At 49.6% G+C, this 134,001-nt stretch overlaps 1 protein-coding gene across 1 annotated transcript; it reads left to right on the forward strand.

The window, feature by feature from the left end:
* Positions 1-4,980: 4,980 nt before the first annotated feature.
* LOC145339467 (SH3 and multiple ankyrin repeat domains protein 1-like) lies at positions 4,981-120,259 on the forward strand (the record flags this gene model as incomplete). The annotated part of the gene is made up of 17 exons (XM_080183937.1): positions 4,981-5,184; positions 6,160-6,231; positions 10,291-10,399; positions 17,079-17,230; positions 20,639-20,806; positions 22,028-22,144; positions 26,532-26,609; positions 33,199-33,265; positions 34,908-35,166; positions 40,345-40,505; positions 62,542-62,655; positions 68,969-69,044; positions 103,262-103,288; positions 103,392-103,474; positions 108,386-108,510; positions 115,853-115,988; positions 120,179-120,259. Coding segments are annotated over 17 exons (2,029 nt in total), but the record flags the coding sequence as incomplete, so codon positions are not given.
* Positions 120,260-134,001: the final 13,742 nt, after the last annotated feature.

The raw sequence follows: 134,001 nt of genomic DNA on the forward strand, positions 1-134,001 counted from the left end.
GGGAAATTTACCATGGTCAATCCATCTAATTGCTCATTTGGTGGAATGGGAGGAAACCGGAGCACTCGGAGGAAACCCACGCAGACACGGGAGAACGTGCAGAGTCCACACAGACAGTGACCGAGGCTGGAATTAAACCCTGGGACCTTGGCGCTGCTGAGGCAGCAGTGCTAACCACGCAATCCAAAGCTAATCCACTTGATGAGTCATTTTGACAGCTCCTCAGGTCTGAATTCATATGATGGGAGGATTTAGAACAAATATTACTAAAACCTTGGTGACCTTCGATCCACGGGGCTGTGATTCAGTTTAATCACAGCATCTCAGCAGCGAAGGAGGAAGTGTGAGTTTACCTTCCTCTTTTGCTTCCTCAAGCGTTTTGAAATGATTTTGATCAGAGCTCCCCGAAACCTCATGAAAACGCACGAGAGCTTAAGAAACAGGAGCAGAAATAGAATGGGCGCCGGGGTGTCCTCGGGCTGGCATGGACAGGATGGGCTGAATGGACTCATGCACTCTAACTTTTCCCTGATTGCAAGTGGGCCAAAAGCCCCTTGGGTCTTCTCTGATCTTGGCCTCTGCTGTACCGCCCCCCCCGTGCCTTCTTCCTGTCCCCCACCTCCCCCCCCCCCCCCCAACAGTGTGTGCCCCAAACCAGGAGGTCATAAGACACAGGAGCAGAATTAGGCCACTCGGCCCATCGAGTCTGCTCTGCCATTCAATCATGGCTGATATTTTTCTCATCCCCATTCTCCTGCCTTTTCCCCATAACCCCTGATCCCCTTATTAATCAAGAACTATCTCTGTCTTAAAGACACTCAGTGACCCGGCCTCCTCTGTGGCAAAGAGTTCCACAGATTCTCCAAAGATTCTGGCTGAAGAAATTTCCCCTCATCGCTGTTTTAAAGGATTGTCCCTTTAGCCTGAGGTTCTGGTTCTAGTTTTTCCTACTAGTGGAATCATCCTCTCCATGTCCACTCTATCCAGGCCTTGCAGTACCCCCTAAAAATTTCAACAAGATCCCCCCCTCATCCTTCTAAACTCCAACCAGTACAGACCCAGAGTCCTCATCCATTCCTCATATGACAAGCTCTTCATTCCAGAGATCATTCTTGTGAACCTCCTCTGAACCCTTTCCAAGTCCAGCATATGGTCTAAGGATAAGGGTTAAATCTTTTAGAACTTTGACGAGGGGTCTGTGGAGCTTGCCATCACAGAATCCTTACAGGAGATCATTGAGCCTGCACTGACAACAATCCCACTCTATCTATCCCTGTCCTCCCCAGTACTTTACCTCCTAGTTCTCCTGACACTAAGGGTCAATTTAGCATGGCTAATCAACCTAATCTGCACATCTTTGGACTGTGGGAGGAAACCGGAGTACCCGGAGGAAACCCACGCAGACACGGGGAGAACATGCAAACTACACACAGACAGTGACCCAATCTGGGAATCGAACCCAGATCCCTGGCGCTGTGAGGCAGCAGTGCTAACCACTGTGCCACCGTGCCGTCCCGGCCCATTGTGTCTGCACTGACAACAATCCCACCCAGGCCCAATCCCCATGGCCTCACAAATTTCCCCCTGATATTAAGGGGCAATTTAGCACGGCCGATCCACCTAACCTGCACATCTTTGCAGTGTGAGAGGAAACCGGAGCACCCGGAGGAAACCCACGCATTCACAGGGGAGAATGTGCAGTGGTTGAGGCCAATACATTGTGGCGGGAATTATCTGAATCCGCCCGCAACTGGGATTTTCCAGTCCCGCTGCAGTGAATGGAGTTTTGGCTGGGAGCCAAATTCTCCATTCTCGCTGGCAGCGAGGATGGAAATGAACTGATTTGATTTGATTTATTATCATCACATGTATTAACATACAGTGAAAAGTGTTGTTTCTTGCGCGCTATACAGACAAAGCATACCATTCATAGAGGAGGAAACGAGAGAGTGCAGAATATAGTGTTACAGTTAGGGTGTAGAGAAAGGTCAAATTAACGCGAGGTAGGTCCATTCAAAACTCAGCAGGGAGAAAGCTATTCTTGAGTCGGGTGGTACGTGACTTCAGACTTTTGTATCTTTTTCCTAACGGAAGAAGGTGGAAGAGTGAATGTCCGGGATGCGTGAGGTCCTTAATTATGCTGGCTGCTTTTCCGAGGCAGCGGGAAGTGGAGTCAATGGATGGGAGGCTGGTTTGTGTGATGGATTGGGCTACATTTATGACTTTTTATAATTTCTTGTGGCCTTGGGCAGAGCAGGAGCCCACCCCAAGCTGTGATACAATCAGAGAGAATGCTTTCTATGGTGCATCTGTAAAAGTCGGTGAGAGTCGTAGCGGACATGCCAAATTTCCTTAGTCTTCTGAGAAAGTAGAGGCGAGGAAGTGTGTTAAAGCCGGTGAGTAAAGCAAACTGGGATGAGGAGATGGTGAGATTCCTCTTTAAGACCAGCAATCCTTCTTCCTGCTTTAATAACTTCGGAATGTTTCCCACTCTATGTGTCAAGAAATTGAGTCAAGCACATCAAGAACAAATTAGTTGGACCTAACCCTAACCCTAACCCTAACCCTCATCCTAACCCTAACCCTAACCCACTCCTGGTCTGCAACTTGCGATCCTTCGCTTTAACTCCTTTTTAATTTCCTTGCCCGGATTCGCTCCGTCCTGGAGACCGGAGACATCTCGTTTGATGGTCATTGGCTTCCTTTCTAGAAAAGCAATTTTCTTCGGCGGTTTTAATATTTCCAAGTTCATCAGGGCTCAGGATAGAATTTCAGCCTTATTGTCTCAACCCCCTCTCGTGAGGGCGGGGGCGGGGGAGGCCTGAGGATCTCGGCAGACTGGGCCCAGCCTGTCTCATTAGAAGTATCCGTTTCAAACGGAAAGTTATTAAACTTTAATTTTATTTATTAGTCACAAATAGGCTTACGTTAACGCTGCGATGAAGTTGCTGTGAAAATCCCCCAGTCGCCTGTTTGGGTACACTGAGGGAGAATTTAGCACGGCCAATTCACCCTAGCCAGCACGCCTTTCGGACTGGGGGAAGGAACTGGAGGAATCCCATGCAGGCATGGGGAGAGTTTCTTTCTCTTTGGGTGAGAGATAAAATTGAAGCATAGAAACTAGAACAGGAGGAGGCCATTCAGCCCTTCGAGCCTGCTCCACCATTCTATATGATCATGACTGATCATCAAATTCAATATCCTGATCCTCCCTTCCCCCCATATCACTCGATCCCTTTAGCCCCAAGAGCCATATCTAATTTCTTCTTGAAATCACACAATGTTTTGGCCTCGACTACTTTCTGTGGGAGTGAATTCCACACATTCGCCACCCTCTGGGTGAAGAAATTTCTCCTCACCTCAGTCCTAAAAGATTTACTCCTTATCCTCAAACTAAGACCCTTAGTTCTGGACTCTCCCCACCACCGGGAACATTCTTTCTGAATCCCCCCTGTCTAACCCTGTTAGAATTTTATAAGTTTCTATGAGATCCCCTCTCACTCTTCTAAACTCCAGTGAATATAATCCTAACCGGCGAAGTCTCTCCTCATATGACAGACCTGCCATCCCAGGAATCAGCCTGGTAAACCTTCGCTGCACCCCCTCTTTAGCAAGGACATCCTTCCTCAGATAAGGACACCAAAACTGCACACAATGTGTGGTCTCACCAATACTCTATACAATTGGAGTATAACACCCCTATTCCTATACTCAAATCCTCTTACAATGAAGACCAACATACCATTTGACTCCTTTACTGCCTGTTGTTGCTGTATGCTTAATTAGTTGAAGATTATAGAGAAGAATGATTGGTAACGACTGAAGACTCTTGAAGATGTGGACTTCAAAGTTTCTGTCTTAAAGTTATTCATCCTCGGGATTCAAGGCCAGCATTTATTGCCCATCTCTAGTTGCCCTTCAACTGAATGTCTTTCTTGGCCATTTCAGAGGGCAGTTAAAAGTCAACCACATTGCTGTGTCTCTGGAGTCACGTGTAGGCCAGACCGGGTCAGGATGGCAGATTTCCTTCCCTAAAGGACATCAGTGAACCAGATGAGTTTTTCCAACAGTTATTTCATGGTCATTGGTAGATTCTTAATTCCAGATTTTTATTGAAATTATCAATTGCCACTGTGGGATTCGAACCCAAGGCTCCAGAACATTACCCTGAGCCTCTGGATTACTAGACCAGTGAAAATACCGCTAGGCCAACATTGAGTATACTCCATTACCTGTTTGCGTACACTGAGGGAGAATTTAGCACGGCCATTGCATTTAACAAGCACGTTTTTCAGACTGTGGGAGGAAACCGGGGCACCTGGGGGGAAACCCAAATAGACATGGGGAGAATGTGCAGACTCCACACAGACAGTGACCCAAGCTGGGAATCGAACCCGGGTCCCTGGCGCTGGGAGGCTGCGGTGCTAACCACAGTTGTCACTGCTTTCCTCCCACAGTCCGAAAGATGTGCGGGTTAGGTGGTTCGGCCACGCTAAATTGCCCCTTAGTGACAAGGGGACGAGCTAGGGTAAATGTTTTGGGTTATGGGATACTAGGGGGCAATTTAGCATGGCCATTTCACCTAACCTACACATCTTTGGACACTAAGGGGCAATTTAGCACAGCCAATCCACTTAACCCGCACACCTTGGGACACTGAGGGGCAATTTAGCATGGCCAATCCACCTAACCTACATATCTTTGGACAGTGGGAGGAAACCGGAGCACCCAGAGGAAACCCATGCAAATATAGGGAGAATGTGCAGACTCCACACAGACAATGACCCAACCTGGGAATTGAACCCGGGTCCCTGGTGCTGTGAGGCAGCAGTGCTAACCACTGTGCTGCCATGCCGCCCTCTAATCGTAATCAGAATATCATGGTCCAATGTCCCTGAAAGAACTGCGGCCTGAAGTGATTTTGTCAACCTTGTGATGAAATTTCCCTTTCTCTCTCTCTCTCTCTTTCCCTCCCGACAGAAATGCCTCCGATTTAACCCCGATGCCACGATTTGGGTTGCTAAGCAACAGGTGCTGTGCACGTTAAACGAGAGCCTGAAGGACGTGCTGAACTATGGCCTGTTCCAGCCGGCCACCAACGGACGGGACGCCAAGTTCCTGAACGAGGAGAAGCTGCTACGGGAATACCCACAATCCTTCGAGAAGGGGGTGCCTTACCTGGAGGTGGGGAGCGGGCGACGGGGCCTAACACGGGTTGGGGAGGGCAACTTGGGTCAGGGTCACCTGAGGGCCCACGTCCCCATGTTAAACTGAAGCCTAACATTTTGTTTTGATTTGATTTGGTTCATTATTATCGCATCATAGAATCCCTACAGAAGGAGGCCATTTGGCCCATCGAGTCTGCATTGACCACAATCCCACCCAGGCCCTATCCCCATAACCCCGTGCATTTACCCTAGCTAGTCCCCCTGACACTAAGGGGCAATTTAGTGTGGCCAATCCACCTGACCCGCACATCTTTGAGATGTGGGAGGAAACCTGGAGGAAACCCATGCAGACATGGGGAGAATGTGCAGACTCCGCACAGACGGTGACCCAAGCTGGGAATCGAACCCAGGCCCCTGGCGCTGTGAGGCAGAATGCTAACCATATTGGGATACAGTGAAAAGTATTGTTTCTTGCATGCTATGCAGACAAAGCATACCATTCATAGAGAAGGAGAGAGTACAGAATGTAATGTTACAGTCATAGCTAGGGTCTAGAGAAAGATCAACTTAATGTATTTGATTTGATTTGATTTATTATTGTCACCTGTATTGGGATATAGTGAGAAGTATTGTTTCTTGCGCACTATACAAACGAAGCATACCATTCATGGAGAAGGAAAGGAGACAGTGCAGAATGTAGTGTTACAGTCATAGCTAGGGTGTAGACAGAGAGCTTAAAAGAGTGAAGTTTTAGAAGCACAGGATGAGACTAGAAGATAGAATTAGAAGGTGCGTGGAACTGATCCACTTCAGATCAGCCATGATCTTATTGAATGGCGGGGCAGGCTCGAAGGGCTAGATGGCCTACTCCTGCTCCTATTTCTTATGTTCTTAAGTGTAATTTGGGGAATGGACTGTTTGGAATAAATAGCGGAGAGCTGAGCCAGAGGAGCTGGTGATGCTAATGTCCTCTTTTTACTTCTCTCTACAGTTTCGTTACAAGACAAGGGTTTACAAACAGACAAACCTGGATGAGAAACAGCTGGGGAAACTACACACAAAGGTCAGCATCATTGAACACAATTGTACTGGGAGGGTATGGAATTGTCCAGGGTGGGGGGTGTGGGTTCCAGAACTAATCATTCAGTGGGGTATAGTGGAGATGCCTGATAGCATACTATAGAATCGTAGAACATTACAGCATAGAAACAGGGCTTTTGGCGCTTCTTGGCTGTGCCTCATCCCACTGACCTGCACCTGGACCATACCCCCCCACACCCCTCTCATCCATGTACCTGTCCAAGCTTTTCTTAAATGTTAAAAGTGAGCCCGCATTCACCACTTCATCTGGCAGCTCAGTCCACACTCCCACCACTCTCTGTGTGAAGAAGCCCCCCGCTAAATATTCCCTTTAAAATTTTCCCCCTTCACCCTTAACCTGTGTCCTCTAATTTTTTTCTCCCCTAGCCTCAGTGGAAAAAGCCTGCTTGCATTCACTCTGTCTATGCCCACCATAATCTTATACACCTCTATCAAATCTCCCCTCATTCTTTTACGCTGCAAGGAAGAAAGTTCTAGCCTATTTAACCTTTCTCTGTAACTCAGTTTCTCGAGTCCCGGCAACATCCTTGTAAACCTTCTGTGCACTCTTTCAACCATATTAATATCCTTCCTTAATTAGATGACCAAAATTGCACACAATACTCTAAATTCGGCCTCACCAATGTTTTATACAACCTCACCATAACATTCCAACTCTTATACTCAATACTTTGATTTATAAAGGCCAATGTTCCAAAAGCACTCTTTAGAACCCTATCTACCTGTGACGCCACTTTTAGGGAATTATGTATCTGTATTCCCAGATCCCTCTGTTCTACTACCCTCTTCAATTTACCATTTTCGTACCATTTACCTTGTTATACCTTGGGTAGGTGGACTGGCCATGCGAAATTCTCCCTCACTGTAACCCGAACTGGTGCCGGACTGTGGCGCCTCGGGGAATTTAACTTCATTGCAGTGTTAATGTAAGCCTACTTGTGACTAATAAATAAACTTTAAAAAAAAAGTTCCCATCCCACTCACCGTGGGAACTGTAGCGAGTGGGACACAGTGATTCCACACCACTGAATGCAACATTCACTCCCAGGAACCATGTGGAAAGATAGTTGCTGGGTTCTTTGTCAATGGACAGTGCGTTATTCATCCGTGGGACAAGGGGTCAGCATTTATTGCCCATCCCTAGTTGCCCCTTGGAGGGCAGTTGAGAGTCAACCCCATTGCTGTGGCCCTGGAGACACACGTAGGCCAGACCGGGTAAGGACGGCAGATTTCCTTCCCTGAAGGGACATTAGTGACCCAGTTGGGCTTTACCAATTAGATTCTTAATTCCAAATTTTTCTTTTATTGAATTCAAATTCCACCACCTGCCGGGATTCGAACCCGGGTCCCCAGAACATTGGCTGAGTTTCTGGATTAATGGTCTAGCGATAATACCACTAGGCCATCGCCCCGCCTAACTTTCTCCAAAAGAGCCTGCTTAATGTCGGACTATACATAGTGAGTGGTCAAACTCTTTTCTTCCTCCGTTCCCTCATCATGTGTGTCCCAGGTCATGAAAAAAACATTACTTTCAACAGAAAATACTCAGCCTGATCTGAGCACCGTTAAATAATTCTCTTTCAAGTGCTGACTTGCCGGGAACACGAGAACAAATTAAACTTCTGCTCACGATTTGGTTGCTGTACAGGCTCTTCCTCCACTGACCTCCTTCCGTTTCTTTCTCTCCCTCCCTCTGTCTCTCTACCGTAGCCCCTCAATCTCTTAAATTCCAGGCAGAGTCCATCAGAACAACCCCAGGTTATTGGAAGGGGTCAAATGTAACAGAGCCAAGGGAAGAGAGTAGGGAGTGGGTTCATTTATGGGGAGAGTGTGGCGCAGTGGGATTATTGTGGAATTGATACATGGGCTATGGGGAGAGAGCGGGACACTGGGACTAGTTTGAGGATTGATGCAGAGCTGTGGGGAGAGAATGGGGCAGTGGGATTAGTTTGGGGATTGATACAGGGCTATAGGGAAAGAGTGGGGCAGTGGGTTTATTCACAAGGAAAGAGTGGCCCAGTGGGATTATTTTGGGAATTGATACAGAGCTATGGGGAAAGAATGGGGCAGTGGGATTAATTTGAGGATTGATACAGGGTGATGGGGAGAGAGCGGGGCAGTGGGATTAGTTTGGGGATTGATACAGGGTGATGGGGAGAGAGCGGGGCAGTGGGATTAGTTTGGGGATTGATACAGGGTGATGGGGAAAGAATGGGGCAGTGGGATTAATTTGGAGATTGATACGGGGCGATGGGGAGAGAGTGGGGCAGTGGGATTAGTTTGGGGATTGATACAGGGCGATGGGGAGAGTGGGGCAGTGGGATTAGTTTGGGGATTGATACAGGGCGATGGGGAGAGTGGGGCAGTGGGATTAGTTTGGGGATTGATACGGGGCGATGGGGAGAGAGTGGGACAGTGGGATTAGTTTGGGGATTGATACAGGGCGATGGGGAGAGTGGGGCAGTGGGATTAGTTTGGGGATTGATACAGGGCGATGGGGAGAGTGGGGCAGTGGGATTAGTTTAGGGATTGATACAGGGCTATGGGGAGAGAGTGGGACAGTGGGATTAGTTTGGGGATTGACACAGAGCGATGGGAAGAGAGCGGGGCAGTGGGATTAGTTTGGGGATTGATACAGGGCTATGGGGAGAGAGTGGGGCAGTGGGATTAGTTTGGGGATTGATACAGGGCAATGGGGAGAGAGTGGGGCAGTGGGATTAGTTTGGGGATTGACTCAGGGCTATGGGGAGAGAGTGGGGCAGTGGGGTTAGTTTGGGGATTGACACAGAGCGATGGGAAGAGAGTGGGACACTGGGATTAGTTTGGGGATTGATACAGGGCTATGGGGAGAGAATGGGGCAGTGGGATTAGTTTAGGGATTGATACAGGGCTATGGGGAGAGAGCGGGGCAGTGGGATTAGTTTGGGGATTGATACAGGGCAATGGGGAGAGAGTGGGGCAGTGGGATTAGTTTGGGGATTGATACAGGGCGATGGGGAGAGAGTGGGGCAGTGGGATTAGTTTAGGGATTGATACAGGGCTATGGGGAGAGAGTGGGGCAGTGGGATTAGTTTAGGGATTGATACAGGGCTATGGGGAGAGAGCGGGGCAGTGGGATTAGTTTGGGGATTGATACAGGGTGATGGGGAGAGAGTGGGGCAGTGGGATTAGTTTGGGGATTGATACAGGGCTATGGGGAGAGAGTGGGGCAGTGGGATTAGTTTAGGGATTGATACAGGGCTATGGGGCGAGAGTGGGGCAGTGGGATTAGTTTGGGGATTGATACAGGGTGATGGGGAGAGAGTGGGACACTGGGATTAGTTTGGGGATTGATACAGGGCTATGGGGAGAGAATGGGGCAGTGGGATTAGTTTAGGGATTGATACAGGGCTATGGGGAGAGAGTGGGGCAGTGGGATTAGTTTGGGGATTGATACAGGGCAATGGGGAGAGAGTGGGGCAGTGGGATTAGTTTGGGGATTGATACAGGGCGATGGGGAGAGAGTGGGGCAGTGGGATTAGTTTAGGGATTGATACAGGGCTATGGGGAGAGAGTGGGGCAGTGGGATTAGTTTGGGGATTGATACAGGGCTATGGGGAGAGAATGGGGCAGTGGGATTAGTTTAGGGATTGATACAGGGCTATGGGGAGAGAGCGGGGCAGTGGGATTAGTTTAGGGATTGATACAGGGCTATGGGGAGAGAGCAGGGCAGTGGGATTAGTTTGGGGATTGATACAGGGCTATGGGGAGAGAGTGGGGCAGTGGGATTAGTTTGGGGATTAATACAGGGTGATGGGGAGAGGGTGAAGGATTGATGTGGTATTCGGTGAGTCAGTTATCACCTCCGGCTGTGGTTTTGATTGAATTCAGTTGGTAAGTGGTCAATTCTTGACTCAGATCCCCCCCCTCTGCCAACTGGAGTTAACTCAGGAGGTGAAAGTTCACATTGGAAACCCTTACCCTCCCCCCCTCACTGCTGAATGTTAGTTTGACTGAAGTGCCTCCTCTTCTTCCCTGACAGGCCAGCTTGAAGAAGTTTATCGAGTATGTCCAACACGGTTCCGTTGAAAAGATGCTCAAACTCTTGGATAAAGGGCTGGATCCCAATTATCACGACGCAGAAACGGGGGGTAAGATTCCCAGATTTTCCGCAACCTTCGGACCGAGGCTTTGGCAGTGGGGGAGGGAGGGGGTGGGTGGTGGGAGGGGGTAGGGGGGAGGTTGGCTGTAAGAAGATTCTTGCAGGGGTGGAGGGGCGGGTGGATGGAGGGAGGAAGAGAATGAGGGCAGAGAGAAGGAGAAGGGAGGAGGCCGGAGGAAGGAGGCAGGGAGGAAGAGGAGGGAGGGATGCAAACAGCAAGAAGGGGGCGGAGGTGGTGAAGGAGGGAAGGTGAGGGGATTGCGGGGGAGTCTTCGGAGTTGGGAGGAAATCCTTTATGGATATGTGTCCCAATTCCCTTCCCAGACTATATATTTTATTCATTCATGGGACATGGGTGTTGCTAACTGGCCAGCATTTGGTACCCATCCCTAGTTGCCCTTGTTAAGAGGGCAGCTGAGAGTCAACCACAACCTCTGGAGTCACATGTAGGCCAGACCAGGTAAGGACGGCAGATTTCCTTCCCTGAAGGACATTATTGAACCAGATGGGTTTTTCCGACTGGTTTTATGGTCATCCGTAGAATCATAGAATCCCTACAGTATAGAAGGAGACCACTCAGCCCATTGAGTCTGTACCGACCATAATCCCACCCTGGGCCTATTCCCGTAACTCCACGCCTTTATCCTGCTGATCCCCTAGGGTCAATTTAGCACGGCCAGTCCACCTGACCCGCACACCTTTGGAGGAAACCGGAGCACTCGGAGGAAACCCATGCAGACACGTGGGGAGAAGGTGCGAACTCCACACAGACAGTAACCCGAGGCCGGAATTGAACCTGGGACCCTGGCGCTGTGAGGCAGCAGTGCTAACCACTGTGCCATCCCTTAAATGCTTAATTCTAGATTTTTTTTTACAAATTGAATTCAGATTCTACCATCTGCCGTGGCGGGATTCGAACTTGGGTCCCCAAAATATCAACTGGGTTTCTGGATAAATAGTCTTGCGATAATGGCCCACCCAGTGATGTCCACATCCCAAGGATGAATAAGAAAAAAAAACCCTGCCCCTTTATTACCTTTGCAAAATATTGTCCCCCCCTCTTCAATAACTTCAGAACTGGTAAATAATGAATGGAAATCTTCAAAGAGGATTGGAAAATCTCACACAATTTTCTTGAATGTCTGACATTTCTCCAGAGCAACATCCCAGAGATTAAACCTTCAGTTCCCGGAGACGCCAGGGCCATTTTGGAGAGTTGGCAACTCAGCCTGGGGATGTCAATGGCTTTACTTTGTTGTTTGAGTTAAGGTTTTATTGCAAAGCTTCTGTGCGTGATATGGGATTCTGACTCACTAAGTTCCCCTCTGTTCCCGCGTGGGTGCCTTATTTTTGTTATATTGTGATACTGGTAGAGTTTCCTGTATCCAGCTGCCCAAAAACCAGTGGTATCTGAAAACTGGACACCCTTTTCCCCATGCTGCTGCGTACCTTGACCCCCCGCCAGAGGACTGACAAGGCAAAGGAGTACACAACGAATGGTATGATGCTGGGAAGTACAGAGGACCAGAGGGACCTAGAGGTGCATGTCCATAGATCCATAAAGGCCGTTCTTTGGGGACAGGTAGTTAAGGTGGTTGAGAAGGCATATAAGGTGCCTCACAAGAGGTTATTACAGAAGGTCAGGGGGCATGGAGTTGGGGGTAGGGTGTTAGCGTGGATAGGGGATTGGCTGTCAAATAGGAGGCAGAGAGTGGGGGTCAACGGGTGCTGTTCGGATTGGCGGTTGGTGACTAGTGGGGTGCCCCAGGGGTCGGTGCTGGGACCTCAGCTATTTACCATACCGTGCGGAGGGTGTGGAGAGTCTGCAGAAGGATCTAGATAGGCTGGGCAAATGGGCCAGGAACTGGCAAATGGAATTTAATGTTGGCAAATGTGAGGTTGTCCACTTTGGTAGGAATAATGGTAGGAAGGACTATCACTTACATGGCGAAAAACTGCAGCAGGCGACGGTGCAGAGGGACCTCGGGGTCCTTGTGCATGAGTCGCAAAAACCCAGCCTGCAGGTGCAACAGGTGGTCAGGAAGGCGAATGGGATGCTGGCCTTCATAGCGAGGGGGATTGAATATAAAAGTAGGGAGGTCTTGCTGCAGCTGTATAGGGCATTGGTGAGGCCGCAGCTGGAGTACTGTGTGCAGTTTTGGTCGCCGCACTTACGCAAGGATATTTTGGCCTTGGAAGGAGTGCAGAGGAGGTTTACTAGGCTGATACCGGAGTTGAGGGGGTTGAACTATGAGGAGAGGCTGAATAAACTAGGCTTGTACTGGTTAGAGTTTAGAAGAATGAGGGCAGATCTCATTGAGACGTATAAGATGATGAATGGGTTGGATAGGATAGAGGTGGAGAGGCTCTTCCCGCTCAGAAAGGACAGTAGGACTAGAGGGCACAGCCTCAAGATAAAGGGGGGGCAGTTTAGAAGGGAGTTGAGGAGGAACTTCTTCACTCAAAGGGTGGTGAATCTCTGGAATTCTCTGCCCGTTGAAGTGGTGGAGGCTGCCTCACTGAATATTTTTAAGACGCGGGTTGATGGGTTTTTGATAAGCGAGGGGATTAAGGGTTATGGGGAGAGGGCGGGAGTGTGGAACTGAGACACGACAGATCAGCCATGATCTTATTGAATGGCGGGGCAGGCTCGAAGGGCTAGATGGCCTACTCCTGCTCCTAATTCTTATGTTCTTATAGGACACTTGCCTTTATTAGCCGAGGCATAGAACATAAGAGCAGGCAGTTTTGACGGAACTGTATAAAACACTGGTTAGACCACAGCTAGACTACTGTGTGCAGTTCTGGTCTTCACTCTATAGAATCATAGAATCCCGACAGTGCAGAAAGAGGCCATTCAGCCCATTGAGTCTTTACCGAGAACAATCCCATCCAGAGCCTATCCTCAACATAATTACCCTGCTAATTCCCCTGACACAAAGGGGCAATTTAACATGGCCAATCCACCTAACCTGCACATCTTTGGACACTAAGGGACAACTTAGTATGGCCAATCCATCTAACCTGCACATCTTTGGACACTAAGGGACAATTTACCATGGTTAATTCACTTATTACTAATCCATTGTGGGAGAAACCAAAGCACACAGAGGAAACCCACACAGATATGGGGAGAATGTGCAAACTCCACACAGACAGTTAACCAAGCCGGGATTCGAACCCGGGTCCTTGGTGCTGTGAGGCAGCAGTGCTAACCATTATGCCACCGTGCTGCCCACGGATAGGAAGGATGTGATTGCACTGGAGAGGGTGCAGAGGAGATTCACCAGGATGCTGCCTGGGCTGGAGGGTTTCAGCTGGATAGACTGGAGTTGTCTTCCTTACAGCAGAGGAGGCTGAGGGGGGACCTGGTCGAGATGTACAAAATAATGAGGAACATGAGGTAGGGTAGATAGAAAGAAACGTCTTCCCTTAGTAGAAGAGTCAACAGCCAAGGGACATAGACTTAAAGTAAGGGTCAGGAGATTAAGGGGATTTAAGGCAAAACATTTTCCCCCAGAGAGTGGTGGAAATCTGGAACTCGCTGCCTGAAAGGGTGTTAGAGATGGGAGTCCTCACAACATTTAAGAAGCATTTAGATGAGCACTTGAGACACCATAGCATACAAGGTTACAGAGAAAGTGCTAGAAAATGCTTGAAATTCAGAAAGAACTTCATATCTGATCAAACACTACAATTAGGACAATGTCAACTTGATGATTGAGTGCATTATATTACATTAAACATTGTTACATTAGGGGTGGCACAGTGGCACAGTGGTTGGCACCGCTGCTTCACAGCTCCAGGGACCTAGTTCGATTCCCAGCTTGGGTCGCTGTCTGTGTGGAGTTTGCACATTCTCCTCGTGTCTGTGTGGGTTTCCTCCAGGTGCTCCGGTTTCCTCCCACAGTCCAAAGATGTGCGGGTTAGGTTGGTTGGCCATGCTAAAATTGCCCCTTAGCGGCCTGAGATGTGTAGGTTAGAGGGATTAGCGGATAAAATATGTCGGGGTATGGGGTTAGGGCCTGGGTGGGATTGTGGTCGGCGCAGACTCGATGGGCTGAAGGGCCTCTTTCTGCACTGTATGATTCTGTGCCATAGCACACAAGGCCAAATGTTGGAAAATGGGATTAGAATAGATCGGTGCTGGATGGCCAGTGCAAGCCTGATGGGCCGAAGGGCCTCTTTCTCTGCTGTAAATCTCTATGGCTGGAATTTTACCTCCCCGGACACCACGGGAAACAGAGCGGGCGAGGAGTGGCCCGTGGAAAAGTCTGTTGGACTTGGGTGGGATTTAACGGTTTCAGGAGAAGCAAGCCCATGTTAAATTGCCCCTTAGTCTCCAAAGGTATGAAGGGCAGGGGGAATTAATGTGATAAATACTCGGGGATAAGGCAGGGGGAGAAGGCCTGGGTAAGATGTGTAGGTTAGGTGGATTAGCCATGCTAAATATGTGGGGTTACAGGGATAGGGTAGGTGGGAGGGGCGGTGGGGGGGGTGATAGTGTTCCTGGGTAAAATACCCTGTCAGAACGTCGATGCAGACTCGATGGGCCGAATGCCTCTCCGGCACAATCAGGATTCCACGATTGGGTTGGTTAACCTGCTCTGCCTCTTTAGGAATGCTTGGTCTTGGCCTAGTGGCTCGACCCCCTTGACCTCTCTGAGGGGTCACCTGCCGACTAATTATCCTGGTGGGAGTTTGACCAGTTTCACGCCATCTTCTCCTCTGGTTGGCTGGGGTTATCCAGCCCTGCCTCACCGGGTTCCGCCACGGGAGATTTGGCGACCCAACCAAAAACCTGTTAACCTCTGGCGGGGCTGGATAATCCCAGGGGTGAGCAGGACTGAATAATCCCAGTGGCAAGTGGGACTGGATTATCCTGGTGGCCAGTGGGACTGGATTATCCTGGTGGCCAGCGGGACTGGATAATCCTGGTGGCAAGTGGGACTTGATAATTCTGGTGGCTGGGGAGGTAAAATTCCATCCATACAGATTTACAGCAGAGAAAGGGGCCCTTCGGCCCATTAGACTTGCACTGGCCATCCAGCACCCATCTATTCTAATCCCATTTTCCAACACTTGGCCTTGTATGCTATGGCATTTCAAGCGTTTTCCAGCACTTTCTCTGTAACTTTGTATGCTGTGGGACTGGACAATCCCGGTGGCCAGCAGGACTGGATAATCCCAATGGCCAGTGGGACTGGATAATCCCAGTGTTGAGCAGGACTGGATAATCTTGGTGGCCAATGGGTCTAGAGAATCCCAGTGGCCAATGGGACTGGATAATCCTGGTGACCAGCAAGACTGGATAATCCCATTGGTGAGCATGACTGGATAATCCCAGTGGTGAGCGTGACTGGATAATCCCAGTGGTGAGCGTGACTGGATAATCCCAATGGTGAGCGTGATTGGATAATCCCAGTGGTGAGTGGGACTGGATAATCCCAGTGACAAGCGGGACTGGATAATCCGGTGGGGAGTGGGAGTGGATAATCCCAGTGGCAAGCAGAACTGGATAATCCCGATGGTGAGTGGGACTGGATAATCCCAGTGGCAAGTGGAACTGGATAATCCCGATGGTGAGCAGGACTGGATAATCCCAGTGGCAAGTGGAACTGGATAATCCCGGTGGTCAGTGGGACTGGATAATCCCGGTGGTCAGTGGGACTGGATAATCCCAGTGGCCAGCGGGACTGGATAATCCTGCCCATTGTCTCAACAGTGCCCAGGTGTGTGTGAGGTGGAAGAAGTACCTTCAGAAGAGGAAAATAATCTCCAGTCTGGAGTGGGAAAGCAAGACTAACCAGATTAGAGGAAGGTGGGAGGTGGAAGGGTCAGAGGTCGCTGTGAGAGGGAAGAGGGAGGTGGAAGGGTCAGAGGTCAGTGTGGGAGGGGAGGGGGAGGTGGAAGGGTCAGAGGTCAGTGTGGGAGGGGAGGGGGAGGTGGAAGGGTCAGAGGTCACAGTGAGAGGGCAGGGGGAGGTGGAAGGGTTAGAGGTCGTTGTGAGAGGAGAGAGAGGGAGGTGGAAGGGTCAGAGGTCACAGTGAGAGGGCAGGGGGAGGTGGAAGGGTTAGAGGTCAGTGTGGGAGGGAAGGGGGAGGTGGAAGGGTTAGAGGTCGTTGTGAGAGGAGAGAGAGGGAGGTGGAAGGGTCAGAGGTCAGTGTGGGAGGGAAGGGGGAGGTGGAAGGGTTAGAGGTCGTTGTGAGAGGAGAGAGAGGGAGGTGGAAGGGTCAGAGGTCATTATGGGGAGGAGGGGGGATTGTTCTTTAGTACTGTTTGTTTTGGATGGTGGGAGGCATCTGGCATCATACTTTGTCTTTCTGACGTGGCAGCACGGTGGCACAGTGGTTAACACGGCTGCCTCACAGCGCCAGGGACCCAGGTTCAATTCCCGGCTCAGGTCACTGTCTGTGTGGAGTTTGCACGTTCTCCCCGTGTCTGTCTGGGTTTCCTCCGGGTGCTCCGGTTTCCTCCCACAGTCTGAAAGATGTGCTGGTTCGGTGGATTGGCCGCGCTAAATTCTCCCTCAGCGACAATGGCGACTCGGGGATTTTCACAGTAACTTCAGTGCAGCGTTAATGTAAGCCTGCTTGTGACTATTGAACATGTAGATTTTAAGAATGCGATGACGGAGCCCGGATTAAACTTTCCGATTTCCCTCACAGAAGTGCCGTTGACACTGTCCGCACAGCTGGAGAACTGCTCAGATGTGATCCGTGTGTTGTGCCTGGGAGGAGCCCACATTGACTTCCGAGCCCGGGATGGCATGACGGCTCTACATAAAGCTGCAATCACTCGCAACTACAATGGCGTCTTGGTAACTATGGAGATGGGGGAGAGGAAACCTCAAACCCACTGTGTGTCCCGTCCCCACAAAATAATCCCCAAATCACACATTACTCACTGCAACAACCTCCACTCCGTGGACTCTCCCTCCCCAATCTTGACCACCTTTTTGACCCAATCTTTGTCCCAGTGCCCCCTCCCCCCCCCACCCACAACCCTCCGCAGGTTCTTGAGTTTTGTTTTCCCATTGTAAGCACAGCCTCTTGCTCTACAGTCTGTTATCAGACCGTCACGCTGCTATTGATACCTGCTTTAGTCTTTAACATTGCAATTAATATTGAAATTAGGAGCAGAAGGAGACTAATTCAGCCCTTCGAGCCTGCTCCGCCATTCTATTAGATCGTGGCTGATCTCACCCTGGTCTCAAATCCACCTCCCCGCCTCTTCCCCATATCCCATTTTTTAAAATCAGATGAATATCTATTTTCTCCTTGAGCCCATTCAATGATTCAGATTCCACCGTGCTATGGGGCAGCGAGTTCCACAAATACACCACCCTCTGCGAGAAACAGTTCCTCCTCATCTCAGATTTAAATCTATCGCCTCTCAGCCCATACCTGATACCTCTTGTTTGAGATTGCCACACACGGGGGAAACATTTGGTCTACACTTACTTTATCCACCCCTGTTAGTATTTTATATACCTCGATCGGATCCCCCCTTGTCCTTCTATCCTCTCAGTTGGGGCAGCACAGTGGTTAGCACTGCTGCTTCACAGCACCAGGGATCCAGGTTCAATTCCTGGTTTGGTCTGCGTGGAGTTTGCATGTTCTCCCCGTGTCTGCATGGGTTTTCTCTGGGTGCTCCGGTTTCCTTCCACAGTCTGAAAGAACTTAGGGTGGTTAAGGTGCATTGACCCAAACGGGTGCTGGAGTGTGGCAACTCAGGGAATTTCACAGTAACTTCATTGCAGTGTTAATGTAAGCCTTACTTGTGACTAACAAATAAAATTGAGTTTTGAACTCCAGCGAGTAGAAGCACAAACTATTTAATCTCTCCTCATACGTCAACCCCTTTTCTTCCCCGGAATCAATCTGGTGAACCTCCTCTGAACTGCCTCCAGTGTCGTCGCGTCCTTCCTCAAATAAAGAGACCAAAACTGGATACACTAGTCCAGATATGAGGCGGCACAGTGGTTAGCAATGCTGCCTCGTGGCGCCAGGGACCCAGGTTCGCTTCCCAGCGTGGGTCACTGTCTGTGTGGAGTTTGCATGTTCTCCCCGTGTCTGTGTGGGTTTCCTCCAGGTGCTCTGGTTTCCTCCCATAGTCCAAAAGTTGTGCTGGTTGGGTGGATTGGCCGTGCTAGATTGTCCCTTGGTGTCTTGCTGATTAGGTGCTCAGTTCTCCCTCGGTGTACCTGAACAAGTGCCGGAGTGTGGTGACCAGGGGATTTTCACAGTAACTTCATTGCAGTGTTAATGCAAGCCTATTAGTGAGGTGAATAAGTCAACTTTAACTATGTGATCTCACCAACGCCCTATACTCTATAACACACCCATTGTCCTGCGCCCATGATATTTTTGTCAAGTCTCTCTTAGCTTCTACTTAAAAGTTCATCCTAAAGTTTATTTATTAGTGTCACAAGTAGGCTTACATTAACACTACAATGAAGTTACTGTGAAAATCCCCTACTTTCCACACTCCGGTGCCTGTTAGGGTACACTGAGAGAGAATTTAGCATGGCCTAACCAGCACGTCTTTCAGTCTGTGGGAGGAAACCGGAGCACCCGGAGGAAACCCACGCAGACATGGGGAGAACGTGCAGACTCTGCGCAGACAGTGACCCAAGCCGGGAATTGAACCCGGCTCCCTGGCGCTGTGAGGCAGCGGTGCTGACCACTGTGCCACCCTGCCACACAATGACGCCCTATCACTGACCTGCAGTTTTGTTCCACCCCATCTTAAACAGGATAAAACTCATCACTTTCAATTTCCTTTAGTCTGAATTTTACCGGCACGCCCGCCCCAACCCCAGGAGCGGGCGAGGTTCGGAGAACAGCATTGTCTGTTGGCCTCGGGTGGGATGGTATGAACCTTGGGCGGATGTGCCAGTGAAATTCTGACCGTTAACTCTGTTTCTCACCCCAGAGATGCTGCCAGACCTGCTGAGATTTTCCAGCATTTTCTGTTTTGGTCAGAATCGTTTAAGCTTGTGATATATATGTTCATACAAAGGAAGCTGTCCTCTGCAGACAAAAGGGACATGTCCAGGCTTTGTGCCACCAATTAAACCAAAGCCAGGGAGGATGCTATTTCCCTGATGTATTCTCCACAGCAACACCTTGATTAATCAGAGTCAGTTTGTCTCACCAATCAACACCCTTTTCCCAAGTTGTCCCCTTTGAAATTTGGTATTCTTGTCTTTGTCCTAATGATTGCAAGAATCTTAGGAGCCCACATTGGGTTCACCACGGCACAAAGCTGCTGTACTTGTCTCAAAGGTACAAACCAAATTCAAATTGTGGGTGGGGCGTTCAACTGAGGCCCCGCCTGCCCTCTGAGGTGAACCCCACAGCCGCCATTTTGAAGAAGAACAAGTGGGGGGATGGGGAAGTGTGGGTGGGGGGGGGGGTTGGTGGAGGGGTGGGCGGTGTGTACTCCCTATCCCCCCTTCAATATCGCTGAGGAAACAGATTGTACAGCCATTATCACATGGGTGTTTGTGGGATCTTGCTGTGCGTAAATGGATTTGCGGTCTCTCCATTGCAGCCGTCATCATTATGAATGGCAGAGCAGGCTCGAAGGGCCACATGGCCTGCTCCTGACCTTATTTTCGATGGTTTCTGTTTTGCTGGGCTGCAGGAAGTGCCGGAAGTAATGAAGGACACTCCTTGGCCGCCTCGGAAGGTTCAGCCCTTGTTTCGGGTCACCCTTGGCTTGCAAGGAAGCCATTCGGCCCATCTCCGTCCAACGGTTGGTCTCCTTCCCTCACTCCATCCCCTCCAGAGCCCGCCCAGGTTACTTTCGAGATCAGGGCCGGGATTTTTCCCGCCCCGTCCATCATGGGAATCGGAGCGGGCAAGGGGCGAAGACGTTACAAGGCTTTGGGATGAGCGGGGACGTAAAATCCCGCCCCCAAGTGATCATGTGACCAGCACCCTCGTGGGTGCGGTGGGGAGTGGGGAGAGCCACGGTGGAGTGGGACTGACTATTCCAGTGGATGGTCCCAAGGGACCGGAGAGGAGGGAGAATCCCAGAAGGGAATGGTGCCTTGAGGCCACACTTGCGTTGGCCGTGATCTCACTGAATGGCGGAGCAGGCTCAAGTGGGGCCTACTCCTGTTCCTGAGTCCTGCGTCCTGCAAAGACCCGGGTTCACTGACGGATGGGGCCCGATGGTTTGGGAATGTCACCTCTTTGCTGTTCTCTTCCCGCCCCAGACGCTGCTGGAGTTGGGAGCCTCCCCGAATTACAAGGATCGACGGGCATTGACGCCTCTGTACCACACGGCCATCGTGGGAGGAGATGCCAGCTGCTGTGAACTCCTGCTGTACAACCGGGCTCAGATAGGCTTCACTGATGAGAATGGATGGCAAGAAATTCACCAGGTAGGTGGTTCAAACCCCCTCTCCCTCCCCTTCCACCATCCCACTCTGAATCACTAATTCCCAGATCCTTCGTTTAATCTTTCGCTGGGTTTGAGCATCGCTGGCCAGGCCAACATTGACTGCTCGCCCCCTGCACTCCCACCCGAACGCTCAGAGCTTCAAATCTGAATCTAATTAACAGATCCTGACAGGGCAGAAGAAGCCATTTGGCCCATCGAGCCTGCACTGAGTCCCTGACAGAGTACTTTACCCAGGCCCTCTCCCCCGACCTATTTCTGTAATCCCACACATTTAGCAAAACTAATTCCCTTAACCGCACCTCTTCAAACAGACAGGGGCAATTTAGCATGGCCAATCCACCTAACCCACACATCTTTGGACACTAAGGGTAATTTAGCATGGCCAATCCACCAACCTACACATCTTTGGACACTAAGGGGCAATTTAGCATGGCCAATCCACCTAACCTACACATCTTTGGACACTAAGGGGCAATTTAGCATGGCCAATCCACCTAACCTACACATCTTTGGACACTAAGGTGCAATTTAGAATCACCAATCCACCTAACCTGCACATCTTTGGACACTAAGGGGCAATTTAGCATGGGCAATCCACCTAACCTGCACATCTTTGGGATGTGGGAGGAAACCGGAGCACCCGGAGGAAATCCATACAGGGTGGAACATGCAACTCCACACGGACAGTCACCCAAGGCCAGAATTGAACATGGCCCCCTGGGGTTCTGAGGCAGCAGGTGCCACCATGCCACTCTGCGTGACCTGTCAGGGTCGAAGCTAAGAAACTGTCCCCCACCCCCCCCACCCCCCACAACACCCTAGGCTGGAGAATCCACAACCCAGAGTCGCAGTCTTCAGGCATGCTGGGTCGGCCATTTTGGACTGAGATGAGGGGAAATGTCTCCACCCAGAATCTTCGGAATTCTCCACCCCAAAGGATCTGTGGAAACTGAGCCCTTGAGTAGGTTCAGGACGGAGGCTGATAGATAGATGGGCGCTAGTGCAATGAAGAGATAGGGGGATAGTAGAGCTCAGGTAGAAGTGGAAACAACAACCGGTTGAATTGGTGCAGCCGGCTCGAAGGGCCGAATGGCCTTCTCCTGCTCATGCTCTGCTGGGTAACCCCCTCCCTTTCCCACCCAGCTTGCTGCCTCCCCAGCCCCTGTGTCCCGCACTCATTCTCCGCCTCCGTCTCCCGCAGGCCTGCCACCACGGACACGCACAACATCTGGAACATCTGTTATTCTACGGGGCGGAAATCAACAGTCTGAATGCTTCAGGGAACACAGCGCTCCACCTGTGTGCTCTCTACAACAGGGTCGGTATCTGATGTGAGTTATGTTGAATGAGTTACTGTACTTTTTTTTAATGGGCTTAGTTGATGTTTCCCACCTCCCAGTTACCCCACATTTCATTGCCATGCTCTCCGAGCACCCCACCATCCAGAGGGGAAAGAATTTTCAACACAGGATAGCAGATACTAGGAGTGGGTAACAGATTAAGATCTGGTTAAGGGCTTTGTGAAGGTTAATAACAGCTACCTGGAGTTGAGTTACAGACTAGGATCCAGGTACAGGGTTTTCAAGGGTTTATATAGAGAATACTGGGAGTGGGTAACAGGTTAGGATCTGGTTAAGGGGTTTGCAAGGGTTTATACATGGAATAATAGATACCTGGGAGTGAGTTACAGACTAGGATCTAGCTGAGAGCTTTGCAAAGGTTTATATATAGAACAGCAGATACCTGGGAGTGGGAAACGGGCTAAGATCTGGTTAAGGGGTTTCCAAAGGTTTATATATCGAATAACAAGCTAAGATCTAGCTGCAGGATTTGGGTGGTTAATAGACAGAATTACAATTATGCTGGAGTGAATTAGAGACTGGAGTCTAATCAAGGAGTGTTTATTGATAGAATAATGGCATGATTTACCAATTAGGTGGCCAGGTGTTGTACAGTGATAGGTGCACAATAATATTTAGAGCGTTATTTATTTTATACAGGTGTGTATAGAATCTCTACAGTGTACAAGGAAGCCATTCAGCCCATCGAGTATGAACCAACTCTCCGAATGGGCATTTTACCCAGACCCTCTCCCATGCTGCCTTGCCCTACCCCTGTAACCCTGCACATTTAGCATGGCCAATCCACCTAACTTGCACAGCTTGGGACACTAAGGGGCAATTTACCATGGCTAATCCACCTAACCTGCACCTCTTGTGATACTAAGGGACAAGTTAGCATGGCCAATCCACCTAACCTGCAGACTATGGGAGAAAACTGGATCCCCAAAGGAAACCCACGCAGACACGGGGAGAATGTGCATACTCTGCACAGACAGTTACTCTAGGCTGGAATTGAACCTGGGTCCCTGGCACTGTGAGGAGGCAGCAGTGCTAACCATTGTGTCGCTGCACTGCCCCAAGAGAGACGTGTTGCTGAAGTTTTTCATCTTCTACTCATCAGGACAATTGCAAGAGTGCCAAATTTCAAACAAAAACAACAATTTACTCTGCACAAAGAGAGTGCGCTGATTGGCTGGCAAGTTGAGTATAGTCAAGGCCTTGCCATGGAGAAAGCAACTTTGGGCCTGATTTTGCCATCACGTTGCACCCATTTTTGGGGCGCAAAAGCTTGGTAAAGATGGGTGTGAGGCAAGTAGTGGGAACCGTGCCTGCTTCCGCACCAGTTCCCCCTTTACCAAGGCCCGAAAATGGCCTGAAACGGGCATGACGGCCATTTAAATGCATTTGCATGTGTTTAAATTGACTTAACAAGCTGCGCGCCCTGCTTTACCGGCACTTCCCCCTTTACCACCACGTTCGCCCATCCAGAGTTGGCGCGAGACAGCCATGCTCCACAAAAGTCCGATTCGGGCGCTCCAGTTAGTGAGGAGGTAAGTGCCGAGTGTCCGACGGCTCTGTGCTTGAGATCAGTTGGGGAGGGGAGGCTGCTGCCACTCTGCCTGGAATCAGTGAGCCGGGGGGGCGGGTGGATAGGGGTCCGTTGCCATTCTGCTTGAGATCGGTGGGGGGAGGAAGAGGAGGAGGATTCTGTGGTTGGCGAGCATATGGGGGGGGTGAATAAGGGGGTCAGTAATGTTGTGGGGGTGGGGCAATGTCTGTGGGACCCAGGGGGAGGCATTATCCAGCCCGGGAGGGATGTGACAGGGGAGCCACATTCTACCATTTGGTTTCTGCGCGTGTGCAGTTGGGGCCTCCGATCGGAGCTGCAGGATTTCAGGCACTTTAAGCACCGCCCACAGGCTTGTGCAGCGCGATTCGGAATCGCTGATAGTTTTGCAGGCAGCGTGTGTATGGGGGATGCCTGAGAACGAGTCTAAAAGTCGGATCTGAAACATTCTCAGTTTCAAGTCCACCCAGCACTTCGAATCAAAATGGTAAAATAGGGCCCATTGTCTTCTTAAACTGCCGGGGAATTAACGATGGAATTCAGTCCGACTCACTGTGAGGTGGTGCACTTGCACAGGACAAACAAGGCGAGGGAATAACGGCAGGACATTGGGAAGCACCGAGGATCTGGTGTGCATATATACCGGTTCCTGGTGCTCCCTGAGAGAGAGAGATGGAAGAAAATTCCATCAGCATTGGATAAATAATAGCAAAGAAATGATTTGCAGGGTTGCGGAGGAAAGAGCAAGGAGAGAGGGATTGATGAGTGGTTGCAAAGAACCACACACACACACGCACGCACATGCACACACACACACACACACACACATGCACACAGATGTACACACACACACGCATACACACGCACACACACATATGTATACACACATGCACACTGACACATGTACACATGCACACAGACACACGCACACATACACATGCACACATATACATGCAGACACCACACACACACACATGCACATGCACACATACACATGCATACACACGCACACACATATGTATACACACATGCACACTGACACATGTACACATGCACACACACACACACACATACATGGACACGCACACATACACATGCACACATATACATGCAGACACACCACACACACACACACGCACACACACACATGCATACACACACACACATATGTATACACACATGCACACTGACACATGTACACACACACACACACACACACACACACACACACACACACAAACCAGCCTCCCATCCATTGACTCCGTCTACACTTCCCGCTGCCTCAGAAAAGCAGCCAGTATAATTAAGGACCCCACGCACCCCGGACATTCTCTCTTCCACCTTCTTCTGTGGGGAAAAAGATACAAAAGCCTGAGGTCACGTACCAACCGACTCAAGAACAGCTTCTTCCCTGCTGCTGTCAGACTTTTGAATGGACCTACCTCGCATTAAGTTGATCTTTCTCTACACCCGAGCTATGACTGTAACACTACATTCTGCGCTCTCTCCTTTCCTTCTCTATGAACAGTATGCTTTGTCTGCATAGCGCGCAAGAAACTATACTTTTCACTGAAAGCTAATACAAGTGACAATAATAAATCAAACCAAATTAAATCACAGTGGGCTGAATGGCCTGCTTTGATACTGTACGGCCCTATGATTCTATGGGACTAACAGCCGGCTCGGGATGGAACCTGAGGGACTGTCTCTTGTTCCGAGTCAGTTGGGGTTCTCTCGTTCTGTTCGATCAATGGTTTTGACCCCTCGGCTCTCGGGACGCAGAGGGTGATTTCCACCCACGCGGGTCCCCCCTCCCCACATGATCCCCTCCGTTCCCCCAGCATTGCTTCCCGAGGGCCCCAAGAGTGGGAGGATTCTCCCTCGTGTTCTGAGCAGCGTTTAACCCTCACGAGTAGTTCTGGATGACATTGTGGGTGCTTGCTGGGCACAATCGGGGTTTTTTCACATGAGACCTCCCCGTTCTGCATCCTTCCCCTCCGACTTTCTGTTTCTCCCTTCCCTCCTTCCACTCCCTACCCTCCTCCCACCCCTACCTCACCCCCACCCCCCAACTCCTCCCGGATCCACCCATCCCGGCTTCACACATCCCAGGGAATCGGGGACCAGGAGAGTGAGACGCTGATGCAAACATGAATAGGGATGGAATGAAAGGAGAAAGGAAAGGATAAAGGGCAGCGAGGAACGGGGGGAAGGATGTGAGAGAGAGAGAGAGAGAGAGGGGAACACAATAAAGAGCTGTTCTTGTGCAAGTTTCTATCCCTGCTTTAGTTTTGTGCCTCTATCCATTCATCACTTTGACATTGTACCGCTCTCTGTCTCAGTCTGTGGCTCAATGTTTCCGTGTGTGTGTGTGTGTGTGTGTGCGTGTGCGTGTGAATGTGTGTGAGAGCGTGCATGAGAGTGCATGCATGTGAGTGCATGCATGTGTGTGAGTGTGCACGTGAATGCGTGCATGTATGTGAGTGTGTGCACGAGTGCATGCGAGCGTGAGTGTGAGTGCATATGTGTGTGCGTGAGTGCATGTGTGTGATTGTGTGTGCACGTGTGTGTGTGTGCGTGCGTGTGTGAGTGCGGCATATGTGTGAGTGCGTGTGTGAGCGCGTGCAAGCGTGTGAGTGGAGCGCATATGTGTGTGCGTGTGAGTGCATGCGTGTGATTGTGTGTGCACGTGTGTGAGTGCGTGCGTGTGAGTGTGATTGCGTGTGTGTGTGTGTGAGTGTGTGTGTGTGTGTGTCCGTGTCTCCATTAATCACTGTGCTCCTCTGCCTATACAGGATAGCTGCACTCGCATTCTGCTTTACCGAGGCGCCAACAAGGAGGTGAAGAACAACAACCGACAAACCTCCTTCCAGGTGAGGCGTGCAACCCTCCCGCCAGCCTCGCCAGTCTGGATTTACCCTTTGTCACCGAGCCCCGTGAGCGGGAACGCGGGCAGCATTGAACATTGCCCCTGGAGCTTTGAGCCCAGTCAGCACTGGCCCCAGCTCACCCTCACCCTCACTTTGATCATTTCCATCCTGGGCTAGCCCAGGGTTACCAACCTCCCAACCAGCCAGCGGGGCAACCAGGACTGGAGGATGCACCCTCCCACTTACCCCAAACTGAGAGAGCTCAGGCCCACACCGTCAATAGCCGAGTGCATCTGGGGAGGCGGTGGCCTCATGGTGTTATCACTAGACTATTAATCTAGAAACTCGGTTCTGGGGACCTGGGTTCGAATCTCGTTACGGCAGACGGTGGAATTTGAATTCAATAAAAAAAAATCTGGAATTACGAATCTACTGATGACCCATTGTCGGAAAAACCCATCTGGTTCACTAATGTCCTTTAGGGAAGGAAATCTGCTGTCCTTACCCGGTCTGGCCTACATGTGACTCCAGAGCCACAGCAATGTGGGTGACTCTCAGCTGCCCTCCAAGGGCAACTAGGGATGGGCAATAAATGCTGACCCAGCCAGTGACACCCCATGTCGCACAAATGAATTAAAAAGGTGTCAGCTTGTTTATGGACAAGCCTAGACTCGGGGGAGAGGAGCACCCATGCTTCATTGTAAGTAGATTGAAGACTCAGCAGGTCTGGCAGCGCCTGTTGAGATAGAAACGGAATTAATGTATCGAGTCAAACAGAGTTCGGAATGTAGTATATAATGTATATAATAGTATATAATGTATATAATGTAGTGTATAACATGAGCAAAGAACAAAGGCAAGTGCAGTACAGGCCCTTCGGCCCACCAAACCCGTGCTGACCATGATGCCCTAACTAAATTCAAAAAAAAACCTGCCCTCACTCAGTCCGTATCCCTCTATTCCCTCCCTATTCATGTACCCAACCAGATGCCTCTTGAATGTTACTGATGTGCCTGTTTCCACCCCCTCCACGTTCCAGGCATCCACCACTCTCTGCGTGAAAAACTTCCCCCGCACATCTCCCTTAAGCTCTCCCCCTCTCAACTTGAACCCTGTGCCCCCCTCATAATTGACACTCCCACACTGGGTAAAAGCCCTTATCCACTGTCACTGCCTCTCAGAATTTTTCTAGACCTCTATCAGGTCTCCCCTCAGCCTCTGTCTTTCAATGAAAACAACCTGAATTTATTCAACCTCTCCTCATAGCCAACACCCTCGAGACCAGGCAACATCCTGGTGAACCTTCCCTCTCCGTGGAGGCTACACTTGGGGTCCCTGTACCATTCTAATTTCCATCTTACTGAAAGGACATTGAGGTGCTGGATAAAGTGACTTTTCATTGAAAGAACAATTCCGTTAGACCCTTCTCCCTACAATGCTCTCTCCCTCTAACTCAGCAACCTTTCCCCATTGAACATTTACAATCATTCCATTCCCTTTTCAAAATTACTGTTAAATTTAGCTTCTGATTCAATGCCAGTCTATCCTTCAGGACTGGTAACACGGCAATGGCAACACAATGATTGGGGTGGCACAATGGCACATTGGTTAGCACTGCCGCCCTACAGCGCCAGGGACTCGGGTTCAATTACAGCTCTCTGTGTGGAGTGTGCATGTTCTCCCCATGTCTGTGTGGGTTTCCTCTGGGTGCTCCACATTCCAAAAATGTGCCAGTTAGGTGGATTAGCCATAATAAATTGCCCCTGGTATTTTGGTTAGATGGATTGGCCATGCTAAATTGCCCCTTAGTGTCTGAAGATGTGCAGGTTCAGTGGATTGGCCATGCTAAATTGTCCCTTAGTGTCCAAAGATGTGCAGGTTAGGTGGATTGGCCATGCTAAATTGTCCCTTAGTGTCCAAAGATGTGCAGGTTAGGTGGATTGGCCATGCTAAATTGTCCCTTAGTGTCCAAAGATGTGTAGATTGGGTGGATTGGCCATGCTAAATTGCCCCTTAGTGTCCAAAGATGTGTAGGTTAGGTGGATTGGCCATGCTAAATTGCCCCTTAGTGTCCAAAGATGTGAAGGTTAGATGGATTGGCCATGCTAAATTGTCCCTTAATGTCAGGGGGATTAGCAGGGTAAATATGTGAGGTTACGGGAATAGGGCCTAGGTGGGATTGTTGTCAGTACGGGCTTGATGGGCTGAATGGCCTCCTTCTGCACTGTAGGGATGCAATGATTGATGATGTCAGGATTTTGCGGGTGTGGTTTCTCCCACTGGTCTGAATTTGCTGCGTTCTGTTTGAGGTTGAGGAAGGTCTGCTGTCACAGTGTGGCAAGCGTCCCTGCCTCTGAACCAGAAGCTCCGGCTTGAACTCGATGACCAGGGGAGGTGCATTCGTAACACGGCCAATCAGGCTGATAATCAATGTGTAAATCCTTCCAAACACATGCCAATGGTGGTCAGAGTGCAGAGAGGCTCCTGGTCAGACAATGTGATGGCAAGAATGTTGATGCCTCCACCATCCTGTCCATAGCTCCACACTACAACATGTGTGTAACAGAGTATGTTGCCACGGCAATTGGGCGTCCCTGAGGAGAGTGGTAATGACAATAGACTCACAATCCAGAGGCCCTTGGGCAGCACAGTGGTTAGCAGTAGCACTACCAAACAACCTGTCGGACTTAAACCTGGTGTTGTGAGAGTTCTTACTTTGTCTACCCCAGTCCAACACGGGCATCTCCACATCATCCCACAGTCCAAAAGACGTGCTGGTTAGGGTGCATTGACCCAAACAGGCGCTGGAGTGTGGTGACTAGGAGATTTTCACAGTAACTTCGTTACAGTGTTAATGTAAGCTTACTTGCAACACTAATCAATATACCTTTATGTTATACTTCAACTAGACCTCCCTGAGGAGAATGGTAATAAGATGTTGCAGCTTTATAGAGCCTTAGTTAAATCTCATCAGGAGAGGCAGGGAGAGGTGACCAAAAATCTGGGTCACACTGGGCATTGTATTGCAGTGAAAAGTAAATAGACAGTGCATACCGGTCATAGAGTACATAGAGGAGAAGGAAAGGAGAGCGTGCGGAATGTATTGTAGCTAGGGTGCAGAGAAAGATCAGTAGGCAGGTCCTTTCAGAGGTCGCTGGCAGCAGAGAAGATGCTGTTCTTGAGTCAGTTGGTATGGGACCTTTTGTACCTTTCTCCTGACGATCAAAAATGGGAGAATGTCCAGGGTGTGTGAGGTCTTAATTATGCTGGTTACTTTGTCGAGGCAGTGGAAAGCGTAGACAGAGTCAATGAATGGGAGGCTGGTTTGCTTGATGGATTGGGCTACATTCATAACCCTTTTATAGTTCCTTGCCGTCTTGGGCAGAGCGAGATCCCATGCCAAGCTGTGATGCATCTGTAAATGTCCTTGATTGTTCTTGCCACTTTCTGGAGGTTACGATGGCAGAGAGCTCTCTTCCTGATCACATCTCTCCTTGTTCTGATATTATCCTTGGGAGCCTCTTTTTTAACCGGTGTCTTTACATCCTCTTTAGAATCATAGAATCCCTACAGTGCAGAAGGAGGCCATTCGGCCCATCGAGTCTGCACCAACCACAATCCCACCCATATTCCCATAACCCCATATATTTACCCTAGCTAGACTCCCTGACATTAGCGTGGCCGATCCAACTAAACTGCACATCGTTGGACTGTGGGAGGAAACCGGAGCACCCGGAGGAAACCAATGCAGACACGGGGGGAATGTGCAGACTCCGCGCAGACAGTGACCCGAGGCCAGAATTGAACCTGGGTCCCTGGCGCTGTGAGACAGCACAGCTAACCACTGTGCCACCGTGCCGCCTGGTCACAATAGAACTCTCCACAATGTTCTAAGTGTATCTGACCATGGGTTTGATACAGGTTTAACATAATGTGGGGAGAGGGGCTGGGGCGGAGGGCTTAAATAGAAGCAAAAAGTGACCTCCGTGACAACATTGGGTAATATTTTTTAGTGACGAGAGCAGATTAGGAAGACCTTTGCAAGAATGTCCGCCTTCGATAGTGAGCATCTTCTGAATAACGTCCTCAGGACATCTCGTCATTGGTGTCAGAGTTGAGGGAATGGAAATGAGACAAAGGGTTCGTGGTTCCTGGGCCAAGGAACTTCAGTTGGATGGACAGACTGGGGAAGTTGGGAGTGTTTTTCCTCCGGGAAGCGAGGGTCAAGAGGTCATGATGGGCCTGGTCAGAGTGCATAGGGAGAAAATGTTGCCATTGGTGGAGGAATGGAGAATGAGAGAGACGCAGGTTTGAGATAACTGGTGTAAGAAGTGATGGAGACACGAGGAGAAACTTTGGCCCTCAGTAGGATGTGGAACACGCTGCCCACGGGAGTGGCAGGGGTAGGTTTAATCGAAGCATATCGAGGGATGTTGTCCAGGAAAGGAAGGCTGCGTAGGGTTAGGGGGAAGAAGGCCAGGGAGTGGCACTGGAGGCATTGCTCATTCGGAGAGCTGGCCCAGGCACGATGGACCGAATGGCCTTCAGTGCCTCAACAGCTCGGCTCTGTGTCTGACGAGGGTGTAACCTGGTATTGTGAGACTTCTTACTGACGAAAGTGCCAGCGATGGGGGGGTGTGGGCAAAAGTAGAGAGTTCATGGGGTCAAGAATTTGCAGGACTGCCAGCCCAATGTTTATCACTGTTTGTTGACTGTCAGTGAGTGTCTTGTCCAGGCCTGTTGGAAAAGCCAACTTGGCAAAACAAAACTACCCCACACATGCCCCCCAATTGAGAAAATGGCCTCTCCTCCTCAATTCATCACTCATAGCAAACACAACTGCACATTTGTTATAATGACTGGGGGAGGCATTGGCCTAGTGGTATTATCGCCAGATGAGTAACCCAGAGACCCGGGTTCGAATCCCACCCCGGCAAGATGGCGAAATTCGAATTCAATAAAAATCTGGAGACCGCGGGTGGGGTTTTACTCACCCCGAAACCGTAAAATCACTCCCGAGGTCAACGGACGTGTCCACCCCTCGCCCGCTCCGATTCCCACGGCCGGCGAGAGGGCACAATTCCGGAGCGACTGTCGAAAAAGAACTGCCTGGTTCACCGATGCCCCCTTTAGGGAAGGAAATCTGCCGTCCTTACCCCAGTCTGGCCTACATGAGACTCCAGAGCCGCGGCAATGTGGTTGACTCTCAACTGCCCATGGGCAACTAAGGATGGGCAATGAATGGTGGCCCAGCCAGCGACACCCGCACCCCGCGACCGAAAAACAAGGATAACAATGATTGATGAGGGCTAATTAACACAGGGAATTCTGAAACGCTGCAGTGATTGATTGGAGTAACTTGGTATGACCTAGATATATATTGCAGCAGGAGTTGGGGAGGTCAACATGTTTACCTTTGCGTCGGATGGTGTCCTTGGATTGCAAGATAACAAAATAGCACAACTCTATTTTGAGCTCATGTCCCCTGGATGTGACTGGCCTAGTTTCTCCAGCAAGGCCGCTTTTAGTCAGGCAGAGTTTGGGAAATGTTTCGCGAATAAGTCACTCAGCGGAACCTTGACTTGCGGCTAAACTCCAGATTTATTCCCGTCCCTTCATTCAGCTGTTACTGAGTTCGATGAAAAGAAAATATCGGGAATTAAGAATCTACTGATGACCATGAAACCATTGTAACTCGTCCGCTTTGAGCCATTCTCCCTCAGAACCTACCTGGCACTATGTCTCCCCTCAGTCCTCCCTTGCCCTTTCACATACGGACATTTTAATTTGAGTGCCGTTAGAATCTCTGGTCCCAAGTTACATCCTGAAGCCAGACGCATAGATTCATAGAATTCCCACAGTGCAAAAGGAGGCCATTCGGCCCATTGAGCCTGCACCGACAACAATCCCAACTCAGGCTCTGCCCCCTTAACCCCATGTATTTATCCTACTAATCCCTTTGACACTAAGGGGCAATTTAGCATGGCCAATCCACCTAACCTGAACATCTTTGGACACTAGGGGACAATTTAGCATGGCCAATTCACCTAACCTGCACATCTTTGGAGACTAAGGGGCAACTTAACATGGCCAATCCACCTAACCTACACATCTTTGGAGACTAAGGGGCAATTTAACATGGCCAATCCATCTAACCCACACATGTTTGGACACTAAGGGGCAATTTAGCATGGCCAATCCACCTATATGGCACTTCTTTGGACATTAAGAGGCAATTTAGCATGGCCAATCCACAAAACCCACATTTCTTTGGACACTGAGGGACAATTTAGCATGGCCAATCCACCGAACCAGCACATCTTTGGACTGTGGGAGAAAATCAGAGCACCCGGAGGAAACCCATGCAGACACCGGGGAGAGGTGTTGGTGGGCTTTCTGAACTATAGCTTCTGCATGGAGGGACCAGGACAGGACGCCTGGCACTGAGGGACGTGGGGGGCTATTATTTGGTGTGAGGCTTGCTGTGTGCCCGATGTGTACCTGCCCCTCAGTGGGCCTGGTGATATGCAGGAATTGATGCCATGTCCGTGTGGAGACCTCTGTTTAAAGGCCTCATTTTCTTTCCACCCAGGTTGCCATCATTGCCGGAAACTTCGAACTGGGCGAATTCATCAAAAATCACAAAGACTCGGACGTGGGTACGTTGGAGACAGAAGCTGGGGGCGTGCTTGCGACGCGGACCCTAATACTAATCTTAAAAAGGGAGAGGCGATGGCCTAGTGCTATTGTCGCTGGACTATTAATCCTGAAACTCAGCTAATATCCTGGGGACCCGGGTTCGAATCCCATCAAAGCATGTGGTGGAATTTGAGTCCAATAAAAAATATCTGGAATTAAGAATCTACTGATGACCATGAAACCACTGTTGGAAAACCCATCTGGGTCACTAATGTCCCTTTAGGGAAGGAAATCTGCCGTCCTTACCCCAGTCTGGCCTACATGTGACTCCAGAGCCACAGCAATGTGGTTGACTCTCAACTGCCCTCTGAGGGCAGTTAGGGATGGGCAATAAATGCTGGTCCAGCCAGCGATGCCCATGTCCCACGAACAAAAAAAACTCAAAGCTGCATCATTGACAACAGCAATACTCCCCTGGCCAAGCTTCCCCTTTATCACTCTCTGTCAAAGCTTGGCCCTATCCAGAATTCACTACCTGAGCTCCCACCGCGTTCTGTTCCTCTGCCACCCCTGTGCCCGTTAACCAACATTGAGATGTTGCCTGACCGTGCGGGGGAGTGGGGGAGGCACTATTTTAGAATTCACACTCTTGTGTTCAAATTGAACTTCATCGAATCTCCATCTCGCTCTCTCTTTTTCTTCACTCCAGCCCTCCGCATGCTCCTCTTATTCTAAAGTTTAATGTTTCTCTTAAAGTTTAAAGTTTACTTATTTGACACAAGTAGGCTTACATTCACACTGTAGTGAAGTTACTGTGAAAATCCCCTAGTTGCCACACTCCAGCGCCTGTTCGGGTACACTGAGGGAAAACTTAGCCTGGCCAATCCCCCTAACCTGCACATCTTTGGACACTAAGGGGCAATTTAGCATGGCCAATCCACCTAACCTGAACATCTTTGGACACTAAGGGGCAATTTAGCATGGCCAATCCACCTAACCTGCACATCTTTGGACACTAAGGGGCAATTTAGCATGGCCAATCCACCTAACTTACACATCTTTGGACACTAAGGGGCAATTTAGCATGGCCAATCCACCTAACCGGCTCATCTTTGGACACTAAGGGGCAATTTAGCATGGCCAATCCACCTAACCAGCACATTTGTGAAGTGTGGGAGGAAATCCATGCAGACATGGGTGCCCACAAACGTGCACACTCCACACAGACGGTAATCCAAGGCCACCCTGGCACCCCTGATTTGATTTGCTCCTGTGTTGGTGGTCGTACCTTCAGCTTCCTACGTCCCAAGCTCTGGAATTCCCTTCCTACGCCCCTCCTTCCCTCCTCTGGAGTGCTCCCAAGTCTTCCCAGTCGCTCTGTGATGGACGTGGTGTCAGCTTCTGTCTGACAACCTTCCTGCAAAGCACCTTTGTCTTGCAATCTCGGCGCCACATGAATGCAGATCGTGCTGTTGATGTTGGGGAAACATCAGCTGCTCGGGATTTCCCGGTTCCATCTGGCCGGGAAACTGGGAAGAACCCATTGAGTTGTCACGTTTTTCCATGATTCCCGAAGGGCTGGGCAATGTTAGCATGCTAACTCCTGCTCCTGATTGGCCGCGTTGGCGCTCTTACCTCTGTGGTCGTTCTGTCTTCCCGCAGTTCCGTTTAAGGAGACCCCGACCTACGCCCCCCTGCGGAGGGAAGGGCACCATACGCTCACCATCCCGCACATGCTGCAGCGTTCCAGCAGCGACAACAACCTCAACATTCCCGAGTGGCTCTCCTTCCCGCCCGGACAGGCGCCCAGGAACCCCAACGGCACCTTGCGGAGCGTCAGCAACCCCCGGGGGGGGCGTAGCCGGTCGCCGTCCCGCAGCCGGCAGGGCGAGGACCCCAAGAAGCAGCGTGGCCGTCTCAGGTACCGAAGCAGGGGTGCGGGAGGGGGTAAGGAGGGTTTGGGGGTGGGTGGGTGGGTGAGGGTGGGAGGGGTGCGGGAGTAACAGCTCAGAGGACACCTCTACTACAGCAAGCAATTGGAGCTAAATGATATGTTTGTGTTTGTTGCAAAGAAATTGGAATCTTAATGATAAAGACTGGCCTTGCTGAAGTTTTTTACCTTGCACTCATCAGGAGAAATGTAAGAATACCATATTTCAATCAGGAGTTAGAGTTACAGCTTTCTATCCATCAGAAGACATTACCTGCAGTTTCACGTGCTTTAACTTTACGTAGTGTTCTGTTACGTGACACCTTGTCCAACAGCCCTCTGAAAGTCTAAATAAGCCTCATCCACTGCTTCTCCCCGGCCAACTCTAATAGTTATATCCTCGAAATGTTCCGATGGATTGGTGGCACAGTGGTTAGCACTGCTGTCTCACAGCGCCAGGGACCCAGGTTCGATTCTCAGCTTGGATCACTGTCCGTGACCTTGAGAAAACCCAGGCAGACATGGGGGGAATGTGCAAATTCCGTGCAGACAGTGACCCAAGGCCTGAATTGAACCAATCAGAAAGAACTAATTTATTCCAGCTCTTTGTTTCCTATCTGCTAACCAGCTTTCTATCCATCTCAAGACGTTACCTGCAATCCCAAGTGCTTTAACTTTACATAGTAGTCTGTTATGTGTCGAAAGCCTTCTGAAAGTCTAAATAAACCACATCCACTGGTTCTCCTTGGTAAATTTTATTAATTACATCCTCAGAAAATTCCAGTGGATTCGTCAAGCATGATTTCCTCTTTGTAAATCCATGCTGACTTTGTCTGAACATACCACTGCCTTCCAAATACCAAGCTATGAAATCCTTGATCATAAAGTTTAATTTTTAGTCACAAGTAAGGGTTACATTAATACTGCAATGAAGTTACTGTGAAATTCCCCTAGTTGCCACACTACGGCACCTGTTTGGGGTCAATGCACCCTAACCAGCACGTCTTTCAGAATGTGGGAGGAAACCGGAGTGCCCGGAGGAAACCCACACAGACACGGGGACAACGTGCAAACTCCACGCGGACAGTGACCCGAGCCAGGAATCGAACCCGGACTCGAGCAACTTCCCCAGTTTCGACGTTAGACTCACTGGACTATAGGGCGGCACGATGGCACAGTGGGTTAGCACTGCTGCCTCACAGCGCCAGGGACCCGGGTTCGATTCCCGGCTTGGGTCACAGTCTGTGTGGAGCCTGCACATTCTCCCCATGTCTGCGTGGGTTTCCTCCGGGTGCTCCGGTTTCTTCCCACAGTCCAAAGATATGCAGGTTAGGTTTATGGGCAGTGCTAAATTGATCCAACTGTCAGGGGGATTAGCAGGTTAAATATATGGGGTTATGGGGATAGGGCCAGGGTGGGATCGTGGTCATTGCAGGCTCGATGGGCCAAATAGCCTCCTTCTGTACTGTAGGGATTCTGTTCTATTCTATTCTATAGTTCCCTGTTTTCTCTCTACCTCCCTTTTTGAATAAGGCTTACATTAGCTACCCTCCAATCTGTGGGAACTATTTCAGAGTCCAAAGAATTTTGGAAAATAACCACCAATGGATCTGTTATTTCCAGGACCACTTCCTTAATTATGTACTCTGGGACGTGCTAGATGGGTGCATTGACCATGCTAAATTCTCCCTCTGTGTACCTGAACAGGCGCCAGAGTGTGGCCACTAGGGGATTTTCACAGTGACTTCATTGCAGTGTTAATGTAAGCCTTACTTGTGATGTTAATAAATAAAACTTTACTTTTACCTTATTTTACTTTACTGATTGAATGTGTCTTGAGTTTGCCTCTGCTTTTGAAGTTCCCTGCCTTAAATGCTGGAGATCAGCCAAGCATTCACAACAAAAAGCCCCCGATGTATGCAGGATAAACCATTAGTTAAGAAACAATTGGATATGAACGTAATAATAAGGAGTAGGAGGAGGCCATTCGGCCCCTTGAGCCTGCTGTGCCATTTAATACAATCATGATTGTAAATATCTGCATCCTTTTCGGGTCCCAATCACCAAGGCATGTTATGAGGCCAGACGAGGGTCCAACAGTTTTTCTAATCTGGCAGCAATGTGAGGAGAGGATGCTTCACTCCGGTAATAATTCCACTGATAAATTAGGATTTTTTTTAGAAATCAAAACAAGCTTTATTCATCACACAGTTTACATATAATTCTTACAAAATGAAGCCACTTAACTGGAACAATAATTTAAAAAAATGAAACCCTAATTCCTAACTTATCACAATTTCAGTTCCAAATAAGCAACATTTCTCTTACAGAATCAAATGCCACTTTAAATCTAGTTAGCAAACCTAGGCATACTTGCTATCAATTATGTTCATAGTCTTAAAGCTTTCAGAGAAGTTTTGATTGTCAGAGGAGCTTGCAGACTTCTGTTTCTAAACTACCCCAGCCAGAACCTGAACCAAAAGCTGTTTCTGTCTCTGCTACATAGCTAACTCCTCCCAGTAACTATTATTATCACATGACCCTGCATATCTAAATCCACCTTCCTTTAATCAAAAAACTCAGGGGGCTTTTTTGTCTGTAAATAAAAGTCCATTAGCTCCATCATACATATACAGTACATGGCTACAGTGAGTAATTAGCAGGTGGCATGGTGGTTAGCATGGATGTCTCACAGCACCAGGATCCCAGGTGCGATACTGCCTTGGGTGACTCTGTGGAGTTTACACATTATCTCCATCTCTGTGTGGGTTTCCTCAGGATACTCCAGTTTCCACCCACACTCCAAAGATATGTAAGTTATGTGGATTGGCCATGCTAAATTTCTTCTTAATGTCCAAAGATGTGTAGGTTAGCTGGATTGTCATGCTAAATTGCCACTTAGTGTCCAAAGATGTGCAGGTTAGGTGGATTGGCCATGCTAAATTGCCACTTAGTGTCCAAAGATGTGCAGGTTAGGTGGATAGAATCCCTACAGTGCAGAAGGAGGCCATTCAGTGCATTGAATCTCCACCAACAACAGTCCCACCCAGATCCTATCCCCATATCCCCACATTTTTACCCCACTAATCCCTCTAACCTATGCATTCTGGGACACAAAGGGGTAATTTAGCATGGATGGCCAATCCACCTAACCCGCACATCTTTTGATTGTGCGAGGAAACTGGAGCACCCGAAGGAAACCCATGCAGACACGGGGAGAATGTGCATACTCTATGTAGACAGTAACCCAAGGCTGGAATTGAACCCGGGTCCCTGGCACTGTGAGGCAGCAGTTCCAATCAGTGTGCCACCATGCCACCCTTATAGAAAAAGCCAAGTTACAGATGGCAATAGGCTGTTCTCCCTTTTGAGGAGGGATTTTCGCTCACCGTGTTACAGGCGAGCGGCCAGGTTGTAAAGGCAGGTTGTAAAGGCAGAGCCTTTATGAAAAACCTCAGCTGCTCTGGGAATCGAACTGGTGCTGTTGGTGAAGGGAGTCCTAACTCTCAGTGTGACCCTGTCCATTGCCCCGGGGAGTGTGGAGTTGCTCATGTGATCAGGAGGTTGTCCCATTCCTCACTCTCCTACACGGTTAATGTGGATGTTTGACCTCAGTTTTCCCTGCAGCCCAAGCAGGCTTTAATAATTTAATGATCGGGGCTCACTTTACCCAGTGAGTAAAGCGAACACTGAAATGAGGAATGGAAAATTGCAGAGTCAGTTCTCCCGGGAGCTGCAATTAGCAGCAAGTTCAAACCCTTCGCTTCCTGAACATTTCCCTCTCCTTCTTCTTGCCTGTTTATATCTCACTGTCCCCTTTTACATCACCTCTCCTCTGTCTCTCTCTCTCTCTCTCTCTCTTTCTCTTTCTCTCGTTCTCTTTCTCTCTCTCTCTATCCTTTTCTCTCTCTTCCACTCCATCCCCGTTTCTCTAGCTTTATCACTCAATCTCTCTCCTCTCTTTCTATCCCTCTCTCTCTCTCTCTCTCTCTCTATTCTTGTCTCTCTCTTTATCTCGCTCTCTGTCTCTCTCCCTCCTCTCTCAATCTCTATCCCTCTCTCCTTTTCTCTCTGTCTCTATCCCTCTCTCCATCCTTGTCTTTCTCTCTCTCTCACTCTAACAGTCTCTCTCTTTATCCCTGTCTCTCTCTCTTGCTCTATCCCTGTCCCAGTCCTGTCACTCTCTGTCCCTGTCCCAGTCCTGTCACTCTCTGTCCCTGTCCCAGTCCTGTCACTCTCTGTCCCTGTCCCAGTCCTGTCACTCTCTGTCCCTGTCTCTCTCTGTCCCTGTCTCGAATGTGCTCTTTTCATCATTTGTCCACATCTCCATCACTCTCTTTCTTTTTCACCTTGTTCAATTCTATATTCTAATTTGTTTTTTGCTTTTTTGCTGGTCTTTCTATTTGTCTCTGTCTCTGTCTCTCACACACTCTCTGTCCCCCCTGCTTTCTGTCCCCCAGTCTCTGTCCCCCTGTCTCTGAATGCCCTCTCTGTCCCCCCTCTCTGTCCCCCCTGACCCCCTTTCCCTGTCCCCCCTCTCTCTGTGTCCCTTCTCTCCAAAAAAAAGTCCCCCCTTTCTCTGTCCTCCCTCTCTTTGTCCCCCCTCTCTGTTCCCCCTGTCTCTGTTCCCCCCCTCTCTCTGTTCCCCCCCTCTCTCTGTCCCCCCCATCCCCCTCTCTCTCTGTCCCCCCCTCTCTCTGTCCCCCCCATCACCCCGTCTCTCTGTCCCCCCTTCTCTCTGTCCCCCCCTCTCTCTGCCCATTCTCTATCTGTCCCCCCTCTCTCTGTACCCCCCTCTCTGACCCCTCCTCTGTCTCCCCCGTTTCTCTATCTCCCCCTCTCTCTATCTCCCTACTCTCTCTGTCCCTCCTCTCTGCCCCCTCTCTCTGTTCCCCCCTCTCTGTTCCCCCTCTCTCTCTGTCTCTCCCCTCTCTCTCTCTCCCTGTCTCTCCCTGTCTCTCTCTCCCTGTCTCTCCCCCACCCCCCACCCCTGCCCCCCTCTCTATCTCCAGCAGTAAGTTGAGACTTTCTCTGAATCCCTGGCTTTGACTGAGAGCCGGATATTGATGACTCCCGCTGCCCGTCTGTGGGTTTGGGAGGGATGTCGCTCCCACAGAGGGTCCGGGAGGCCCCCAGGAGACTGACTGTGACGTATATCTTTGCTTGCAGCTCCGCCGTCACGAACAAGGATTACACAAGCGGCACGCTGGGCTGGAGGCCCAAACGCAAGCTGTACAGCGCCGTCCCGGGGAGGGCATTTGTGGTTGTGAAATCGTACCAGCCTCAGGGAGACGATGAAATCCAACTCAACAAGGGCGAAAAAGTCAAAGGTTTGTCTGGAGATTTGAACCTACCTATAACCTGGCAAAATCAGATCGGTAGTAGCCTCGACGAGGAGTTCAGAGAATGCTTTTCGGACAGTTTCTTGGAGTAGAATATTCCGGAACTGATCAGGTTATGTTGGACTTAGTATTGCGTAGTGTGACAGGATGAATTAATGACCTCAGATTAAAGGCGCTCCAGCGACCACAACATGATTGCATCTCATATTCAGCGTGAGGGAGAGAAGAGTGGGTCTAAGGCTGGTTACTTAAACTTAATTAACGGCAATTATATGGTGGTGAAATCTGAGCTAGGTGAAGTGAGCTTGGACATGATGGAATTTCATATTCAGACTTTTGAATGGACCTACCTCGCATTAAGTTGATCTTTCTCTACACCCTAGCTATGACTGTAACACTACATTCTGCACCCTCTCCTTTCCTTCTCTATGAACGGTATGCTTTGTCTGTGTAGCATGCAAGAAACAATACTTTTCACTGTATGTTGATACATGTGACAATAATAAATCAAATCAAATCATAGAGGTCATAGAGATTTACAGATTGGAAACAGGCCCTTCGGCCCAACTTGTTCATGTTGCCCCTTTTTTAACCACTAAGCTAGTCCCAATTGTCTGCGTTTTGTCCATATCCCTCTACAGCCATCTTACCCAAACGCTTTTTAAAAGACAAAATTGTACCCACCTCTACTACTGCCTCTGGCAGCTCGTTCCAGACACTCACCACCCTCTGTGCGAAAACAAATTTTTTTCCTGAAGCCTTAAACTTTCCTTAACTTTGTTAGTTAACCAAGTGAATCCACCCCTTAGAATATTTTCTTTTGGTAGAATTTTTTTTTTCAAGTTACAGAGCGAGTGCTCCAAGTGGACCAGTTAAACCCCAATCCATTCCGTGCTGGCTCCAAAAATTCCCAGTTTGAGGGAGAGAAGTGTGGGTCTAAGACTGGATGTCTAACTCCTATTAACTCCCATTTGGACCCCATATCTGTGCTGGCCTTGGAAAGGGTCCAGAGGAGGTTCACAAGGATGATCCCTGGAATGAAGAGCTTGTCATATGAGGAACGGTTGAGGTCTCTGGGCCCAAACTTGTTGGAGGGGAGATCTTATTGAAACTTACAGGATACTACGAGGCCTGGATAGAGTGGACACGGAGAGGATGTTTCCACTAGTAGGAAAAACTAGAGCCGGGGGCACAACCTCAGGCCAAAGGGACGATCCTTTAAAACAGATGAGGAGGAATTTCTTCAGCCAGAGAGTGGGGAATCTGTGGAACTCTTTGTCGCAGAGGAGGCCGGGCCACTGAGTGTCTTTAAGACAGAGATAGATAGGTTCTTGATTAATAAGGGGATCAGGGGTTATGGGGAAAAGGCAGGAGAATGGGGATGAGAAAAATATCAGCCATGATTGAATGGTGGAGCAGACTCGATGGGCCGAGTAGCCTAATTCTGCTCCTATGACTTACGACCTGAGTTAAGGGCAACTACACGGCCACGAAAGCTGAGCTAGGTGAATGAGCTTGGATATTACACTAGGGAATAGGTCAACAGAGCAAGATTAGCAGACCTTTAAAGGGATATTTCTAAATGTTCAGAATAAATATACTTCCACCACTTTTTTTTGGCCAAGATCTAGCCTCAGATCAAGGGATGGCACAGTGGCACTGCTGCCTCACAGTGCCAGGGACCCGGGTCAATTCTGGCCTCGGGTCACTGTCTGTGTGTACATTCTCCCCCATGGGTTTCTTCTGGGTGCTCTGACATCCTCCCATAGTCCAAAGATATACGGGTTAGGCTGATTCACTGTGCTAAGTTGCTCCTGAGTGTCCCAGGATGTGTAGGTTGGGGTGGTTAGCGGGGCAAATAAGTGGGGGTATAGGTTAGGGGTTGGGACTGGGTTTGATGCTCTGTTGGTGCAGGTTCGATGGGCCAAATGGCCTCTTTCTGCAATGTAGGAATCCTTTGAAGATGGGGTGCAAAGCCTTACCTTTTCAGATTGGATCTTGTTTGTCTCTCTTGTGGGGCCCATGAATTGGATTGAGTTGGAATTTGAATTTGTTTTTTGGAGCCAGCATGGAATGGATTGGGGTTTAACTGGATCAGTTGGAGCACTGGCTCTGGAACTTGAAAATAAATTCTACCAGAAAGAAAATATCCTAAGGGGTGGATTCGCTATCCTTAGTTAACTAACAAAGTTAAGGAAAGTATAAGGCTTCAGGAAAAAATTTGTTTTCGCACAGAGGGTGGTGAGTGTCTGGAACGAGCTGCCAGAGGTAGTAGTAGAGGTGGGTACAATTTTGTCTTTTAAAAAGTGTTTAGACGGTTACATGGGTAAGATGGCTGTAGAGGGACATGAGCCAAATGCGGGCACTTGGGACTAGCTCAGTAGTTAAAAAAGGGGCAACATGGACAAGTTGGGCTGAAGGGCCTGTTTCCCTGCTGTAAACCTCTATGACTTGATTTGATTTATTATTGTCACATGTATTAACATATAGTGAAAAGTATTGTTCCTTGCGCAGACAAAGCATACCGTTCATAGAGAAGGAAAGGAGAAAGTGCAGAATGTAGTGTTACAGTCATAGCTAGGGCGTAGAGAAAGATCAGCTTAACGCAATGGTAGTCCATTCAAAGGTCTGACAGCAGTAGGGAAGAAGCTGTTCTTGAGTTGGTTGGTATGTGACCTCAGACTTTTGTATCTTTTTACTGATGGAAGAATGTGGAAGAGAGAATGTCCAGGGTGCGTGGGATCCTTGATTATGCTGGCTGCTTTTCCATAAAAGTAAAATTTATTTATTAGTCACAAGTAAGGCTTACATTAGCACTGCAATGAAGTTAATGTGAAATTCCCCTAGTTGCCACAGTCCAGCGCTTGTTCGGATCAATGCACCTAACCAGCATGTCTTTCAGACTGTGGGAGGAAACCGGAGCATCCGGAGGAAACCCATGCAGAGAATGTGCAAACTTCGCACAAACAGTGACCCAAGCTGGGAATTGAACTTGGGTCCCTGGTGCTGTGAAGCAGCAGTGTTAACCACTGTGCCACCGTGCCACTAAGGCAGCGGAAAGTGTAGACTGAGTCAATGGATGGGAGGCTGGTTTGCCTGATGGATTGGGCTACATTCACAACCCTTTGTAGTTTCTTGCGGTCTTGGGCAGGGCGGGAGCCCATACCAAGCTGTGATACAACCAGAAAGAATGCTTTCTATGGTGCATCTGTAAAAAAAAAAATCAGCATTGATTTGATTGAGTGACCAAATAGCTATGAAGGGGCTGAATGTCCCCTTCCTGTTGCTCAGGGAGAGATGTGTCCCTTGGGCAAGGTGTTGTCTGGTCCAGGTATCCCTGGGGCATTTACAGCACCTTTCACTCTCTTAACCTGGACATTTTTAGTCTGAGACTGAAGGGCACGACCCCGGAAGTGAATCCAGTGTCAGCTTTGGCCTGGAGACAAGATGTCTCAGATAGGCCTACTGCAGAGGCCTCAGTACGGACTACTTCTCCCACCCCATCGCACCCCACCCCACTATCCTCACCTTTCCAGGGATGGTGGGGGGGTGGGGTAGGGGCAGATTGTAATGACCCTAACCTGAATATCAGGTGTTTTTCTGTATTCGTCGCTGGGCCAGCATTTATTGCCCATCCCTTGTCATTCTTGGAGGGCAGTTGAGAGTCAACCCCATTGCTGTGGCTCTGGAGTCACATGTAGGCCAGACTGGTTAAGGACGGCAGATTTCCTTCCCTAAAGGGACATTGGTGAACCAGACGGGTTTTTCCGACAATGAGTCACCAGTAGATTCTTAATTCCAGACTTTTTTTTTTATTGAATCCAAATTCCACCAGCTGCCGTGGCGGGATTCGAACCCGGGTGTCCCCAGAACGTTAGCTGAGTTTCTGGATTAATAGTGTAGCGAACTAGGCCACCGCTTCCCAAAGAGCCGGTGCTGGCATCGATGGGCCGAATGGGTTTTATCCCTTCTGTGTGACATACTCTCTGGGGGTGAGCAGGGGGGGGGGAACTTTTCTCGTCCCGCCTGCCACGGGAATTGTAGGGGCGAGGGGTGGTGGTGGGGGGGGGCGGGGGGGCGTGGGGGGAGTCCTGCGTTCTGCCTCGATTTACAGCCAGAGAATTGGCAAGCTCTAAGAGGGATGGAGACAGTCAAAGAGAGAAGTGGGCGGTGGGGATTAGGTGGGTTATTGGAGGTGGTGGGGTGGGGGGTGGGGGTGGGGGGGGGGGGCGGTGTTGCTTGGGTAATGAGGGCGATAGTGTTCTTTCCTCCCTCACTCTCCCAGGGGTGCCTCTGTCCCCCTCCTGTCGCGCGGAGGAGAAGTTTGGGGTTTGGAGGGTGGCGAGGCAGCGTTGACTGAAGGTGATTCCTGCATCGCTGGTGACCTTGTTCTATTTAAATCCTGGCACAGGAGAAATGCGGGAACTGCTGCCAGACTTTCTGGAGAAGTGTGGGCCGCGTGGCTGGTGGGGGTGGGGAGGGCCCTCGTTGCTGATTGGTGGGCTAGTTAGGGTGGGCATTCTGCCCCTGCCCAGAAATGTGCCCATTCCTCGTGAGTCAGTATTTATATCTCTGACCTGTGTGTCCTGTTGCTAGCTCCCCAGTGCCCTGTGTTCTATATCTCTCGCTCTCTGATATACGAGGCTGCTGTAACTGTGTGAAGGATAGTTTTCTCTCTCTCTCTCTGTTCCCCTTTTCTCGCGAATCCTGTTTCTCATTTCCATTCTCTCCTCCTATCTTTCTTTTCCCCATTCCCTCCTGCTGTACTATTACCTCTTTCTCCATCTTTCCTCAACTCTATCCTCTCCTTCTTGTCCCCTGTGTCTGCTTTTCTTTCTCCCTCTGTCTTTCTCATCCATCTCTTTCACTACCCCCCCCCCCAGTTTTTCCACCGATCCATTTCATCCATCTGCATGTTCTCTCTATCTCTCACTCACTTTCACTCGCGCTCACATTATCTCTCTCTCTCCGTCTATCCCGCTCTATTTCTTGCTCTCCCTCGCTCTCCCACTCTCTATCTCTCGCTCACGCTCACTCTCGCTCTCTATCCTTCTCCATTTCTCATTCTCTCTCGCTGTCTCACATGCTCTTTTGTTCTCTCACTCTCTCCTATTTTCTCATGCACTCTCACACATTCTCTCTCTCTTTCATTCTCTCTCTTGCCGTCTCTTACTCTGTCTCTAGCTCTCTTTCTCGCTCTCTCTTGTGCTCTCTTTCATGCTCTCGCGCTCGCTCTCTCTCTCCCTTGTGCGCTGTCTCTCGTGCTGTTTCTTGCGTTATCCCCACTCTCTTTCACACCCTCTCTTATGTTGTCTCGGGCTCTCGGTCTCTCTCACCCTCTTGCGCTCACACTCACTCTCACTTGCGCTCCTGCTCTCTCTCTCCATCTTTCTCTAACTCTTGATCTTTTTCGCTCTCTCTCGCTCTCTCTCGCTCTCTCTCTCTTTCTAGCGCTCTCTCTCTCACACTCTCTCTCGCGCACTCTCTCATGCTCTCTTTCTCTTGCGCTCTCTCTTGCGCCCTCTCTCTCTTTCACTCTCGCTCTCGAGCTCTCTCACTCTTGTGCTCTCTCTCCCTTGCATTCTCTCTCTCGCTCTTGCGCATTCTCTCTCTTGTGCTGTCTCACTCTCGTGCTCTCTCTCTGCTTGCACTCTCTTGCTTTCTCTCTCTTGCTCTCTCTCTCGCTCTCTCTCTCTTGCGCTTTCTCTCTCTTTCTCTCGCTCTCTCTCTCTCTTGCGCTCTCTTTCTTGCTCTCTCTCTCTTGCACTCTCTCTCCTTCTCTCGCTCTCTCTCTCTCTTTTGCGCTCTCTCTTGCGGTCTCTCTCTCTTCCTCCCTCTCTCTCTCTTTCGCGCTCGCTCTTGCGATCTCTCTCTCACTCACTCCTTTTCCATTTCCCTGTACTTTATCCCCTTCTCTCCCATTTCCTTCCTGCCTCTCTCTTTCACTAACTCCCTTCTCACACTCTCTCTCTCTCGTCCCGGATCGAGTGGGGGGTTATTCGCAGCTGCCGTGTTAAGGGCAGGTTTTCCTGTTTGTACCGACCCCTGGAGTGAGGCCCTCCCGGGAGGGGCAGTCAGAATCGAGCACTGTATTGGTTACCTGGGAGAGGCCTCAGCCCAGGCCCAGATATTTAAACATGTTCTCCCAGGGGGTATCGGAGTCGCTGGCAAGGCCAGTGTTTATTGCCCATTCCAAACCTTCCCAGGAACTGAGAGGTTCACTCAGCGACGCTCCTCACACTCACTTTCCTGCCCTTTCCGAGACAGAGAGTGTGAGAGCGAGAGAGTGAGAGGGAGAGAGAAAGAGAGTGAGAGGGAGTGAGAGAGAGAGAGAGAGCGAGAGAGAGAGAGTGAGAGCGAGAGGGGGAGAGAAAGAGAGTGAGAGGGAGTGAGAGAGAGAGCGAGTGAGAGAGAGCGAGTGAGAGAGAGAGAGAGTGAGTGAGAGAGAGAGAGAGCGAGTGAGAGAGAGAGAGAGAGAGTGAGAGCGAGAGGGGGAGAGAAAGAGAGTGAGAGGGAGTGAGAGGGAGAGAGAGAGAGAGCGAGAGAGAGAGCGAGAGAGAGAGAGTGAGCAAGAAAGAGCGAGTGAGAGAGAGAGAGTGAGTGAGAGAGAGAGAGAGAGAGCGAGTGAGAGAGAGCGAGTGAGAGAGAGAGTGAGTGAGAGAGAGAGAGCGAGTGAGAGAGAGCGAGTGAGAGAGAGAGAGAGTGAGAGAGAGAGAGAGTGAGTGAGAGAGAGAGAGAGCGAGTGAGAGAGAGCGAGTGAGAGCGAGTGAGGGAGAGAGCGAGTGAGAGTGAGCGAGAGAGAGCGAGTGAGGGAGACAGCGAGTGAGAGTGAGCAAGAGAGAGCGAGTGAGAAAGAGAGACAGTAAGAGAGAGTGAGCGAGAGAGAGAGAGAGAGTGAGCGAGAGAGAGAGAGAGAGCGAGCGAGAGAGTGAGAGAGAGAGAGCGAGCAAGAGAGCAAGTGAGAGAGAGCGAGAAAGAGAGACAGCAAGAGAGAGTGAGCGAGAGAGAGAGAGGGAAACAATGTGAGAGGGAGAGAGTGAGAGGGAGGGACAAAGAGGGTGAGTGAGAGCGAACAAGTGAGAGAGAAACAGAGAGAGTGCAAAAGGGAAAGAGAGCGAGAGAAAGAGAGTGAGAGAAGAGAGCAAGAGAGAGAGAGGGAGAGAGACACAGAGAAAATGCTGAATGGAGAGAGAGTGGGAGAGAGGGAGAGCAAGAGGCCCTTGACATTCAATGGTTCGGGTCAAGCCCAACACGTGGACTGTAGCGATTTAAGAAGGCAGCTAATCCCTGCCTTCTCAAAGGGCAACTAGGGATGGTATTGTTTTCTCGCATGCTATACAGATGAAGCATACCATTCATAGAGTACATAGGGGAGAAGGGAAGGAGAGAGTGCAGAATGTAGTGTTACAGTCATAGCTAGGGTGTAGAGAAAGATCAACTTAACACGAGTCTGATGGCATCAGGGTTGGTTGGGACGTGACCTCAGACTTTTGTATCTTTTTCCCCGAGGGAAGAAGATGAAAGAGAGAATGTTCGAGTTGTGTGGTGTCCTTGATTATAGTGACTACTTCGTCAAAGCAGCGGGAAGTGTAGACAGAGTCAATGGATGGGAGGCTGGTCTGTGTGATGGACTGGGCTACATTCATGACCTTTTGTATTTTGTTGCGGTCTTGGGCAGAGCAGGAGCCCCATACCGAGCTGTGATACAACCAGAAAGAATGCTTTCTATGGTGCATCTGTAAAAGTTGGTGAGAATCCTTTGTCTTCTGACAAAATAGAGGCGTTGGTGAGCTTTCTTAACTATAGTGTCTGCATGGGGGGACCAGGACAGGTTGCTGGTGATCCGGACACCTAAAAACTTGAATATTTCGACCCTTTTAATTCTGTCCCCGTTGATGTAGACAGGGGCATGTTCTCCTTTACGCTTCCTGAAGTCGATGACAATCTCCTTTGTTTGAGGGAGAGATTATTGGCGCCGCAGCAGTTAACCAGATGCCTGATCTCATTCCTGTACTCTGTCTCGTCATTGTTGGAGATCTGACCCACTGCGGTGGTGTCATCAGCAAACTTGAGAAATCGAATTGGAGGGGAATTTGGCCACAGACTCATAGGTGTATAAGGACTATAGTAGGGGGTCTGAGAACACAGCCTTGTGGGGCAGCGGTGTTGAGGATGATCGTGGAGGAGGCGTTGTTGCCTGTCCTTACTGATTGTGGTCTGTGGGTTAGGAAGTTCAGGATCCAGCTGCAGAAGGAGCGGCTGAGGCCCAGGCCACAGGGTTTGGAGATGAGTCTTGTTCTCTACCAATCCTAAGATGATCAACCATGAGCGAGGCAGTTTCAGTCACGCTGGTTGGAAGTTGAGGTGAACCTTGCTGCTCTCCTTTGTGTACTGCCCTGGCATCTACGTTGCATTTGCGTAGCACCTTTTTTGTGTTGTCAAAATGGCCCCCAGGCATTTGGTTGCAGAGTAACGGGCCTGACATTGAGTCTGGGGCTACTGGGACTGAAGGACTGACTCAAAGAGACGGGTCCCGTGGCCCATCTTAAAGAAGGAGAACAGGGCTGGGGAGAGGTTTTGAGGGAACTCCAGAGCCTGGGGCCCACTCAGCTCAAGGCACGGCCATCATTGGTGAGGCAAAGGGACTTGGGGACGTGCGAGGGGCCAGAACCAGAGAACAGAGATCTCCAAGGGGTATCGGGCTGGAGGAGGTTAGAGAGAGGAAGGTTGTGGGACCAGAGGAGGTTATAGAGATAGGGAGGGGCGTCGGGGCTGGATGAGGTTACAAAAGAGATAGGGAGGAGTGTACGGGGCCTGAAGAGGTTACAGAGATGGTGGGGGGGTTGTAGGGGCTGGAGGAAGTTACAGAAATCACAGAATCATAGAACGCTACAGTGCAGAAAGAGGCCCTTCGGCCCATCGAGTCTGCACCGACCACAATCCCACCCAGGCCCTTCCCCCATATCCCTACATATTATACCTGCATCATACCTCAGCATCTTAGGACACTAAGGGACAATTTTGGCATGGCCAATCAACCTAACCCATGCATCTTTGGACTGTGGGAGGAAACTGGGGCACCCGGAGGAAACCCACACAGACACAAGGAGAATGTGCAAACTCCACACAGACAGTGACCCGAGCCAGGAATCGAACCCAGGTCCTGGAGCTGTGAAGCAGCAGTGCTAACCACTGTGCTACCGTGCCGCCCAACAACAGGGAAATAGGGCAGGTTGTGGGGCTGGAGGAGCTTACAGTGATCGGGAGGAGTACAGGCTGGAGGACGTTACAGAGACTGGAAAGGTGTTGGGGCTGGAAGAGGTTACGGAGGTAAGGAAGGGTGTAGGATCTGAATGAGGTTACAGAGATAGGGAGGGGTGTAGGGGGCTGGAGGAGGTTATAGAGAGAGGGAGGGTTGTGGGGCTGGAGGAGATCATAGATCTAGGGAGGGGTGTAAGGGGCTGGAGGCGATTACAGAGAAAGGGAGGGGTGTAGGGGCTGGATGAGGTTACAAGGATATGGAAGAGTGTAGGGACTGGTGGAGGTTACAGAGATAGGAAGGGTTATGGGGCTGGAGGAGGCTACAGAGATAGGAGGGGTGCCAGCCTGGAAGAGGTTATGGAGATTGGGAGGATTGTGGAACTGGAGGAAGGTACAGAGATAGGGAGGGGTGTAGGGGCTGGATGAGGCTACAGAGATAGGGAGGGGGTGTAGGGAGCTGGAGAAGGTTACAGATAGGGAGGGGTGTTGAGGCTGGTGGAGGTTACAGAGATGTGGAGGGGTGTAGGGGTTGGATGAGGTTACAGAGATAAGGAGGGGTGTAGGGACTGGTGGAGATTACAGAGATAGGGAGGATTGTGGAACTGAAGGAAGTTACAGAGATAGGGAGGGACGCAAGGGCTGGAGGAGGTTACAGAGATAGGGAGGGTGAGAGGGACTGGAGGAGGTTACAGAGATAGGGAAGGGTATGGAGGCTAGAGGAGTTCACAGAGATAGGGAAGGGTGTAGAGACTGGTGAAGATTACAGAAATAGGGAGGGGGTGTACAGGCTGGAGAAGGTTATAGAGATAGGGATGGGGTGTAGGGGTTGGAGGAGGTTACAGAGATAGGGAGGGGGTGTAGGGGGCCGGAGGAGGTTACAGAGATAGGAAGGGAGTGTTGGGGCTGGAGGAGGTTACAGAGATAGGGAGGGCGTGTAGGGGGCTGGAGGAGGTTACAGAGATAGGGAGGGGGCGTAGGGGGCTGGAGGAGGTTACAGAGATAGGGAGGGGGTGTAGGGGGCTGGAAGGGGCTACAAAGATAGGGAGGGGGTGTAGGGGACTGGAGGGGGTTACAGAGATAGGGAGGGGGTGTAGGGGGCTGGAGGAGACTACAGAGATAGGGAGGGGGTGTAGGGGTTGGAGGAGATTACAGAGATAGGGAGGGGGTGTTGGGGCTGGAGGAGATTACAGAGATAGGGAGGGGGTGTTGGGGCTGGAGGAGATTACAGAGATAGGGAGGGGGTGTAGGGGGCTGGAGGAGGTTACAGAGGTAGGGAGGGGGTGTAGGGGCTGGAGGAGATTACAGAGATAGGGAGGGGGTGTTGGGGCTGGAGGAGATTACAGAGATAGGGAGGGGGTGTAGGGGGCTGGAGGAGACTACAGAGATAGGGAGGGGGTGTAGGGTGCTGGAGGAGGTTACAGAGATAGGGAGGGGGTGTAGGGGTTGGAGGAGATTACAGAGATAGGGAGGGGGTGTTGGGGCTGGAGGAGATTACAGAGATAGGGAGGGGGTGTTGGGGCTGGAGGAGATTACAGAGATAGGGAGGGGGTGTAGGGGGCTGGAGGAGGTTACAGAGGTAGGGAGGGGGTGTAGGGGCTGGAGGAGATTACAGAGATAGGGAGGGGGTGTAGGGGGCTGGAGGAGACTACAGAGATAGGGAGGGGGTGTAGGGTGCTGGAGGAGGTTACAGAGATAGGGAGGGGGTGTAGGGGTTGGAGGAGATTACAGAGATAGGGAGGGGGTGTTGTGGCTGGAGGAGATTACAGAGATAGGGATGGGGTGTAGGGGCTGGAGGAGATTACAGAGATAGGGAGGGGGTGTTGGGGCTGGAGGAGATTACAGAGATAGGGAGGGCGTGTAGGGGGCTGGAGGAGATTACAGAGATAGGGAGGGGGTGTTGGGGCTGGAGGAGGTGACAGAGATAGGGAGGGGGTGTAGGGGGCTGGAGGAGATTACAGAGATAGGGAGGGGGTGTTGGGGCTGGAGGAGGTGACAGAGATAGGGAGGGGGTGTAGGGGGCTGGAGGAGATTACAGAGAAAGGGAGGGTGGTGAAGCACAGACTGTTTTGCTAATGGGGATAAGAATATTATCATCGAGATGTTGGGGATCTGGGATCCGGTGTGGGCTGACGAGCAGAGGGGTGAGCCAGATATGGCGCGAGTTAGAATTTGGGCGCATTTAGGGTGGTGGGAGAGAGAGAGAGAGATGTCCACCCGGGAAGGCCAGACTGGGGGAAACATGAACTTAAAAAAGAAAAAAAAATTGGCGCTTGCCAATTTGGGCGCCCAATCTTTTGGATAATCTCCAGCGCCATCCCTGATTGGTTGGGGAGATGGCAGGAGTTGCGGGGCTGTGGGGTGGGGTGGGGTGGGGGGTTGCTAACTGAGATATGGCCTACTCATTGATAGCTAGTTAATCCCGCGTGCTGTAGGCAACCAGGACGGTGCCCGAGTCCGGGGTGTCGGGGAGGGGGGCGAGGGGGGAGCGGGGGGTGCCTTTCACATGCCCCCCAGAGTTGGGGGGGGTGGTGGGGGTTGAACTTTGTATCAAGCAATGGGCCACGGAAGCTCTGGGTGCGAGAGCGAGCCTTCCCCAGCCTACATCTCTCCTGCGTTGTTAACAGCCATTAACCCTCGGAGTGTCGCCATGGCAACATTAACCCTCGGAGCGTCGCCATGGCAACATTAACCCTCGGAGTGTCGCCATGGCAACGCTGGATTCAAACGGCCCAGCGCCACTCCCTCCATTGATCCTATCATCACAGCCTGGAAGAGTTGACAAAGCTCGACAGCTTAACCATTCCCCCCACCTCCCCCCCCCCCCACACACAACCCCAAATCCCCCACCCCACCCCCCCCCGAGCACCCCCCCACCCTCTACCCCCCCATCCCCCACCCTCATCCACCTTCACTCATGTCAGCCGAGGCTTTTTTATTCAACTGTTGTCATGGGAACAAAGCTCCTGCCAGGTGAGAAGGTCAGAAATGTGGAGTAACGCTCATTTTGTGTCTTTTAGTGCTTTTTTAAAAAAAATTCCCCTGTTCTTCCATCTCCCCACGAGTGTTTGGCTTCTACCTGTTCCCCTTGTCTCCTCCTCTCCGTCCCCCCGTGCTACAGTTTGTAACCTCTCTCTCTGTCTCTCTCTCTCTCTCTCGGTCATCACCACTTATTCTGTCATTTTTGTCCCCTCCTCCTCTCTCTCTCTCCCCCCTTTGCTCCTGTCCCCACCTCTCCTCTCTATCTCTGCACCTTCCATCACCCTCTCTGTTCCCTCAAGACTGTCCCCATCTCCCAAACTCACACAACTCACTCCCTGTCTCATCCTCCCTCTCTCTCTCTCTCTCTCTCTGTCTTTCTACCAACACATTTTCTCTCTCTTGCTTCCTAATTTCCTGGCACATTTTCCATCTCTCGCAGTTGGCTTACCTTTGGATTTGGCGCTCTCCCTCTCTCTTCCCTTTCCCTCTCTCCCTCACATCATCCTCTCTGTCTTTTTCCATCTCTATCGCCTTTCTTCCTCCCTCTCTCTCTCTCTCTCTCTCTTTCTCTCCCCACCCACCCACCTTCCGTCACCTTCTTTTCTGTCTTTCTCTTCTCTCTGTTGTGTGGCTGGGCAGGTCATACTTACCTCCCGAGCCTTGTGCACACAACATAAAATTCCTCCAGTGCAGAAAAAGGCCATTTGGCCCTTCGAACGTGCACCAACAACAATCCCACCCAGGCCCTATCCCCACAACCCCATGTATTTACCCTTCTATTCCCCCTGACACTAAGAGGCATTTTAGCACGGCCAATCCATCTAACCTGCACATCTTTGGACACTAAAGGACAATTTAGCATGGCCAATCCACCTAACCTGCACATCTTTGGACACTAAAGGACAATTTAGCATGGCCAATCCACCTAACCTACACATCTTTGGACACTAAGGGATAATTTAGCATGGCCAATCCACCTAACCTACACATCTTTGGGCACCAAGGGGCAATTTAGCATGGCCAATCCACCTAACCAGCATGTATTTTGGACTGTGGGAGGAAACCGGAGCACCCAGAAGAAACCCACGCGGACACGGGGAGAACATGCAGACTCCACACAGACAGTGACACAAGGTGGGAATCGAACCCAGGTCCCTGACGCTGTGAGGCAGCATTGCTAACCTCCGTGCCACCGTGTTGCACTGTCAGAGATACCTTTCTGTGGTCCCCGGAAGGGTAGGGGGTTGTAGTTCAGATGGGGCAGCATGGTCGGTGCAGGCTTGGAGGGCCGAAGGGCCTATTCCTGTGCTGTAATTTTCTTTGTTCTTTGGTCTAACTGGTATAACGATATGAAGCTTAATTTCTTTATCCCAGTGATTTAGTGGATTCTACGTGACTACATAAAGAAGAGTTACCCTGATAGGGAGAGGTTGCCCAGACATACTCGTTCCCCCTGTGTGTCGGTGACTGAGTGGTGATCTAATTGAAGTGATTTGATTTATTATTGTCACATGTGTTGGCATACGGTGAACAATATTATTTCTTGAGCGCTATACAGACAAAGCATACCGTTCATAGAGAAGGAAAGGAGAGAGCGCAGAATGTAGTGTTACAGTCATAGCTCGGGTGTAGAGAAGGATCAACTTAATGCGAGGTAGGTCCATTCAAAAGTCTGACAGCAGCAGGGAAGAAGCTGTTCTTGTGTCGGTTGATACGTGACCTCAGACTTTTGTATCTTCTTCCCGACTAAAAACTTGGAGCTCTTGACCCTTTCTACTTCATCCCAGTTGATGTAGGCAGGGGCATGTTCTCCTTTACGCTTTCCGAAGCCGATGACAACCTCCTTCGTTTTGTTGACGTTGAGGGAGAGATTGTTGTCGCCGCACCAGTTCACCAGAAGTGCTGGCACAATGTCGGAGCCAGTGGGTGCAGAGCAAGATCCCACAGCCCGCAACATGACCAAGACCCAGATCGTGTGATTTGGTGATGATCGTTGGAGTGGACGCGGAGAGGGTGTCTCCACTAGTAGGAAAAACTAGAACCAGAGGGGGCACAACCTCAGGCTAAAGGGATGACCCTTTAAAACAGGAGGAGGAATTTCTTCAGCCAGAGAGTGGGGAATCTGTGGAACTCTTTGCCACAGAAGGCTGTGGAGGTCATTGAGTGTCTTTAAGACAGAGATAGATAGGTTCTTGATTGATAAGGGGAGCAGAGGTTATGGGGAAAAGGCAGGAGAATGGGGATGAGAAAAATATCAGCCATGATTGAATGGCGGAACAGACTCGATGGGCCGAATGGCCTAATTCTGCTCCTATCTCTTATGATTGAAGGGTAACATTCCTGCCCCTCTTCCACGGGGGTCTTTCACATCCCCTGCGAGACTGGGCCCCGATTTGACCTCTCCAAGACAGCACCCACAGTCAGTGCCTCAGCCCGGAGTTGTATACTTGAGGTCCCCCAGGGTGGGATTTTAAATCCGCAACCTTCAGGCTCTGTGGCAAGAGAGTGACCCACTCGTGTGCGCGGGCGACGGGCTCGATCCACTTGTCCTGTGGCTTGGCCAACACTTGCTGTGGCGTTCGCCGATCCTTTTAACGTCGTAATAGACGCGCCAGTAAAAACCCCACACCTGCAAAGTGTCGGAAGTTCTGTATTTAACACTGGAGGAGATGATGAGGAAGGGTGTGGAGGCGTAGGAGGAAGTTCAGAGTCCAGATTGATTCTGGGGATCGGGACATGGGAATTATTTCAGCCCCTCGAGCCCACTCCCATTCTGTATGATCATGGCTGATCTTCAACTCACCCTAACTTCACTCCCCTGCCCTTTCCCCATGGCCCTTTATCCTGCTTGTTATCAAAAAGTGAAGGGGCTGACCCATGAGGAGAAATTGTGAGTGGCACGGGAGTTATGCACTGCTGTTTCACATCGCCAGGGTCCCAGGTTCGATTTGCGGCCTTGGGTCACTGTCTGTGCGGAATCTAAGGGGCAGCGAGTTACACAAATTCACCACCCTCTGTGAGAAATAGCTCCCCCTCATCTCAATTTTAAATCCCAACCTTGTTCGAGATTGCCCCAAAAGGGGAAACATTTGGCCTACACTTACTTTCTCAATCCCTTTTAGTGTTTGATATACCTCGATCAGATCCCCTCTCGTCCTCCTAAACTCCAGCGAGTACAAGCCCCAAACTATTTAATCTCTCCTCACACGTCAATCCTTCGCCCTCGGAATCAATCTGGTGAACCTCCTCTGTACTGCCTCCAATGCCATCGCATCCTTCCTCAAATGAGGAGACCAAAACTGGATACAGTAGTCTGGATATGGAGTGACACAGTGGTTAGCCTCGCAGCGCCAGTAATCCGGGTTCGATTCCCGGCTTGAGTCACTGTCTGTGTGGAGTTTGCATGTTCTCCGTGAGCTTCCTCCGACTGCTCCTGTTTCCTCCCACAGTCCGAAAGGTGTACTGGTTAGAGTGCATTGGCCGTGCTAAATTCTCCCTCAGTGTACCCGAACAGGCGCCGGAGTGTGGCGACTCGGGGATTTTCACAGTAACTTCATTGCAGTGTTAATGTAAGCCTACTTATGACGCTAATAAATCAATTAAACAGTTTGGGCTTGCACTTGCTGGAGTTTAGAAGGATGGAAGGGGCGGGATCTGATGGAGGTATATCAAATTTTTAAAAGGGACTGAGGAAGTAAATGGTGACCAAGAGTGGAATCTTCCTGTCCTGTTCCTTCCACCTTGGGAAACCTCAGGCGGGATTTTCCAGCTTTCGGGAGAGTGTGGCTGGAAAATCCTGCCCTAAATGTTCCCCTGCGTGGGGCAACCTGGAACAAGAGGTCACAGGTATAGGTTGAGAGGCGGTGGGTTTAATACTGAGATGAAGAGGAACTATTTCTCGCAGAGGGTGGTGAATTTGTGGAACTCGCTGCGGTGGAGTCTGAATCATTGAATGGGTTCGAGAAGGAGATAGATATATTTCTGATAGAAAAGGGATAAGGGGATAAGGGAGAGAGAGAAAGAAAGAGGTGAACTGGGGTAAAAGTAAGGAGAAGCTATTCAAGTTCAGGGTCACCAGATTTTTGATTTGATTTATTATTGTCATGTCATAGGATCATAGAAACCCTACAGTAGGGAAAGAGGCCCTTCGGCCCATCGAACACAATCCCACCCAGGCCTACCCCCATATATTATACCCACTAATCCCTCTAATCTACACATCCCTGGACACTAAAGGGCAATTTCTTAGCATGGCCAATCAACCTAACCCGTACACCTTTGGACTCTGGGAGGAAACCGGAGTACCCGGAGGAAACCCATGCAGAGACGAGGAGAACGTGCAAACTCCACACAGACAGCGACTTGAGCCGGGAATTGAACCCAGCACCCTGGAGCTGTGACGTAGCAGTGAACATAAGAACATAAGAAATAGGAGCAGGAGTAGGCCATCCAGCCCTTCGAGCCTGCCCCGCCATTCAATAAGATCATGGCTGATCTGTCGTGGCTCAGTTCCACATTCCCGCCCTCTCCCCATAACCCTTAATCCCCTCTCTTATCAAAAACCCATCAACCCGCGTCTTAAAAATATTTAGCGAGGCAGCCTCCACCACTTCAACGGGCAGAGAATTCCAGAGATTCACCACCCTTTGAGTGAAGAAGTTCCTCCTCAACTCCGTTCTAAACCGCCCCCCTTTTATCTTGAGGCTGTGCCCCCTAGTCCTACTGTCTTTTTTGAGCGGGAAGAGTCTCTCCACCTCTATCCTATCCATCCCATTCATCATCTTATACGTCTCAATGAGATCTCCCCTCATTCTTCTAAACTCTAACGAGTACAAGCCCAGTTTATTCAGCCTCTCCTCATAGCTCAACCCCCTCAACTCCGGTATCAGCCTAGTAAACCTCCTCTGCACTCCCTCCAAGGCCAAAATATCTTTGCGCAGGTGCTAACCACTGTGCCGCCGTGCCGCCCATGTATTGGGATACAATGAAAAGTATTGTTTCTTGCACGCTATACAGACAAAACATGCCATCCTAGGTGTTAGAATGCATGCCAGGGAGTTTCCTCAGTAACTTCATTGCAGTGTTAATGTAAATGGTTGAGTGGGCGGGTAAGTGGAGCTGAGTCCACGAAAAGATCAGCCATGATCTTATTGAATAGCGGAGCAGGCTCGAGGGGCCAGATGGCTGACTCCTGCTCATAATTCTTCAGCCTACTTGTGACACTGATAAATAAGCAGCGCGGTGGCACAGTGGGTTCGCACTGCTGCCTTACAGTGCCAAGGAGCCTGGGTTTGATTCCCAGCTTGGGTCACTGACTGTGTGGAGTTTGCACATTCTCCCCGCGTCTGTGTAGGTTTCCTCTGGTTGCCTTGGTTTCCTCCCACAGTCCAAAGATGTGTGAGTTAAGTGGATTGACCATGCTAAGTTGCCTTTTAGTGTTGGGGTAAATATATGGAGTTATTGGGATAGAACTTGGGTGGGATTGTGGTCGGTGCAGACTTGAAGGGTAGAATGGCCTCCTACTCCACTGTAGGGATTCAATTAAACATTCATAGGGTACAGAGAGGAGAAGGAAAGGAGAGGGTGCAGAATGTAGTGTTACAGTCATAGCTAGGGTGTAGAGAAAGATCAACTTAATGTGAGGTAGGCCCATTCAAAAGTCTGACAGCAGCAGGGAAGAAGCTGTTCTTGAGTCGGTTGGTACGTGACCTCAGACTTTTGTATCTTTTTCCCAACGGAAGAAGGCGGAAGAGAGAATGTCCGGGGTGCGTGGGGTCCTTAATGATGCTGGCTGCTTTTCCAAGGCAGCGGGAAGTGTAGACAGAGTCAATGGATGGGAGGCTGGTTTGAGTGAGGCAATGTTTTGCTCAAAAAAATGTGATGAAAAAATCTGGAACTCCCTCTCTTCAGATGATGGGATTAATTGAACATTTCAAAACTGATGGCCTGGTGGTATAATCGCTGGACTATTAATCCAGAAACTCTGGTGACCCGGGTTCGAATCCTGCCACGGCAGTTAGTGGAATTTGAATTCAATTAAAAAAAAATCTGGAATAAAGAATCTACTGATGATCCATTGTTGGAAAAACCCATCTGGGTCACTAATGTCCATTTCGGGAAGGATTTGGACATATTCCTTTGTTTGCAGAGGCTGGGTCTCTCTGTATGAATGGATGTCACGAGCAAATGTAAATAAGCCACATTGCGAGATTGACTGATTGTCTGAAATTGGTTGGTAGGGTAGAATCATGGAGATTAACAGCGTGGAAACAGGCCCTTCGGCCCAACTTGTCCATGCTGTCCAGTTTTTACCATAGAGCTAGTCCTAGGAGGAGGCTATTCAGCCCCTTGATCCTGTTCTGCCATGTGGTTGAATCATGGCTGATTTACATTTTAACTCCATCTTTTTTGTATAATTCATTCGTGGGACACAGGACGTCGCTGGCTGGGCCAGCATTTATTACCCATCCCGAGTTGTCTGAGGTTAGTTGAGAGTCAACCCCATTGCTGTGGCTCTGGAGTCACATGTAGGCCAGACAGGGTAAGGATGGCAGATTTCCTTCCCTAAAGAGACATGAGTGACCTAGGTGGGTTTTTCCGACAATGGGTCATCATCAGATTCTTAATTCCAGATATTTTTTATTGAATTCAAATTCCACCATCTCCCGTGGTGGGATTCGAACCCAGATCCCCAGACATTCGCTAAGTTTCTGGATTAACCGCCTAACGATAATACCACGAGGCCATCGCCTCCCCTTAGGTGAGATCCAGAGAGAAAAGGAGATAAAGTTCGAGAGGGCAGATCATTTAAAGTTTATTTATTAGGCACAAATAAGGATTGCATTAATACTGCAATGAAGTTACTGTGAAAATCCCCTACTTGCCACACTCCGGCACCTGTTTGGGTACGCTGAGGGAGAATTTAGCATGGCCAAGGCACCTAATTTGTATGTCTTTATGGGAGGAAATCGGAGCATCCGGAGGAAACCCTCACAGACATGGGGAGAATGTGCAGACTCCACACAGACAGTGACCCGAGCCGGGAATTGAACCCGGTTCCCTGCCGCTGTGAGGCAGCCGTGCTAACCGCTGTGCCACCTAGTTAATCGCAGTGTTGAGAACGAGTACATCATAGCTGCTGCTGTGGCTCTCTGAGTGGGCAGGAACTGGCATCACCCGAGAGCTAGTGGCACCTTCATGCAGAGTGGACGGGGAAAAGGGAAGGGTGGCGGGGCCCAGAGCCCGACTGCGCGGGGGGAGAGCGCGGGGTGAGCGGTGATCAGAGACAGACTCCTCAGGAATGCTGGTGTGTCCCGACTGCGCTGGGGGAGAGTGCGGGGTGAGCGGTGATCAGTGACACTGGTGTGTTTGCTGAAGCTGTGTGGCATCCACCGTCTCCAAAGACGTCACCGGCACTCTTCAGTGTGTGTTTTTTTTTAGAGATGAGAGAAAAACAGACCGAAATAGACTCGACAAAAGAAAAGAATTGTCCAAACTGGCTGGAGATTTGCGTAACTGTTCTTTCTCATTTATAAAGAGGGGCTTCTGAGTGTAGGCAGCCTTGTATAAGACACTAACAGCAGGGACAACATGAGCAAGCAAGTTATTTACTGATCGTGCCAGGCCACCAGATGGGAGGATACTGTGAAGACTTGACTCAGAAACAAGGACTCATGTTCACCTTGAACCTTCATTGTGTCTCTGCTACCATCCCACCGATAAAGCCTGTGAGGCTGGAGGGGAAATGGCAGGAGAGAGGGATAGGGCTGGAACAAGGTAACTGTGGTGGCACAGTGGTTAGCGCTGCTGCCTCACAGCGTCAGGGACCTGGGTTCGATTCCCAACTTGGGTCACTGTCTGTGCAGAGTCTGCACAATATCCCCGTGTCTGTGTGGGTTTCCCCCGGGTGCTCCGGTTTCCCCCAAAGATATGTATGTTAGGCAGATTGGCCATGTTAAATTATCCCTTAATGTCAAAGATGTGCAGGTTAGGTGGATTGGCCATGGGATATGGCAGGTTAGTGAACCTGGGTAAGACATTAACAAGGATAAACTGTTACTCCCTTTGAGTCAGTTGAGATTCGATGAGCTGAATTACATCTTTCTGCACTGTATGGATTCTGTGATTCTAAAATGTGCGTCCTCCACACAGACAGTGACCCGAGCTGGGAATCGAACCTGGGTCCCTAGTGCTGTGAGGCAGCAATGTGCCAATGCTAACCCCAGTCCCCACAGTCCTGCGCCTGTTCGGGTACAATCGAGGGAGAATTTAGCACCGCCAATGCACCCAACCAGCACATCTTTCAGACTGTGGGAGCAAACCGGAGCACCCGGAGGAAACCCACACAGACGTGGGGGGAACATGCAGACAATGACCCAAGCCGGGAATCGAACCCGGGTCTCTGGCACTGTGTGGTAGTAATGCTAACCCACCGAGCCACTGTTCGATCTGGTCTTCTGGGTTCAGCTTAAATGTGAACTCAAAAGTTCTTTCTGACCCAGGGTGTCTCCTGGTTGCTAAGCACCAGCTTAGTTTTCTTTTCATGTTGTAAGCCCTTTAATTACAATGCAGACACAGTTCAAAGTGACCAAAACCCACAGTCAAGCAGGCGCCTTTGTTTAACACAAAGCTAAGTAAAGTTTTCCTAAGTAAAGTAAACCCTTTCTCACACAGAAACGCCAAAGTAAACTTACTTAAAGCTGTACCTTGCTTCTAACACCCACAGATAAAAATAAAGATTGTTTAAATTACTTCTTCTGCACGACACACCATGTCTTGTAGATAGCAACTAAAGAGATTCAGGAGGTAAAGTAAGAACCTTCAATTCTCATAACTGTCTCTGACAAAGCAAGAGTTTTTTTTAATTTGTTCTCGAGATGTTGGTGTCACTGGTTGGACCAGCTTGTCCATCCCTCCAGTTGCCCCTCAAAAGTTGCGTTGCCATCCAGAACCACTGCAGTCCAAATGGTGTTGGTACAGAGAGGGAGGGAGTTCCAGGATTTTGACCTGGCGACACGGAAGGAAAGGCCGATATGTTTCCAAGTCAGGATGCTGAGGGAGGGGAACTTGCAGGTGATGGTGTACCCAGGTGCCTACTGCTCTTGGCCTTCTAGATGGTATAGGGTGTGTATTTGGAAGGTGCTGCCTCTTGTAGATAGCACACAGTGTCGGTGGTGGAAGGAGTGGATGTTTGTAGATGTGGTGCCAACCAAGCGGGGCTGCTTTGTCCTGGATGGTAGACGTAGACATAGAATTCTACAGTGCAGAAGGAGGCCATTCAGCCCATCGAGTCTGCACCGACCACAATCCCACCCAGCCCTATCCCCATAACCCCATGCATTTACCCTTGCTAGTCTTCCTGACACTAAGGGGCAATTTAGCATGGCCAATCCAACTAGCCCGCACATCTTTGGACTGCGGGAGGGAACCGGAGCACCTGGAGGGAACCCGCGCAGACATGGGGAGAATGTGCAAACTGCGCAGAGACAGTGACCCCCCCCAGAGACGGGAATCGAACCCAGGTTCCTGGCACTGTGAGGCAGCAGTGCTAATCACTGTGCCACCGTGCCGCCCCCTGGTGTTGAGCTTCTTGCGTGTTGTTGGAGCTGCACCTTTCCAGGCAAGTGGGCAGCATTCCATCACACTCCTGACTTGTGTCCTTGTACGTGGGGAGTCAGGGAACTTATTGTGATCGAGAAGCTGGGACTCGGAGATCGGAAGAGCCAGCCACGGAAGGGCGGGATCGCAGCGTGACATTTCAATGTGTTTTCTTTCCCTTTTCCAGTCCTCAGCGTGGGGGAAGGAGGATTCTGGGAAGGCACGGTCAAAGGTCGGACGGGCTGGTTCCCAGCAGAGAATGTGGAAGAAATCCCAAACAGACCCCAGGAGAGCAAACATGGTAAGCCCATTTGGGGAACGCTTAAATTACCTGTCTAAATGCGACGTGAACATTGAGACCTGACAAGGTCATGATATCAATATCAGAAAAAGGAACACTCTTGAATATGTCAGTGTTTCTGTGTGAAACACTCCCAGGACAGGTACAGCACAGGGTTAGATACAGAGTAAAGCTCTCTCTACACTGTCCCCCATCAAACACTCCCTGGACAGGTACAGCACGGGGTTAGATACAGAGTAAAGCTCCCTCTACACTGTCCCCCATCAAACACTCCCAGGACAGGTACAGCACGGGGTTAGATACAGAGTAAAGCTCTCTCTACACTGTCCCCATCAAACACTCCCAGGACAGGTACAGCACAGGGTTAGATACAGAGTAAAGCTTCCTCTACACTGTCTCCATCAAACACTCCCAGGACAGGAACAGCACAGGGTTAGATACAGAGTAAAGCTCCACATACACTGTCCCTGCCAAACACTCCCAGGACAGGAACAGCACAGGGTTAGATACAGAGTAAAGCTCCCTCTACACTGTCCCTGCCAAACACTCCCAGGACAGGTACAGCACGGGGTTAGATACAGAGTAAAGCTCCCTCTACACTGTCCCCATCAAACACTCCCAGGGCAGGTACAGCACAGGGTTAGATACAGAGTAAAGCTCCCTCTACATTGTCCCCCATCAAACACTCCCAGGACAGGTACAGCACGGGGTTAGATACAGAGTAAAGCTCCCTCTACACTGTCCCCATCAAACACTCCCAGGACAGGTACAGCACAGGGTTAGATACAGAGTAAAGCTCCCTCTACACTGTCCCCATCAAACACTCCCAGGACAGGTACAGCACAGGGTTAGATACAGAGTAAAACTCCCTCTACACTGTCCCCTATCAAACATTCCCAGGATAGGTACAGCACGGGGTTAGATACAGAGTAAAGCTCCCCCTACACTGTCCCCATCAAACTCTCCCAGGACAGGTACAGCACGGGGTTAGATACAGAGTAAAGCTCCCTCTACACTGTCCCCCATCAAACACTCCCAGGATAGGTACAGCACGGGGTTAGATACAGAGTAAAGCTCCCCCTACACTGTCCCCATCAAACTCTCCCAGGACAGGTACAGCACGGGGTTAGATACAGAGTAAAGCTCCCTCTATACTGTCCCCCCATCAAACACTCCCAGGACAGGTACAGCACGGGGTTAGATACAGAGTAAAGCTCTCTCTACACTGTCCCCCCATCAAACACTCCCAGGACAGGTACAGCACGGGGTTAGATACAGAGTAAAGCTCCCTCTATACTGTCCCCCCATCAAACACTCCCAGGACAGGTACAGCACGGGGTTAGATACAGAGTAAAGCTCTCTCTACACTGTCCCCCCATCAAACACTCCCAGGACAGGTACAGCACGGGGTTAGATACAGAGTAAAGCTCCCTCTATACTGTCCCCCCATCAAACACTCCCAGGACAGGTACAGCACGGGGTTAGATACAGAGTAAAGCTCTCTCTACACTGTCCCCATCAAACACTCCCAGGACAGGTACAGCACGGGGTTAGATACAGAGTAAAGCTCCCTCTACACTGTCCCCATCAAACACTCCCAGGACAGGTACAGCACAGAGTTAGATACAGAGTAAAGCTCCCTCTACACTGTCGCCCATCAAACACTCCCAGGACAGGTACAGCACGGGGTTCGATACAGAGTAAAGCTCCCTCTACACTGTCCCCCTCAAACACTCCCAGGACAGGTACAGCACGTGGTTAGATATAGAATAAAGCTCCAGCTACACTGTCCCCCATCAAAAACTTCCAGGACAGGTATAGCATGGGTTTAGATACAGAAAAATCTCCCTCTACACTGTCCCTGTCAAACACTCCCAGGACAGGTACAGCATGGGGTTAGATCCAGAGTAAAGCTCCCTCTACACTGTCCCCATCAAACTCTCCCAGGACAGGCACAGCACAGGGTTAGATACAGAGTAAAGCTCCCTCTATACTGTCCCCCCATCAAACACTCCCAGGACAGGGACAGCACAGGGTTAGATACAGAGTAAAGCTCCCTCTACACTGTCCCCATCAAACTCTCCCAGGACAGGCACAGCACGGGGTTAGATACAGAGTAAAGCTCCCTCTACACTGTCCCCCATCAAACACTCCCAGGACAGGTACAGCACGGGGTTAGATACAGAGTAAAGCTCCCTCTACACTGTCCCCCATCAAACACTCCCAGGACAGGTACAGCACGGGGTTAGATACAGAGTAAAGCTCCCTCTACACTGTCCCCCCATCAAACACTCCCAGGACAGGTACAGCACAGGGTTAGATACAGAGTAAAGCTCCCTCTACACTGTCCCCATCAAACACTCCCAGGACAGGTACAGCACTTTTCCCAAACCGTGGCAATCAGAAATGCACTCAGTTCAGTTGTTGGGACAGAGTGGGGGACGGGGCAGAGTTTGTTTCTTTTTAAACACCGCACTGACCCTACTTCCTGCTAGGGGAGGTGGAGGTGCAGTTATCCCGATCTCTGCAGGGAGTCTCCAATTCTGCGCAAAGCCACCATCACTTTAAATAGGGGACTTTCCCTGCGGTGGTGCATTCTGGGATAGCTGACCTTCCATCGTGCCCTCTCCCCTCCCCATTATGTGAAGGCAAACTGCGCAACCCAGTGGACCAGCCGGGGGGGAGAGGGACAGAAGGAAAAGTCGAGAAGTGTTCGGAGGGGAAAGTTGATGTGGAAGCCTCTTGGTTTCCCGTTCCGAGCCAGGGATTCTCTGTCTGCCTGCCTGGGCTTTGGCTTTTCCTTATGTTGGGCTGCCATCCAGTGGCCATGTGAAGGATTGACGAACAATGGGCATGGGGTTTTCTTGGGACCTGCTTGGAGTTGAACGGGGAGGTGGGAGTGCGGGAGGAGCCACGTTGGCCATTCCCAGAGGAAGTTTATGACCAGGGTCAACTGCACAAGGCAGGGAGGCAAATTCAGGCTCCATCTCGTGGTCATTTTGCGACAGTGTTGATGTTTCATGCTGCCAATGACCCCCACCCCCCTCACCCCACTCCTCACGGAGCATGGCTGTCCTTTGGAGCTGGAGGCTTCATGTCCTGATGACAGGGTTAGGGAGGTCGAGAGCTGTAACCTCACCATTCCTGCCGACGAGGTTTCCCCTCCGTCCCAGTGGGCCCTGTCCTCTTTGGGCCCACTACCCATTCTCCGCAGGGAGCTCAACTGGTCCCTGAGAGGGCGAGGGGGAGTGGTGCCTTCGTGACCACCTCTCCACCCCCCCCCCCCCCCACCCCCCATTCTGCTAATCTTTAGAGAACGGAGGTGCAATTTACTCAGTTTCTTATCATAGGATGACCTAGCGTGATGGCCTGGTGGTCTTATCGCTAGACTATTAATCCAGAAACTCAGCTAATGTTCTGGGGACCCGGGTTTGATTCCCACCACGGCAGATAGTGCAATTTAAAGTTTATTTATTAGTGGCATCAGTCAGCTTACCGGAGTTGAGGGGGTTGAATCATGAGGAGAGGCTGAATAAACTGGGCTTGTACTCGTTAGAGTTTAGAAGAATGAGGGGAGATCTCATTGAGACGTATAAGATGATGAATGGGATGGATAGGATAGAGGTGGAGAGGCTCTTCCCACTCAGAAAGGACAGTAGGACTAGGGGGCACAGCCTCAAGCTAAAGGGGGGGCGGTTTAGAACGGAGTTGAGGAGGAACTTCTTCACTCAAAGGGTGGTGAATCTCTGGAATTCTCTGCCTGTTGAAGTGGTGGAGGCTGCCTCGCTAAATATATTTAAGACGCGGGTTGATAGGTTTTTGATAGGCAAGGGGATTAAGGGTTATGGGGAGAGGGCGGGAAAGTGGAACTGAGCCACGACAGATCAGCCATGATCTTATTGAATGGCGGGGCAGGCTTGAAGGGCGAGATGGCCTACTCCTGCTCCTATTTCTTATGTTCTTATGTTCTTATTAACACTGCAATGACGTTACTGTGAAAATCCTCTAGTCGCCACACTCTGACGCCTGTTCGGGTACACCGAGGGAGAATTTAGCACAGCCAATGCACCCTGCAAGAACGTCTTTCAAATTGTGGGAGGAAACCGGAGCGCTCAGAGGAAACCCATGCAGACATGGGGAGAATGTACAGACTCCGCACAGGCAGTGTGGAGCTGGCAAGTCCCAAGCTGGGAATCGAACCTGGGGCCCCTGGCACTGTGGGGCAGCAGCGCCAACCACCATGCCACCAATTTGGATTCACCTAACTTCAGAAAAATATCTGCAATTAAGAATCTACTGATTACCGTGAAATCATTGCTGACTGTTGGAAAAACCCACTTGTTTCACTGATGTCCTTTAGGGAAGGAAATCTGTTGTTCTGACCTGGTCTGGCTTACATGTGACTCCAGAGCCATAGCACCCTTACAATGCAGAAGGAGACCATTCAGCCCATCAAGTCTGTACCGACCACAATCCCACCAAGACCCTCTTCCTGTAACCCACACATTTACTCTGCTAATCCCCCCCTGATAGTAGGGCCAATTTAGCGTGGCCAGTCAACCTAACCAGCACATCTTTAGACTGTGGGAGGAAACTGGAGCATCCGGAGGAAACCCATGCAGACATGGGGGGAATGTGCAAACTCCACTCAGACAGTGACCCAAGCCGGGAATCGAACCCAGGTCCCTGGCACTGTGAGGCAGCAGTGCTGACCACTGTGCCACCGTGTCGCCCTAGTGTTGATGTTTCCTCACCCACGCAGCCAATGTGGGTGACACTCAACTGCCCTCCAAGGGCAATTAGGGATAGGCAATAAATGCCGGCAGCCAGCGACACCCATGATCCACGAATGAATACAAAAGTCCCTCAGCCTCAGTATCATTCCAGTGAAGCATCGCTGTACCGTCACCCAGACAAGTATAACCTTCCTCAGATACAGAGACCAAAATTACGCACAGCCTTCCGTCAAAAATGTCATCCACTTTCTGTTGGAGAATGGGATTGGAATCCCCTATTTACCCCTGTGTCAAGACCCAGGCCAGAGACATCAAGGTGTTTTATGGGCGGCACGGTGGCACAGTGTTTGGCACTGCTGCCTCACAGCGCCAGGGACCCGGTTCAGTTCCTGGCTTGGGTCACTGTCTGTGTGAAATCTGCATGTTCTCCCCGCGTCTGTGTGGGTTTTCTCCAGATGCTCCGGTTTCCTCCCGCAGTCCAAAAGATGTGCAGGTTGGGTGAATTGGCCATGCTAAATCACCCCCTAGTGTCCAAAGATATGTAGGTGATGTGGATTGGCTGTGCTAAAATGCCCCTTATTGACTTTAGATAAAGGAAAATAAAGTTTAGTGTCTAAAGATGTGTGGGTTAGGCGGATTAATGGGGTAAATATGCGGGGCTAGGGGGATATGGCAGAGGGATGGGTCTGGGTAAGATACTCTGTCGGAGTTGGTGCGGACTTGATGTACTGAATGGCCTCCTTCTTCACTGTAAGGATTCTAGGGGGGGAGTTTCCGCTTCCCGCCTGTCACGGGGATCGGAGCTGGCAGGACGGCGGGACTGTGTAAAGGTCCGTGGACCTGGAACGGGATTTTCCAATCTTGGAGTGAGTGCAGCTGGAAACCCCTGGAGCCTAATCTTTGAGCTCCCTCTGCTCTTTATCACAACAGTAGCCAGGTGATTGTGCAGACCGGGTGAGTGGGGCCTCCGTATAGAACATAAGAACATAAGAAATAGGAGCAGGAGTAGGCCATCTAGCCCTTCGAGCCTGCCCCGCCATTCAATAAGATCATGGCTGATCTGAAGTGGATCAGTTCCACTTTCCCACTTTCTCCCCATAACCCTTAATTCCCTTGTCTGTCAGAAACCTACCTACCCGTGACTTAAATATATTCAACGAGGCAGCCTCCACCACTTCAATGGGCAGAGATTCACCACCCTTTGAGTGAAGAAGTTCCTCCTCAACTCTGATCTAAACTGCCTCCCCCCCTTTATCTTGAGGCTGTGCCCTCTAATCCTGCTATCCTTTCTAAGCAGGAAGAATCTCTCTACCTCTACCCGATCCATCCCCTTCATTATCTTGTAAGTCTCTGTAAGTTATAGCATCTCATCCGAGAACCAGCACCTCTGACAGTGCAGCACCCTCCTAGGACTGCACGGGGAATGTCTGTGTTGATGTTTGCACTCGAGCCCTGGAGTGGGTTTTGATCCTGAAACCTTGTGACTCAGAGCTAAGAGAGAGGCCCACTCTCAGCAGAGATTCTGGCTGTCTCAGCTCTCCCTCACCACCTGACGAATCATTGTTTTTCTTTTTCAGAGAGTCGGAGTGAGAAAGCCAAACGGTTATTCCGACACTACACAGTGGGTTCCTACGATAGCTTTGATGCCCCAAGGTAAGAACCCTGCTCTTTCATTGGCTATGGATCATATCTGACAGTCGCAAGTGGAGCCCAGCAGGATGGGATTGATGGGTATCACGAGTACAAGAGCAAGGAGGTTGCTTTGAACTTGCTTAGTTCAGGATAATTGTGCTTTATTTTGGGCAACGCACTTTAGGGAGGCTGTGGAGGCAGTGGCAGAGAAGATTCATGAGAAATGTTTTGTAATGAGGCCCACGAGGTTGGCCTCTTGGAGAGTGAACCCCCGATTGAGGTAATGATTGGAGTATGAGCCCCCGATTGTGGTAATGATTGGAGTATGAGCTCCCTGATTGAGGTAATGATTGGAGTATGAGCTCCCTGATTGAGGTAATGATTGGGGTATGAGCTCCCTGATTGTGGTAATGATTGGAGTATGAGCTCCCTGATTGAGGTAATGATTGGGGTATGAGCTCCCTGATTGAGGTAATGATTGGAGTATGAGTTCCCTGACTGAGGTAATGATTGGAGTATGAGCTCCCAGATTGAGGTAATGATTGGAGTATGAGCTCCCTGATTGAGGTAATGATTGGAGTATGAGCTCCCTGATTGAGGTAATGATTGGAGTATGAGTTCCCTGATTGAGGTAATGATGGGAGTATGAGCTCCCTGATTGAGGTAATGATTGAAGTATGAGCTCCCAGATTGAGGTAATGATTGGAGTATGAGCTCCCTGATTGAGGTAATGATTGGAGTATGAGCTCCCTGATTGAGGTAATGATTGAAGTATGAGCTCCCAGATTGAGGTAATGATTGGAGTATGAGCTCCCTGATTGAGACACTGATTGCCTGTCCAATCTGGGCGTCTCACCTGTGTATATAATGAGGATTGCCAGGGCCACTGACACTCCATTTTCTGTCTATGTACCTAAGGAGCTCTTCGGAGTGGTGATAAAGGGAACCTGTTTAAGGAACATTGGCCTCTGAGGAGCTCTTTCAGGCTCCAGGGACGAGGAAATTCAGCTTGGCGGAGAGATGGAAGAAGCAGTTCCCTTTGAAGGCGAGAGGGTTGAGAGGGACCGAGGCATCAAAACCATTAGAGGAGGGGCTGGACAGAGTGGGGAGGGGGAAATTCTTCCCATTGATGAAAAGCAGAGATTTTCATCAATGGAACACAGATTTAAGATGATCGGTGAAAGTAACAATGGAGATACGAGGAGAAAACCTTTCCATACAGCGAGTGGTTAGGATCTGGAATGTGCTGCCTGAGAGAGTGGTGGAGGCGGATTCCATCGAGTCATTCGAGAGGGAATTGGATCATTATCGGAAGAATGTGTCAGGTTACAGGGAGAAGGCGGGTGGGGGAGGAAACCATTTGGTCCTTTGAGCTGCTTCTTCATTTCATTAAGATCATAGCTGATCACCCAACTCAATATCCTGAACCCCACCCCTCATATCCCTCGATCCCTTTAGCCCCAAGAGCTATATCTAATTCCTTCTTGAAACCGCACAACATTTTGCCCTCAACTACTTCCTGTGGGGGTGAATTCCACACATTCGCCACCCTCTGGGTGAAGAAATTTCTCCCCCCCCCCAACCTCCCCAGTTCTAAAAGCTTTGCCCCGTCTCCTTAGACAGCGACCCCTGGATGTGGAGGATTGTTGTCACTGGGGGGGGTTTCGATGCAGAGTGCGTGGTAATCCATGTTCCCCGTATATCGTGCAGCTTGCCGGTATCGTTTGGTGTTTGAACGCTGAGAATCTCCAGAAACCCGGCCACAGAAAGAGAATCAATTCATTATCTGAAGAGGAAAAGTTTCAGGGGAAGAGGGTGGGGGGGTTGGGGGGGGAGAGAGTAATGGCAACAAGGTGATTCGCTCTCGCAGAGTGCTGGTAAAGACATGATGGGCCAGTATAACCATACTATGAACCGACACCCCACAGTTTTAATGATAAACTGAGTCCTTTGAAAAGAAGCACTTGCATTTGTTGAGGAAAGACACAGGCTGCCGAAGTTTTTCTTCTCATATTCATCAGGACAATTGCAAGAATACCAAATTTCAAAGGGAGCAACAATTTATAATGGATGAGAAAAGCGGGTGCTGATTTGTTGACAAGCCTGTGTGTGTGCATCTGTGTGTGTGTGTAAGTGTGTGTGTGTGTGTGCGTGAGTACAGGTGTATGTGCATGTGCACATGTGCGCGTGTGTGTGTGTGTGTGCGCGTCTGTGTGTGTGAGTGCGTGTGTCTGAGTGAGTGTGAGTGTGTAAGTGAGTGTGTGTGTGTGTGTGTGTGTGTGTGTGTGTGTGTGTGTGTGAGCGTGTGTGTGTGTAAGTTTGTGAGTGTGTAGGGGTGCTGGTGATGGGGCTGGGGGGACAGCGGTGAGTTTTGGTGTAAGCGGAGTGAGTGTGTGTTGCACGTGTGATTTGGGAGTCTGTAGATGGCAGTCTGAGACAGACCTGAACCGGGCGCCCGACCCCCTGTGTGGAATGAGAGTCTGCCTTGTTCACCCAGTGAGGGCCAATGGACCAAACTGCAGTGAGCCACACAACCCACCGACATACTCACTGATAAAATTAATATAATCCAGCCACTTTGTATTGCAGGCATGGGCTCTGAGTCCTTGTTGTACGGGCATTGTGCGCAGGATGTTTTGGTGCAGTCCGGGTTTGAGTCCCTGTGCACCTGCTGGTATAACCGCGCCAAAATCCGCAATAACCGACAATGCCATGGGGGAGAGGTTAGCAAAACCCAGCTCTTCCAATCCGGTTAAAGTTCTGATCTTTGGCGTCAGGGTTCAGAGATACCGGGGGGGGCGATCTTGATTGAATTTGCCAGAGTGTCATTTCCGGCGAGAATCCTGGCATGTTCCAAAACTTACCCCACGCCGTTACCAAAACAGCGAGTTTTAACGAGGGGCAGGGAATGGGCGAGGCCTGTACGCATCTGTAAATCCCCGCTGCACTGTGAGATCTAAAGGATGCTCAGGTCACAAAATGAATAAACCTCACCCCCACCCCCCCCCAGCCCAGCACAGGGGTACAGTCCGAAAGATGTGCCGGTTAGGTGGATTGGCAGTGCTAAATTGCCACTGGGATGCACGGGTTAGAGGGATTAGCGGGGTAAACATGTGGGGTTATGGGGATAGGCAATGGGTGCAGACTCAATGGGCTGAGTGGCCTCCTCCTGCTCTGCAGGGATTCTCTGATTGAGTAACAGATACCCGGTCCTCCCCTCTCCACTGACAAACTCTCCTACCATGGCACCCAGAAACCTCCTAAGCCCCTCTATCATACTGAACATCCCCTAATACCCCCCTTCCCCCTCCCGCTCCGTCACTCTGGAAGGTAATGAATGGAGTGGTCTTGCTTCACTGACTGAAGGAGAGTTCCTGGCCGTTCACCAGGTTTAACACTGACGCGCACAGTGCCAGCTCCTGCCGAGAGTGCGTGGAGAATGGGGCCCTCCCACAGGCAGGACCTCACCGCCCAAATGGTGATGGAACTTCTGCCAGCTCCTGACTCTGGCTTCCTGCCTGAAATCGGAGGCCTGAAGGTCAAACGCTGGATGACCTTTTGACAAGAGATTCCCTTTAACAAATGATTTCAGTTTTTAAAAATTGTTATTCATTCACGGGACATAGCTGGCTGGGCCAGCATTTATTACCCATCCCTAGTCACCCTTGGAGGGCAGTTAAGAGTCAACCACATTGCTGGGGCTTTGGAATCACATGTAGGCCAGACCGGTTAAGGACGGCAGATTTCCCTCCCTAAAGGACATTAGGGAGCAGAATTAGGCCACTCGGCCCATCGAGTCTGCTCCGCCATTTAATCGTGGCTAATATTTTTCTCATCCCCATTCTCCTGCCTTTTCCCCATAACTCCTGATCCCCTTATTAATCAAGAACCTATCTATCTCTGTCTTAAAGACACTCAGTGACCTGGCCTCCACAGCCTTCTGCGGCAAAGAGTTCCACAGATTCGCCACTGAAGAAATTCCTCCTCGTCTCTGTTTTAAAGGATCGTCCCTTTAGCCCGAGTTGTTTTGACGATGGGTCCTCAGTAGATTCTTAATTCCAGATAGTTTTTATTGAATTCAAATTCCACCATCTGCCGTGGCGGGATTCGAACCCGGGCCCCCAGAGTTTTTGGATTAATAGTCTAGGGGTAATACCTCTAGGCCATCCCTTCCTTCCCCCCCTGCCCATCTTCCGACATGGCTAGGTGCGGTCATACTAACCCGGGGCGCTGGGAACCGTGAGCTTTGTGTATCTGCCGCGTCTCATCATTACCGATGAAATGACTTTGTTCAGTAGCCCCTGTCCATATCCTCAAGCCAGTGAATCCCCTTCACCCCCTCACTCCCCTGCTCACCCACCGCGCTCCCACCCCCATCCCGCCCGGCTCCAGCCCTTACAACTCACTGGAATCTATGCGAGCGTCCAAATTTATTCCCCCCACCCCCCCGGGAGCATTGCCGATTTGAAATCATTCCGGCCTTTGCATCCGGAATGCCCTTCCGACAACGGGAGAGAGGCAGAGAAGGGGGGAATTGCCAGGGCTGGTACACCTTAAAACCTATCCCTTTGGTCACAACCTCTGCTCACCCTCCTCACTGTTGTCCCAATGTCTGGCGCAGAAAAGTATTAATACACAGAACAAAAAGAACAGTACAGCGCAGGAAACAGGCCCTTCGGCCCTCCAAACCTGTGCTGTGCATTGGTCCAGCTAGACCGTTCGTCTGTATCCCTCCAATCCCAGGCTGCTCATGTGACTATCCGGGTAATTCTTAAACGATGCCAGTGTGTCTGCCTCCACCGCCCTACTTGGCAGCGCACTCCAGACCCCCACCACTCTCTGCGTAAAAAAAGTCGGAGTTATACCTCACCCCTCTCACCCTGAGCCCGTGAACCCTCGTGTTCGTCACCTCCGACCTGGGATAAAGCTTCCCACTGTTCATCCTATCTATATCCTTCATAATTCTGTACACCTCTGTTAGGTCTCCCCTCATTCTCTGTCTTTCCAGGGAGAACAACCCCAGTCTCCCCAGTCTCTCCTCATAGCTAAGACCCTCTATACCAGGCAACATCCTGGTAAACCTTCTCCGCACTCTCTCCAAAGCCTCCACGTCCTTCTGGTAGTGCGGCGACCAGAACTGGACGCAGTACTCCAAATGTGGCCTAACCAATGTTCTATACAGCTGCAACATCAGACTCCAGTTTTTATACTCTATACCCCGTCCTATAAAGGCAAGCGTGCCATATGCCTTCTTCGCCACCTTCTCCACCTGTGCTGCCACCTTCAGGGATTTGTGGACTTGCACACCCAGGTCCCTCTGTGTTTCTATACTCTCGATGGCCCTGCCATTTATTGTATAGCTCCCCCCCCCGACATTAGTCCTTCCAGAATGCGTCACCTAACATTTACCTGGATTAAATATCATCTTGCATTGAAGATCTTCCATCTTCGGTGTGAACAGTGGGTACAGTGGCGCCCACATTGCGATGTAATGGCCCCAGTCTGGAGGGCAGCTTGCAATGGACAGAGAAGTGTGTAGAAGTATGCATGGAGATGGTCTCGAGCTTAGACTTTACATATACGGAGGGGGAATGGCTAGTTCCTGATGCAGAGTGACTGAGTGGGTTCGATTCCTGTTCTTCTGAGACACTACATGGGTTAGGATTATATTCATTGGAGTTTAGAAGAGTGAGGGGGGATCTCATAGAAACTTATCAGAATTAGACAGGGTTGCTTCAGACGACATGTACTGAAAGCTGGGGAAAGCCAGAATTAGGGGTCATGTTTGAGGATAATAGGTAAATTAGAACGCTACAGCACAAACAGGCCCTTCAGCCCACAAGTTAGGCCAATCATATCCCTACCTACCAGGCCATAGAACTATCTGTAACCCCCAATCCCATCAAATCCCATGTACTCATCCAGAAGTCTTTTAAAAGACCCCAGCGAGTTCACCTCTACCACCACCGACAGCAGCCGATTCCACTCACTCACCACCCTCTGAGTGAAAAACTTACCCCTAACATCTCCTCCGTCCCTGCTCCCCAGCACCTTAAACCTGTTTTAGGTGTTTTAAATGTTTTAGGGCAGCACAGTGGTTAGCACGGCTGCCTCACAGTGTCGGGGACCTGGGTTCGATTCCCGGCTTGGGTCACCGTCTGTGCGGAGTCTGCACATTCTCCCCGTGTCTGCGTGGGTTTCCTCCGGGTGCTCTGGTTTCCTCCCACAGTCTGAAAGACGTGCTGGTTAGGGGGCCGTGCTAAATTCTCCCTCAGTGTGGCGCCGAAGTGTGGGGATTTTCACAGTAACTGCGCTGCAGTCAGCCTACTTGTGATTAATAAGGTAAAAGTAAAAAATAAACTTCTTAAAAACTTTTTTTTTAGGACTGAGGTGAGGAGAAATTTCTTCATCCAGAGAGTGGTGAATGTGTGGAATTCACTCCCACAGAAAGTAGTTGAGGCTGAAACGTTGTGTGATTTCAGGAAGAAATTAGATATAGGCCAGAACTCTATCGCCCAGCCTTGCCTCAGGAACTGGGCGAGGGGCGGACAATAGGAAGGTCCATAGGAATCCGGAAGGATTTCCCAGGCCCTGGGTTGAGCGAGGCTATAAATTCCAGAGAATTCCAGAGATTCACCACCCTTTGAGTGAAGAAGTTCCTCCTCAACTCCGATCTAAACTGCCCCCCACTTATCTTGATGTTGTGCCCTCTAGTTCTGTTTTCCTTTCTAAGCAGGAAGAATCTCTCTACCTCTACCCTATCCATCCCCTTCACTATCTTGTAAGTCTCTATAAGATCCCCCCTCAGCCTTCTAAACTCTAACGCGTACAGGCCCAGTCTATTTAATCACTCCTCATTAGCTAACCCCCTCATCTCCAGTATCAGGCTGGTGAACCTTCTCTGTTCTCCCTCCAAGGCCAAAATATCCTTTTGCAAATAAGGGGACCAAAACTGCACACAGTACTCCAGTTGCGGCCTCACCAGTGCCCTGTACAGTTGCCACCGGTCAGTTCCCCCTTCAAAGGAGAGAGTAGCCTGGGGACACCTAAGACAATTGGCGAATTTAGAGCCAGAAATGTTTAAGAAAGACTTAATGTTAAACGACACTGCAATGACTCCAATCAGGCCGTTGAGGTTGGCCTGTTGGAGTATGAGCTCCCTGATGAACGATCCAATTGATGTGCCAGTCTTTTCCTTGTATTTAACCGGGACTGTCAGTTCCTCTGGCACTTCCGAAGGCAGACCGTAGACCGATAGCGGTCTTGGAATTGTAAATAAAGGGATTTTGGTCTCCAAAGACATATTACGCACCCAAGATACTGAACTTCTTCATGAGGCCTATTGGATGATGCTTACAACTGGTATGTGCCATGGGATCAAGCTTAGTTTCGTAATCATCCCAATGACGTGAAGAGTAGAGTCACGGAGATATACAGCATCGAAACAGGCCCTTCGGCCCAACCTGTCCATGCTAGCCAGGCGTCCTAAATTTGCCTCTAAATCTTTCCTATCCATCCAAATGTCTTTTAAATATTATCATTGTACCTGCCTCTACCACCCCCCCGGCAGCTCATTCCACACACGCACCACCCTCTGTGTGAAAAAGGTGCCCCTCGGGTCCCTTTTAAATCTCACCTTAAACCTACGCCCTCCAGTATTGGACTCCCCGACCCTGGGGGAGAACTCTGTGGCTACTCACCTTTCCCTTCCGAGCCTTGCTCTGCCTCTCATTATGATCATGGCTGATCATCGAATTCAATATCCTGATCCCACCGTCTCCCTGTATCCCATGGTCCCTTTAATCCCAAGAACCAAGGGCAGCACGTGGCACAGTGGTTGGCACTGCTGTCTCACGAGGCCTCAGATCCAGGTTTGATTCCCGGCTTGGGTCACAGTTTGTGTGGAGTTTGCATGTTCTCCCTGTGTCTGCGTGGGTTTCCTCTGGATGCTCTGGATTCTTCCCGCAGTTCAAAGATGTGCAGGTTAGGTGGATTGGCCATGCTAAATTCCCCTTGGTGTCCAAAGATGTGCGGGTTAGATGGATGGGCCATGCTAAATTCACCCTCAGTGTATCCAAACAGGCACTGGAAAAAGTTTAAAGTTTATTTATTAGTGTCACAAGTAGGCTTACATTAACAGTACAATGCAGTTACAGTGAAAATTCGCTAGTCGCCACGGTCTGGGGCCTGTTCGGGTTACACTGAGGGAGAATTTAGCCCAATGCCCTAACCAGCACGTTTTTCAGACTGTGGGAGGAAACCGGAGCACCCGGAGGAAACCCATGCAGACACGGGGAGAATGTGCAGATTCTGCATGGACAGTGACCCAAGCCAGGAATCGAACCCGGTTCTCTGGTGCTGTGAGGCAGCAGTGCTAACCACTGTGCCCCCGTGCTGCCCCAGTGTGGTAACTAGAGGACGTTCACAATGCAGTGTTAGTGTATTCCTGACACTAATCTATCTTAGAAACCTAAGCTGACAGCGCAGCGGGTTTACTTACACCTCAGGGACCGCAGTGTTTCGAGAAGGTGGCCCACATTCGCAAGGGGTGATTAGGGATGGGTGTGCTCGCGATGCACACACTCTCCGTCAAAGGGTATAATACAGAAAAGCAATGTCTGATGTGGATCTTCCCCAGCTGGGAGGGAAGACTGGGCTTCCGGCCTCTTCTCAGGGAGACACCAGTGAATCCCTACTTTAAAACAGATGCTACCACACGATGCAGGATTAACGAGCTGCATCATTGCCAAAGCTTCCAATGGCATTGTGCCCAGGAGCTGAATAACCTTGTAGGAAAAAACCATCGTCCTGTGGGAGCCGATCCCACATTCTCCCCACTCCCCCGGGAGCCGATCCCACATTCTCCCCACTCCCCCTGGGAGCCGATCCCACATTCTCCCCACTCCCCCGAGAGCCGATCCCACATTCTCCCCACTCCCCCGAGAGCCGATCCCACATTCTCCCCACTCCCCCGAGAGCCGATCCCACATTCTCCCCACTCCCCCGAGAGCCGATCCCACATTCTCCCCACTCCCCCTGAGAGCCGATCCCACATTCTCCCCACTCCCCCGGGAGCCGATCCCACATTCTCCCCACTCCCCCTGACAGCCAGTCCCACATTCTCCCCACTCCCCCGGGAGCCGATCCCACATTCTCCCCACTCCCCCTGGGAGCCAGTCCCACATTCTCCCCACTCCCCCGGGAGCCGATCCCACATTCTCCCCACTCCCCCTGGGAGCCGATCCCACATTCTCCCCACTCCCCCTGGGAGCCGATCCCACATTCTCCCCACTCCCCCTGAGAGCCGATCCCACATTCTCCCCACTCCCCCGGGAGCCGATCCCACATTCTCCCCACTCCCCCTGGGAGCCGATCCCACATTCTCCCCACTCCCCCCGGGAGCCGATCCCACATTCTCCCCACTCCCCCCGGGAGCCGATCCCACATTCTCCCCACTCCCCCTGAGAGCCGATCCCACATTCTCCCCACTCCCCCCGGGAGCCGATCCCACATTCTCCCCACTCCCCCTGAGAGCCCGACTTCTGATCTCCCTCCACAGATACACATGCCCGCACAGACCTGCAGACACCTGTATACACACACACACACACACACACACACACACACACACACACACACACACACACACACACACAAGTGCACACAATGTTAACTCACACACATACAAGGAAACACAAAAGCACCAGCACACACAAACAATTGCTGACACATGCACACATGTGCATGCAACATGCTTGCACGCATGCGCACAGTTTAACATATCACACAATAGGTGGATTAGTAAAAGATACAGTACAGTTTGGTGTAGGTTAAATGGGTGGGCCATGGAAAATGTGTGGAGCTGCGGGGAAAGGGCTAGGCTCAGATATTCTCTCAGGGAGTCAGTGCACGTCTGACAGGCCATGTGGCCTCTTCTGTACTGGGACATTCTGTCCATGTGAGGGTGAATATTTGTGTCAGTGTGTTGTCATGGTAAATGTTTGTGCCAGGGCGTTGTTTGTGATGGTGAATATTTGTGTCAGGTTGTTGTGATGGTGAATATTTGTGTCAGGTTGTTGTTGTGATGGTGAATATTTGTGTCAGGTTGTTGTTGTGATGGTGAATATTTATGTCAGGTTGTTGTTGTGATGGTGAATATTTATGTCAGGGTGTTGTTGTGATGGTGAATATTTGTGTCAGGGTGTTGATGTGATGGTGAATATTTGTGTCAGGGTGTTGTTGTGATGGTGAATATTTGTGTCAGGGTGTTGTTGTGATGGTGAATATTTGTGTCAGGGTGTTCTTGTGAATAGTGAATTTGTGAATAGTGAAATTGTGAATAGTGTATATTTGTGTCAGGGTGTTGTGATGGTGGATATTTGTGTCAGTGTGTTGTGGTTTTGAATATTTGCGTCAATGTGTTGTTGTGATATTGAATATATGTGTCAGGGTATTGTTGTGATGGTGAATATTTATGTCAGTGTGTTGTGATTTTGAGTATTTGTATCAGGGTGTTGTTATGATGGTGAATATTTCTGTAAGGGTGTTGTAATATTGAATATATGTGTCAGGTTGTTGTTGTGATGGTGAATATTTGTGTCAGTTTTGTTGTGATGCTGAATATTTGTGTCAGTTTTGTTGTGATGGTGAATATTTGTGTCAGGGTGTTGTTGTGATGGTGAATATTTGTGTCAGGGTGTTGTTGTGATGGTGAATATTTGTGTCAATGTGTTGTAATGGTGAATATTTGTGTCAGGGTGTGGCGATGGTGAATATTTGCGTCAGTTTTGTTGTGACGCTGAATATTTGTGTCAGTTTTGTTGTGACGCTGAATATTTGTGTCAGTTTTGTTGTGATGTTGAACATTTGTGTCAGGGTGTTGTTGTAATGGTGAATATTTGTGTCAGTTTTGTTGTGACGCTGAATATTTGTGTCAGTTTTGTTGTGATGTTGAACATTTGTGTCAGGGTGTTGTTGTAATGGTGAATATTTGTGTCAGTGTGTTGTGATGGTGAATATTTGTGTCAGGGTGTTTTTGTGATTGTAAATATTTGTGTTGAGGTGTTGTTGTGATGGTGAATATTTGCATCAATGTGTTGTTGTGATGGTGAATATTTGTGTCAGAGTGTAGTTGTGACGGTGAATATTTGTGTCAGTGTGTTGTGATGGTGAATATTTGTGTCAGGGTGTTTTTGTGATTGTAAATATTTGTGTTGAGGTGTTGTTGTGATGGTGAATATTTGCGTCAGTGTGTTGTGATGGTGAATGTCTGTGTCAGGCTGTTGTTGTAATGGTGAATATTTGTGTCAGGGTGTTTTTGTGATGGTGAATATTTATATCAGTGTGTTGTTGTGATGGTGAATATTTGTGTCAGGGTGTTTTGATGGTGAATATTTGTGTCAGTGTTTTGCTCTGATGGTGAGTATTTATGTCAGGGTGTTGTGATGGTGAATATTTGTGTCAGGGTGTTGTTGTGATGGTGAATATTTGTGTCAGGGTGTTGTTGTGATGGTGAATATTTGTGTCAGAATGTTGTTGTGATGGTGAATATTTGTGTCAGTGTGGTGATGTGATGGTGAATATTTGTGTCAGGGTGTTGTTGTGATGGTGAATATTTGTGTCAGAATGTTGTTGTGATGGTGAATATTTGTGTCAGTTTTGTTGTGATGCTGAATATTTGTGTCAGTGTGGTGATGTGATGGTGAATATTTATGTCAGGGTGTTGATGTGATGGTGAATATTTGTGTCAGGGTGTTGCTGTGATGGTGAATATTTGTGTCAGGGTGTTGTTGTGATGGTGAATATTTATGTCAGGGTGTTGTTGTGATGGTGAATATTTATGTCAGGGTGTTGTTGTGATGGTGAATATTTATGTCAGGGTGTTGTTGTGATGGTGAATATTTGTGTCAGGGTGTTGTTGTGATGGTGAATATTTGTGTCAGGGTGTTGTTGTGATGGTGAATATTTATGTCAGGGTGTTGTTGTGATGGTGAATATTTGTGTCAGAATGTTGTTGTGATGGTGAATATTTATGTCAGGGTGTTGATGTGATGGTGAATATTTGTGTCAGGGTGTTGTTGTGATGGTGAATATTTATGTCAGGGTGTTGATGTGATGGTGAATATTTGTGTCAGGGTGTTGTTGTGATGGTGAATATTTATGTCAGGGTGTTGATGTGATGGTGAATATTTGTGTCAGGGTGTTGATGTGATGGTGAATATTTGTGTCAGGGTGTTGTTGTGATGGTGAATATTTGTGTCAGGGTGTTGTTGTGATGGTGAATATTTATGTCAGGGTGTTGATGTGATGGTGAATATTTGTGTCAGGGTGTTGTTGTGATGGTGAATATTTGTGTCAGGGTGTTGATGTGATGGTGAATATTTGTGTCAGGGTGTTGTTGTGATGGTGAATATTTGTGTCAGGGTGTTGTTGTGATGGTGAATATTTATGTCAGGGTGTTGTTGTGATGGTGAATATTTGTGTCAGGGTGTTGATGTGATGGTGAATATTTGTGTCAGGGTGTTGTTGTGATGGTGAATATTTATGTCAGGGTGTTGTTGTGATGGTGAATATTTGTGTCAGGGTGTTGATGTGATGGTGAATATTTATGTCAGGGTGTTGTTGTGATGGTGAATATTTATGTCAGGGTGTTGTTGTGATGGTGAATATTTGTGTCAGGGTGTTGTTGTGATGGTGAATATTTGTGTCAGGGTGTTGATGTGATGGTGAATATTTGTGTCAGGGTGTTGTTGTGATGGTGAATATTTGTGTCAGGGCGTTGTTGTGATGGTGAATATTTATGTCAGGGTGTTGTTGTGATGGTGAATATTTGTGTCAGGGTGTTGATGTGATGGTGAATATTTGTGTCAGGGTGTTGTTGTGATGGTGAATATTTGTGTCAGGGTGTTGTTGTGATGGTGAATATTTGTGTCAGGGTGTTGTTGTGATGGTGAATATTTGTGTCAGGGTGTTGTTGTGATGGTGAATATTTGTGTCAGGGTGTTGTTGTGATGGTGAATATTTATGTCAGGGTGTTGATGTGATGGTGAATATTTGTGTCAGGGTGATGTGATGGTGAATATTTGTGTCAGAATGTTGTTGTGATGGTGAATATTTGTGTCAGGGTGTTGTTGTGATGGTGAATATTTGTGTCAGAATGTTGTTGTGATGGTGAATATTTATGTCAGGGTGTTGTTGTGATGGTGAATATTTGTGTCAGGGTGTTGTTGTGATGGTGAATATTTATGTCAGGGTGTTGCTGTGATGGTGAATATTTATGTCAGGGTGTTGCTGTGATGGTGAATATTTGTGTCAGGGTGTTGATGTGATGGTGAATATTTATGTCAGGGTGTTGCTGTGATGGTGAATATTTGTGTCAGGGTGTTGCTGTGATGGTGAATATTTGTGTCAGGGTGTTGTTGTGATGGTGAATATTTGTGTCAGGGTGTTGATGTGATGGTGAATATTTGTGTCAGGGTGTTGTTGTGATGGTGAATATTTGTGTCAGGGTGTTGATGTGATGGTGAATATTTATGTCAGGGTGTTGCTGTGATGGTGAATATTTGTGTCAGGGTGTTGCTGTGATGGTGAATATTTGTGTCAGGGTGTTGTTGTGATGGTGAATATTTGTGTCAGGGTGTTGATGTGATGGTGAATATTTATGTCAGGGTGTTGTTGTGATGGTGAATATTTATGTCAGGGTGTTGTTGTGATGGTGAATATTTATGTCAGGGTGTTGTTGTGATGGTGAATATTTATGTCAGGGTGTTGTTGTGATGGTGAATATTTGTGTCAGGGTGTTGATGTGATGGTGAATATTTGTGTCAGGGTGTTGTTGTGATGGTGAATATTTGTGTCAGAATGTTGTTGTGATGGTGAATATTTGTGTCAGGGTGTTGTTGTGATGGTGAATATTTATGTCAGGGTGTTGTTGTGATGGTGAATATTTATGTCAGGGTGTTGTTGTGATGGTGAATATTTGTGTCAGGGTGTTGATGTGATGGTGAATATTTGTGTCAGGGTGTTGTTGTGATGGTGAATATTTGTGTCAGTGTGTTGATGTGATGGTGAATATTTATGTCAGGGTGTTGTTGTGATGCTGAATATTTGTGTCAGGGTGTTGATGTGATGGTGAATATTTGTGTCAGGGTGTTGTTGTGATGGTGAATATTTGTGTCAGGGTGTTGTTGTGATGCTGAATATTTGTGTCAGGGTGTTGTTGTGATGCTGAATATTTGTGTCAGGGTGTTGCTGTGATGGTGAATATTTGTGTCAGGGTGTTGTTGTGATGGTGAATATTTATGTCAGGGTGTTGTTGTGATGGTGAATATTTGTGTCAGGGTGTTGCTGTGATGGTGAATATTTGTGTCAGGGTGTTGCTGTGATGGTGAATATTTGTGTCAGGGTGTTGATGTGATGGTGAATATTTATGTCAGGGTGTTGTTGTGATGGTGAATATTTATGTCAGGGTGTTGTTGTGATGGTGAATATTTATGTCAGGGTGTTGTTGTGATGGTGAATATTTGTGTCAGGGTGTTGCTGTGATGGTGAATATTTGTGTCAGGGTGTTGCTGTGATGGTGAATATTTGTGTCAGGGTGTTGTTGTGATGGTGAATATTTGTGTCAGGGTGTTGCTGTGATGGTGAATATTTGTGTCAGGGTGTTGATGTGATGGTGAATATTTATGTCAGGGTGTTGTTGTGATGCTGAATATTTGTGTCAGGGTGTTGTTGTGATGCTGAATATTTGTGTCAGGGTGTTGCTGTGATGGTGAATATTTGTGTCAGGGTGTTGTTGTGATGGTGAATATTTATGTCAGGGTGTTGTTGTGATGGTGAATATTTATGTCAGGGTGTTGTTGTGATGGTGAATATTTGTGTCAGGTTGTTGTTGTGATGGTGAATATTTGTGTCAGGGTGTTGATGTGATGGTGAATATTTATGTCAGGGTGTTGTTGTGATGGTGAATATTTGTGTCAGGGTGTTGATGTGATGGTGAATATTTGTGTCAGGGTGTTGTTGTGATGGTGAATATTTATGTCAGGGTGTTGCTGTGATGGTGAATATTTATGTCAGGGTGTTGCTGTGATGGTGAATATTTATGTCAGGGTGTTGTTGTGATGGTGAATATTTATGTCAGGGTGTTGTTGTGATGGTGAATATTTATGTCAGGGTGTTGTTGTGATGGTGAATATTTGTGTCAGGGTGTTGCTGTGATGGTGAATATTTATGTCAGGGTGTTGATGTGATGCTGAATATTTGTGTCAGGGTGTTGTTGTGATGGTGAATATTTATGTCAGGGTGATGTGATGGTGAATATTTGTGTCAGGGTGTTGTTGTGATGGTGAATATTTATGTCAGGGTGTTGTTGTGATGGTGAATATTTATGTCAGGGTGTTGTTGTGATGCTGAATATTTGTGTCAGGGTGTTGTTGTGATGGTGAATATTTGTGTCAGGGTGTTGCTGTGATGGTGAATATTTATGTCAGGGTGTTGTTGTGATGGTGAATATTTATGTCAGGGTGTTGTTGTGATGGTGAATATTTATGTCAGGGTGTTGTTGTGATGCTGAATATTTGTGTCAGGGTGTTGTTGTGATGGTGAATATTTGTGTCAGGGTGTTGCTGTGATGGTGAATATTTATGTCAGGGTGTTGTTGTGATGGTGAATATTTGTGTCAGGGTGTTGCTGTGATGGTGAATATTTATGTCAGGGTGTTGTTGTGATGGTGAATATTTGTGTCAGGGTGTTGATGTGATGGTGAATATTTGTGTCAGGGTGTTGCTGTGATGGTGAATATTTATGTCAGGGTGTTGTTGTGATGGTGAATATTTGTGTCAGGGTGTTGCTGTGATGGTGAATATTTGTGTCAGGGTGTTGTTGTGATGGTGAATATTTGTGTCAGGGTGTTGCTGTGATGGTGAATATTTGTGTCAGGGTGTTGTTGTGATGGTGAATATTTGTGTCAGGGTGTTGTTGTGATGGTGAATATTTATGTCAGGGTGTTGTTGTGATGGTGAATATTTATGTCAGGGTGTTGCTGTGATGGTGAATATTTATGTCAGGGTGTTGTTGTGATGGTGAATATTTATGTCAGGGTGTTGTTGTGATGGTGAATATTTATGTCAGGGTGTTGTTGTGATGGTGAATATTTGTGTCAGGGTGTTGTTGTGATGGTGAATATTTGTGTCAGGGTGTTGCTGTGATGGTGAATATTTGTGTCAGGGTGTTGTTGTGATGGTGAATATTTGTGTCAGGGTGTTGTTGTGATGCTGAATATTTGTGTCAGGGTGTTGTTGTGATGGTGAATATTTGTGTCAGGGTGTTGTTGTGATGGTGAATATTTGTGTCAGGGTGTTGTTGTGATGGTGAATATTTGTGTCAGGGTGTTGCTGTGATGGTGAATTTTTGTGTCAGGGTGTTTTTGTGAGGGTGGATATTTCATTTTTTTACTGTTTATTGGTATACACTGAAAAGTATTGTTTCTTGTGTGCTATTCAGACAAGGTTTTCTGTTGACAGAGAACATTGGATTGGAGGAAAGAAGCGGGTTCTTTTTGGTGTCATAGCTATCGTGTAGAGAAAGTTCATTTTTATAAATGCTAGTTCCATTCAAAAGTCTGACATCAGCAGGGAAGAAGCTGTTCTTGAGGTGGTTCGTACGTGACCTCAGACTTTTGTATCGTTTTTCCGACGGAAGAAGGTGGAAGAGAGAATGTCCGGAGCGCGTGCGGTAGTTAATGATGCTGGCTGCTTTGCTGAGGCAGTGGGAAGTGTAGACAGAGTCATTGGATGGGAGGCTGGTTTGTGTGATGGATTGGGCTACATTTCCAACCTTTTGTAGTTCCTTGCGGTTTGCAGAGCTGGGGCCCATACCAAGCGTTGGTACAACCAGAAAGAATGCTTTCGATGGTGGACCTGTAAAGGTTGGTGAGATTCATAGCAGACTTGCCAAATTTCCTTGGCCTACCGAGGAAGTAGAGGCCTTGGTGAGCTTTCTTAACTATGGCGTTGGCATGGGGGGGGGAAACCAGGACAGATTGTTGGTGATCTCGATGCCTAAACCCTTGAAGCTCTCGACCCTTTCCATTTCATCCCCGTTGATGTAGACAGGGGCTTGTTCTCCTTTACGCTTCCTGAAGTCGGTGGCATTCTCCTTTGTTTTGCTGACATTGAGGGAGAGATTATTGTTGCCGCACCAGTTCACCAGATTCTCTATCTCATTCCTGTACTCTGTCTCGACATAGAACATAGAACATAGAACACTACAGCACAAACAGGCCCTTCGGCCCACAAGTTGCGCCGATCACATCACCTACCAACCTACAGACCTATCTATAACCCTCAATCTCATTAAACCCCATATACTCATCCAGAAGTCTTTTAAAAGACCCCAGCGAGTTCGCCTCCACCACCACTGACGGCAGCCGATTCCATTCACTCACCACCCTCTGAGTGAAAAACTTACCCCTAACATCACTTCTGAACCTCCCTCCCCGCACCTTAAATCTGTGTCCTCTCGTAGCGACCATTTCAACCCGGGGAAATAGCCTCTGAGAGTCCACCCTATCCATTCCTCTCAACATTTTGTAAACTTCTATCAGGTCGCCTCTCAACCTTCGTCTCTCCAGGGAAAAGAGTCCCAGCTCCCTCAACCTATCTTCATAAGGCATGCCTCCCAGTCCAGGCAACATCCTTGTAAATCTCCTCTGCACCCTTTCAATAGCTTCTACATCTTTCCTATAGTGAGGCAACCAGAACTGCGCACAATACTCCAAATGAGGCCTGACAAGGGTCTTATAAAGTTGCAGCATTACCTCCCGACTCCTAAACTCAATCCCTCGATTAATGAAGGCCAGTACACCATATGCCTTCTTGACCACCTCCTCCACCAGCGAGGCCGATTTAAGAGTCCTGTGGACCCGGACCCCAAGATCCTTCTGCTCCTCAACACTACTCAGACTTCTGCCCTTGATAGTGTAATTGATAGTGACATTGTTTGAGATCCGACCCACTACGGTGGTGTCATCAGCAAACTGGAAAATTTGTGTCAGCGTGTTGTGACGGTCTTTAGTTGTGAGTTACTGTTGAGTTGTTAGTGTTCGATTGTGCACTAGCATCAGTTTATTTGCTCTTGTTTGGTACAATGTCGATAGTTAGTGAAGGCATTTGTGTTCTTGTTTAATCTGTCAGTTCAATTTGTGCTGCCTTTTTGGTGTGCAGAGTATTTACATTTAAAGTTTATTTATTGGTCACAATTAAGGTTTACATTAACACTGCAATGAAGTTATTGTGAAATTCCCCCTAGTCGCCACACCCCTGTTCGGGTACACTGAGGGAGAATTTAGCACGGTCAATGCACCCTAACCAGCGCGTCTTTCAGACTGTGGGAGGAAACCCGAACACCCGGAGGAAACCCACCTAGACATGGGGGCAATGTGCAAACTCCACTCGTTTGTGTTAACAGTGATTTATTGTGGCTTTCTGCATGTGGTATCAGGATGGTGTTTGGTGTGAAGGTTTATCACAGCCACCTTACTGAATGTCCCTCTTTGCTGCTCACACTTCTGTGTTCTTGCACGACTTTCCGAGTTATTTTACCCTGAGATGAACAGCAATGCTTCAATATTACGCAACTTGTTCCTCTCTCTTTCCCTTGCTCCCTTTTGCTCTCTCTTTATCTGTCTTTTCTCTTTGTCTGCTTGTTTATCTCTCTCTGCCTTCACACTCACTTGTACCTCTTACTGTATGGCTGTCTCTTTCTCTCATCTGTTATTTTCTCTGACTTCTCTCTCTTGTCTTTCTCTTACTGTTTTCTCTCTCTCCCTCTCTCTCTCTCCCATCCAGTCCTCTCTCATCATCTCTCATTTCTTTCTCTGTGTTTTTCTCTCTGTCTCTGCTCTCTCACTTTCTTTCTGTCTCTTTCAATTTCTTGGTCTTTCTCTCACACTGTACATTTCTCTCAGCTTCTCTCTCTCTCTACTTCTTTCTCTGTCTCTCTATCCTTCTGTATTTTCCCTCTCTGTGCCTTTCTCACTCTATCCCTCTGTTTTTCTCTCTTTCTGTATTTGTCCCTCTGTCTGTCTTTTGCACTCTCTCCTGTCTCCCTCTTTATCTTTCTATGTCTCTGCCTTTCTCACTCCTTACTTTTCTCTTTTGCACTTTCTCTATCTTTCTCTCTGCCTGACATTCTCTGTCTCTCTCTGTCTTTCTATCTACCTCTATTTCTCTCTCTCTCTCTGTTCTTCTCTATTTCTTGTCCTCTCCATCTCTGTCTTTTTCTCTCTTTCTCTCTCTGTTTTTCTGACTCTGTCTGTCTCTGTCTCATGTTCTTCTTTCTCTCTGTCTCGCTGTCTTTCTCATTCTCCCTATCTTGCTCTGTGCCTCTGTCTCTTCCTATCTCTATCTGTCTCTCTTTTTCTCTCTCTCCCTCTCTCCCCCTCTCTCTGCCACTCTGTCTCTCTCTTTCTGTCTTTGTCTCCGTCTGTTTCCCTCCATCCCTGTCTCTCTCTCTGTCTCTTTCACTATCTCTCTGTCTCTCTCTGTGTGTCTCTCTATCTCTGTATCTATCTATCTCTGTCTCTCTCGCTTTCTCTCTCTATCACCCTGTCTCTCTCTCTCTGTCTGTATGTCTATCTATCTATCTATCTCTGCCTCTCTCGCTCTTTCTCTCTCTCTGCATATCTATCTATCTATCTATCTCTGTCTCTCTATCTCTCACTCTCTCTCTGACTTTCTCTCTGTCTCTCTCTCTCTCTCTGTCTGTCTCTCTATCTCTGTATCTATCTGACTCTGTCTCTCTCACTCTCTCTCAATCTTCCTCTCTTTCTTCCTATCTCCCTGTCTCTTTCTGTCTCTTTCTCTCACTCTCCCTCTCCGTCTGTCTCTCTATCTCTGTAGCTATCTGTCTCTCTCTCTCTCACTCTCTCTTTCTCAATCTTCCTGTCTGTCTCTCCCTTCCTATCTCTCTGTCTCTTTCTCTCCCTCTGCCTCTCTCTGTCTCTCACTCTCTCTCTCTGTCTGTCTCTCTGTATCTATCTATCTATCTCTGTCTCTATCCCTCACTCTCTCTCAATCTTCTTGTCTCTCTCTGCCTCTCTCTTCCTATCTCCCTGTCTCTTTCTCTCACTCTGTCTCTCTCTCTTTGCATATCTCTCTATCTATCTATCTATCTCTCTCTCTCTGTCTCTCACTCTCTGCCTCCACCCCCCCCCCCCCCCCCGCCCCGACTAGTAACATTTATTAGTCTGTGCTGAGCTGAGCTGTGCTGCTGTGTGATGTAGCCAGTCTTTGCCGAGTGCCCTGATGGGGAGGCTGACTGTCAGAGGTGTCTGCGTGCTGATATGGGGCATGGCAATGATGTGAGTAAGCCCCTGTTTTTTTGGCTGAGCTGCTTTCGTGCTGCCTCTGCTGTCAGTGTCTCTCGCACGCTGCACTCTCACTGATCCAGACCGGTGGCAGCACACGAAGAGGCGGTAGAATGTTGGACCAGATCTCAGTCTCTGTGCAGAGGGCTGAATTACAGATATGGCTTTGGGAAATGGAGGAATGCATTCTCAGTTCTCCTCCAGTTGGCCTGCTTTGGGCCCTCGCCGGAGAAGTATATGGTACATCTACAGGTAAAGACATTAATGCAAGAATGTAAAGGGGCGGTGGGAGGGGGGGGGGAGTGGGAGGTGGGGTTGGGGGGGGGGTTCTCTCTGGACCCCGACTGGCAGCATGCTTAACTGTCTCAGGGGCACTGGCCTTCCTCTACAGAGGGAGGCCCAGAACGGACTGCATAGCTTGGCATGTAACTGTTCATTCACTCTCTCTCTCATTTAATCCATTGATTACTTTCATTCATCTTGTCTTCAATGCATCCCTCCCTCCTTCCCTCCCTCCTTCTCTCTCTCTCTGTTTATGCTCAACCCTCCAGATTTATCCACCACCCCCCCCACCCCCCACCCCCCACCACCACTCACAAGCCCTGCGACGCAGAGTTTTGCATGCACATTAATGATCTCAACGAATGCATTGGGCTTTTTTTCTTAATTTCACCCCCCTCCCCTTTCTCCCATTGATTGATTATTCATCCAGTGTGTGTGTGTGTGTGTATGTGTGTGGCGAGTGAATAGAGGGATTAAAGCAGAGAGAGAGAGAGAGAGGAAAGGGGGGTGGGGGGAAGGAGGGGGGACATTGCCAAGTGAGAGATTGGAGAGACAGAAAGAGAGAGAGAGAGAAAATAGGCCTTTAGACTGGCAATCGTTTAATGATTGAAAAGCAGACCATCACAGTGTTTACTGCGTGTGCACGCATGTGTGTGTGGGTATATGTGTGTGTATGTGTGTGTATATATGTGCATATGCGTGAGAAAATGTGCATGTGTGTCTGTATCTGTGTCTGTATGTGTGAGAAAATGTGAAAGCATGCATGTATATTTGTGTGTATATGCGAAAAATGTGCATGTGTGTGTATATGTACATATATGTGAGAACATGCGCATGTATGTGTGTGCATATATGTGTATGCATGAGAAAATGTGCATTTGTGTGTGTATTTGTATGTGTGAGAAAATGTGCATGTACGTCTATGTATGTGCATAAATGTGTATGTGAGAAAATATGCATGTGTGTATGTACATGTATGTGCATATGTTTTAGGTATGTGTTTTGTGTGTACATGTGTTAGTGTTTCTATGTATTGAATGTGTATGGTTGTACTCGTGCACGTGTGTGTGTGCATGCATTAGTTCGTGTATATGTGTGGGGTATGTATGTTGTGCGTGTACATGTGTTAGTGTGCTTGTAGGTATTGTGTGTATATGCATGCATGTATTGAGTGTACATCTATGTGTGTACATAAGCCTGTCTGTGTTGCAAGTATATGTATTGTGTGTATATATGTTAGTATGTGTGTGATTGTGTTGGGTTTGTATATGTGTGTATGTATGTAAATGTGTTAGCGCATATGTGTTGTGTGTGTACACATCTCATAGAGCCATAGCACAGAAAGATGCCATTCAGCCCATTGTCTCTGTGCCAGCCATCCAGCACCTATTTATTCTAACCCCATTCCCCAGCAATTGATCTGTAACCTTGTGTGTGATGGAGTTCCATGTGCCCATCAACATGTGTTGCTGTGTGTGTACATATATTGGGTGTTTATGTGTTGTGTGCGTGTGTGTTGCGTGGGTGGTATGTGTGCTGTGCACGTAGGAGTGCACATGCATGTCTGTGTGTTTTTGCGCGTGCATCATGTGTTTGTTCCTCGTTGGAGTTCCCTCAGGCAGCCAAGTGTGAGTGCGTCAGTCACGGACTGTCCACAGTGAGGGCAGGTGTGTGTCCTTCTGCCCAGTGTGCCTCGGGTGAGGCCTGTCAGACGAGCTGTGACCCTGTCCGTGTTGCCACGTGAGGTCTGTCAGTGGCCGCGTGTGTGATCCACTGACAACTAACTTAGTAAGCTGGCGGCATCAAGTCCACAATCCCTGGCGAAACATTTGACCCACACTCCAACTCGTATCCTTCACCCCCTGTGCCCGGATGAGCTACAATGGCTCCCAGTTAAGCAACATCTCAGCATTTTTGTTGATTCATTCCATGGGCCATGGGCATCGCTGACTGGGCAGCATTTATTGCCCGTCCCTAGTTGCTCCTTGAGAAGGTGGTGGTGAGCGGCCTTCTCGAATCACTGCTGACCATGTTCTGTGGGTTGACCCACAATGCCGTTAGGGAGGGAATTCCAGGATTTTGACCCAGTGACTGGGCCGATATTTTTCCAGTCAGGGTGATGAGTGACTCGGAAGCATTTGGAAACAAACTGACTTATTAGTGATAGACAGCACGGTTTTGTGAAGGGGAGGTCGGGCCTCACTAACTTGATCAGGTTTTTTGAGGAAGTGACGAAGATGATAGATGAGGGAAAGGCAGTGGGTGTTGTATACATGGACTTCAGTGAAGCCTTTGGCAAGGTACCTCATAAGAGCGTAAGAACTAGGAGCAGGAGTAGGCCATATGGCCCCTTGAGCCTGCTCCGCCATTTCAATAGGACCATGGCTCATCCTTTCATGGACTCAGCTCCACTTACCCGCCCGCTCACCATAACCCTTAATTCCTTTACTGTTCAAAAATCTATCTATCCTTGCCTTAAAAACATTCAATAAGGAAGCCTCAAACTGCCTCACTGGGCAGGGAATTCCACAGATTCACAACCCTTTGGGTGAAGAAGTTCCTCCTCAACTCAGTCCTAAATCTGCTCCCCCTTATTTTGAGGCTTTGCCCCCTAGTTCTAGTTTCACCCGCCAGTTGGAAACAACTTCCCTGCTTCTATCTTATCTATTCCCTCCATAATCTTATATGTCTCTATAAGATCTCCCCTCATTCCTCTGAATTCCAATGGTAGACCCTAAGGAAATGTGAAGTCACACTGGATCAGAGGAGAGGTAGATACAGAACTGGCTTGGACATAGAAGACAGAGGGTAGCAGTAGAGGGGTGCTTTTCTGAATGGAAGGCTGTGACTAGCAGTTTTTGAACCTATTTGTGAATAGAAATCCCACTCACCTAATGAAGGGGCAGCGCTCCGAAAGCTAGTGGCTTTTGCTACCAAATAAACCTGTTGGTCTTTAACCTGGTTTTGTGAGACTTCTTACTGTGTTTACCCCAGTCCAATGCCGGCATCTCTACATCATGACTGGCAGGGATCAATTCTGGGATCTTTGTTGTTCGTACTTTGATTTGGAGGAAAATGTAGCTGGTCTGATTAGTAAGATCACAGACAAAATAAAAATTGGTGGAGTTGCGGATAGTGAAGAGGATTGTCAAAGGATACAGCAAGATATAAACCGGCTGGAGAGTTGGGCAGAGAAATGGCAGATGGAGTTTAATCCGGACAAGTGTGAGGTGATGCATTTTGGAAGGTCCGACGCATGCAGGAATTATACAGTAAACGGCAGAACCCTTAGGAGTATTGATAGGCAGAGAGATCTGGGTGCACGTGGCCACCGATCACTGAAAGTGGCAACACAGATGGATAAGGTAGTCAAGAAGGCATATGGCATGCTTGCCTTCATTGGTCAGGGCATTGAGTATAAAAGTTGGCAGGTCATGCTGCAGCTGTACAGAACCTTAGTTAGGCCTCATTCAGAATATTGTGTACAGTTCTGGTCGTTGCACTATTAGAAGGATGGGGATGCTTTGGAGAGGGTACAGAAGAGATTTACCAGGATGTTGCCTGGTCTGGAGGGTATTAGCTATGGGGAGAAGTTGGATAAACTTGGTTTGTTCTCACCGGAACGACGGAGTTTGAGGGATGACAGGATAGATGTTTATAAGGTTATGAGGGGCACGGACAGAGTGGATAGCCAGATGCTCTTTCCTAGGGTAGGAGAGTCAAGTACTAGGGGACATAGGTGTAAGGTGTGTGGGGAAGAGTTTAGAGGAGATAGTGCGAGGCAGGTTTTTACACAGAGGGTGGCGAATATCTGGAAGGCGCTGCCCAGGGAGGTGGTGGGAGCAGATACGATAGCGGCATCTAAGGGTAACTCGATGAATACATGAATAGGATGGGAACGGAAGGGTACGGACTCTGTAAGAGCGTATGGTTTTAGTTTAGACAGGCAGCATGGTCAGTGCAGGCTTGGGGGGCCGAAGGGCCTGTTCCTGTGCTGTAATTGTCTTTGTTCTTTGTTTCTTTGGAAGGGATTTTGCATGTATTGGTATTCCCGTGCGTCCACTGTCTTTGTCCTTCTAAATTGGAACTGGGTTTGGAAGGATCCTTGACAAATTTCCCAATCTTTGCTTTCAAATCCCTCATTCCAATTCTATCTCTGGAATCTCCACAAGCCTTTGAAATCTTTGTGCTCCATCAATTCTGGTCTTTTCTGGTCTCCCAGTACCTGATTTGAAACATATCAGCATTGTTGGCCGTACCTTCAGCTCCCTGGGGACAGTGGGGAGGGGGTGAGGTTGGCAGGGTAGTTGGTGGGGGGGAGGTGGGGGATTGCAAGCTCTGGAATTCCCCCCCACCAAACCCTCGATATCTCCCCTTTCATGACACTCTTTAAACTGTCTGAGTTCCTCATGTCTTCCTGTGTAGGTAGAATCATCGAATCCCTACAGTGCAGAAGGAGGCCATTCAGCCCATCGATCCTGTGCTGACCACAGTTCCACCCAAGCAATTTCCCCATAACCCCATGTATTTACCCTGCTAATCTCCCTGACACTAAGGGGCAATTTCGCATGGCCAATCCACCTAACCTACATATCTTTGGACACTAAGGGGCAATTTAACATGGCCAATCCACCTAACCTACATATCTTTGGACACTAAGAGGCAATTTAACATGGCCAAACCACCCAGCCGGCACATCTTTGGACTGTGTGAGGAAATTGGAATACCCAGAGGAATCCCGCGCAGACATGGGGAGAACATGCAAACCCCACAGAGACAGTCACCTGAGGCCAGAATTGAACCCGGGTCCCTGGCGCTGTGAGGCAGCAGTGCTAACCGCTGTGCCACCGTGCCGCCCTTAAATATGCCTTGATATCATTCTTTTTGGAGACTTGGCTAAGCGCCAGGTTTCTCTGCCCTCGCTTGGAATGGCAGCGTGGCGTGAATGGCTGGTGGGATCGCGCCCAGATCAGTGCCAGCTCCCAATTTGAATCAGTCAGTCAGTGTGGTGCTATGCGCTGTCATTCCCACCCCCCCCCCCCAAGACATCTCGCAGCCCCCCCTCCCTCCCCCCACAGCCTCCATGCCCCTCGTTCCTTTGCCGTGCGCTGATGATAAACATTAACATCCCCCTGCCGGTGTGTGGCTGTGGAACGTGCTCTGAGGTGTCAGCCGTGGCGCCAACAGTGGCCCTCAGGGGGTCAAAGGTTGAAGTCAGGAGGTCAAAGGTTGAAGTCAGGAGGTCAAAGGTTCAAATCTTGCTCTGCTAGCACAATAAATCCCGGCTGACGACCCCCACACCACCCAGCTCCACCCATCCTATGCAGTTCATGGAATCATAGAACCCCTGCAATACAAAATGAGGCCATTCGGCCCATTGAGCCTGCACTGACAACAATCCCACCCAAGCCCCATCTCCGTAACCCCACATATTTACCCTGCTAATCTATCTGACATTAGGGGCAATTTAGCACAGCCAATCCACCGAACCAGCATGTCTTTTGGACTGTGGGAGAAACCAGGGCACCCGGACAAAACCCATGCAGACATGGGGAGAACGTGCAAACTCCGAACAGACAGTGACCCGAGCCAGGAATTGAAGCCTGGTCCCTGGCGCTGTGAAGCAGCAGTGCTAACCACTGTGCCACCATGCCATCCCATTCACTGTCTTGACCCTGGGGTGGGATACTTGTGGAGGGTGGTGTTCCCAGGTATCTGCTGCCCTTGTCCTTCTAGATGGTAGAGGTTGCGGGTTTGGTAAGTGTTGCTTAGGGAATCTCCGCAGGCCTGACAGCGTCCTCGAGGAGAGAATAGAGCCGACATTTCAAAGCTAGAAGACCCTTTGTCAGAGCTCTGATGAAGGCTCATCCAGACTCGAAACATTGGCTCTATTCTCTCCCCACAGACGCTGTCAGACCTGCTGAGATTTTCCAGCACTTTTCTGTTTTGGTTTCAGATTCCAGCACCCGCAGTATTTTGCTTTTAGTCTTGGTGAGTTCTTGCAGTGCGTCTTGTAGATGGTTCACACGGCTGCCACTGTGCATCAGTGGTGGAGGGAGTGCTGGTTAGGGTGCACGAACAGGCACTGGATTGTGGCGACTAGGGGAAATTTCACAATAACTTCATTGTGGTGTTAACGTAAGCCTTACTTGTGACCAATAAATTAAACTTTATATCTGCCTAAACTCAGCCAGAATCTGCTCAATGGCTCAACCTCCAGTGCTCCCAGAGGAAGAGAATTCCAAAAATTAACAACCCTCCAAGGGAAGAAATTCCTCCCCGCTCCAGCCTTAATGGGAGACCCCTCATCTGTAAATCACACCCCTCGAGTCCTGGACTCTGCCACCTCCCCCTGCCCCACCAACCTCCAATGAGGGGACACATCATTCTCTACCTTTCAGACACTCAATAAGGTTACCCCGCATTCTTCTGAAGTCCACACTGACCCAACCTACTCAAACTCTCCTCATAAAGCCAACCCCTTCTTCTGAGTTGGTTTATTGTTGTCATATGTATTAGCAAACAGTGAAATGCATTGTTCCTTGCATGCTGTACAGACAAAGCATGCCGTTCATGGAGAAGGAAAGGAGAGAGTGCAGAATGTAGTGTTACAGTCATAGCTAGGGTGTAGAGAAAGATCAACTTAATTGCAAGGTAGGTCCATTCAAAAGTCTGATGGCAATAGGGAAGAAGCTGTTCTTTGATTTGATTTGATTTATTATTGTCACATGTATTAGCATACAGTGAAAAGTATTATTTCTTGTACGCTATACAGACAAAGCATACTGTTTATACAGAAGGAAACAAGAGAGTGCAGAATGTAGTAATGAGGGTGTAGAGAAGGATCGACTTAATGTGAGGTAGGCCCATTCAAAAGTCTGACGGCAGCAGGGAAGAAGCTGTTCTTGAGTCGGTTGGTACATGTCCTCAGGCTTTTGTATCTTTTTCCCAATGGAAGAAGGTGGAAGAGTGCCCTCGGCCAAATAAATCCACTCTCAACTGCTTCCAAATGCGAGAACTCAACCAGAGTTGGGGAGTGGAGGACTAGAGGGTGTAGGTTTAAGTTAAGAGGGGAAAGATTTAATGGGAACCTAAGGAGCAACTTTTTACAGTAAGAAGTCTCACAACACCAGGTTAAAGTCCAACAGGTTTATTTGGTAGTAAACATCACTGCCAGGCTACCAAATAGACTTGTTGGACTTTAACCTGGTGTTGTGAGGCTTCTTACTGTGCCCACCCCAGTCCAACACCAGCATCCAACAGACAGCACAGTGGCAGAGTGGTTAGCACCGCTGCCTCACAGCGCCAGGGACCTTGGTTTGATTCATGGCTTGGGTCGCTGTTTGTGCAGAGTTTGCACATTCTCCCCGTGTCTGCGTGGGTTTCCTCCAGGTGCTCCGGCTTCCTCCCACAAACCAAAAGGCGTGCTGGTTACGGTGCATAGGCCGTGCTAAATTCTCCCTCAGTGTCCCCGAACAGGCGCCAGAGTGTGGCGATTGGAGGATTTTCGTAGTAACTTCATTGTATTGTTAATGTAAACCGACTTGTGACTAATAAATAAACCTTTAATCTCCACATCATAACTCCTTCTTGAAATCACACAATGTTTTAGTTTAGTTTATTTATTAGTATCACAAGTAGGCTTACATTAACACTGCAATGAATCACTGTGTCTCAACTACTTTCTGTGGCAATGAATTCCACACATTCACCACCCTCTGGGTGAAGAAATTTCTCTTGACCTCAGTCCTAAAAGGTTTACCCCTTATCCTCAAACTATGACCCCCTCGTTCTGGATTCTCCCACCATTGGGAACATTCTTTCTGAATTTCCCCTGTCTAACTCCGTTAGAATTTTATAAGCTTCTATCAGATCCCCCTCTCACTCTTCTAAACTCCAGTGAATATAATCCTAACCGACTTAGTCTCTCACTCAGATGATGTGACTTATCTGCCAGACAGGAAACAGGAGGATGACTAGGCCATTCAGCCCCTTTGCCATTCACCAGTCTGGACCAGTATTCTCAATTGCCCAACTTAACTGTTGTTCTTTCCGGGTATACAGTGGAACTTTTACTGCATTTGTACAGGGTGTTGGCGAGGCCACGTCTGGAGTGTTGTGTGTAGTTTTGATGTCCTTACCTGAGGAAGGATGCCCTCGCTATAGAGGGAGTGCAGCGAAGGTTTGCCAGGCTGATTCCTGGGATGTCAGGACTGTCACATGAGGAGAGATTAAGTTGGTTAGGATCATATTCCACCCCCTTCGCAATAACATTCCATTTGTCTTCTGAATTACATTGGTCCTGTCTTCACGGCAGACAATAATGAAGATTTTCCAAAAACTGTCATTAGTTGGCTTTATAGAACCTTAGTTAGGCCTCATTTGGAATATCGTGTTCAGTTCTCGTTGCCACGCCACCAAAAGGATGTGGAAGCTTTGGAGAAGGTACAGAAAATATTTACCAGGTTGTTGCCTAGTATGGAGGGCATTAGCTATGAGGAGAGGTCGGAGAAACTTGGTTTGTTCTCACTGGGACGATGGAGGTTGAGGGGCGACCTGATAGAAGCCTACAAGGTTATGAGGGACAGAGTGGATAGTCCGAAGCTTTTTCCCAGGGTGGAAGAGTCAATTACTAGGGGACACAGGTTTAAGGTGCGGGGGGCAAGGTTTAAAGGAGCAAGTTTTTTTACACAGAGGGTGGTGGGGGCCTGGAACTCACTGCTGGGGGAAGGAGTGGAAGCAGAACGTGGTGGGGACTTTTAAAGGGTGTCTGGACAATTTTCGTTTATTCAATCGTGGGACATGGGTGTCGCTGGCCAGCCAGCATTTATTGCCCATTCCTAGTTGCTCTTGATCAGAGGGGCGTTTGAGAGTCAACCCCATTACTGTGGCTCTGGAGTCTGCGTGTAGTCATGATGTGGTGTGGTTGGACTGGGGTAAACACAGTCTCACAACACCAGGTTAAAGTTCAACAGGTTTATTTGGTAGCAAAATCCGCTCGCTTTCGGAGCGCTGCTCCTTCATCAGATAATTGGGAGTTCTCCCACTTAACTGATGAAAGAGCAGCGCTCTGAAAGTTGGACTTTAACCTGGTTTTGTGAGACTTCTTACTGTGCCTACCTGTAGGCCAGACTGGGCAAGGAGTACAGATTTCCTCCCCTAAAGGACACTACTGAACCAGATGGGTTTTTCTGACAATCGACAATGGCTTCATGGTCATCAGATTCTTAATTCCAGATGTTTTCTATTTTTGAATTCAAATTTCACTGGCTGCTGTGGCGGGATCTGAACCTGGGTCCCTCGAACATTAGCTGAGATTTTGGATTAACGGTCTAGCGATAATTCCACTGGGTCGTTACAGGAATAGGATGGGAATAGAGGGATATGGTCCCCGGAAGGGGGTTTAGTTCAGCTGGTAGAGAGCCTTAATTTGGAATATTGTGTACAGTTGAGGTCACTACACTACCAGAAGGGTGTGGAGGCTTTGGAGAGGGTACGGAAGAGGTTTACCAGGATGTTACCTGGTATGGAGGGTATTAGCTATGAGGAGAGGTTGGTTCTCACTGGAACAGCGGAGGTTGAGGGGGTGACCTGATAGATGTTTACAAGATTATGAGTGAATCATAGAACCCTACAGTGCAGAAAGAGGCCCTTCGGCCCATCGAGTCTGCACTGACCACAATCCCACCCAGGCCCTACCCCCATATCCCTACATATTATCCCCACTAAACCCTCTAACCTCTGCTACCCTGGACACTAAGGGGCAATTTCTTAGCATGGCCAATCAACCTAACCCGCATGCCTTTGGACTGTGGGAGGAAACCGGAGCACCCAGAGGAAACCCACGCAGACACGAGGAGAATGTGCAAACTCCACACAGACAGTGACCCGAGCCAGGAATCGAACCCAGGACCCTGGAGCTGTGAAGCAGCAGTGCTAACCACTGTGCTACCGTGCCGCCCATGGCATGGACAGAATGGATAGTCAGATGCTCTTTCCTAGGGTAGGAAAGTCAAGTATTAGGTTTAAGGTGTGTGGGGATAAGTTTTTAAAGGAGATGTGCAAGGCAAGTTTTTTACACAGAGGGTGGTGAGTGTCTGGAATGCGGAGGTGATGGGAGGAGGTACAATAGTGGCACTTAACAAGACAAATTCATGAATAGGATGGGGACGGAAGGATATGGACTCTGTGAGTGCGTACGGTTTTAGTTAAGGCAGGCATCATAATTGGCACAGGCTTGGAGGGCCGAAGGGCCTGTTCCTGTGCTATAATTTTCTTTGTTCTTTGTCACGCTATAATTGTAATACTAATACTGAACCGCTACAGGACAAGTTTATATTGGCATTATCCATCGTCAATGTAGACTTAGCGATTTATAATGTGGGAGAAGGGATTGGGAAAATTGTCTGGCTAAAAGGTTTTTACTATTGGTTTATATATAAATGTAATGGATATTCGGGAAATAGTAAAAACGTTTGCTATGTTTCACACTATCATTGTTCTCACTGGAAGACAGAGGCTGGAACTCTCCCACCCCGCCCGCTGCTGGAATTTTAGCGGGCGAGTGCGGAGAATATGAAACCCCATTGACAGTCAGGAGGGAATTTCCGGATTTTAGTCCAGCATGACCGGAGAATTCCGGAGTCATCCCAATGTTCAAGCCCCTGCTTTGCTGGTGGCAGGGATGGCTAACCATTGGCTGCTGGTGGGATCTTCCAGTCCCGCCGGTGTTGACAGCCACTTGCGTTGCTTGCTGGCCGCTCTAATGGGCAGCCTGCCACTTGGAAGGGAGGGGAGTGGGGAGGGAGGGGCGTCAGCTTTTGCGAGACCGGACTGTCCCGCCCATAGGAAGGGTTGGAAAATCCCGGGTTTGCAAGACAGAGCAAGATCCACCTGCAAGTTGAAATGGAACGCCGCCATTCCATAGAATCATAAGATACCCTACAGGGCAGTAGATGGCTATTCGACCCATCAAATCTGCACTGACTCTCCGACAGAGCATCCTACCCAGGCCCTATCCCACATACTTACACTGCCAATTCCTCTAATCATCTTGGGCATTGATCTGTCTCTACGCCCAAGCTGTGACTGTAACACCACATCCAGCACTCTCTTCTTTCCTTCTCCCCTATGCAGTCTCTGAACGGTGTGTTTCATCAGTATGGCATACAAGAAACAGTACCTTCCACTGCACCCCAGTACATGTGACAATAATCAATGAAATCAAATCAAACTAAGGGACAATTTAGCATGGCCAATCCACCTAATTTGTGCATCTTTGGACATTAAAGGGGCAATTTAGCATGGCCAATCCACCTAACCTACACATCTTTGGACACTAAGGGGCAATTTAGCATGGCCAATCCACCTAACCTACACATCTTTGGACACTAAGGGGCAATTTAGCATGGCCAATCCACCTAACTTAGCATCTTTGGACACTAAAGGGCAGTTTAGCATGGCCAATCCACCTAACTTAGCATCTTTGGACACTAAAGGGCAATTTAGCATGGCCAATCCACCTAACCTACACATCTTTGGACACTAAAGGGCAGTTTAGCATGGCCAATCCACCTAACTTAGCATCTTTGGACACTAAAGGGCAGTTTAGCATGGCCAATCCACCTAACTTAGCATCTTTGGACACTTAGGGGCAGTTTAGCATGGCCAATTCACCTAACTTAGCATCTTTGGACATTAAGGGGTAATATAGCATGGCCAATCCATGTAACCAGCGCAGTTTTCAGACTAAGGAAAGAAACCAGAGCGCCCGGAGGAAACACTCGCAGACACGGGGAGAACGTGACAATCACCTGAGACTGGAATTGAACAGGGTTCCCTGGTGCCACAGGGCAGCAGTGCCAACCACTGTGTCACCATGTTGCCCCCATGTAGTGCAGGTACACCCACCGTGCCATTAGTTTAAGTTTATTTATGACTATCACAAGTCAGCTTACACTAACACTGCAATGAAGTTACCACGAAAGGGAGGGAGTGCCAGGGTTTTGACCCAGTGTAGGAACGGCCGACATTTCCAAGTCAGGGTGGTGAGTGACTCAGTGAGGGAATTTGCAGGTGGTGGTTCTTCCCATGTGTCTGCTGCGGTTATCCTTCTGGAAGGTAGAGGTCGTGGATTTGGTCTCCATGGTGCTGTAGGAGGTGCAAATAAAGTGGCTCCGGTAACAGGTTAGGTGTTGTGCATCCGCATGGTGAGATCTTCTCAGTGTGAGGCCTAGGAGTGAAGAATGTTAATAAGTTGATAAGTGACATAGAAACAGTCCAGCACGGTACAGGCCCTTTGGACCTCGATGTTGTGCCAAGCTAAGTCCGAACCCAAGATCAAGCTATCCCACTCCCTATCATTCTGGTGTGCTCCATGTGCCTATCCAATAACCGCTTGAAAGTTCCTAAAGTGTCCGACTCCACTATCACAGCAGGCAGTGTATTCCACACCCCAACCACTCTCTGAGTAAAGAATCTACCTCGGACATCCCTCCTATATCATGAACCTTATAGTTATGCCCCCTAGTAACAGCTACACCCACCCGAGGAAATAATCTCTGCATGTCCACTCGATCTATCCCCCTCATCATCTTATAAACCTCTATTAAGTCGCCTCTCATCCTCCTCCGCTCTAAAGAGAAAAGCCCCAGCTCCCTCAACCTTTCCTCATAAGACCTACCCTCCAAACCAGGCAGCATCCTGATAAATCTCCTCTGCGCTCCCTCCAATGCTTCCACATCCTTCTTAAGGTGACCAGAACTGCGCACAATATTCCAAATGTGGTCTCACCAAGGGCCTGTACAGATGCAGCATAACCCCATGGCTCTTAAACTCAAACCCCCTGTTAATAAACGCTAACACACTATAAACCTTCTTCACGGCTCTATCCACCTGAGTGGCAAACTCCCAGAGATCTGTGGATATGAACCCCAAGGTCTCTCTGTTCCTCCATGTTCCCTAGAACCCTGCGTTGACCCTGTAATATGCATTCAAATTTGTCATGGCGAGATTGTGTGTGTGTGTGTGTGTGTGTCTGTGTGTGTGTGTGTGTGTGTGTGTGTGTGTCTGTGTGTGTGTGTGTGTGTGTGTCTGTGTGTGTGTGTGTCTGTCTGTGTCTGTGTGTGTGTGTCTGTGTGTCTGTGTGTGTGTGTGTGTGTGTGTGTGTGTGTCTGTGTGTGTGTGTGTGTGTGTGTCTGTCTGTGTGTGTGTGTGTGTCTGTGTCTGTCTGTGTGTGTGTGTCTGTCTGTGTGTGTGTGTGTGTGTCTGTGTGTGTGTGTCTGTGTGTGTGTGTGTGTCTGTGTCTGTGTGTGTCTGTGTGTGTGTGTGTGTGTGTCTGTGTGTGTGTGTGTGTGTGTGTGTGTGTGTCTGTGTGTGTGTCTGTGTGTGTGTGTGTGTCTGTGTCTGTGTGTGTCTGTGTGTCTGTGTGTGTGTGTGTCTGTGTGTGTGTGTGTGTATGTGGAATGCAGTGGCCTCTTTGCAGAATCAAATTCTGTGTATATTCAGCTGAGATTTTCCAAGATTCAAAAAGGAAACAAATTAGCCGTAAGCAGGCAGGGTCGGAGATAAAGACCAGCTCTCAGTTTGCGAGCCTGCTATCAGGAACCGAGGCAGGATGGTGTGGGATTAGGGAACCAGGGAGAAGCAGATGGAGGAAGGTGATGATAGATTACTTACTGGAAGAGCGTTAATGCTTGCTTTTTTTTTCTCTCCCCTTCCAGTGACTACATCATTAAAGAGAAAACTGTGCTGCTGCAGAAAAAGGACAGTGAAGGATTTGGATTTGTGCTTCGGGGGGCGAAAGGTGAGTTTTTGTCACCGCCAAGTGCGTCTTCCTCTGAAAGCTTCGTGTTGAGTTGGCAAAGGGAAGGGTCGTTCCGTTGGGGCACGGGGCTGATCTCTCACCCGTGCCCCAAATATGAAGCAGCTTGCTGCCGGGTGCCACAAATCGATAAAGGGTTGGCACGGTGGTTAGCACTGCTGCCTCACAGCGTCAGGGACCCGGGTTCGATCCCCTGCTTCAGGCCACTGTCTGTGCAGAGACTGCACATTCTCCCCGTGTCTGCGTGGGTTTCCTCCAGGTGCTCCGGTTTCTTCACAGTCCCAATATGTGCGAGTTAGGTTAACTAGCCATGCAAAATTGTCCCTCAGTGTCCAAAGATGTGCGGGTTAGGTGGATTGGCCATGCTAAATTGTCCCTTAGTGTCCAAAGATGTGCTGGTTAGGTGGATTGGCCATGCTAAATTGCCCCTTAGTGTCCAAAGATGCGCTGGTTAGGTGGATTGGCCATGCTAAATTGTCCCTTAGTGTCCAAAGATGCGCTGGTTAGGTGGATTGGCCATGCTAAATTGTCCCTTAGTGTCCAAGCTAAGAATTGAACCCGGGTCCCTGGCGCTGAGGGGCAGCCGTGCTAACCACCATGCTGCCCCCAAGATCAGCTCTGATTGTTCTAAATTCCAGCGAGCGTCAGCCCAACTCGCGCAACCATTTTCCTCTTTGCCAACTCCTTCCTTCCTTGCAGTCAGCCAAGTGACCCTTCCCAGAACTGCCCCCCCCCGTGCGGGCAGACCCCTCCTTCAGGAAGGGCACTGAAATGGCACAGGGTACACATGGCATCCCCAGGAGCTCTGGGAGGCTGGTTACAAAGCCGTCACTTTAGATGGCAGAGAGTGGGAAGGAAGGTCTGGCGGAGCGGTAAGGTACAGGGTTGCCCTGCTGAGGCTGGCCCTGCTTCCTGTGGCTTTGAGTGGGCAAGGGGTGGGTGTGCGGGGGGTGGGGGGGGGGGTGGGTAATGAGGGAGATGGCAGCCAGTGGCACAAGCGCTCACCCTGAATGGTCGGAGTTGGCGAGATGGATACAGCACTGGCTTGGCTGTAGAAGGTGCGAGTCTCTTTGTCCTGCCCTCAGTGCTGCCAGGTGAGGGCATGGGAGTGAATGGGTGACGTCGCTGTTTCTCTGTCTGGGTTTGTGCCAGGCAGCAGCTGTGGGTGTGTGAGTGGCCCGAGTTCTGCTGAATTGTAGTAACAATATATTGAAGACATGATGTGAGGTTACCTTGAGAAATGAGCAAAGCAGTGTTTACTTCTTGCTTCACGGTTTACCATCTCTAGTCTGGAACCAGGGAGCGTGGCTTCCTGTGACTGTACAGATGGAGGTTAGCTTCTCACACTGGCTCTGCACTGTCTCTGCAGTGTAGAGGGAGCTTTACTCTGTATCTAACCCCGTGCTGTACCTGTCCTGGGAGTGTTTGATGGGGGACAGTGTAGAGGGAGCTTTACTCTGTATCTAACCCCGTGCTGTACCTGTCCTGGGAGTGTTTGATGGGGACAGTGTAGAGGGAGCTTTACTCTGTATCTAGTCCTGCGCTGTGTCTGTCCTGGGAGTGTTTGATGGGGGACAGTGTAGAGGGAGCTTTACTCTGTATCTAACCCCGTGCTGTACCTGTCCTGGGAGTGTTTGATGGGGACAGTGTAGAGGGAGCTTTACTCTGTATCTAGTCCTGCGCTGTACCTGTCCTGGGAGTGTTTGATGGGGACAGTGTAGAGGGAGCTTTACTCTGTATCTAACCCTGTGCTGTACCTGTCCTGGGAGTGTTTGATGGGGACAGTGTAGAGGGAGCTTTACTCTGTATCTAACCCCGTGCTGTACCTGTCCTGGGAGTGTTTGATGGGGGAGCAGTGTAGAGGGAGCTTTACTCTGTCTAACCTAGTGCTGTGTCTGTCTTGGGGTATTTATTGGGAACAAGAATGAGGAAACTTTACTTGGTATCTAACCCCATTGTGTACCTGTCCTGGGAGTGTTTGATGTGGGACAGTGTAGACGGAACTTTACTCTGTATCTAACCCCTGCTGTATCTCTCCTGATGGTGTTTGATGTGGGACAATGTAGAGGGAATGTGCTTGAACTGGCCTGGGTGTGTCTGAAGATGCCTAAATGTAACAACTTGCGAAAAAAAAATTGCCAGAACTAAGAACGATTCACACTATTGGCCCAGTTATCTCCAGGTGTAGTGTTTGAGAACCGTCCTTGTATCCCTTTTAGTTTTTGTTTCTTCAGGCCTGTTTGGTTACTGAGTAAATTCAGGCATAGATCCCAGGTGAAATACCAGTTCCGCTTCATGCCCCTTCCCTGGATGCAGTGACAGTAATGATAGTTACTGAGACAGTAACGGACGGGACAGTAAGTATCCGTGAGGAAATAAGAACCTTCCACACGGATATAGCTTGGTTTTTGGGTTTGGATAGAGAGAGGGATGTCCCCTTCCCTCTGTGCTGTGTCACTCCCCTTTCACATCCAACCCTTGTTGCCGCTTTGATGCTTAGCCATTATCTTTTGATTTGATTTGATTTATTATTGCCACATGTATTATTAGACAGTGGAAAGTGTCGTTTCTTGAGCGCTCTACAGACACAGCATACCATTCACAGAGAAGGAAATGAGAGAGTGTAGAATGTAGTGTTGCAGTCATAGCTAGGGTGTAGAGCCTTGTGGCTTGATGTCTCCTTGTCTCCTGGGCTTTTCTCTTGTATATTATTATTTGTGTTAGTTTTTTCTTGTGCAGGGTGATGAATTGGGGGGGCGCAGGTGGCGTGGGGGGCACCCTGATGTAGTGGAAGAAAAAGGTGTGTGTGGGGGGCCGGAACCAAAGAAGACAAAGTGGTTCTGCCATATTTTAGGGGTCGGGGGAGGCAGTTGCTGAGGTGGTGCATGTTAGGGGGAGGGAGGGGGCTGTTAGGTTGGAGGTTTCCATGGTTCTGGAGGCTGGGGTGGATGTCAAGGTAGTGTGTGTGTGTGTGTTGAAGTTTTTTTTGGGGGGGTTTTCCTGGCGGGGAAGATTTTGTGTCTGTTGCTGAGACAGACTCTGTTTTATTTTGGTGGGAAGGTTAGTAGGTGGGCTACTATGGAGAGGGGAGTGAGGGGGGGAGGTGGGGAAGGGGGGGGGGGAGGTGGGGGGAAAAGAGTCTTGGGGGCCAAAATGTGGCAGATGGAGTTTAATGTGGATAAGTGTGAGGTCATGGATTTGGGTCCGAAAAATGGGAAGGTGACTTATTATCCAAATGGGGAGAGACTTCAGGGTGCAGAGGGATCTGGGTGTCCTTGTTCATGAGTCACAGAAAACTAGCACACAGGGAAGCAGATAATAAAGAAAGTGAAGGGAATGTTGGCATTTATAGCTAAAGTAACAGAATATAAAGGTAAGGAAGTATTGTTTAAAGTTTTTCTATTAGTCAGTAGTAAGGTTTACATTAACACTGCAGTGAAGTTACTGTGAAATTCCCCTAGTCCCACATTCCAGTGCCTGTTCGGGTCAATGCACCCTAACCAGCTCGTCTTTCTGAATATGGGAGGAAACCGGAGCACCCGAAGGAAACCCACGCAGACACGGGGAGAACGTGCAGACTCCACACAGACAGTGACCCAAGCCGGGAATCGAACGCAGGTCCCTGGCGCTGGGAGGCAGCTGTGCTAACCGCTAGGCCGCCTACACTGCACATTGGTGAGGCCACACCTGGAGTATTGTGCACATTTTTACTTGAGGAAAGATGTAGTGGCATTGGAGGCAGTTCAGAGGAGGTTCGCGAGATTGATTCCAGAGATGAGGGGTTTGTCGCAGGAAGAGAGATCGAACAGTTTAGGCCGACAGTCTCTGGAATTTAGGAGAATGAATGGGGATCAAATTGAGATACACAAGATGATGATAAAAGGTCTGGATAAAGTAGAGGTGGAGCGGATGCTTCCTCTTGTGGAACGTTCCAGGATGGGAGGTCACAGCCTTAGGATAAGAGGAAGCAAATTTAAAACAGAGTTGAGGAGAAATTAGTTCTCCCAAAGGGTTATAAATCTGTGGAATTCGCTCCCCCAAAGTGCGGTGGATGCTGGGACAGTGAGTAAATCTAAGGAGGAGTTAGACAGATTTTTAATTGGTAATGGGTTGAAGGGTTATGGGGAGAAGGCAGGAAAATGGGGATAAGGATCATGTAGAATTCCCTAGAATGCTGAAAGAGGCCATTCGGCCCATCGAGTCTGAACTGACCACAATCCCACCCAGGCTCTATCCCACAGCCCCACTCATTTACCCTGCTAATCCCCCTGACACTGAGGGTCAATTTAGCACGACCAGTCAACCCAACCTGCAGCAGGGTGGCGCAGTGGTTAGCGCTGCTGCCTCGCAATGTCAGGGATCCGGGTTCAATTCCTGCCTTGGGTGACTGTCTGTGTGGAGTTTGCACATTCTCCTTGTGTCTGCGTGGGTTTCCTCCGGGTGCTCCAGTTTCCTCCCACAGTCCGAAAGACGTGCTGGTTAGGTTGCATTGGCCGTGCTAAATTCTCCCTCAGCGTGTCCGAACAAGTGCCGGAGTGTGGCGACTGGGGGATTTTCACAGTAACTTCATTGCGGTGTTAATATAAGCTTAGTTGTGACTAATAAATAAACTTTTACCTTATTTTTGGACTGTGGGAGGAAACCAGAGTGCCCAAAGGAAACCCACGCCGACACCAGGAGAACTCTGCACAGACAGTGCCCTGAGGCTGGAATCGAACCCTGGCGCTGTGGGGCAGCAGTGATAACCACTGTGCCACCGTGGCGCCCTATGTCACCATGGCGGAGCAGACTCGATGGGCCGAATGGCCTAATGCTGCTCCTATATTTAATGAACTTCTGTCTGTGTGAGGAGCTTGGTTCACTGAGCTTGACGTTGTGTGTGTGTCCCTGCAGCCCAGACACCGATTGAGGAGTTCACTCCTACGCCAGCCTTTCCCGCGTTGCAGTACCTGGAGTCAGTGGATGAGGGAGGAGTCGCTTGGAGGGCGGGACTACGGATGGGTGACTTCCTGATCGAGGTGAGTTCCGCCTTTCTCTCCTTCCGCGTGGCCCTTTTCGCCATCGACCGTGTCGCAGTTGGGTGGGACGTTGGCACGAAGCTTTGGAGGGCGAGCAGGCTGGGTTTTGGGCTGTGTCTGGGAATGTCCTTTCCCCGCGGGAATTGTCCTTATCTGAAAGGGGAAGCTCCAAAACAAAACTGGAATCCACGGAATTTAGTGTCCCAGTGGGGGGCCATATTCCTGGATTGAGGCGGGGGGGGGGGTGCGGAGATGCCAGCATTGGACTGGGGTGGGCACAGTAAGAAGTCTCACAACATCAGATTGAAGTCCAACAGGTTTATTTGGAATCACGAGCTTTTGGAGCACTGCTCCATCATCAGGTGAGTGGAATAGTGAAGGAGCAGTGCTCCCAAAGCTCGTGATTCCAAATAAACCTGTTGGACTTTAACCTGGTGTTGTGAGACCTCTTATTGTGCCCACCATAATCGTGAGTGAAATGGAAAGAGATATAACATCGAACCTCTACAGTGCAGAAGGAGGCCATTTGGCCCATCGCGTCTGCACCGACAACAACCCCACCCAAGCCCTGTCCCTACAACCTCATATATTTACCCTGATAATCCCTCTAACCGACACATCCTGGGACATTAAGGGGAAACTTATCATGGCCAGTGCACTTAACTGCACACCTCTGAAGTGTGGGAGGAAACTGGAGCACATGGAGGAAACCCACACAGACACAGGGAAAATTTGCAAACTCCATACAAACAGTGACCCAAGCTAGGAATAGAACCTATGAGGCAGCAGCACTAGCCACTGTGCTTCCAGGCTGCCATGGAATCATAGAAACCCTACAGTGCAGAAGGAGGCCATTCGGCCCATCAAGTCTATACCAGCCGTAATCGCACCCAGACTCTATCCTGTAACTCCACACACTTACCCTACCGATCCCCCTGACACTATGGGGCAATTTACCATGGCCAGTCAACCTAACCCGCACATCTTTGGACTGTGGGAGGAAACCAGAGGAAACCCACGCAGACATGGAGAGAACGTGCAAACTCCACACTGACAGTCACCCATGTCAGTAAAAACAGCCAAGAAAGTTTTGGTTTGTCATGAATAAGCCGATCTCTGGCCTAGTGGTATTACTGCTAGGCTACAAATCCAGAAACTCAGCTAATGTTCTAGGGACCCGGGTTCGAATCCCGCCACGGCAGATGGTGGAATTTGAATTCAATAAAAAAAATCTGGAATCTACTGGTGACCCATTGTCGGAAAAACCCATCTGGTTCACTAATGTCCCTTCAGGGAAGGAAATCTGCCGTCCTTACCCAGTCTGGCCTACATGTGACTCCAGAGCCGCAGTCATGTGGTTGACTCTGCATTGCCCTCGGGCAACTAGGGATGGGCAATAAATGCTGACCCAGCCAGCGATGCCCATGTCCCGCAAATGAATAAATAAAACCCCACGACACCACTGCCTCTATCACCAGAACTCCTGTACTTTCATGGTGAACTGGAGGCCTGTGACCAGCGGTGTGTCTTGGGGATCAGTGCTGGGTCCACTGTTATTTGTCATTTATATTAGTGATTTGGATGATAATATAGGAGGCATGGTTAATAGTTTTGCAGATGATACCTAGATTGGTGGCATAGTGGACAGTGAAGAAGGTTATCTTGGATTGCAATGGGATCTTGATCAATTGGGCCAGTGGGCTGATGAATGGCAGATGGAGTTTAATTTAGATAAATGCGAGGTGACGCAGTTTGGTCGATTGAATCAGGGCAGGACTTACTCAGTTAATGGTAGGATGTTGGGGAGAGTTACAGAACAAAGAGATCTAGGGGTACAGGTCCCTAGCTCCTTGAAAGTGGAGTCATAGGTGGGCAGAGTGGTGAAGAAGGCATTCGGCATGCTTGGTTTCATTGGTCAGAACATTGAATACAGGAGTTGGGACGTCTTGTTGAAGTTGTACAAGACATTGGTAAGGCCACAATTGGAATACTGTGTACAGTTCTGGTCACCCTATTATAGAAAGGATATTATTAAACTAGAAAGAGTGCAGAAAAGATTTACGAGGATGCCACTGGGACTTGATGGTTTGAGTTATAAGGAGAGGCTGGATAGACTGGAACTTTTTTCTCTGGAGCGTAGGAGGCAGAGGGATGATCTTAGAGAGATATAAAATAATGAGGGCCATAGATCAGTTAGACAGTCAATATATTTTCCCAAAGATAGGGGAGTCTAAAACTAGAGGGCGTAGGTTTAAGGTGAGAGGGGAGAGATACAAAAGGGCCCAGAGAGGCACTCGTTTCACACAGAGGGTGGTGAGTGTCTGGAACAAGCTGCCAGAGGCAGTAGTAGAGGTGGCTACAATTTTGTCTTCTAAGAAGCATTTAGTTACATGGGTAAGATGAGTATAGAGGGACATGGGCCAAATGCGGGCAATTGGGACTAGCTTAGGGGTTTAAAAAAAGGGCAGTATGGACAAGGAAGGCCGAAGGGCTTGTTTCCATGCTGTAAACCTCTCTAACTCTATAACTATGGGAAGGGAGGATGCTGGACGCCACAGGGAAATAGCCCAGTGATGTCCATTCACCTGTGGAGGCTTTGTCACTGGGCAAGATCACGGAGCGCTCTCGCAGAGGGGTCCAACTACTGTGAAACCGCAGCTCAGAGAGAGGATGGCGTTGCTATTGGCATTCACTGATGCCAGTCAGTGTTTGGTATGAGTTAAGCAGCCGATAGATTGGACCACACCGCTCACTTTTGGGTCCCACCTGTGCGACGCTGGTGGCAAAAGAACAAAGAAAATTACAGCACAGGAACAGGCCCTTCGGCCCTCCAAGCCTGCACCGACCATGCTGCCCAGCTGAACTAACCATTTCGGGGACCATATCCCTCTATTCCCATCCTATTCACATATTTTTCCAGACGCCCCTTAAAACTCACTACCTTATCTGCTTCCACTACCTCCCCCTGGCAGCGAGTTCCAGGCAACCACCACCCTCTGTGTAAAAAAGCTTGCCTCGTACATCTAGCACGAGACGCAAGAGGGTCAGAGTACTCTTGCAGAGCTCAGCAACTCTCTAGCTCGCTGTCTCCAAACCCTCCCTGGCACTGAGTAGCAACCCCCTCGACGGAGCTGCAGAGTCAGCTTCTCTTACACCTGTCCGCCTGCCTCACGTGTAGCTCACTCTGTGCTGAGCCAGCTCAAAGCCAGCAGTTAATAAAAATCCTGAGGGTGCTTTGGCAACTGCCTGGTATGTGTAAGCAGTGATGCCTTCAGATTCCACTGGGACTTCCTGCTTGATGGAAGATGTTTTCATGCACCCACTGGCGTCCCCAGCTTTGTTTCTCCCCCCCCTTCCCTGACCCTAACGCATATTAGATTGCTGCTTCAGGCTAACTCTCATGGGATCCAGGGTGAGGTAGCCAAATGGATACAAAATGGGCTTCTTGACAGAAGGCAGAGGGTGGTTTTTCAAACTGGAAGCCTGTGACCAGGGATCAGTGCTGGATCTACTGTTATTTGTCATTTATATTAATGATTTGGATGAGAGTATAGGAGGTGTGGTTCTAGCAAGTTTGCAGATGACACCAAGATTGGTGGCATAGTGGACAGTGAAAAAAGGTTATCTCGGATTGGAACGGGATCCTGATCAATTGGGCCAGTGGGCTGACGAATGGCGGATGGAGTTTAATTTAGATAAATGCGAGGTGATGCATTTTAGTAGATTGAACCGGGGGCAGGACTTACTCAGCGCGTTGGGGAGAGTTGCAGAACAAAGAGATCTAGGGGTACAGGTTCATAGCTCCTTGAAAGTGGAGTCACAGGTGGACAGAGTGGTGAAGAAGGCATCTTCAGTGACAGTGACCTGAGGCTGGAATTGAACTTGGGTTCCTGGCGCAGCAATGCTAATCACTGTGTCACCCAAATGTTGTTACTCTAGAAAGGGTGCAAAAAGGATTGGCGAGGACTTTGAGCAGCATGCTGGGTAGTGTCCCTCCCACTGGGTCAGAGGTTTCTGGTTCAAATCCTGACCACTGTCCTAACTCCGTCCACCTGCTGAGTGTCTCTTCATTCCCTCGTCTGACAAAAGATCTACCGAGTTCAGACTTAAGCTGGCTAATTTTTCCGGATTGGATTCCTTGGATCACCCTTTAGGACAAGAATTGCTTCCTATCCCAAGTGTGGAACAGCCTGGTCCTGGATTTGTTTTGTCCCCTTGACCCAGGATTCCCAAAGCCTGGGTCACGACCCCCCCCCCCCGCCCCAACCCATGGTGCCAAGGGCTCTGAGATCAAAATGGCGGCTGTGAAGGGGACACTTTTTCTGGGGGGAGGGGAGAAATTGCTGGGATTGGCTCCGAGGCCTCATAATGTGCTCGTCTTGTCCGTCTTTCCTTTTCTGACTCTCTATATGGGGAGGAGGTTGGGGGGGGTGGGTGGGGAACATCCTTCAGGGTTTGAACAGGCCTGGGAGAGGGAGGAAGTGACTCTTTAGTCCTGGCGAGTCAGATAACGTTTCTGTAAAAATAGCTTAAAAAAACACAGACGTTCCCACGCTTAAAGCAGGAACTTTGATGATTGAGATTACAACGTTACAGCTTTGTTTTATTATGTAGGCCAGAACGGGTAAGGACAGCAGATTTCCTTCCCGAAAGGGACATTAGTGAACCAGTTGGGTTTTTCCCTGACAATTGACAATGGGTCATCAGTAGATTCCTAATTCCAGATTTTGTTTTATTGAATTCAAATTCGACCATCTGCCGTGGCGGGATTCGAACCCGGGTCCCCAGAGCATTAACTGAGTTGTTAGATTAACAGTCTAGCGATAATACCACGAGGTCATCACCTCCCCTTCTTTTGACATAGCATTTATGGTGTAACTTGTGTTATTCTTAAAACTGCAGCCTGGAGACAGGCCCTTCAGCCCAACCTATCCGTGGCGCCCAGTTTTTACCATTAAGCTATTCCAGGAGGCTGTTCAGCCCCTCAATCCTGTTCTGCCATTTGGTTGAATCGTGGCTGCTCTCTATTTTAACACCATCTTATTTTTTGTTATTCATTCACGAGTCACGGGCGTCGCTGGCTGGGTCAGCATTTATTGCCCATCCCTAGTTGCCCCTTGGAGGGCAGCTGAGAGCCAACCACATTGCTGTGGCACATGTAGGCCAGCCCAGGTATAGATGGCAGATTTCCTTCTCTAAAGGGACATTAGTGAACCAGATGGGTTTTTACGACAATAGTTTCATGGTCATCAGTAGATTTTTAATTCCAGATTTTTTTAAAAATTGAATTCAAATTCCACCATCTGCTGTGGCGGGATTCAAACCCGGGTCCTTAGGACAGTAACTGAGTTTCTGGATTGATAGTCCAGTAATAATACCACAAGGCCATCAGCTCCCCTTATTACAGTATAGCATTTATGGTCTAACTTGTGTTATTTTAAAAATCTGTGTACATTTGGGAAGATAAATGGCATTGAAGGACTATTGTATTAGAGTCAAACTTTGCCTGTTTAGTAAATGCTTTTTATGTTAAAACTAAATTGGTCATCGGTGATTCTGCTCATCCGTGTTTTCTTTGAAAAAATACTTAAAATTACGGTGTTTTGAGCCAGGGTTCAACCTTAACACCAACTGAGATTGTAATGCTCTGAACTCGAGCAACTCAGGCTAGTTGCTTGGGTTCTAGCTGGAAGGCTAGTCTGGAAGGTTAGGTTGCTTGGGATCCAGGGAGAGCTGGATTCAAAATGAGCTCAATGGTAGGAATCAGAGAGTGATTTTTTTTGATTTGATTTGATTTATTATTCTCACATGTATACAGTGAAAAGTATTGTTTCTTGCGCGCTATACAGACAAAGCATACTGTTCATTGAGAAGGAAAGGAGAGAGTGCAGAATGTAACGTTACAGTCGTAGCGAGGGTGTAGAGAAAGATCAACTTAATACGAGGTATTATTGCTGGACTATTAATCCAGAAACTCAGTTACTGTCCTAAGGACCCGGGTCCATTCAAAAGTCTGACAGCAGCAGGGAAGAAGCTGTTCTTGAGTCAGCTGGTATATGACCTCAGACTTTTGTACCTTTTCCCCAACGGAAGAAGGTGGAAGAGAGAATGTCCGGGGTGCGTGGGGTCCTTAATTATGCTGGCTGCTTTGCTGAGGCAGCGGGAAGTGTAGACAGAGTCAATGGATGGGTTGTTTCTCAGACTGGAGGCTCGTGGCTAGTGGTGTGCCTCATTGACACCCTTGCTCTCGTGACGAACGAACACAGCATGATTAATAAGTTTGCGGATTATACTAAATTAAGAGAGACTCGTGGATTGCGAAGAAGGTTATCAAAAATTTCGGGGGCACCCTTGATCAGTTAGAGAAGAGGGTCGAGGATTGGCAAAAATGGATTTCCATACAGGTGTTGCATTTTTGGAAAGGCAAGCCAGGGTTGGACTTATACAGTGAAAGGTAGGGCGCTGGGGAGTGTTGAGGGACCTTGGAGTATAAGGACATGGTTTGTTGAAAGCAGCGTCACAGGTAGACAGGGTGGTGAAGAAGGCGTTTAGCGCTCTGGCCTTCATCAGTCAAGGCATTGAGTATCAGAGTATGTTCCAGTTGCATAAGTCATTGGTGAGGTTGCATTGGGAGTATTGTGTACAGTTCTGGTCACCCTGTTATAAGAAGGATAAAGTGGAAAGTGCGTAGAGAAGATTTACGTGGATGTTGCCAGGACTAATGGGGTGTGAGTTACAGGGAGAAGTTGGCCAGGCTGGGACTTTCTTCCTTGGAATGTAGGAGAATGAGGGGTAACCTTATCGGGGTATATAAAGGAGTATAGATAGGATGAATGCCCATAGTCTTTTTCCCAGGGAAGGGGAATTGAAAAAATAGAGGGCGTAGGTTTAAGGTGAGAGGGGAAAGATTTAAGGGGGACCTGAGGGGCAACTTCTTCACACAGAGGGTGGTGTGTGTATGGAATGAGGCAGGTACAATAGCAATATTTAAAAAGCATTTGGATCAGTAGGTGGGTGGGGAAGGATTAGAGGGGTGTGGGCCAAACGCAGGCAATTGGGATTAGCTTGGAGGACACCATGGATAGATGGGCCGAAGGGCCTGATTCCCTGCTGTATAGCTCGGTGACTCTATGGCTGGAATTTTACCACCCTGCCCACCACGGGAATGGGAGCGGGCGAGGGGCGGGCAGCGGAAATGTGTGTTGACCCCGGGCGGGGATTCAGGGTCTCACCCGCGCCAGGCCGGGGAACCCCGCCCCGTGACTCTGACCCGACCGTGGCGTGGGCGGAGCGGGCACCAGGTTTGCCAGCCCTCAGTGCCGCTGTTCTTCCTCGCTTTCAGGTCAACGGGCAAAACGTGGTGAAGGTGGGGCACCGGCAGGTGGTCAACATGATCCGCCAGGGTGGCAACAACCTCATGCTCAAGGTCGTCATGGTGACCCGCAACCCCGACATGGAAGAAGCTACCAGGAAGAAAGGTAGGACGTTTGGAGGTACGGGGAGGTCGCGCTGTGGGGGGGTTGGGGGGGGGGGCGGGAGAAGATGCCTTCCACAGGCGAATAGCCAACATGCTGGCCAGGCAACCCAACTGACCAATAGCCGTCCACGGCATTGGCCCTTGCCCTGAACCCCGCTCTGTCACTTCCTATAGGATGAGGCAAAGACCCCAGTGATTCCCAATTGTATTGTCAGGTCCCCCAATCACCATCTCAACCCTACTGTGTCATTCCTGAGTTCAGCCATTGACCTTCTGCAGATAAACACCACAGCTCATCTGTGCAAAGCAAGATCCCATAAACAAGGGAATGACCAGATCAATGGTGAATCTTGGTCTGCGGAAACCCCATCCTTTACACTCATTTATCCTCTGAAAGGTGATACCAACTGAAAGAGAATACCTGACAGTGTGGCACTCCCTCAGCACTGACCCTCTGACAGTGCAGCACTCCCTCAGTACTGACCCTCTGACAGTGCGGCACTCCCTCAGTACTGACCCTCTGACAGTGTGGCACTCCCTCAGTACTGACCCTCTGACAGTGCGGCACTCCCTCAGTACTGACCCTCTGACAGTGCGGCACTCCCTCAGTACTGACCCTCTGACAGTGCGGCACTCCCTCAGTACTGACCCTCTGACAGTGCGGCACTCCCTCAGTACTGACCCTCTGACAGTGTGGCACTCACTCAGCACTGACCCTCTGACAGTGCGGCACTCCCTCAGCACTGACCCTCTGACAGTGCAACACTCCCTCAGCACTGACACTCTGACAGTGCAGCACCCCCTCAGTACTGACCCACTGACAGTGCAGCACTCCCTCAGTACTGACACTCTGACAGTGCAGCACTCCCTCAGCACTGACACTCTGACAGTGCAGCACTCCCTCAGCACTGACCCTCTGACAGTGCAGCACTCCCTCAGCACTGACACTCTGACAGTGCAGCACTCCCTCAGTACTGACCCTCTGACAGTGCGGCACTCCCTCAGCACTGACCCTCTGACAGTGCAGCACTCCCTCAGTACTGACCCTCTGACAGTGCGGCACTCCCTCAGCACTGACCCTCTGACAGTGCGGCACTCTCTCAGCACTGACACTCTGACAGTGCAACACTCCCTCAGCACTGACACTCTGACAGTGCAGCACTCCCTCAGTACTGACCCTCTGACAGTGCGGCACTCCCTCAGCACTGACCCTCTGACAGTGCAGCACTCCCTCAGTACTGACCCTCTGACAGTGCGGCACTCCCTCAGCACTGACCCTCTGACAGTGCGGCACTCTCTCAGCACTGACACTCTGACAGTGCGGCACCCCCTCAGTACTGACCCTCTGACAATGTGGCACTCCCTCAGTACTGACCCTCTGACAGTGCGGCACTCCCTCAGCACTGACCCTCTGACAGTGCGGCACTCTCTCAGCACTGACACTCTGACAGTGCGGCACCCCCTCAGTACTGACCCTCTGACAGTGCGGCACTCCCTTAGTACTGACCCTCTGACAGTGCGGCACTCTCTCAGCACTGACACTCTGACAGTGCGGCACCCCCTCAGTACTGACCCTCTGACAGTGCGGCACTCCCTTAGTACTGACCCTCTGACAGTGCGGCGCTCCCTCAGCACTGACCCTCTGACAGTGCAGCACCCCCTCAGTACTGACCCTCTGACAATGTGGCACTCCCTCAGTACTGACCCTCTGACAGTGCGGCACTCCCTTAGTACTGACCCTCTGACAGTGCGGCACTCTCTCAGCACTGACACTCTGACAGTGCGGCACCCCCTCAGTACTGACCCTCTGACAATGTGGCACTCCCTCAGCACTGACCCTCTGACAGTGCAGCACCCCCTCAGTACTGACCCTCTGACAGTGCGGCACTCCCTCAGCACTGACCCTCTGATAGTGTGGCACTCCCTCAGTACTGACCCACTGACAGTGCAGCACTCCCTCAGTACTAACCTTCCAACAATGCATCAGTCCTTCTGCACCCTGAGGGAGTGCTGCACTGTCAGAGGGTCAGTGCTGAGGGAGTGCCGCACTGTCAGAGGGTCAGTACTGAGGGAGTGCCGCACTGTCAGAGGGTCAGTACTGAGGGAGTGCCGCACTGTCAGAGGGTCAGTGCTGAGGGAGTGCCGCACTGTCAGAGGGTCAGTACTGAGGGAGTGCCGCACTGTCAGAGGGTCAGTGCTGAGGGAGTGCCAGACTCTGAGGGTCAGTACTGAGGGAGTGCTGCACTGTCAGAGGGTCAGTGCTGAGGGAGTGCCGCACTGTCAGAGGGTCAGTGCTGAGGGAGTGCCGCACTGTCAGAGGGTCAGTACTGAGGGAGTGCCACACTCTGAGGGTCAGTACTGAGGGAGTGCTGCACTGTCAGAGGGTCAGTACTGAGGGAGTGCCGCACTGTCAGAGGGTCAGTGCTGAAGGAGTGCCGCACTGTCAGAGGGTCAGTGCTGAGGGAGCGCCGCACTGTCAGAGGGTCAGTACTGAGGGAGCGTTGCACTGTCAGAGGGTCAGTACTGAGGGAGTGCTGCACTGTCAGAGGGTCAGTACTGAGGGAGTGCCGCACTGTCAGAGGGTCAGTGCTGAGGGAGTGCCACACTCTGAGGGTCAGTACTGAGGGAGTGCCGCACTCTGAGGGTCAGTACTGAGGGAGTGCCGCACTGTCAGAGGGTCAGTACTGAGGGAGTGCCGCACTGTCAGAGGGTCAGTGCTGAGGGAGTGCCGCACTGTCAGAGGGTCAGTACTGAGGGAGTGCCGCACTGTCAGAGGGTCAGTACTGAGGGAGTGCCGCACTGTCAGAGGGTCAGTATTGAGGGAGTGCCGCACTGTCAGAGGGTCAGTACTGAGGGAGTGCCGCACTGTCAGAGGGTCAGTGCTGAGGGAGTGCCACACTCTGAGGGTCAGTACTGAGGGAGTGCCGCACTGTCAGAGGGTCAGTACTGAGGGAGTGCTGCACTGTCAGAGGGTCAGTGCTGAGGGAGTGCCGCACTGTCAGAGGGTCAGTGCTGAGGGAGTGCCGCACTGTCAGAGGGTCAGTGCTGAGGGAGTGCCACACTCTGAGGGTCAGTACTGAGGGAATGCCGCACTGTCAGAGGGTCAGTACTGAGGGAGTGTCGCACTGTCAGAGAGTCAGTGCTGGGGGAGTGCCACACTGTCAGAGGGTCGGTGCTGAGGGAGTGCCGCACTGTCAGAGGGTCAGTGCTGAGGGAGTGCCACACTCTGAGGGTCAGTACTGAGGGAGTGCCGCACTGTCAGAGGGTCAGTGCTGAGGGAGTGCCACACTCTGAGGGTCAGTACTGAGGGAGTGCCGCACTGTCAGAGGGTCAGTGCTGAGGGAGTGCCACACTCTGAGGGTCAGTACTGAGGGAGTGCCGCACTGTCAGAGGGTCAGCGCTGAGGGAGTGCCGCACTGTCAGAGGGTCAGTGCTGGGGGAGTGCCGCACTGTCAGAGGGTCAGTGCTGAGGGAGTGCCGCACTGTCAGAGGGTCAGTGCTGAGGGAGTGCCGCACTGTCAGAGGGTCAGTGCTGGGGGAGTGCCGCACTGTCAGAGGGTCAGTGCTGAGGGAGTGCCGCACTGTCAGAGGGTCAGTACTGAGGGAGTGCCACACTCTGAGGGTCAGTACTGAGGGAGTGCCGCACTGTCAGAGGGTCAGTGCTGAGGGAGTGCCGCACTGTCAGAGGGTCAGTACTGAGGGAGTGCCACACTCTGGGGGTCAGTACTGAGGGAGTGCCGCACTGTCACAGGGTCAGTACTGAGGGAGTGCCGCACTGTCAGAGGGTCAGTGCTGGGGGAGTGCTACACTTGTGCTATGTAGGCTGCATTCTCCCTCCCCCTTTCCCCCTCACAAGCCCATTTTCTCCTAGAGATTCCCCAACCCCATCTTGTCCCGCCATTTGAAACCTCCGTCCCCAGGTTTCTCCGGCTGCGATCGCCCCCAAACCGGGAAACCCCCACCCCTGGTTGACGGACCATTCTGTGGTCTGCCTCTCGCCTCCATTCTGGTTCTCGTGTCGGGCCGGAATTCCGCCCCTATCCTCTGTAAATCTCCACCCCCCCACCCCCCCGCTCCCTCCCTAACCACGGGCCCTCTCTCTGGTTCTCCGTGTTGCGCGGCGTTGCGATGGTTTGGTCCACTCGGCAGCCGACACCTCACAGATTCCGAGGAAATGTTTTTCTCTTCCAGTCACGACGCAGACAAAACGGCTGACCCCGCCAGCCATCGCCCTGCGGTCCAAGTCCATGACCTCTGAACTCGAGGACCTCGGTAAGTGTTGCAGTGCTCTCTCGTCGGAGAATGTGAGGGGTTATGACGGGGTCATGACCTCATAGCTAATGATGCCACGTGGGTAAATGGTACCCCTTGCTCCACCTCCTAACCACCACCCCCCCCCCCACCACCAACATCCCCCCCCCCCCCACCCCCCCCGAAATAAGAATGGCCTCCGGGCAACAGCAAGCACCCAGGGAATTTGTCCGAGATTTTCCACTTCTCGGAGAACCTTAGTCCCCCCCCCAAGTAGCCAGAAGAGAAACTGCTGGAAAATCTCGGCAAGTCTGGCAGCATCTGTAAGGGGAGAAAAGAGCTGACGTTTCGAGTTAGGATGACCCCTTTGTCAAAGCCCCGCAGTCCTTAGCATGGTGGCACTGTGGTTAGCACTGCTGCCTCACAACGCCAGGGACCCAGGTTCGATTCTTGGCCTTGGGACACTCTCTGTGCGGAGTGTGCACGTTCTCCCTGCGTCTGTGCAGGTTTCCTCTGGGCGTTCTAGTTTCCTCCCACAGTCCGCAGGTTGTGTACGTTAGGTGGATTGGCCTTGTTAAATTGCCCCTTAGTGTCTAAAGATGTGCAGGTTAGGTGGATTGGCCGTGCTAAAATGCCCCTTAGTGTCTAAAGATGTGCAGGTTAGGTGGATTGGCCGTGCTAAAATGCCCCTTCGTGTCAAAGAGCAAAGGACAAAGAAAATTATAGCCCATAGCCGTCCAAACCTGCACCAACCATGCTATCTGACTGAACTAAAGCCCCCTTCCCTTCCAGGGACCATATCCCTCTATTCCCATCCTATTCAAGTGTTTGTCAATTCGCTCCTTAAAGTTACTATCGTATCCGCTTCCACCACCTCCCCCGGCAACGAGTTCCAGGCACCCAGTATTCTCTGTGTAAAAAGTCTGCCTCGTACATCTCCTTTAAACCTTGCCCCTCGCACCTTAAACCTGTGCCCCCCTAGTAATTGACTCTTCCACCCTGGGAAAAAGCTTCTGACTATCCACTCTGTCCATGCCTCTCATAATCTTGTAGACTTCTAATAGATCGCCCCTCAACCTCTGTCGTTCCAGTGAGAACAAACCAAGTTTCTCCAACCTCTCCTCATAGCTAATGCCCTCCATACCAGGCAACATCCTGGTAAATCTTTTCTGTACCCTGTCCAAAGCCCCCACATCCTTCTGGTAGTGTGGCGACCAGAATTGAACACTGTATTCCAAGTGCGGCCTAACTAAGGTTCTATAAAGCTGCAAAACGACTCAATGCCCTGGCTGATGAAGGCAAGCATGCCGTATGCCTTCTTGACTACCTTCTCCACCTGCATTGCCACTTTCAGTGACCTGGATACCCAGATCCCTTTGCCTATCAATGCCCTTAAGGGTTCTGCCATTTACTGTATATTTCCTATCTGTGTTAGACCTTCCAAAATGCATTACCTCACATTTGTCCAGACTAAACTCCATCTGCCATCTCTCTGCCCAAGTCTCCGACTGAATTAGATCCTGCTGTATCCTCCAACAGTCCTCATCGCTATCCGCAAATCCACAAATCGTTGTGTCGTCCGCAAACTTGCTAATCAAACCAGTTACATTTTCCTCCAAATCATTTATTTATATTACAAACAGCAAAGATCCCAGCACTGATCCCTGAGGAACATCACTTGTCACAGCTCTCCATTCAGAAACGCACCTTTCCACTGCTACCCTCTGTCTTCTTTGACCGAGCCAGTTCTGTATCCACCTTGCCAGCTCACCTCTGATCCCATGCGACTTCACCTTCTACACCAGTCCGCCACGAGGGACCTTGTCAAAGGCCTTACTGAAGTCCATGTAGACTTCTATCAGGTCCCCCCCCTCCAAAGGTATCCGACGATGTGTAGGTTTGTTGGATTGGCCGTGCTAAATTCTCCCTCAGTGTACCCAAACAGATGCTGGGCATGTGGCGACTAGGGTATTTTACACAGTGTCATCATTGCAGTATTAACGTAACGCTTATGACATTAATAAATAATTGTTATTGTTCAGGGACAAACGGCGCGTGCCAATGCTGGCCTGCCAACCCTACACCCGATCGCAACCCTCTGCCCGGGCACTGGAGCCTGAGACCAGGGTGACCCCTGGCATACTGACGGGGTTTGCCAGCTCTGGTCAAGTGACATTCCTTAAAGCTTCATCACATGCCTACTGGCCCCTCAGCTACCCTCCCTTCCATTCCCCACACGTTTGCCATCTGTGGTACCCCACACCCAATTATTGCCCAGTTGAGCTTCCCTGGAACAACTTTTATTCCCTCAAATCCCCCAATATTTTCAGAAGTGAGTCTTGAAAGATAATTAATACTTTCAAGGTGATCTCTCTCTCTCTCTCGCTTGTGGTAACTCATGGAAGGGAGCAGGGAGAGTTATTTTATACTCTTAAGACGCTCAAAGCCAATCAGTTGGTGGGTTTCCTGATCTACTAGAGACAGAAAGGCAGAGTCGAGGTTGCTGGCGGATTAACCCGGATCTTATTGCATGGCGGAGAACCTCAAACTGTCTATAAACATGGTGGCATAGTGGGTTAGCACTGCTGCCTCACAGCCCCAGGGAGCTGGGTTCGATTCCCGGCTTGGGTCCCTGTCTGTGTGGAGTCTGCACGTTCTCCCCATGTCTGTGTGGGTTTCCTCCTACAGTCCAAAAGACGTGCTGGTTAGGGTGCATTGGCCGTGCTGAATTCTCCCTCAGTGTTACCCAAACCGGAGTGTGGCGACTAGGGGAATTTCACAATAACTTCATTGCAGTCTTAATGTTAAAAAGTTCAACTTTATTTATTTATTAGTCACAAGGAAGGTTTACATTAACACTGCAATGAAGTTACTGTGAAATTCCTCTCGTCGCCACACTCTGGCACCCGTTCGGGTACACCAAGTGAGAATTTAGCACGGCCAATGCACCCTAACCAGCATATCTTTCGGACTGTGGGAGGAAACCGGAGGAAACCCACGCAGACATGGGGAGAATGTGCAGATTCCACATAGACAGTGACCCAAGCCAGGAATCAAACTCGTGTCCCTGGCACTGTGAGGCAGCAGTGCTAACCAATGTACCACTCTTTAATGTAAGCCTACATGTGACTATTAAATAAGCTTTACTTTAGGTAATTTCCTTGTTGCCGTGTCCCTCAGCCGCTAGACTAGGCAGCAGCCTAGTTGGGAGAAGGCCTGAGGGCCCAATGGTCTACCTCTGTTCCTGTTCTTTATGTCACTAATTCTTGAGGGATCGGTAACCCCCTTTGTTGTGGTCTCCACACATCCCAAGAAGCTCCCAGTGCATATGGTTACAGTTGAAGAATGGGCCTTCTGGATTTGAGTGAGCATACTGTTCATAGATACATAGGGGACAAGGAAAGAAGAGGGTGCAGAATGTGCTGTTACATCCATAGCTAGGGTGTAGAGAAAGATCAACTTAATATAAGGTAGGTCCATTCAAAAGTCTGAGGGCAGCAGGGAAGAAGCTGTTCTTGTTGGTTGGTACGTGACCTCAGACTTTTGTATCTTTTTCCCGATGGAAGAAGGTGGAAGAGAGAATGTCCGGGGTGCGTGGGGTCCTTGATTATGCTGGCTGCTTTTCCGAGGCAACGGGAAGTGTAGATGGACTCAATGGATGGGAGACTGGGCTACATCCACTACTCTTTGTACTTCCTTGCGGTCTTGGGCAGAGCAGGAACCATAACAAGCTGTAAGGCATCCAGAAAGGATGCTTTCTGTGGTGCTACCGGGATTTGATGGTTTGAGTTATAAGGAGAGGTTGGATAGACTGGGATTCTTTTCCCTGGAGCGCAGGAGGCTGAGGGGTGATCTGATAGAGATCTGTAAAATAATGGGGGCACCGATCAGCTAGATAATCAAAATCTTTTCCCAAAGGCAGGGGAGTCTAAAACTAGAGGGCACAGGTTTAAGATGAGAGGGGAGAGATACAGAAGAGTCCAGAGGAACATATTTTTCACACAGAGGGTGGTGAGTGTCTGGAATGAGCTGCCAGAGGTATTTGTAGAGGCGGGTACAATTTTGCCTTTTAAAAGATGTTTAGACGGTTACATGAGTAAGATGGGTATAAAGGGATATGGGCCAAATGCGGGCAATTGGGACTAACTTAGTGGTTAATAAAAAAAAGATGGCATGAGATAGGTTACGACACAGATGGATAAGTTCTTGATTAGTAAGAGGGTCAGGGGTTATGGGGAAAAGGAATGAGGATGAGAAAAAAAAATCAGCCATGATTGAATGGCGGAGCAGACTCGATGGGCCGAGCGGCCTAATTCTGCTCCTATGTCTAATGGTCTTATGGACAGGTTGGGCTGAAGTTCCTGTGCTGTAAGCCTCTGTGACTCTACCTGCAAAAGTTGATGAGAGTCGTAGCAGACATGTCGAATTTCCTCCGCCTCCTGAGAAAATAGAGGCGTTGGTGGCCTTCCTTAACTATAGCATCAGCGTGTGATTGCGATTGTATTTTGCTTTCCTCCCTTGTTTGTCGAAAAATTCAGCGACCTCTCGTGTCACGGTGGAAGGAGAAGTGAGCGGCGTGTTTTACAAAGGGTTTTAACGTCCTCCACCACACCCCCCAGTAGAGTGAGTCTGTCTCCTGAGATACTGTCTGTGTGGAGTTTGCACATTCTCCTCATGTCTGCGTGGGTTTCCTCCCACAGTCCAAAGATGTGCGGGCTAGGTTGATTGGCCGTGCTAAGCAATTGCCCCTCGGTGTCCAGGGATGCGTAGGTTAGAGGGATTAGTGGGTGTAATATGTAGGGATATGGGGGTAGGACCTGGGTGGGATTGTGTTCAGTGCAGACTCGATGGGCCGAAGGGCCTCTTTCTGCACTGTAGGGTTTCTATGATTCTATACCTGGCACTGCTTAGAAATGCCCCGGCCTCCCCCAGGCTTTCTGCTGACTAGGCCACAGACTAGGCTGGCAGCTGAGGGACACGGTGACGGGGAGATTGCTAATTAAATTATCAGCAGCTGGAGCTGCGAGATAAGCCCGGCCCCAGTTGGATTTGAGCCGTTTTTCTCTCAAGCTTTTGATTCATTTCTGCAGTGGTTGGTTGGTGATAATCCTCGTGGTGTTGGCGGGCGGGGAGTGGGGAGGAGTGGTGGGGGGGGTGGGGGGGGGGGTGGGCGCGTGGTGGGCAGAGTGCCGGTCAGCTTGAAGGGGAAACAGAACGAGAGGGATCACTCTCTCAGTCCAGCGTGCTTCGTATCCTCACCATCCCGGGGAAAACATTGGCAGGATAACCGGACTGCCCATCAATAGCATTCCCTCAACAAGTCCTTGATGGGGACTTCATCAGGGAAGCGTAGGTTGGAATACAATCCCTACAGTGCAAAAGGGGGCCATTCGGCCCATTGATAGGTTGAGGGAGCTAGGTCTCTTCTCCCTGGAGAGATGAAGGATGAGAGGTGACCTGATAGAGGTTTATAAGATGATGAGAGGTATAGATAGGGTGGATTCTCGGAGGCTATTTCCCAGGGTTGAAATGGTCGCTACGAGAGGACATAGGTTTAAGGTGCTGGGGAGTAGGTACTGAGGAGATATCAGGGGTAAGTTTTTCACTCAGAGGGTGGTGGGTGAGTGGCATCAGCTGCTGTTGGTGGAGGCGAATGTGTTGGGGTCTTTTAAGAGACTTCTGGATGAGTACATGGGATTTAATGGGATTGAGAGTTATAGATAGACCTGGTAGGTATGGATCTGATTGGCGCAACTTGTGGGCCGAAGGGCCTGTTTGTGCTGTAGTGTTCTATGTTCCATGAGTCTGCACCGACCACAATCCCACCCAGCCCCTATCCCCGTAACCCCACATATTTACCCTGCTAATCACCCTGACACTAAGGGACAATTTAACATGGCCAATCCACCTAACCTGCACATCTTTGGACTGTGGGATGAAACCGGAGTGTCCAGAGGAAACCCACGCGGACTTGGGAAGACTCTGCACAGTCTGGGAATCGAACCCAGGTCCCTGGCGCTGAGAGGCTGCAGTGCTAACCACTGTGCCACCGTAGAGAATAGGAGCAGGTACTGAAAACAAACTATTAGGAAGGCCAATGGAAGCCTTTATCATGTAAGGATTCGAGTACAGGAGCTGTGAGGTCTTTCTTCAATTGTATTGGAGCTTGGTCAGACTGGACCTAGAGTATTGTGGGCAGGTTTAGTCCCCTTATCTCAGAAAGGATAATATTGACGGAGAGGGAGTGCTAGGAAGGTTCACCAGACTTGTTCCAGGGACGGTGGGACTTTCTTATCAAGAGAGAAACATAGAAGAAAGGAACAAGAGGAGGCTATTGGCCCTTCAAGGGTAGCAGTGGATGAGTGTATTTCTGAATGGAGGACTGTGACAAGTGGTGTTCCTCAGGGATCAGTGCTGAGACCTTTGCTGATTGTAAAATATTTCAGTGATTTGGAGGAAAATGTAGCTGGTTTGATTTGTAAGCTTGCAGACACCACACAGGTTGGTGGATTTGCGGATAGCAATGAGGACCATCGGAGGATACAGCAGGGTATAGATCGGTTGGAGACATGGGCAGAGAGATGGCAGATGGAGTTTAATCTGGAGAAATGGGAGGTAATGCATTTTGGAAGGTCTAATACAGATAGGAAATATACAGCAAATGGCAGAACTCTTAAGAGTATTGATAGGCAGAGGGATCTGGGTGTACAGGTACACAGGTCACTGAAAGTGGCAATGCAGATGGAGAAGGTAGTCAAGAAGGCATACAGCATGCTTGCCTTCATCAGACAGGGCATTGAGTTTAAATATCGGCAAGTCATGTTGCAGCTTTATAGAACCTTAGTTGCACTCAGAATGTGGTGTTCAATTCTGGTCACCACACTACCAGAAGGATGTGGAGGCTTTGGAGAGGGTACAGAAAAGATTTACCAGGATGTTGCCCCGTATGGAGGGCATTAGCTGTGAGGAGAGGTTGGAGAAACTTGGTTTGTTCTCACTGGAACGACAGAGGTCAAGGGGAGACCTGATAGAAGTCTACAAGATTATGAGGGGCATGGACAGAGTGGATAGACAGAAGCTTTTTCCCAGGGAGGAATTACTGGTGGGGAGGGACATAGGTTTAAGGTGCGAGGGGCAAGGTTTAAAGAAGATGTATGAGGCAAGTTTTTTACACAGAGAGTGTGTACAGAGAGCCTGGAGCTTGCTGCCGGGGGGAGGTAGTGGAAACAGACTAGATAGGAGCGTCTTGACAAATACATGAATAGGATGGGAATAGAGGGATATGGTCCCCAGAAGAGTAGGGGATTTTTAGTTCAGCTGGGCAGCATGGTCAGTGCAGGCTTGGAGGGCCGAAGGGCCTGTTCCTGTGCTGTAATTTTCTTTGTTTTTTGTTCTTCAAGCCTGCTCCGCCATTCATCGCAATCATGGCTGATCACCCAACTCAACAGCCTAATCCTGCTTTCTCCCCATAACCTTTGATCCTTGTGTCGAAGGGTCAATTACTCAGGGGCTTAGATTGAGAGTGAGAGGGGGAAAGTGTGAAAGAGATGTAAGGGGCAAGTTTTTCACACAGAGGGTGGTGAGTGCCTGGAACGAGCTGCCAGAGGAGGTGGTGGAAGTGGATTCTATAACAGTGTCCGAGAGGCAACTGGATAGATACATGAATAGACCGGGAGTAGAGGGATAGGGACCTCACAGAGGCAAGAAAATATTGTATTAGAGAGGCATCTGTGTCAGCACAGACTTGGTGGGCCTGTTCCTGCACTGCACAGTTCTTCGCCCAATCAGCCATGACCATATTGAATGGCGGAGCAGATTCGATGGGATGAATGGCCTCCTCCTGTTCCTGTGTTCTAATTTGGCCCTTTGAATCTGCTGCACCGTTCAGTTGGGGTGGCACTGTGGTGGGCACGGCTGCCTCACAGCGCCACGGACCTCCCCGCGGAGATCCTGAGGGTGATCCATGACAGGATTTCCACCCCAAGCATTGAAAGCCCCTTTGTCTTTTCCCTGTCATCTCTGGCCTCCTGCGTATTCCCAACTCCCGTCATCCTGCCATTGTCCGTGCCTTCAGCTGCCGGGGTTTTCCAATCCCTGCACTCCTTTCCCCCACGCCTCACAGGAATTAGAAGCAGGAGTAGGCCATTTGGCCCTTCGAGCCTGCTCTGCCATCCACTCAGATCATGGCTGATCTCTCCCTGGTCCCAAATCCACCTCCCCCACCTCTTCCCCATATCCCTTTAGCCCATTTTTGTTTATCAGAAGTGTATCTACTTCCTGATCCCACTCAACGATTAGTGGGAGGTAGCGGAAGCAGATACGATAGTGACGTTTAGTTTTGACAAGTACGTGAATAGGATGGGAATAGAGGGATATGGTCCCCAGAAGGGTAGGGGGTTTTAGTTCAGATGGGGCAGCATGGTCAGTGCAGGCTTGGAGGGCCGAAGGGCCTGTTCCTGTGCTGGAATTTTCTTTGTTCTTTCAGACTTCACCGCGCTTAGGGGCAGCGAGATCCACAAATTCAGCATAAGAACATAAGAAATAGGAGCAGGAGTAGGCCATCTAGCCCTTCGAGCCTGCCCCGCCATTCAATAAGATCATGGCTGATCTGTCGTGTCTCAGTTCCACATTCCCGCCCTCTCCCCATAACCCTTAATCCCCTCGCTTATCAAAAACCCATCAACCCGCGTCTTAAAAATATTTAGCGAGGCAGCCTCCACCACTTCAACGGGCAGAGAATTCCAGAGATTCACCACCCTTTGAGTGAAGAAGTTCCTCCTCAACTCCGTTCTAAACCGCTCCCCCTTTATCTTGAGGCTGTGCCCCCTAGTCCTACTGTCCTTTCTGAGCGGGAAGAGCCTCTCCACCTCTATCCTATCCATCCCATTCATCATCTTCTACGTCTCAATGAGATCTCCCCTCATTCTTCTAAACTCTTCCTCTGCATCTCCTCATTTCTCCTCATCTCAGATTTAAATCTACTGCCTCTCAACCCATACCCTGTCACCTCTTGTTCGAGATTGCCCCACAAGGGGAAACATTTGGTCTACATTTACTTTATCAATCCCTTTTAGTATTTTATATACCTCGATCTGATCCCCCTCTCATCCTTCTAAACTCCAGTGAGTACAAACCCAAACTGTTTAATCTCTCTTCATACGTCAACCCTTTCATCTGAACCTCCTGAGGGCACTGGGGTAATATACACCCCCTTCCCCACCCCCCTTCCCCACCCCCACTACACACTCACACACACTCTCACACACACACACATACACACGTGCACATACACACACAGTCACACTCACACACACACACACACTCACACGCACTCTCATACACACACACACACACACATAAGAACATAAGAAGTAGGAGCAGGAGTAGGCCATCTAGCCCTTCGAGCCTGCCCCGCCATTCAATAAGATCATGGCTGATCTGTCGCTGCTCAGTTCCACTTTCCCGCCCTCTCCCCATAACCCTTAATCCCCTCTCTCATCAAAAACCCATCAACCCGCGTCTTAAAAATATTTAACGAGGCAGCCTCCACCACTTCAACGGGCAGAGAATTCCAGAGATTCACCACCCTTTGAGTGAAGAAGTTCCTCCTCAACTCCGTTCTAAACCGCCCCCCTTTTATCTTGAGGCTGTGCCCCCTAGTCCTTCTGTCTTTTTTGAGCGGGAAGAGTCTTTCCACCTCTATCCTATCCATCCCATTCATCATCTTATACGTCTCAATGAGATCTCCCCTCATTCTTCTAAACTCTAACGAGTACAAGCCCAGTTTATTCAGCCTCTCCTCATATCTCAACCCCCTCAACTCCGGTATCAGCCTAGTAAACCTCCTCTGCACTCCCTCCAAGGCCAAAATATCTTTGCGCAGGTGCGGCGCCCAAAACTGCACACAGTACTCCAGCTGCGGCCTCACCAATGCCCTATACAGCTGCAGCAAGACCTCCCTACTTTTATATTCAATCCCCCTCGCTATGAAGGCCAGCATCCCATTCGCCTTCCTGACCACCTGCTGCACCTGCAAGCTGGGTTTTTGCGACTCATGCACAAGGGCCCCGAGGTCCCTCTGCACCGTCGCCTGCTGCAGTTTTTCGCCCCGTAAGTAATAGTCCTTCCTACCATTCTTCCTACCAAAGTGGACCACCTCACACTTGCATCAGCAAATTTCGACACCCTACACTCGGTTCCCTCCTCCAGATCATCTATATAAATGATAAAAAGCTGAGGCCCTAGCACCGACCCCTGGGGCACTCCACTAGTCACCATCCGCCAATCCGAATAGCACCCGTTGACCCCCACTCTCTGCCTCCTATTTGACAACCAATCCTCTATCCATGCTAACACCCTACCCCCAACTCCATGTCCCTCGACCTTCTGCAATAACCTCTTGTGAGGTACTTTGTCAAACGCCTTCTGAAAATCTAGAAAGACCACATCCACCGGCTCTCCTCTATCCACCGCCCTAGACACATCCTCATAGAACTCCAGTAAATTTGTCAGACACGACTTCCCTTTAATGAAACCGTGCTGCGTCTGCTCTATCAAGCAATTCCCTTCAAGATGCCTCGCAATTTCCTCCTTAATGACAGATTCTAACATTTTACCTACCACAGACGTTAAACTAACCGGCCTATAATTCCCCGCCTTTTGCCTGGCACCCTTCTTAAACAACGGTGTAACATTAGCCGTTTTCCAATCATCCGGCACTTCCCTGGAATCCAGTGACGTCTGGAAAATAACCACCAAGGCATCCACTATCACCTCCGCCATTTCTTTCAGAACCCTCGGATGCATTCCATCCGGTCCTGGGGACTTGTCCACAATCAGCCCCTCCAGTCTGTCGAGCACCGCCTCTCTAGTAACAGTAATGTCATTAAGACCCTCCAGTCCTACCACCTTTCCATCGCTAACACCCGGCAAATTATTCACGTCCTCCTCCGTGAAGACAGAAACAAAAAAGTTATTCAATACCTTAGCCATATCCCCATCCCCTACCACTAGGTCCCCTTTCTCATCCTCTAAAGGACCAACATTCACCCTAGCCAGCCTCTTCCTTTTTATATATTTATAAAAACTCTTGCTATCTTTTTTATATTAAGCGCTAGCCCAGCTTCATAGTTTCTCCTACCCTCCTTTATCAGCTTCTTTGTCAATCTTTGTTGACATTTAAACCTCTCCCAATCCTCTTCTCGCCCACTACTCTTAGCTACTCTAAATTCCTCCGCTTTTAGTTTAATACTTTCCTTCACCTCCTTCGTTATCCACGGCTTATTACCTCTCCTCCTACTATCCTTTTTGACCATCGGAATAAATTTCTGCTGAGCACCAAGAAAGATCTCCTTAAAGATCCTCCACTGCTCCTCAACAGACCCTCCCTCCAATGCGCTCCCCCAGTCCACATTCGCCAATTCTTCTCTCATCCTACCGTACTCCCCTCTATTCAAACAGAGGACGCGTGTCCGGGAACCCACTTTCTCCTCCTCCATCTGCACCAGAAACGCCACCATACAATGATCACTCTCCCCAAGAGGATCCTTCACCACAAGGTCCCTAATTCTACCCGCCTCATTACATAGCACCAGATCCAAGATAGCTCGCTCCCTCGTCAGCTCCAACACACACTGTTCGAGGAAACTATCCCGGCAGCATTCCAAGAACTCTTCCTCGAGCCCCCCGCGTCCAACATGGGTCGACCAATCAATATGCAGATTGAAATCCCCCATAACTACGGCCGTCCCATTCCTGCACGCCGCACTTATTTGCGCGTTAACAGCCCGCCCCACCTCCAGATCATTATTCGGGGGCCTATAGACGACACCCACCAGCGTCTTCCTCCCTTTGCTGTTCCTAATCTCCACCCACAACGATTCCACCCTCTGCTCCTTGGCTCCAATATCATCCCTTGCTACCACCGTGATGCTATCCTTAATCAGCAGAGCTTTTCCCTCCTGCCTATCCTTCCTAAACACTTGATAGCCCTGTACATTCAGCTCCCAGTCCCTGTCACCCTGCAGCCACGTCTCTGTAATGGCCACCAGATCGTATCCATTTGTGTCGATCTGCGCCACCAGCTCATCCACTTTATTCCGAATGCTTCGTGCATTCAGATAAAGCGCTTTCATCCCAGCCTTCACCTGGACCCTATTTGCCAGAACGCCACCAACCATACTCACACCCCCTACTCCCTTTATTATTGGGACATCCTCGGCCTCTTCCCTTACCTGTACCCTCTCCTTAACTTTAGACCTCGTAACATCACCTACCCTCGCACCCTCCCCACACGCACTCACTCATACTCACATGCACACGTTCACACACACTCTCACATACACATTCAGACGCAACCACTCACACTCTCACTTTCACATACACACGCTTGCACACATTTGCGCGCACTCACACACACTCTCACATGCACACACACACACTCACTCACGTACTCACTCATGTACATATACATACCCACTTGCACACTCACCCACACACTTACTCAAACACACACACACACACACGCATACACTCTCACATGCACTCACACGCACACATGTACGCACACACACTCTCATATGCACATGTACTTCCTCGTGCACACATGTTCAGACACACACACACACATACACTCTCACACTCATGCCCACGCACTCACACACAGATATGCATGTTCACATATGCTCACACACTCACTCGCACACACTCATACACACACTCACTCGCACACACACACACACCCACACTCCTTCACACACTCACAATCACTCACTAACACACGCATTCATGCACACTCACACATGCTCACATGCACTCACACATAAACAAACACGCACTCACACAAGCCCACACACTCACACGCACACTCACACACACATAGACATGTGTGGCACAGTGGTTAGCGTTGCTGCCTCACAGCACCAGGGACCCGGATTCGATCCCCGGCTTGGGTCACTGTCTGTGTGGAGTCTGCACATTCTCCCCGTGTCTAAGTGGTTTCCTCTGGATGCTCCGGTTTCCTCCCACAGTCCGAAAGACGTGCTGGTTGGGGTGCATTGACCCAAACAGGTGCCGGAGTGTGGCGACAAGGGGATTCTCACCGTAACTTCATTGCGGTGTTAATGTAAGCCTTACTTGTGACTAATAAGTAAAGTTAAACACACACATCACACCAACCCCGGCTCCTGGCCTCTTCTGAGGAGATCGTGACTAGGCCGCAGCCTGAGCCTGTTTCAGAATGAAGCAATGGTCACAGACGGATCTGTGGCTGCGGGGGGGGAGCATGATGGTTACATGATTAACTTCTAAACCCACTGAAATTGTTTTCTCTTCCCCTCCCCTCCTCCCCTTTCCCCTCCCCCCCTCCCCTCCTCCCCTTTCCCCTCCCCTCCCCTCCTCCCCCTCCCCTCCCCTCCCCTCCTCCCCCTCCCCTCCTCCCCCTCCCCTCCTCCCCTCCCCTTTCCCCTCCTCCCCATTCCCCTCCCCTCCCCTTTCCCCTCCTCCCCATTCCCCTCCCCTCCTTCCCTTCCCCTACCCCCTCCCCTCCCCCTTCCCTCCCCTTCCCCCTCCCCCCTCTCCTCCCCTCCCCCCTCCTCCCTCCTCTCCCTCTCCTCCCCTCCTCCCCTCCCCTTTCCCCTCCTCCCCATTCCCCTCCCCTCCTTCCCTTCCCCTACCCCCTCCCCTCCCCTTCCCCCTCCCCCCTCCCCTCCCCTCCCCCCTCCTCTCCCTCTCCTCCCCCTCCCCCTCCCTCCCCTCTCCCTTCC

The sequence above is a fragment of the Carcharhinus amblyrhynchos genome, unplaced genomic scaffold (genome assembly GCF_965287045.1).
Source record: "Carcharhinus amblyrhynchos unplaced genomic scaffold, sCarAmb.v2.hapA scaffold_482, whole genome shotgun sequence".
Classification (NCBI taxonomy): domain Eukaryota; kingdom Metazoa; phylum Chordata; class Chondrichthyes; order Carcharhiniformes; family Carcharhinidae; genus Carcharhinus; species Carcharhinus amblyrhynchos.